Source organism: Dipodomys merriami, unplaced genomic scaffold (genome assembly GCF_024711535.1).
Source record: "Dipodomys merriami isolate MVZ:Mamm:240054 unplaced genomic scaffold, mDipMer1.0.p SCAF_14, whole genome shotgun sequence".
Classification (NCBI taxonomy): Eukaryota; Metazoa; Chordata; class Mammalia; order Rodentia; family Heteromyidae; genus Dipodomys; species Dipodomys merriami.
In genome coordinates this window covers 16352-160530 of record NW_027202715.1, presented here as the reverse complement: position 1 = coordinate 160530, position 144179 = coordinate 16352, and positions in this window count along the sequence as shown.

The window sequence follows — 144179 nt, the reverse complement described above, 5'->3', positions numbered from 1 at the left end:
TGTCCCCTGCTGGATCCTGCTGGGTCCCTGCTGTGTCCCGCTGTGTCCCGCTGTCCCGCTATGTCCCCTGTGTCCCCGCTGTGTCCCGCTGTGTCCCGCTGTGTCCCGCTGTGTCTTCGCTCTGTCCCTGCTGTGTCCTGCGGTGTATCCCGCTGTGTCAAGCTGTGTCACCCGATGTGTCCGGCTGTGTCCTGATGTGTCCCTACTGTGTCCCCCGCTGTGTCTCGCTGTGTCCACCGCTCTATCCGGCTGTGTCCCACGCTGTGTCCCGGTGTGTGGTGCTGTGTCCCGCTGTGTCCCGCTTTGTCCCCTGTGTCCCCCCTGTGTCCCGCTGTGTCCCGCTGTGTGGTGCTGTGTCCCGCTGTGTCCCGCTTTGTCCCCTGTGTCTCCGCTGTGTCCCGATGTGTCCCGATGTGTCCCGCTGTGTCCCGCCGTGTATCTCGCTTTGTCAAACTGTGTCCCCCGCTGTGTCCCGCTGTGTCCCGATTTGTCCCGCTATGTCCCGATTTGTCCCTGCTGTGTCCCCCGCTGTGTCTCGCTGTGTCCCCCACTGTGTCTTGGTGTGTCCCATGCTGTGTCCCGCTGTGTGCCGCTGTGTCCCGCTGTGTCCCCTGCTGTGTCGCACGTGTCCCGCTGTGTCCCGCTATTTCCTCGCTGTGTCCCCCGCAGTGTCCCGCTGTGTCCTGCTGTGTCCCGGCTGTGTCATGCTGTGTCCCCGCTGTGTCCCCCTCAGTGTCCTGCTATGTCCCGCTGTGTCCCCACTGTGTCCCCACTGTGTCCCTCTGTGTCCCTGCTGTGTCCCAGCTTTGTCCCCGCTGTGTCCCAATGTGTCCCCAGTGTCCCCGCTGTGTCCCACTGTGTCCCACTGTGTCCTGCTCTGTCCCAGTTGTATCCCCGCTGTGTCCCACATTGTGTCCCACTGTTTCCCCGCTGTGTCCCCCGCTGTGTCCCCGCTGTGTCCCACTCTGTCCCGCTGTGTCCCGCTGTGTCTTCGCTGTGTCCCCCTCAGTGTCCTGCTATGTCCCGCTGTGTCCCCGCTGTGTCCCCGCTGTGTCCCTCTGTGTCCCTGCTGTGTCCCAGCTTTGTCCCCGCTGTGTCCCGCTGTGTCACCCGCTGTGTCCCCCGCTGTGTCCCGCTGTGTCCCCGCTGTGTCCCCGCTGTATCCCCGCTGTGTCCCGCTATGTCATCCGCTATGTCCCCCGTTGTGTCCCGCTGTGTCCCCCGCTGTGTCCCCTGCTGTGTCCCGCTGTGTCCCCAGTGGAGTCCCTGCCTTGTCCCGCTCTGTACCGCTATGTCCCGCTGTGTCCTGCTGTGTCCTCGCTGTGTACCACGCTGTGTCCCAATTGTGTCCCCGCTGTATCCCGTTGTGTCCCGCTGTGTTCCCTCTGTGTCCCCCGCTGTGTCCCCGTTGTGTCCCCCTGTATTCCGCTGTGTCCTCCCTGTGTACCCCGCTGTGTCCAGTTATATCCCCTGCAGTGTCCCCAGCTATGTCCCGCTGTGTCCCACGCTGTGTCCCACTGTGTCCCGCTGTGTCCCCCACTGTGTCCCGCTGTTTCCCCGTTGTGTCCCCGCTGTGTCCCCTCTGTGTCCCACTGTGTCCCGCTGTGTCCCGCTGTGTCCTCGCTGTGTGCCCCGGAGTGTCCGGCTATGTCCCGCTGTGTCCTGCTGTATCCCTTGCTGTGTCCCCCGCTGTGTCCCGCTGTGTTCCGCTGTGTTTCACTATGTCCCCTGTGTCCCAGCTGTGTCCCGCTGTGTCCCGATGTGTCCCGCTGTGTCCCGCTGTGTCCTCGCTCTGTCCCCGCTGTGTCCCACCGTTTATCCCGCTGTGTCAAGCTGTGTCCCCCGATGTGTCCGGCTGTGTCCTGATGTGTCCCAGCTGTTTCCCCCGCTGTGTCTCGCTGTGTCCCCTGCTGTGTCCCGCTGTGTCCTGCTGTGTACCCCAATATGTCCCTCGCTGTGTCCTGCTGTGTCCCACTGTGTTCCGCTATGTCCCTTGTGTCCCCGCTGTGTCCCGCTGTGTCCCGCTGTGTGCCGCTGTGTCCCGCTGTGTCCCCTGCTGTGTAACGATGTGTCCCCTCTCTGTCCTGCTGTGTCCCCCGCTGTGTCCCGATGTGTCCCTGCTGTGTCCCGCTGAGTCCCGCTGTGTACCCCGCTGTGTCCCGATGTGTCCCAGCTGTGTCCCTCTGTATCCCCCACAGTGTCCCGCTGTGTCCTGCTGTTTCCCCGCTGTGTCCCCCGATGAGTCCCGCTGTGTCCTCCTGTGTCCCCCGGTGTCCCGCTGTGTCCTGCTGTGTCCCCGGCTGTGTCCCGATGTGTCACCGCTGTTTCCCGCTGTGTCCCAGCTGTGTCCCCGCTGTGTCCCCCGCTGTTTCCTGCTGTGTCCTCCGCTGGTTTCCGCTGTGTCCTCCGCTGTGTCCCGCTGTGTCCCCCGCTGTGTCCCCATTGTGTCCCAGCTGTATCCCGCTGTGTCCCGCTTTGTTCTCTCTGTGTCCCCCGCTGTGTCCCTGTTGCGTCCCCGCTGTATCCCGCTGTGTCCCGCTGTGTCCTCCCTGTGTCACTAGCTCTGTCCCGCTATGTTCCCCCTCAATGTCCCCAGATTTGTCCCGCTCTGTCCCACGCTGTGTCCCGCTGTGTCCCCCACTGTGTCCCGCTGTTTACCCGCTGTGTCCCACGCTGTGTCCCCGCTGTGTCCAACTGTGTCCCGCTGTGTCCCGCTGTGTCCTCGCTGTGCCCCCGCAGTGTCCCGCTATGTCCCGCTGAGTCCCACTGTGTACCCGCTGTGTCCCCGCTGTGTCCCGCTGTGTCCGGCTGTGTCTCCCTGTGTCCCCCGCTGTGTCCCCCTGTGTCCCGATGTGTCCCCGCTGAGTCCCGCTGTGTCCCGCTGTGTCCCCCACTGTGTCCTGAGGTGTCCCAGCTGTGTCCCGCTGTGTCCCGCTGTGTACCCCGCTGTGTCCAGATGTGTCCCCTTTCTCCTTGCTGTGTCCCGCTGTGTCCTGATGTGTCCCGCTGTGTCCCGCTGTGTCCTCGCTGTGTCCCAGCTGTGTCCCGCCGTGTATCCCGCTGTGTCAAGCTGTTTCCCCCGATGTGTCCCGCTGTGTTCCCCTGTGTTCCCCGATGTGTCCCGCTGTGTCCCGCTGTGTCTAGCTGTGTCCACCGCTGTGTCCCGATGTGTACCGTCTGTGTCCTGCTGTGTCCCGCTGTGTCCACCGCTGTGTCCCGATCTGTCCCGGCTGTGTCCTGCTGTGTCCCAACTGTAACCCCGCTGTGTCCCACGCTGTGTCCCGAAGTGTCCCCACTGTGTCCCGATGTGTCCCCACTGTGTCCCTGCTGTGTCCCTCTGTGTCCCCGCTGTGTCCCGTTGTGTCCTGATGTGTCCCGTTGTGTCCCGATGTGTCCTCGCTGTGTCCCCGCTGTGTCCCGCCGTGTATCCCGCTGTGGCAAGCTGTGTCCCCTGATGTGTCCCGCTGTGTCACACTGTGTTTCCTGATGTGTCCCGCTGTGTCCCGCTGTGTCCACCGCTGTGTCCCGATGTGTCCCGGCTGTGTCCTGCTGTGTTCCCAACTGTAACACCGCTGTGTCCCCCGCTGTGTCCCGAAGTGTCCCCACTGTGTCCCGATGTGTCCCCGCTGTGTCCCCGCTGTGTCCCGCTGTGTCCCCGCTGTGTCCCTTTGTGTCCTGATGTGTCCCGTTGTGTCCCGATGTGTCCTCGCTGTGTCCCCGCTGTGTCCCGCTGTGTCCCCGCTGTGTCCCGCTGTGTCCCCCGCTGTGTCCCCCGCTGTTTCCCGCTGTGTCCCGCTGTTTCCTCGATGTTTCCCCCGCTGTGTCCCGCTGTGTTCCCCGCTGTGTAGCGCTGTGTACCCCGCTGTGTCCTGCTGTGTCCCACTGTATCCTCGTTGTGTCCCCCGCTGTGTCCCCCGCTATGTCCCCGCTGTGTCTCCGCTGTGTCCCGCTGTATCCCGCTGTGTCCACGATGTGTCACACAGTGTCCTGCTGTGTACCTGCTGTTTCCCTTCGTGTCCCCTGCTGTGTACCCCGCTGTGTCCTGCTGTGTCCTCGCTGTGTTACCTGCTGTGTAGCGTTCTGTCCCCCGCTGTGTCCCGCTGTGTCCCGCTGTGTCCCTGATGTGTCACGCAGTGTCCTGCTGTGTCCCCGCTGTGTCCCCGCTGTGTCACGCTGTATACTCCACTGTGTCCAGCTGACTCCCCTCTGTGTCCCGCTGTGTCCCATGCTCTGTCCCCCGCTGTGTTCCGTTGTTTTCACCGATGAGTCCCGCTGTGTCCCCGCTGTGTCCCGCTGTGTCCCTGCTGTGTCCCGCTGTGTCCCTCTGTGTCCCCTGCTGTGTCCCGCTGTGTCCCCCGCTGTGTCCCCGCGGTGTCCTGGTGTGTCCTCGCGGTGTTCCGCTGTGTCCCCCTGTGTTCTCGCTGTGTCCCCCGCTGTGTCCCACTGTGGCCCCGCTGTGTCCTGTTGTGAACCGAGCTGTGTACCCAGGTGTGTCCCTGCTGTGTCCCCGCTGTGTCCCGCTGTGTCCTCGCTGTGTCCCCCGCTGTGTCCTGCAGTGTCCCCGGCTGTGTCCCCCGCTGTGTCCTGAAGTGTCCCAGGCTGTGTCCCCCGCTATGTCCCGCTGTGTCCCGCTGTGTCCACGATGTGTCACGCAGTGTCCTGCTGTGTCACCGCTGTTTCCCTTAGTGTCCCCAGCTGTATACCCCGCTCTATCCCGCTGTGTCCCCCTGTGTCCTGCTCTGTCCTCGCTGTTTCCCCCACTGTGTCCCCATTGTATCCCCGCTGTATCCCGCTGTGTACCTGTGTGTTCTCTCTGTGTCCCTCGCTGTGTCCCGGTTGTGACCCCGCTGTATCCCGCTGTGTCCTCCCTTTGTCCCCCGCTGTGTCCCGCTATGTCCCCCGCAGTGTCCCCAGCTGTATCGCGCTGTGTCCCACGCTGTGTCCCTCTGTGTCCCGCTTTGTCCCACACTGTGTCCCGCTGTTTCCCCGCTGTATCCCCCTCTGTGTCCCCGGTGTGTCCCACTGTGTCCTGCTGTGTCCCGCTTTGTCCTCGCTGTGTCCCCCTCAGTGTCCCGCTATGTCCTGCTGTGTCCCCGCTTTGTCCCCGCTGTGTCCCGCTGTGTCCCCGCTGTGTCCCCGCTGTATCCCCGCTGTGTCCCGCTATGTCATCCGCTATGTCCCCCGTTGTGTCCCGCTGTGTCCCGGTCTGTCCCCTGTGTCCCCGCTGTGTCCCGCTGTGTCCCCGGCTGTGTCCCCGCTGTGTCCCACTGTGTCCCTCTATGTCCCGCTGTGTCCTCGCTGTTTCCCCCTCAGTGTCCCACTATGTCCCGCTGTGTCCCCACTGTGTCCCCGCTGTGTCCCACTGTGTCCCCCGCCGTGTACCGATGTGTCCCCGCTGTGTCCCGCTGTTTCCCCAACTGTGTTCCGATGTGTCCGCACAGTGTCCCTCTATGTCCCGCTGTGTCCCCGCTGTGTCCCGCTGTGTCCCGTTGTGTCCCCTGTGTCCCCGCTGTGTCCCGATGTGTCCCCTGTGTCCCGCTGTGTCCCGATGTGTCCCGCTGTGTCCCGCTGTGTCCTCGCTGTGTACCCGCTGTGTCCCTCCGTGTATCCTGCTGTGTCAAGCTCTGTCCCCCGATGTGTCCCGCTGTGTCCCCACTGTGTCCCCTGCTGTGTCTCGCTGTGTCCCCCGCTGAGTCCTGCTGTGTCCCACTGTGTGTCCCGCTGTGTACCGCTGTGTCCCATGTGTCCCCGCTGTGTCCCGCTGTGTCCCGCTGTGTCCTCGCTGTGTCCCCGCTGTTTCCCGCCGTGTATCCCGTTGTGTCAAGCTGTGTCCCACGATGTGTCCCCCTTTGTAACAATTTGTCCCTGCTGTGTCCCCCGCTGTGTCTCGCTGTGTCCCCCGCTGTGTCCTGCTGTGTCCCACGATGTGTCCCGCTGTGTGCCACTGTGTCCCGCTGTGTCCCCCGCCGTGTACCGATGTGTCCACGCTGTGTCCTGCTGTGTCCCCCGCTGTGGCCCGATGTGTCCCCGCAGTGTCCCGCTATGTCCCGCTGTGTCCCTGCTGTGGCCCGTTGTGTCCCGCTGTGTCCCGATGTGTCCCCACTGTGTCCCCCGCTGTGTCTTGCTGTGTCCCCCGCTGAGTCCCAATGTGTCCCACGCTGTGTCCCGCTTTGTGCCGCTGTGTCCCGCTGTGTCCTCCCTGTGTCCCGCGTTGTGACCCGCTATGTCCCCCCTCATTGTCCCCACCTGTGTCCCCCTGTGTCCCACGCTGTGTCCCACTGTGTCCCGCTTTGTCCCCCACTGTGTCCCGCTGTTTACCCGCTGTATCCCCCGCTGTGTCCCCGCTGTGGCCTCGCTGTGTCCTGCTGTGTCCAAACTGTTTCCCAGCTGTGTCCCGGCTGTGTCTCGCTGTGTCCAACTGTGTCCCTCGCTCTGCCCTGATGTGTCCACGCTGTGTGCTCCGCTGTGTCTCGCTGTGTCCCCCGCTGTGTCCCGCTGTGTCCCCCACTGTGTCCCTATGTGTCCCCCCTGTGTCCTGCTGTGTCCCGCTGTGTCCCCGCTGTGTCCCCAGCTGTGTCCCGCTGTGTCCCGCTGTGTTCCCTGGTGTGTCCCGATGTGTTCCAGCTGTATCCCCGCTGTGTCCCCCGCTGTGTCCCCGCTGTGTCCGCCGCTGTGTCTCGCTGTGTCCCCCGCTGTGTCTCGCTGTGTCCCACGCTGTGTCCCGCTGTGTGCCGCTGTGTCCCCGCTGTGTCCCCGCTGTGTCCCCGCTGTGTCCCGCTGTGTCCCGGTGTGTCTCGCTGTGTCCCCCGCTGTGTACCGCTGTGTCTCCCGCTGGATCCCGCTGTGTCCTCCGCTGTGTCCTGCTGTGTACCATGCTGTGACCCGCTGTGTCCCCTCTGTGTCCCCCACTGTGTCCCGCTGGGTCCCTGCTGTGTCCCGCTGAGTCCCACGCTGTGTCCCGCTGAGTCCCCCCCTGTGTCCTTATGTGTCCCGCTGTGTCCCCGCTGTCCCCCCTGTCTCCCCCGATGTGTCCCCCGCTGTGTCACGCTGTGTCCCCAGCAGTGTCCCTGCTGTGTCCCGCTCTGTCCCGCTGTGTCCCGCTGTGTCCTGCTCTGTCCTCGCTGTGTCCCCCGCTGTGTCCCTACTGTTTCCCCGCTGTATCCCGCTGTGTACCTCTGTGTTCTCTCTGTGTCCCTCGCTGTGTCCCCGTTGTGACCCCGCTGTATCCCGCTGTGTCCTCCGTGTGTCCCCCGCTGTGTCCAGCTATGTCCCCCGCAGTGTCCCCAACTGTGTCCCGCTGTGTCCCATGCTGTGTCCCTCTGTGTCCCGCTGTGTCCCCCACTGTGTCCCGCTGTTTCCCCGCTGTATCCCCCTCTGTGTCCCGGCTATGTCCCACTGTGTCCCGCTGTGTCCCACTTTGTCCTCGCTGTGTCCCCCTCAGTGTCCCGCTATGTCCCGCTGTGTCCCCGCTCTGTCCCCGCTGTGTCCCGCTGTGTCCCCGCAGTTTCCCCGCTCTGTCCCCGCTGTGTCCCGCTGTGTCCCCCGCTGTGTCCCGCTGTGTTCCTCTCTGTCCCCTGTGTCCACGCTGTGTCCCGCTGTGTCCCGATGTGTCCCGCTGTGTCTCGCTGTGTCCTCGCTGTGTCCCTGCTGTGTCCCGCCGTGTATCCCGCTGTGTCAAGCTGTGTCCCCCGATGTGTCCCACTGTGTCCCAATGTGTCCCTGCTGTGTCCCCCGCTGTGTCCTGCTGTGTCCCTCGCTGTGTCCTGCTGTGCCCCAAGCTGTGTCCCGCTGTGTGCCACTGTGTCCCGCTGTGTCCCCTGCCGTGTACCGATGTGTCCCCGTTCTGGCCTGCTGTGTCCCTCGCGGTGTCCCGATGTGTCCCCGCAGTGTCCCGCTATGTCCCGCTGTGTTCCCGCTGTGTCCGGCTGTGTCCCGCTGTGTCCCCTTGGTCCCCGCTGTGTCCCGCTGTGTCCCGATGTGTCCCGCGGTGTCCCGCTGTGTACTCGCTGTGTCCCCGCTGTGTCCCTCCGTGTATCCTGCTGTGTCAAGCTGTGTACCCCGATCTGTCCCGCTGTGTCCCGATGTGTCCCCACTGTGTCCCTCCTTGTATCCTGCTGTGTCTCGCTGTGTCCCCCGCTGAGTCCCGCTGTGTCCCACGGTGTGTCCCGCTGTGCGCCGCTGTGTCCCGCTGTGTCCCATGCTGTGTAAGGATGTGTCCCCGCTGTGTCCTGCTGTGTCCCACGCTGTGTCCAGATGTGTCCCCGCTGAGTCCCGCTGTGTCCCGCTGTGTCCCCCGCTGTGTCCCGAGGTGTCCCAGCTGTGTCCCTCTGTGTCCCGCTGTGTACCCCGCTGTGTCCAGATGTGTCCCCTTTCTCCCTGCTGTCCCCGCTGTGTCCCGCTGTGTCCCCGCTGTGTCCCGTTGTGTCCCGTTGTGTCCTGATGTGTCCCGTTGTGTCACCGCTGTGTCCTCGCTGTGTCCCGCTGTGTCCCGGGTGTCCCGCTGTGTCCCCTCTGTGTCCCCGCTGTGTCCCGCTGTGTCCCGCTGTGTCCCCTCCTGTGTCCCGCTGGGTCCCGCTGTGTCCCCGCTGTGTCCTGCTGTGTCCGCCGCTCTCTCCCGCTTTGTCCCCCGCTGTGTCCCGCTGTGTCCTTGCTGTGTCCCCCGCTGTGTCCCGCTTTGTCCCCGCTGTGTCCTGCTGTGTCCGCCGCTCTCTCCCGCTTTGTCCCCCGCTGTGTCCCGCTGTGTCCCGCTGTGTCCTTGCTGTGTCCCCCGCTGTGTCCCGCTATGTCCCCTTTCTCCCTGCTGTGTCCTGATGTGTCCCGCTGTGTCCCGCTGTGTCCTCGCTGTGTCCCAGTTGTGTCCTGCTGTGTCAAGCTGTGTCCCCCGATGTGTCCCGCTGTGTCCCCGCTGTGTCCCGCTGTGTCCCCGCTGTGTCCCGTTGTGTCCCGTTGTGTCCTGATGTGTCCCGTTGTGTCACCGCTGTGTCCTCGCTGTGTCCCGCTGTGTCCCGGGTGTCCCGCTGTGTCCCCTGTTTGTCCCCGCTGTGTCCCACTGTGTCCCGCTGTGTCCCCTCCTGTGTCCCGCTGGGTCCCGCTGTGTCCCCGCTGTGTCCTGCTGTGTCCGCCGCTCTCTCCCGCTTTGTTCCCCTTTGTGTCCCGCTGTGTCCCACTGTGTCCTTGCTGTGTCCCCCGCTGTGTCCCGCTTTGACCCCGTTGTGTCCCGCTGTTTCCCCGCTGTGTCCCTCCTATGTTCCCCACTGTGTCCCACTGTGCTCCCCGCTTTGTCCCCGCTGTGTTCTGCTGTGTCCCGCTGTGTCGCGCTGTGTCCCACTGTGTCGGCCGCTGTGTCCCGCTGTGTCCCGCTGTGTCCCCCACTGTGTCCCGCTGTGTCCCAGTTGTGTCCTGCTGTGTCCCGTTGTGTACCGCTGTGTCCCCGCTTTGTCCCATGCTGTGTCCCAATGTGTCCTCACTGTGTCCCGCTGTGTCCCCGCTGTGTCCTGCTGTGTCCCCACTGTGTCCCGCTGTGTCCCTCTTTGTCCCCCGCTGTGTTCCCCGCTGTGTAGCGCTGTGTACCCCACTATGTCCTGCTGTGTCCCACTGTATCCTCGTTGTGTCCCTCGCTGTGTCCCCCGCTATGTCCCCGCTGTGTCTCCGCTGTGTCCCGCTGTGTCCACGATGTGTCACACAATGTCCTGCTGTGTACCCGCTGTTTCCCTTCTTGTCTCCTGCTGTGTACCCCGCTGTGTCCTGCTGTGTCCTCGCTGTGTTTTCTGCTGTGTAGCGCTCTGTCCCCCGCTGTGTCCCGCTGTGTCCCGCTGTGTCCCGCTGTGTCCCTGATGTGTCACGCAGTGTCCTGCTGTGTCCCCGCTGTGTCCTCGCTGTGTCACGCTGTATACTCCACTGTGTCCAGTTGACTCCCCTCTGTGTCCCGCTGTGTCCCCCGTTCTGTCCCCCACTGTGTTCCGTTTTTTTCACCGATGAGTCCCACTGTGTCCCGCTGTGTCCCCGCTGTGTCCCCGCTGTGTCCCACTGTGTCCCACTGTGTCCCCGTTGTGTCCCGCTGTGTCCCTGCTGTGTTCCGCTGTGTCCCTCTGTGTCCCCCGCTGTGTCCTGCTGTGTCCCGCTGTGTCCTCGCTGTTTCCCCCGCTGTGTCCCAATGTGTCCCCCGCTGTGTCCCCGCGGTGTCCTGCTGTGTCCTCGCGTTGTTCCGCTGTGTCCCCCTGTGTTCTCGCTGTGTCCCCCGCTGTGTCCCCCGCTGTGTCCTGTTGTGTACCCAGCTGTGTACACCGCTGTGTCCCTGCTGTGTCCCCCCTGTGTCCCGCTGTGTCCTCGCTGTGTCCCCCGCTGTGTCCTGCAGTGTCCCCGGCTGTGTCCCCCGCTATGTCCCGCTGTGTCCCGCTGTGTCCACGATGTGTCACGTAGTGTCCTGCTGTGTCACAGCTGTTTCCCTTTGTGTCCCCAGCTGTATACCCTGCTGTGTCCCGCTGTGTCCTCGCTGTATCGACGCAGTGTCACGCTGGGTCCCGCTGTGTCCTTGCTGTGTCCCCTGTGTGCCCTGCTGTGTCCCCCGCTGTGTCCCCTGCTGCGTCCCGCTTTGTTCCCCGCTGTGTCCCGCTGTGTCCCCTGCGGTGTCCCGCTCTGGCCCACTGTGTCCCCCACTGTGTCCCAGCTGTGATCGCGGTTTGTCCATCGGTGTCCCATTGTGTCACCCGCTGTGTCCCCCGCTGTGTCCCCGCTGTGTCCCGCTGTGTCCCACGCTGTGTCCCGCTATGTCCACGCTGTGTCCCCCGCACTGTCCCGCTGTGTCCTGCTGTGTCCCGCCTGTGTCCCCGCTGTGTCCTGCTGTGTCCCCCGCTGGGTTCCCCGCTGTGTCCCGCTTTGTCCCGCTGTGTCCCACTGTGTCCCTTGTGTCCACGCTGTGTCCCGCTGTGTCCCTATGTGTCCCGCTGTGTCCTTGCTGTGTCCCCGCTGTGTCCTGCCGTGTATCCCGCTCTGTCAAGCTGTGTACCCCGAATTGTCCCGCTGTGTTCCCCTGTGTCCCCCGCTGTGTCCCCGCTGTGTTCTGCTTTGTCCCAGCTTTGTCCCCGCTGTGTCCCCCGGTGTGTCCCGCTGTGTCCCCCGCTGTGTCCCTCTGTGTCCCACGCTGTGTTCCGCTGTGTACCACGCTGTGTTCCGCTGTGTACCACGCTGTGTCCCCATTGTGTCCCCGCTGTATCCCGCTGTGTCCCGCTGTGTTCTCTCTGTGTCCCCCGCTGTGTCCCCGTTGTGTCCCCGCTGTATCGCGCTTTGCCAGCTGTGTCCTTCCCTGTGACCCCTGCTGTGTCCCGCTATGGCCCCCCTCAATTTCCCCAGCTGTGTCCCGCTGCGTGCCCCGCAGTGTCCTTCTATGTCCTGCTGTGTCCCCGCTGTGTCCCCGCTGTGTCCCCGCTGTTTCCCACTGTGTCCCCGCTGTGTCCCCGCTGTGTCCCCGCAGTGTCCATCTGTGTCCCCAATGTGTCCCGATGCGTCCCCGCTGTGTCCCCCGCTGTGTCCCCATGTGTTCCACTGTTTTCCCTCTTTGTCCCCCACTGTGTCCCCGCTGTGTTCCACTGTGTCCCGCTTTGACCCGCTGTGTCCCCGCTGTGTCCGCGCTGTGTCCCGCTGTGTCCCGCTCTGTCCCGCTCTGTTCTCCGCTGAGTCCCGTTGTGTCCCAGCTGTGTACACCGCTATGTCCCTCTGTGTCCCCACTGTGTCCAGCTGTGTCCCGCGGTGTCCCACTGTGTCCCACGCTTTGTCCCGCTATGTCCTGCTATGTCCACCTGTGTACCCCGCTGTGTCCCGCTGTGTCCCCGCTCTGTGCTCGTTGTGTCCCGCTGTGTACCTCCGCTGTGACCCCGCTGTGTCCCGCTGTGTCCCACTGTGTCCCACGCTTTGTCCCGCTGTGTCCCGCTGTGTCCCAGCTGTGTCCCCGCTGTGTCTCTCGCTGTGTCCCACTGTGTCGCCGCTGTGTCCCGCTGTGTCCCGCTGTGACCCCGCTGTGTCCCCGGCTGTGTCCCGCTGGGTCCCGCTGTGACCCCTGCTTTGTCCCGCTGTGTCCCCGCAGTGTCACTGCTGTGTCCCCATGTTTCCCGCTGTGTCCCCTGGTGTCCAGCTTTGTCCCCCGCTGTGTCCCCCGCTGAGTCCCCTCTGTGTCCTCGCTGTGTCCCGTTGTGTCTTCGCAGTGTCCGCGGCTGTCCCCCGCTTTTTCCCCGCTGTGTCCCGCTGTGTCCCGCTGTGTCCTCGCTGTGTCCCCCGCTGTGTCCCCCGCTGTGTCCCGCTGTGTCCCCGCTCTGTGCTCGTTGTGTCCCGCTGTGTGCCTACAGTGTCCCCGCTGTGTTCCGCATTGTACTGCTATGTTCCGTGGTGTCCCGCTTTGTCCCCCGCTGTGTCCCCCGCTGAATCCTCGCTGTGTCCTGCTTTGTCCAAGCTGTGTCCCCTGCTGTGTCCCTGCTGTGTCCCCGCTGTGTACCCCTCTGTGTCCTGCTGTGTCTCCAGCTGTGTTGCATTGTGTCCCTGCTGTGTCCCCAGCTGTGTCCCCGCTGTGTCCCTCTGTGTCCCCCGCTTTGTCCCGCTGTGTCCCGCTGTGTCCCCGCTGTGTCCCCACTGTGTCCGGCAGTGTCCACACTTTGTCCCGCTGTGTCCCGCTGTGTCCCGTGGTGTCCTGCTTTGTCCCCCGCTGTGTCCCCTGCTGAGTTCCGCTGTGTCCCGGCTGTGTCCCTCTGTGTCCTCGCTTGTCCCACGCTGTGTTTCGCTCTGTCCCCCGCTGTGTCCCCTGCTTTGTCCCGCTTTGTCCCCCACTGTGTCCCGTTGTGTCCCCAGCTTTGTAACCCGCTGTGTCCCGCTGTTTCCCCGCTGTATCGACGCTGTGTCCCGCTGTGTCCCGATGTGTCCCGCTGTGTCCCACTGTGTCCCCCGCCGTGTCCCGTTGTGTCCCCAGCTGTGTCTCTCGCTGGCCCCGCTGTGTCCTCGCTGTTTCTACACTGTGTCCCGCTGGGTCCCGCTGGGTAATCGCTGTGTCCCCCGCTGTGTCCCGCTGTGTCTCCCGCCGTGTCCCGCTGTGTCCCCTCAATGTCCCACGCTGTGTCCCGCTGTGTACCCACTGTGTGTCGCGCTGTGTCCCCCACTGTGTCCTGCTGTGTCCCGCTGTGTCCTCTGCTGTACCCTGCTGTATCCCCGCTGTGTCCCGTTGTGTCCGGCTGTGTCCCACTGTGTCCCCCACTGTGTCCCCCGCTGTGTCCCCGCTCTTTCCCCCCTGTGTCCACGATGTGTCCCGCTGTGTCCCCGTATGTGTATTGCTGTGTCACCAGCGCTGTCCCTAGTTGTGTCACGCTGTGTCCCCTGTGGTGTCCCTCTGTGTCCCGCTGTGTCCTCGCTTTGTCCCCCGCTGTGTCCTGCTGTGTCCCCAGCGCTCTCCCCAGATGTGTCACGCTGCGTCCTCCGCTGTGTTCCCCGCTGTGTCCTGCTGTGTCCCCGCTGTCCCCCGCTGTTCCCTGCTGTGTCCCCGCTGTGTCCTGCTGTTTCCAGGCTGTGTCCCCGCTGTGTCCCCCTCTGTGTCTCTCACGGTGTCCCGCTGTGTCCCCGCTGGGTCCCACTGTGTCCCGCTGTGTCCCTGCTGTGTCCCCGCTGTGTCCCACTGTGTCCCGCTATGACCCGCTGTGTCCCCACTGTGTCCTGCTGTGTCCCTGCTGTGTCCCTCTTTGTATCCGCTGTGTCCCGTTGTGTCCCCCGCTGTCTTCCCGCTGTGTCCCGCTGTGTCCCCGCGCTGTCCCCTGCTGTGTCCCCGCTGTGTCCCCAGCTGTGTCCCAGTGTGGCCCTGCTGTGTCCCACGCTATGTACCCGCTGTGTCGCCGCTGTGTCCCGCTGTGTCCCCTGCTGTGTCCCGCTGTCTACCCGCTGTCCCCCGCTATGCCCCCTGTTTCCCCAATGTCCCCCGCTGTGTCGCCGCTGTGTCTCCCTGTGAAGTTGCTGTTTCCCCGCTGTGTAACGCTGTTTCCCCCGTTGTGTCGCCCGCTGTGTCCCACTGTGTCCCCGCTGTGTCCCGCTGTGTCCCCGTTGTCCCCCGGTGTGTCACCACTGTCCCCCGCTGTGTCCCCCGCTGTGTCCCGTTGTGTCCCGCTGTGTCCTACTGTGTCCCCCGCTGTGTCCCCGCTGTTTCCCCCCTGTGTCAATGATGTTTCCCGCTGTGTCCCCCTGTGTCTCGCTGTGTCCCTCGCGCTCTCCCCAGCTGTGTCACGCTGTGTCCCCCATGGTGTCCCGCTGTGTCCCGCTGTGTCCCCCGCTGTTTCCCTTTGTGTCCCCAGCTGTATACCCCGCTGTGTCCCGCTGTGTCCAGCTGTGTCCCGCTGTGTCTTCGCTTCGTCCCCAACTGTGTCCCGCTGTGTCACCAGCGCTGTCCCCAGCTGTGTCACACTGTGTCCCCAGTGGTGTCCCGCTGTGTCCCGCTGTGTCCCTGCTTTGTCCCCACTGTGTCCCGCTGTGTCCCCCTCTGTGTCCCGCTGTCCCCCGCTGTGTCCCCGCTGTGTCCTGCTGTGTCTCGCTGTGTCCCCCGCTGTGTCTCCGCTTTGTCCCTGCTGTGTCCCGCTGTGTCCCCCACTGTGTCCCCGCTGTTTCCCCCCTGTGTCCCGAAGTGTCATCGCGCTGTCACTCGCTGAGTCCTTCTGTGTCCACGCTGTGTCCTGCTATGTACCCGCTGTGTCCTGCTTTGTACTTGCTGTGTCCCGTTGTTTCCCCCACTGTCTCCCCGCTGTGTCCTGCTGTGTCCCCCAGCTGTCCCCTGCTGTGTCACCGCTGTGTCCCCAGCTGTGTCCTGGTGTGTCCCTGCTGTGTCCCACGCTATGTATCCGCTGTGTCCCCCGCTGTGTCCCCCGCTGTGTCCCGCTGTGTCCCCGCTCTGTGCTCGTTGTGTCCCGCTGTGTGCCTACAGTGTCCCCGCTGTGTTCCGCATTGTACTGCTATGTTCCGTGGTGTCCCGCTTTGTCCCCCGCTGTGTCCCCCGCTGAATCCTCGCTGTGTCCTGCTTTGTCCAAGCTGTGTCCCCTGCTGTGTCCCTGCTGTGTCCCCGCTGTGTACCCCTCTGTGTCCTGCTGTGTCTCCAGCTGTGTTGCATTGTGTCCCTGCTGTGTCCCCAGCTGTGTCCCCGCTGTGTCCCTCTGTGTCCCCCGCTTTGTCCCGCTGTGTCCCGCTGTGTCCCCGCTGTGTCCCCACTGTGTCCGGCAGTGTCCACACTTTGTCCCGCTGTGTCCCGCTGTGTCCCGTGGTGTCCTGCTTTGTCCCCCGCTGTGTCCCCTGCTGAGTTCCGCTGTGTCCCGGCTGTGTCCCTCTGTGTCCTCGCTTGTCCCACGCTGTGTTTCGCTCTGTCCCCCGCTGTGTCCCCTGCTTTGTCCCGCTTTGTCCCCCACTGTGTCCCGTTGTGTCCCCAGCTTTGTAACCCGCTGTGTCCCGCTGTTTCCCCGCTGTATCGACGCTGTGTCCCGCTGTGTCCCGATGTGTCCCGCTGTGTCCCACTGTGTCCCCCGCCGTGTCCCGTTGTGTCCCCAGCTGTGTCTCTCGCTGGCCCCGCTGTGTCCTCGCTGTTTCTACACTGTGTCCCGCTGGGTCCCGCTGGGTAATCGCTGTGTCCCCCGCTGTGTCCCGCTGTGTCTCCCGCCGTGTCCCGCTGTGTCCCCTCAATGTCCCACGCTGTGTCCCGCTGTGTACCCACTGTGTGTCGCGCTGTGTCCCCCACTGTGTCCTGCTGTGTCCCGCTGTGTCCTCTGCTGTACCCTGCTGTATCCCCGCTGTGTCCCGTTGTGTCCGGCTGTGTCCCACTGTGTCCCCCACTGTGTCCCCCGCTGTGTCCCCGCTCTTTCCCCCCTGTGTCCACGATGTGTCCCGCTGTGTCCCCGTATGTGTATTGCTGTGTCACCAGCGCTGTCCCTAGTTGTGTCACGCTGTGTCCCCTGTGGTGTCCCTCTGTGTCCCGCTGTGTCCTCGCTTTGTCCCCCGCTGTGTCCTGCTGTGTCCCCAGCGCTCTCCCCAGATGTGTCACGCTGCGTCCTCCGCTGTGTTCCCCGCTGTGTCCTGCTGTGTCCCCGCTGTCCCCCGCTGTTCCCTGCTGTGTCCCCGCTGTGTCCTGCTGTTTCCAGGCTGTGTCCCCGCTGTGTCCCCCTCTGTGTCTCTCACGGTGTCCCGCTGTGTCCCCGCTGGGTCCCACTGTGTCCCGCTGTGTCCCTGCTGTGTCCCCGCTGTGTCCCACTGTGTCCCGCTATGACCCGCTGTGTCCCCACTGTGTCCTGCTGTGTCCCTGCTGTGTCCCTCTTTGTATCCGCTGTGTCCCGTTGTGTCCCCCGCTGTCTTCCCGCTGTGTCCCGCTGTGTCCCCGCGCTGTCCCCTGCTGTGTCCCCGCTGTGTCCCCAGCTGTGTCCCAGTGTGGCCCTGCTGTGTCCCACGCTATGTACCCGCTGTGTCGCCGCTGTGTCCCGCTGTGTCCCCTGCTGTGTCCCGCTGTCTACCCGCTGTCCCCCGCTATGCCCCCTGTTTCCCCAATGTCCCCCGCTGTGTCGCCGCTGTGTCTCCCTGTGAAGTTGCTGTTTCCCCGCTGTGTAACGCTGTTTCCCCCGTTGTGTCGCCCGCTGTGTCCCACTGTGTCCCCGCTGTGTCCCGCTGTGTCCCCGTTGTCCCCCGGTGTGTCACCACTGTCCCCCGCTGTGTCCCCCGCTGTGTCCCGTTGTGTCCCGCTGTGTCCTACTGTGTCCCCCGCTGTGTCCCCGCTGTTTCCCCCCTGTGTCAATGATGTTTCCCGCTGTGTCCCCCTGTGTCTCGCTGTGTCCCTCGCGCTCTCCCCAGCTGTGTCACGCTGTGTCCCCCATGGTGTCCCGCTGTGTCCCGCTGTGTCCCCCGCTGTTTCCCTTTGTGTCCCCAGCTGTATACCCCGCTGTGTCCCGCTGTGTCCAGCTGTGTCCCGCTGTGTCTTCGCTTCGTCCCCAACTGTGTCCCGCTGTGTCACCAGCGCTGTCCCCAGCTGTGTCACACTGTGTCCCCAGTGGTGTCCCGCTGTGTCCCGCTGTGTCCCTGCTTTGTCCCCACTGTGTCCCGCTGTGTCCCCCTCTGTGTCCCGCTGTCCCCCGCTGTGTCCCCGCTGTGTCCTGCTGTGTCTCGCTGTGTCCCCCGCTGTGTCTCCGCTTTGTCCCTGCTGTGTCCCGCTGTGTCCCCCACTGTGTCCCCGCTGTTTCCCCCCTGTGTCCCGAAGTGTCATCGCGCTGTCACTCGCTGAGTCCTTCTGTGTCCACGCTGTGTCCTGCTATGTACCCGCTGTGTCCTGCTTTGTACTTGCTGTGTCCCGTTGTTTCCCCCACTGTCTCCCCGCTGTGTCCTGCTGTGTCCCCCAGCTGTCCCCTGCTGTGTCACCGCTGTGTCCCCAGCTGTGTCCTGGTGTGTCCCTGCTGTGTCCCACGCTATGTATCCGCTGTGTCCCCGCTGTGTCCCGCTGTGTCCCCCGCTGTGTCCCGATGTTTCCCCGATGTCCCCTGCTGTGTCCACGCTGTCCCCAGCTGTGTCCCCGCGGTGTCCTGCTGTGTCCCGCTGTGTCGCCGCTGTGTCCCCCCTGTGTTCCACTGTGTCCTGCTGTGTCCCCCGCTGTGTCCCCCGCTGTGTCTCCGCTGTGTCCCTGCTTTGTCCCGCTGTGTCCCCCATGTGTCCCCGCTGTTTCCCTCCCTGTGTCCCGATGTGTCATCGCTCTGTCCCTCGCTGTGTCCCGCTGTGTCCGCGCTGTGTCCCGCTGTGTCCCCGCTGTGTCCTGCTTTGTACCCGCTGTGTTCCATTGTGTCCCCTGCTGTGTCCCGCTGTTTCCCCGATGTCCCCCGCTGTGTCTCCGCTGTGTCCCCTGCTGTCTCCCCGCTGTGTCCCGCTGTGTCCCCGCGCTGTCCCCTGCTGTGTCCCCATTGTGTCCCCAGCTGTGTCCCGGTGTGTCCCTGCTGTGTCCCAAGCTATGTACCCGCTGTGTCCCCGCTGTGTCCCGCTGTGTCCCCTGCTGTGTCCCGCTGTTTCCCCGATGTCCCCCGCTGTGTCTCCGCTGTGTCCCCGCTGTCCCCCGCTATGTCCACCTGTGTCCCCCGCTGTGTCCCCCTGTTTCCCCAATGTCCCCCGCTGTGTCGCTGCTGTGTCCCCTGTGAAGCTGCTATTTCCCCGCTGTGCAGCGCTGTGTCCCCACTGTGTCCCGCTGTGTTCCGCTGTGTCCTGCTGTGTCCCCCGCTTTGCCCCCTGTGTCTTGCTATGTGCCGTTGTGTCCACCGCTGTGTCCTGCTGTGACCCTGCTGTGTCCCGCTGTGTCTCCTCTGTGTCCCTGCTGTGTGCCGCTGTGACCCTGCTGTGTCCTGCTGTGTCCCACGCTGTGTCCCTTTGTGTCCCTGCTGTGTCCTCGCTGTGTCCCCGCTGTGTCGCTCTGTGTCCCGCTGTGTCCCCGCTGTGTCCCTGCTGTGTCCCCGCTGTATCCCGTTGTGTCCCCGCTGTGTCACTCTGTGTCAGGCTCTGTCCCCGCTGTGTCCCACTGTGTCCCGCTTTGTCCCCGCTGTGTCCCCCGCTCTGTCCCCTGCTGTGTCCGGCTCTGTCCCACGCTGTGTCCCGCTGGGACCCGCTGTGTCCCCCGATTTGTCCCGCTGTGTCCCCGCTGTGTCCCGTCTGTGTCCCGCTATGTCCAACTGTGTCCCGTGGTGTCCCTCATTGTCCCCCGCTGTCTCCCCCGCTGAGTCCCCTCTGTGTCCCTGCTGTGTCCCTCTGTATCCTCGCTGTGTCCCCCGTCCTCTCCCGCTTTGTCCCCCGCTGTGTCCCGCTGTGTCCTCACTGTGTACCCCGCTGTGTCCCGCTGTGACCCCGCTGTGTCCCGCTGTGTCCCAGTTGTGTCCACGCTATGTCCCCCCTGTGTCCCGCTGTGTCTTCGCTGTTTCCCCCGTTGTGTCACGCTGTGTTCCCCGCTGTGTCCGCGCTGTGTCCCGCTGTGTCCTCGCTGTGTCCGGCTGTGACCCACTGTGTTCTCGCTCTGTCCCCCGCTGTGTCCCGCTGTGTCCTCTCTGTTCCCCGCTGTTTAGAGCTCTGTCCCCGCTGTGTCCCGCTGTGTCCCACTGTGTCCCCCTTTGAAGTTGCTGTTTCCCCGCTGTGTAACGCTGTTTCCCCCGCTGTGTCCCCCGCTGTGTCCCACGCTGTGTCCCACTGTGTCCCCGCTGTGTCCCACTGTGTCCCGCTGTGTCCCCGTTATCCCCTGGTGTGTCACCACTGTCCCCCGCTGTGTCCCCCGCTGTGTCCCTGCTGTGTCCCACTCTATGTACCCGCTGTGTTCCCGCTGTGTCCCGCTGTGTTCCCCGCTGTGTCACGCTGTTTCCCCGATGTTCCCCGCTGTGTCCCCGCTGTGTCCCGCTGTGTCCCCGCTGTCCCCCGCTATGTCCACCTGTGTCCCCGCTGTGTCCCCCTTTTTCCCCAATGTCCCCCGCTGTGTCGCCGCTGTGTCCCCTGTGAAGCTGCTATTTCCCCGCTGTGTAATGCTGTGTCCCAAGCTGTGTCCCACTCTTTGTCCAGTTTTGTCCCCAGCTGTGTACACCGCTATGTAGCGCTGTGTCCCCACTGTGTCCCGCTCTGTCCCGCTGTGTCCCGCTGTGTCCCCCGCTTTGCCCCGCTGTGTCCTGCTATGTGCCGCTGTGTCCACCGCTGTGTCCCTCTGTGACCCCGCTGTGTCCCGCTGTGTCTCCCCTGTGTCCCCGCTGTGTGCCGCTGTGTCCCTGCTGTGTCCCGCTGTGTCCCACGCTGTGTCCCTTTGTGTCCCCGCTGTGTCCCCGCTGTGTCCCCGATGTGTCGCTCTGTGTCCTGCTGTGTCCCCGCTGTGTCCCGCTGTGTCCCCGCTGTGTCCCTGCTGTGTCCCCGCTGTGTCCCGTTGTGTCCCCACTGTGTCACTCTGTGTCCGGCTCTGTCCCCGCTGTGTCCCGCTGTGTCCAGCTTTGTCCCCGCTGTGTCCCCCGCTCTGTCCCCTGCTGTGTCCGACTTTGTCCCCCGCTGTGTCCCGGTGTGACCCGCTGTGTCCCCCGATTTGTCCCGCTGTGTCCCCGCTTGTGTCCCGTCTGTGTCCCACTATGTCCAACTGTATCCCGTGGTGTCCCTCAATGTCCCCCGCTGTGTCCCGCGCTCAGTCCCCTCTGTGTCCCCGCTGTGTCCCCCGGCTCTCTCCCGCTTTGTCCCCTGCTGTGTCCCGCTGTGTCACGCTGTGTCCTCATTGTGTACCCCGCTGTGTCCTGCTGTGACCCCGCTGTGTCCCGCTGTGTCCCAGTTGTGTCCACGCTATGTCCCCCACTGTGTCCTGCTGTGCTCTTGGCTGTGTCCCCGCTTTGTCCCTGCTGTGTCGCGCTGTGTCCTGCTGTGTCCCCCGCTGTGCCCGGCTGTGTCGCGCTGTGTCCCAGTTGTGTCATCACTATGTCCCCCACTGTGTCCTGCTGTGCTCCCCGCTGTGCCCCCCTTTTGTCCGCGCTGTGTTGCGCTGTGTCCTGCTGTGTCCCCCGCTGTGCCCCGCTGTGTCCCGCTGTGTCCAGCTGTGTCCCTGCTGTGTCCCCGCTGTGTTCCCCACGTGTCCCGCTGTGTCGCCTGCTGTGTCCCCTATGTGTCCCGCTGTGTCCTGGCTTTCCCCTGCTGTGTCCTCACTGTGTCCCGCTGTGTCCCCGATGTGTCCCGATGTGTCCCGTTGTGTCCCGGCTGTCCCCCGCTTTGTCCCCGCTGTGTCCCGCTGTGTCCTCACTGTGTCCCCTGCTGTGTCCTGCTGTGTCCCCCTCTGTGTCCTGCTGTGTCCTCCTCTGTGTCCCCCGCTGTGTCCCGCTGTGTCCTCGCTGTGTCCCCGCTGTGTCCGGCTGTGTATCACACTGTGTCCAGGTGTGTCCCCGCTGTGTCCCGCTGTGTTTCCCGCTGTGTGCCCCGCTGTGTCCCACGCTGTGTGCACCGCTGTGTCCCGCTGTGTCCCGCTGTGTCCCGCTGTATCCTCTGCTGTGTCCCCCGCTGTGTCCCCGATGTGTCCCGCTGTGTCCCCGCTGTGTCCTTACTGTGTCTCCTGTTGTGTCCCCCTGTGTCCCCCTCTGTGTCCTGCTGTGTCCTCTGCTATGTCCCGCTGTGTCCCGCTGTTTCCAGCTGTGTCCGCTACTGTGTCTCCGCTGTGTCCCCACTGTGTCCCGCTGTGTCCCGCTGTGTTCCGCTGTGTCCTTGCTGTGTATCCCACTGTGTCCAGCTTTGTCCCTGCTGTGGCCCGCTGTGTTCCCCTGGTTTCCCGCTGTGTCCCCCGCTCTGTCCCCGCTGTGTCCTGCTGTGTGCCCGCTCTGTCCCCGCTGTGTTCACGCTGTGTCCCGCTGTAATCCACGCTGTGTCCCGTTGAGTCCCTGCTGTGTCCCCGCTGTGTCCCGTTGTGTATCACGCTGTGTCCAGCTGTGTCCCTGCTGTGTCCCCGCTGTGTTCCCCATGTGTCCCGCTGTGTGCCCTGCTGTGTCCCCGCTGTGTCCCGCTGTGTCCCTGCTGTGTCCCCGCTGTGTCCCGCTGATTCCCCACTGTGTCACTCTGTGTCCCGCTCTGTCGCTGCTGTGTCCCGCTGTGTCCCGCTGTGTCCCCCGATTTGTCCCGCTGTGTCCCCGCAGTGTCCGTTCTGTGTCCCGCTATGTACCACTGTGTCCCGTGGTGTCCCTCTTTGTCCCCCGCTGTGTCCCCCGCCTTGTCCCGGCTGTGTCCCGCTGTGCCCACTGTGTCCCGCTCTGTCCCAGTTGTGTCCGCGCTATGTCCCCCACTGTGTCCTGCTGTGCTCCCCGCTGTGTCCCCGCTGTGTCCCCGCTGTGTCGCGCTGTGTCCTGCTGTGTCTCCCGCTGTGCCCCGCTGTGTCGCACTGTGTCCTGTTGTGTCCCCAGCTGTGTCCCCTGCTGTGTCCCGCTGTGTCCCGCTGTGTCCCCCTATGTCTCGCTGTGTGCCCCTCTCTGTCCAGCTTTGTCCCTGCTCTGTTCCACTGTGTCCCGCTGTGTTCCCGGCTTTGTACCAGCTGTGTCTCTAGATGTGTCACGCTGTGTCACCGCTGTGTCCCGCTGTGTCACGCTGTGTCCCCATTGTGTCCCCCGCTCTGTCCCTCAGTGTCCCCCGCTGTGTCACACTGTGTTCCGCTGTTTCGACGCTGTGTCCTCCGCTGTGTCCCGCTGTGTCCTCGCTGTGTCCCTCCTGTGCCCCCCCCTGTGTCCCGCTGTTTCCTCCCTGTTTCCCCCGTTGTGACCTGCTCTGTACCCTCTGTGTCCCACTGTGTTCTCCGCTGTGTCCCGCTGTGTCCCGCTGTGTCCCGCTGTATCCGCTGCTGTGTCCCCGCTGTGTCCCCGCTGTGTCCCGCTGTATCCCGTTCTGTCGCTGTGTCCCTCTTTGTCCTCGCTGTGTCCCCGATGTGTCCTGCTGTGTATCCCGCTGTGTCCAACTGTGTCCCCGCTGTGTCCCGCTGTGTTCCCCACTGTTTCCCTCGCTGTGTCCCCTGCTGTGTCCCCGTTTTGTCCCGCTGTGTACCCGCTGTGTCCCCGTTGTGTCCCGCTGTGTCCCCGCTGTGTCCCCATGTGTCCCAGATGTCCGCGGCTGTGTCCCGCTGTAACCCGCTGTGTCCCGTTGTGACCCGCTGTGTCCCGCTGTGTCCCCACTGTGTCCCCCTGTGTCCCCTATTGTGTCCCACGCTATCTCCCGCTTTGTCCCCCTCTGTGTCCCACTGTGTCCCGCTGTGTCCTGGCTGTGTCCCCCGCTGTGTTCCGCTGTGTCCCCGCTGTGTTCCCCGCTGTGTACCGCTGTGTACCGCTGTGTCCCCGCAGTGTCCCCGGTGTGTCCCGCTGTGTCCCCGCTGTGTCCCACTGTGTCCCGCTGTGTGCTGATGTGTCCACAGCTGTGTCCCCCGCTGTGTTCCGCTGTGTACTCGCTGTGTCCCCCGCTGTGTACCGCTGTGACGCACTGTGTTCTCACTGTGTCCCCCGCTGTGTCCCGCTGTGTCCCACTCTTTCCCCCGCTGTGTCTCGCTGTGTCCCCACTGTGTCCCACGCTATGTCCCCTCTGTGTTCCACTGTTTCCCCCGCTGTGTCCCGCTGTGTCCCGCTGTGTATCCTCTGTGCCCCGCTGTGTCCCGCTGTATCCCGCTGTGTCCACGCTGGGTCCCTCTGTGTCCCCGCTGTGTCCCGCTCTGTCCCCGCTCTGTCCCCCTGTGTCCCCTATTCTGTCCCTCGCTATCTCCCGCTTTGTCCCCCTCTGTTTCCCACTGTGTCCCGCTGTGTCCTGGCTGTGTCCCCCTCTGTGTTCTGCTGTGTCCCCGCTGTGTTCCCCGCTGTGTCCCGCTGTGTCCCGCTGTGTCCCCGCAGTGTCCCCGGTGTGTCCCGCTGTGTTCCGCTGTGTTCCGTGGTGTCCCACTTTGTCTCTCGCTGTGTCCCCCGCTGAGTCCCTGCTGTGTCCCCGCTGTGTCCTCCCTGTGTCCCCCGCTGTGTCCCGCTCTGTCCCCCGCTGTGTCCCCCGCTGTGTCCCCGCTGTTTCCCGCTATGTCCCACTGTGTCCCCCGATGTGTCCTGTTGTGTCCCCAGCTGTGTACCCAGCTGTGGCCCACAATGTGTCCCGTTATGTCTCCGCTGTGTCCACGCCTTGTCCCGCTGTGTCCCTGCTGTGTCCCGCTGTTTCCCGCGATGTGTCCCGTTGTGTCCCGGCTGTGTCTCCTGCTGTATCCCGCTGTGTCCAGCTGTGTCCTTGCTGTGTCCCGCTGTGTCCGCTGTGTCCTCGCTGTGTCCCCCGCTGTTTACCGCTGTGTCCTGGCTGTGTCCCCATCTGTGTCCCGCGGTGTCCCGCTGTGTCCCCGCTGTGTCCCCTGCTGTGTCCCCCGCTGTCTCCCGCTATGTTCCCCGCTGTGTCCAGCTGTTTCCCACTGTGTCCCCGCTGTGTCCCTGCTGTCCCCCACTATGTCCACCTGTGTCCCCCGCTGTGTCCCCCTGTTTCCCCAATGTCCCAAGCTGTGTCGCCGCTGTGTCCCCCTGTGAAGCTGCTGTTTCCCCGCTGTGTCCACACTGTGTCCCCCGCTGTGTCCCCACTGAGTCCCATGGTGTGTCCCGCTGTGTCTCTGTTGTGTGCCCGCTGTGTCCCGCTGTGTTCTGCTGTGTCCCCGCTGTGTGCCGCTGTGTCCCCGCTGTGTCCCCCGCTGTGTCCCACGCTGTGTCCCACTGTGTCCCTGCTGTCCCCAGCTGTGTCCTGCTTTGTCCCCGCTGTGTCCAACTGTGTCCCGTTGTGTCCCACTGTGTCCCTGCTCTGTCCCGCTCTATCGCCCCCTGTGATTCCCGCTTTGTCCCTGCTGTGTCCCGCTGTGTCCCGTTGTGTCCCTCTGTGTCCTTGCTGTATCCCCCACTGTGTCTCCTGCTGTATCCCGTTGTATCCAGCTGTGTCCCCGCTGTGTCCCGCTGTGTCCTCTGTGTCCTCGCTGTGTCCCCCGCTGTGTCCCGCTGTGTCCTGGCTGTGTCCCCAGCTGTGTCACGGTGTGTCCTCGCTGTGTCCCCTGCTGTGTCCCCCGCTGTCTCACTCTTTGTCCCCCGCTGTGTCCCGCTGTTTCCCACTGTGTCCCCGCTGTGTCCCCGCTGTGTCCCGCTGTATCCCCGCTGTGTCACCTGCTGTGTCCCGTTGTGTCCCCAGCTGTGTCCCGCTGTGTCCCGGCAGTGTCCCCGCTGTGTCCCCCTGTGTCGCGGGGTGTCCCGCTTTGTCCACCGCTGTATCCACCGCTGAATCCCTGCTTTGTCCCCGCTGCTTCCCGCTGTGTCCTCCCTGCGTCCCCTGCTGTGTCCCGCTCTGTCCCACGCTGTGTTCTCCGCTATATCCCGTTGTGTCCCCATCTGTGTACCGTGCTGTGTCCCGCTGTGTCCCGCTGTGACCCTCTGTGTTCTCGCTTTGTCCCACGCTGTGTCCTGCTGTGTTCCCTGCTGTGTCCCCCGCTGTGTCTCGCTGAGTCCCACGCTGTGTCCCACTGTGTCCCCCGCTTTGTCACGCTGTGTCCTGCTGTGTCCCAGCTCTGTCCCACACTGTGTCCCGCTGTGTCCATGTTGTGTCCTGCTGTGTCCCCCGCTGTGTACCGCTGTGTCGCACTGTGTCCCCCGCTGTGTCCCTGCTGTGTCCCCGCTGTGTCCCGCTATGTCCCGCTTTGTCCCGCTGTGTCCCGTAATGTCAATCTGTGTCCCGCTCTGTCCCCGCGGTGTCCCGCTGTGTCCCGCTTTGTCCACGCTGTGTCCCGCTCTGTCCCCCGCTCTGTCCCCTGCTGTGTCCGGCTGTGTCCCCCCAGTGTCTCGCTGTGTCCTGATGTGTCCCCTGATTTGTCCCGCTGTGTCCACGCAATGACCCCTCTGTGTCCCGCTGTGTCCCACTTTGTCCCGTGGTGTCCTGCTTCGTCCCCCACTGTGTCCCCCGCTAAGTTCCCTCTGTGTCCCCACTGTGTCCCGCTGTATCCTCGCTGTGTCCTCTGCTCTCTCCCGCTGTGTCCCAGTTGTGTACCCTGATGTGTCCTGCTGTGTCCCCGCTGTATCGACGCTGTGTCCCGCTGTGTCCCGCTGTGTTCTCACTGTGTCCCACGCTGTGTCCTACTGTGTCCCCCGTGGTGTCCCCCGCTGTGTCCTGCTGTGTCCCCCGCTGAGTCCCGATGTGTCCCCCGCTTTGTCCCGCTGTGTCCGGCTGTGGCCCCGCTCTGTCCCACACTGTGTCCCGCTTTGTCCATGCTGTGTCCTGCTGTGTCCCCCGCTGTGTACCGCTGTGTCGGGCTGTGTCCCCTGCTGTGTCCCTGTTGTTTCCCCGCTGTGTCCCGCTTTGTCCCCCGCTGTGTCCCCCGATGTGTCCCCCGCTGTGTCCGGGTGTGTCCCCCCTGTGTCCCGCTGTGTCCCGCTGTGTCCCCCAATTTGTCCCGCTGTGTCCACGCAGTGTCCCCTCTGTGTCCCGCTGTGTCCAACTTTGTCCCGTGGTGTCCTGCTTTGTCCCCCACTGTGTCCCCCGCTGAGTTTCCTCTGTGTCCCCGCTGTGTCCCGCTGTATCCTCGCTGTGTCCCCCGCTCTCTCCCGTTTAGTCCCTGGCTGTGTCCCGCTGTGCCTGCTGTGTCCTCGCTGTGTCCCCCGAAGTGTCCCGCTATGACCCCGCTGTATCCCAGCTGTGTCCGCGTTATGTCCTCCACTGTGTCCCGCTGTGCTCCCCGCTTTATCCCCACTGTGTCCCAGCTGTGTCGCGCTGTGTCCTGCTGTGTACCCCGCTGTATCCCGCTGTGTCCTGCTGTGTCCCCCACTTTGTCCTGCTGTGTCCCCGCTGTGTCCTGCTGTGTCCCCGCTGTGTCCCGCTCTGTCCCCCGCTGTGTCCCCCGCTGTGTCCCCGCTGTTTCCCGCTATGTCCCACTGTGTCCCCCGATGTGTCCTGTTGTGTCCCCAGCTGTGTACCCAGCTGTGGCCCACGATGTGTCCCGTTATGTCTCCGCTGTGTCCCCGCCTTGTCCCGCTGTGTCCCTGCTGTGTCCCGCTGTTTCCCGCGATGTGTCCCGTTGTGTCCATGCTGTGTCTCCTGCTGTATCCCGCTGTGTCCAGCTGTGTCCTTGCTGTGTCCCGCTGTGTCCGCTGTGTCCTCGCTGTGTCCCCCGCTGTTTACCGCTGTGTCCTGGCTGTGTCCCCAGCTGTGTCCCGCGGTGTCCCGCTGTGTCCCTGCTTTGTCCCCTGCTGTGTCCCCCGCTGTCTCCCGCTATGTTCCCCGCTGTGTCCAGCTGTTTCCCACTGTGTCCCCGCTGTGTCCCTGCTGTGTCCCGCTGTGTCCGCGCTGTGTCACCTGCTGTGTCCCGTTGTGTCCCCATCTGTGTCCCGCTGTGTCCCCACAGTGTCCACGCTGTGTCCCGTGGTGTCCCACTTTATCCCCCGCTGTATCCACCGCTGAGTCCCCGCTTTGTGCCCCTGTGTCTCGCTGTGTCCTCCCTGTGTCCCCTGTTGTGTCCTGCTCTGTCCCCCGCTGTGTCCCCCGCTTTGTCCCTGCTGTGTCCCGCTGTGTCACGCTGTGTCCCGCTGTGTTCCCCGGTATGCCCCCTTGTGTCCCCAGCTGTGTACCCTGCTGTGTCCCGCTGTGTCCCCGCTGTATCGACGCTGTGTCCCCGCTGTATCGACGCTGTGTCCCGCTGGGTCCCGCTGTGTTCTCGCTCTGTCCCACGCTGAGTCCCGCTGTGTCTCCTGCTGTGTCTCCCGCTGTGTCCCGCTGTGCCCGGCTGTGTCCCCGCTCTGTCCCACGCTATGTCCCGCTGTGTCCATGCTGTGTCCTGCTGTGTCCCGCTGTGTCCCCGCTGTGTCCCGCTGTGTCCCCGCTGTGTCCCCGCTTTGTACCCACCGTGTCTGGCTGTGTCCCGCTGTGTCCCCGCTGTGTCCCACTGTGACCCGCTGTGTCCCCGCTGTGTCCCGCTGTGTCCCGAACTGTGTCCCGCTGTATCCCGCTGTTTCCTCGCTGTGTCCCCCGCTGTCTCCTGCTGTGTCCCCATTGTGTCCCCCGCTATGTCCCCGCTGTGTCCCACTGTTTCCCCCGCTGTGTCCCGCTGTGTCCCGCTGTGTCTCCGCTGTGCCCCGCTGTGTCCCGCTGTGTCCACGCTGGTTCCCGCTTTGTCCCCGCTGTGTCCCGCTGTGTCCCCGCTGTCTCCCAACTGTGTCCCCTACTGTGACCCCGCTATCTCCTGCTTTGTCCCCCACTGTGTCCCACTGTGTCCCGCTGTGTCCTGGCTGTGTCTCGCGCTGTGTCCCGCTGTGTCCTCGCAGTGTCCCCGGTGTGTTCCGCTGTGTTCCTTGCTGTCCCACTTTGTGCCTCGCTGTGTCCCCCGCTGAGTCCCCGCTGTGTCCCCGCTGTGTCTTCCCTGTGTCCCCCGCTGTGTCCCGCTCTGTTCCCCACTGTGTCCCCCGCTGTGTCCCCGCTGTGTCCCGCTGTGTCCCTTGCTGTGTACTGTTGTGTCCCCAGCTGTGTACCCCGCTGTGTCCCTGCTGTGTCCCCGCTGTGTCCCGCTGTGTCCTCACTGTGTCCCCCGCTGTGTCCTACAGTGTCCAGGTCTGTGTCCCCCTCTGTGTCCTGAATTGTCCCCGGCTGTGTTCCCCGCTGTGACCCGCTGTGTCCCTGCTGTGTTGCTCTGTCCCGCGCTGTGTCCCGTTGTGTCCCCGCTGTGTCTCCTGCTGTATTCCGCTGTGACCAGCTGTGTCCCTGCTTTGTCCTGCCATGTCCGCTGTGTCCTCGCTGTGTCCCCCGCTGTTTACCGCTGTGTCCTGGCTGTGTCCCCCGCTGTCTCCCGCTATGTTCCCCGCTGTGTCCAGCTGTTTCCCACTGTGTCCCCGCTGTGTTCCTGCTGTGTCCCGCTGTGTCCGCGCTGTGTCACCTGCTGTGTCCCGTTGTGTCCCCATCTGTGTCCCGCTGTGTCCCCGCAGTGTCCCCGCTGTGTCCCGCTGTTTCCCGTGGTGTCCCGCTTTATCCTCCGCTGTATCCACCGCTGATTCCCCGCTTTGTCCCCGCTGTGTCCCGCTGTGTCCTCCCTGTGTCCCCTGCTGTGTCCTGCTCTGTCCCCCGCTGTGTCCCCCGCTTTGTCCCTGCTGTGTCCCGCTGTGTCACGCTGTGTCCAGCTGTGTTCCCTTATATGTCCCCTTGTGTCCCCAGCTGTGTCCTCTGCTGTGTCCCGCTGTGTCCCCGCTGTATCGACGCTGTGTCCCGCTGGGTCCCGCTGTTTTCTCACTCTGTCCCACGCTGAGTCCCGCTGTGTCCCCTTCTGTGTCCCCCGCTGTGTCCCGCTGTGTCCGGCTGTGTCCCCGCTCTGTCCCACGCTATGTCCCGCTGTGTCCATGCTGTATCCCGCTGCGTCCCCCGCTCTGTCCCCCGCTGTGTCCGGCTGTGTCCCCCGCTGTATCCAGCTGTGTCCCGCTGTGTCCGCTGATTTGTCCCACTGTGTCCACGCAGTGTCCCCTCTGTGTCCCGCTGTGTCCCACTTTGTCCCGTGGTGTCCTGCTTTGTCCCCCACTGTGTCCCCCGCTGAGTCCCCTCTGTGTCCCCGCTGTGTCCCGCTGTAACCTCGCTTTGTCCCCCACTCTCTCCCGCTTTGTCCCCCGCTGTGTCCCGCTGTGCGCGCTGTGTCCTCGCTGTGTCCCCCACTGTGTCCCGCTGTGCTCCCCGCTGTGTCCCTGCTGTGTCCCAGCTGTGTCCCGATGTGTCCCCGCTGTGTCCCACTGTGTCCCACTGTGTCCTACTGTGTCATTGCTATGTACCGCTGTGTCCCACTGTGTCCCCCACTGTGTCCCTGCTGTGTCCCCGCTGTGTCCCACTGTGTCCCGCTGTGTCCCCGCTGTGTACCCGCTGTGTCTCACTGTGTCCCCCACTGTGTCCCCTTGGTGTTCTCACTGTGTCCCCCGCTGTGTCCCGCTGTGTCCTCGCTGTGTTCCCAGCTGTGTAGCGCTGTGTCCCCCTCTGTGTCCCGCTGTGTCCCGCTGTGACCCGCTATGTCCCGTTGTGTCCACGCTGTGTCCCGCTGTGTCCCAATGTGGCCTCGCTGTGTCCCCCGCTTTGTCCTGATGTGTCCACGGCTGTGTCACCCACTGTGTTTCGCTGTGTCCTTGCTTTGTCCCCCGCTGTGTCCCGCTGTGTCCCGATTTTTCCCCGCTGTGTCCTCCGCTGTGTCCCGCTGTGTCCTCGCTGTGTCCCGCTATGTCCCCCGCTGTGTACTGCTGTGTCACTCTTTGTCCCCCGCTGTGTCCCTGCTGTGTCCCCCCTGTGTCCCGCTGTGTCCTCGCTGTTTCCCCCGTTGTGTCCCGCTGTGTCCCCCGCTGTGTCCCCGCTGTTTCCCGCTGTGTCGCACTGTGTTCTCACTGTGTCCCACGCTGTGTCCCGCTGTGTCCTCGCTGTGTTCCCCGCTGAGTAGCGCTGTGTCCGCTCTGTCCGCTGTGTCCCGCTGTGTCCCACTGTGTCCCCGATGTGTCACACAGTGTACCGCTGTGTCCCCGCTGTGTCGCCCCTCTGTCACGCTGTATACCACGCTGTGTCCAGCTGAGTCCCCGCTGTGTCCCGCTGTGTCCCCCGCTGTGTCCCCCGCTGTGCTCCGTTGTGTTCACCGATGAGTCCCACTTTGTCCCGCTGTGTCCCCCACTGGGTCCCTCTGTGTCCCCACAGTGTCAACACTGTGTTCCGCTGTGTTCCGCTGTGTCTCGTGGTGTCCTGCTTTGTCCCCCGCTATGTCCCGCGCTGAGTCCCCGCTGTGTCCCCACTGTGTCCCCGCTGTGTCCCTCTGTGTACCGCTGTGTCCCTGCTGTGTCCCCGCTGTGTCCCGCTGTGTCCCGCTTTCTCCACGCTTGTCCCGCTGTGTCCTCCGCTCTGTCCCCCGCTGTGTCCGGCTGTGTCCCCCGCTATGTCCCGCTGTGTCCCGCTGTGTCCCCCGATTTGTCCCACTGTGTCCACGCAGTGTCCCTCTGTGTTCCACTGTGTCCCACTTTGTCCCGTGGTGTCCTGCTTTGTCCCCCACTGTGTCCCCCGCTGAGTCCCCTCTGTGTCCCCGCTGTGTCCCGCTGTATCCTCGCTTTGTCCCCCGCTCTCTCCCGCTTTGTCCCCCGCTGTGTCCCGCTGTGAGCGCTGTGTCCTCGCTGTGTCCCCCTCTGTGTCCCGCTGTGACCCCGCTGTGTCCCGCTGTGTCCCAGCTGTGTCCGCGCTATGTCCCCCACTGTGTCCCGCTGTGTCCCTGTTGTGTCCCAGCTGTGTCGCGCTCTGTTCTGCTGTGTCCCCCGCTATGTCCTGCTGTGTCCCACTGTGTCCCCCACTGTGTACTGCTGTGTTCCCGCTGTGTCCCTCTGTGTCCCCGTTGTGTCCCACTGTTTCCCGCTGTGTCATCGCTGTGTCCCGCTGTGTCTCGCTGTGTCCCCGCTCAGTCCCGCTGTCTCCCCGCTGTGTCCCCAATGTGTCCCGCTGTGTCCCACTGTGTCCCGCTGTTTCCCCCGCTGTGACTCGCTGTGTCCCCCTCTGTGTCCCCTTGGTGTCCTCGCTGTGTGCCACTGTGTCCTCGCTATGTCCCCCACTGTGTCCTGATGTGTCCACGGCTGTGTCACCCGCTGTGTTCCGCTGTGTTCTCGCTGTGTCCCCCGCTGTGTCCCCTGTGTTTCCCGTGTGTCCCACTTTGTCCCGCTGTGTCCCCCGCTGTGTCCCCGCTCTGTCAACGCTGTGTCCCCCTGTGTTCCGTTGTGTCCTCGCTGTGTCCCGCTGTGTCCCGCTGTGTACCTCGCTGTGTCCCCCGGTGTGTCCTGCTGTGTCCTCGCTGTGTCCCACGCTGTGTAGTGCTGTGTCCCCCGCTGTGTCCTGCTGTATTCCGCTGTGTACCTCGCTGTGTCCCCCGCTGTGTCCCGCTGTGTCCCCGCTGTGTCCCCGTTGTGTCTCCACTGTGTCATGCTGTGTTCCCCGCTGTGTCCCGCTTTGTCCCGCTGTGTCCCTCCCTGTGTCCCACAGTTTCCCCGCAGTGTCACAACTGTCTCCCGCTGTGTCCCCCGCTCTGTCCCCAGCTCTGTCCCTCAGTGTCCCCCGCTATGTCCCACTGTGTCCCGATTTTTCTCCCGCTGTGTCCTCCGCTGTGTCCCGCTGTGTCCTCGCTGTGTCCCGCTGTGTCCCCTGCTGTGTCCTGCTGTGTCCCTCTTTGTCCCCCGCTGTGTCCCTGCTGTGTCCCCACTGTGTTCCTCTGTGTCCCGTGGTGTCCTGCTTTGTCCCCCGCTATGTCCCCGGCTGAGTCCCCGCTGTGTCCCCGCTGGGTCCCGCTGAGACCTCCCAGTGTCCCCTGCTGTGTCCCGTCTATCCCCCGCTGTATCTCCCGCTTTGTCCCCACTGTGTCCCGCTGTGTCCCCGATGTGTCACACAGTGTCCCACTGTGTCCCCGCTTTGTCCCTGCTCTATCGCGCTGTATACCCCGCTGTGTCCAGCTGAGTCCCTTCTGTGTCCCGCTGTGTCCCTCGCTGTGTCCCCTGCTGTGTTCCGTTGTGTTCACCCATGAGTCCCGCTGTGTCCCGCTGTGTCCCCCGCTGTGTCCCGCTGTGTCCCCGCAGTGTACCCACTGTGTTCCGCTGTGTTCCGCTGTGTCCCGTGGTGTCCTGCTTTGTCCCCCGCTATGTCCCCCGCTGAGTCCCCGCTGTGTCCCCTCTGTGTCCCGCTGGGTCCTCCCTGTGTCCCCGGCTGTGTCCCGCTCTGTCCCCCGCTGTGTCTCCCGCTTTGTCCCCACTGTGTCCCGCTGTGTCCCACTCTATGTCCCGTTGTTTCCCCAGCTGTGTACACCGCTGTGTCCCCGCTGTGTCCCGCTGTGTCCCACGCTTTGTCCAGCTGTGTCGTGCTATGTCCCGCTGTGTCCCCCGCTGTTCCCGCTGTGATCCCGCTGTGTCCTGCTGTGTCTCAGCTGTGTCCCCGCTATGTCCACCGCTGTGTCCCGCAGTGCTCCCCGCTCTGTCCCCGCTGTGTCCCTCGCTGTGTCTGTCCCCACTGTGTCCCGCTGTGTCCCGCTGTGTCCCAGCTGTGTCCCCGCTGTGTTTCCCGCTGTGTAGCGCTGTGACCCCCGCTGTGTCCCACTGTGTCCGGCTGTGTCCCGCTGAGTCCCCGATGTATCACACAGTGCCCCGCTGTGTCCCCGCTGTGTCCCCGCTGTGTCATGCTGTATACACCGCTGTGTCCAGCTGAGTCCCCGCTGTGTCCCGCTGTGTCCCCCGCTGTGTCCCCCCTCTGTGTTCCGTTGTGTTCACCGATGAGTCCCGCTGTGTCCCTCTGTGTCCTCCGCTGTGTCCCGCTGTGACCCCACTGTGTCCTGCTTTGTCCCAGCTGTGTCCCCGCTATGTCCCCCGCTGTGTCTCACTGTGCTCCCCGCTGTGTCCCCGCTGTGTCTCTCGCTATGTCCCACTGTGTCCCTGCTGTGTCCCCGCTGTGTCACCGCTGTGTCCCACTGTGTCCCTCTGTGTCACGCTCTGTCCGACTCTGTGTCCCGTTGTGTCCCCAGCTGTGTAAACCGCTATGTCCCACTGTGTCCCCGCTGTTTCAGGCTGTGTCCCGCTGTGTCCCACTGTGTCCCACGCTTTGTCCCGCTGTGTCCTGCTATGTCCTGCTTTGTCCCCCGCTGTGTCCCCCTGTAACCCCGCTGTGTCCCGCTGTGTCCCAGCTGTGTCCCAGCTGTGTCTCTCGCTGTGTCCCACTGTGTCGCCGCTGTGTCCCTCTGTGGCCCGCTGTGACCCCGCTGTGTACCCCGCTGTGTCCCTCTGGGTCCCGCTGTGTCCCATGCTTTGTCCCGCTGTGTCCCCGCAGTGTCACTGCTGTGTCCCCCTGTTTCCCGCTGTGTCCCGTGGTGTCCAACTTTGTCCCCTGCTCTGTCCCCCGCTGAGTCCCCTCTGTGTTCTGGCTGTTTCCTGCTGTGTCTTCGCTGTGTCCGCGGCTGTTCCCCGCTTTGTCCCCCTCTGTGTCCCGCTGTGTCCTCCCTGTGTCCCCCGCTGTGTCCCCTGCTGTGTCCCGCTGTGTCCCCGCTCTGTGCTTGTTGTTTCCCGCTGTGTATCCCGCTGTTTTCCACTGTGTCCCCCACTCTGTCCCCCGCTTTGTCCCGCTCTGTCCCCCGCTGTGTCCCTCTGTATCCCACACTGTGTCCCGCTGTGTCCCTACTGTGTCCCCGCTGTGTTCCTCTGTGTACTGCTTTGTTCCGGGGTGTCCCGCTTTGTCCCCTGCTGTGTCCCCCGCTGAATCCCCGCTCTGTCCCCGCTGTGTCCCGTTGTGTCCCCAGCTGTGTACCTGGCTGTGTCTTGCTGTGTCCCCACCTGTGTCCCGTTGTGGACCTGCTGTGTCCCCCGCTGTGTCCCCGCTGTGTCCTGCTGTGTTCCCCGCTGTGTCCCCGCTGTGTCCCGCTGTGTCACGCTGTGTCCCGTAGTGTCCCGCTGTGTCCCCTGCTGAGTTCTGCTGTGTCCCGGCTCTGTCCCGCTGTGGCCTCGCTTTTCCCCCGCTGTGTTTCGCTCTGTCCCTCGCTGTTTCCCCTGCTTTGTCCCGCTGTGTCCAGCTTTGTCCCCCACTGTGTCCCGTTGTGTCCCCAGTTTTGTAACCCCCTGTGTCCCGCTGTGTCCCCACTGTATTGACGCTGTGTCCCGCTGTGTCCTCGCTGTGTTCCCCGTTGTGTCATGCTGTGTCCCCTGCTGTGTCGCCGGCTGTGTCCCTGCTGTGTCCCCCCTGTGTCCTCCTGTGTCCAGCTGTGTCCCGCTGTGTCCCCCGCGGAGTCCCCCTGTGTCCTGCTGTGTCCCACTGTGTAATCGCTGTGTTCCCCGCTGTGTCCCGCTGTGTCCTTCTGTGTCTTTCTGTCACTTCGCTGTGTCTCCCGCAGTGTCCTCCCTGTGTCCCTCGCTGTGTCCCGCTGTGTTCCCCGTTGTGTCCCACTGTGTCCCGCTGTGTCCCGCTCCGTCCTCACTGTGTCCCCCGCTTTCTCCCCGCTGAGTCCCGATGTGTCCCGCTGTGTCCCTCTGTGTCCCCCGCTGTGTCCCGTTGTGTCCCCAGCTGTGTCTCTCAATGTGTCCCGCTGTGTCCTTGCTATTTAGACGCTGTGTCCCGCTGGGTCCCGCTGGGTAATCGCTGTGTCCCCCGCTGTGTCCCACTGTGTCCCCCGCTGTGTCCCGCTGTGTCCCCGCTATGTCCCACGCTGTGTCCCGCTGTGTACCCACTGTGTCGCGCTCTGTCCCCCGCTGTGTCCCGCTGTGTCCCGCTGTGTCCTCCGCTGTACCTTGCTTTGTCCCCGCTGTGTCCCGTTGTGTCCCGCTGTGACCCACTGTGTCCCCCACTGTGTCACCGCTGTGTCCCCCTGTTTTCTGCTGTGTCCTCGCTGTGTCCCACTGTGTCCCGCTGTGTACCTCGCTGTGTCCCCCACTGTGTTCCGCTGTGTTCCACTGTGTCCCGTGGTGTCTTGCTTTGACCCCCGCAATGTCCCCGGCTGAGTCCCCGCTGTGTGCCTGCTGTGTCCCGCTGTGTCCTCCCTGTGTCCCCCGATGTGTCCCCCGCTCTGTCCCTCAGTGTCCCCCGCTGTGTCCCACTGTGTCCCGCTGTTTCCCCCGTTGTGTCCCGCTGTGCCCCCCGCTGTGTCCCCGCGGTGTCCCGCTGTGCCCTCGCTGTGTCCGGCTGTGTCCCACTGTGTTCTCGCTCTGTCCCCCGCTGTGTCCCGCTGTGTTCCCCGCTCTGTCCCCCACTGTGTTCCGCTGTGTTCCCCGCTGAGTCCTGCTGTGTCCCTGCTGTGTCCCCCCTATGTCCCGCTATGTCCTCGCTGTTTCCCCCGTCTTTCCCGCTGTGTCCCCCGCTGTGTCCCCGCCGTGTGCCGCTGTGCCCGCTCTGTGTCCGGCTGTGTCCCACTGTGTTCTCGCTGTGTCTCCCGCTTTGTGCCGCTGTGTCCTCGCTGTGTTCCCAGGTGTGTCCAGCTGAGTCCCCGCTGTGTCCCGCTGTGTTCCCCGCTTTGTCCCCCCGCTGTGTTCCGCTGTGTTCCCGGCTGAGTCCTGCTGTGTCCCGCTGTGTCCTCCGCTGTGTCCCGCTGTGTCACCGCAGTTTCCCCACTGTGTCCCGCTGTGTTCCGCTGTGTCCCGTGGTGTCCCGCTTTGTCCCCCGCTGTGTCCCCCGCTGAGTCCACGCTGTGACTCCGCTGTGTCCCGCTGTGTCCTCCCTGTGTCCCCCGCTGTGTCCAGCTCTATCCCCCGCTGTGATTCCTGCTTTGTCCCCGCTGTGTCCCCCGCTGTGTCCCCGCTGTGTCGCGCTGTGTCCTGCTGTGTCCCCAGCTGTGCCCCACTGTGTCACGCTGTGTCCTGCTGTGTCCCCAGCTGTGTCCCCTGCTGTGTCCCGCTGTGTCCTGCTATGTCCCGCTGTGTGCCCCGCCCTGTCCCGCTGTGTCCCCGCTCGGTCCCGCTGTGTCCCGCTGTGTTCCCCGCTATGTACCCGCTGTGTCTCTCGATGTGTCACGCTGTGTCACCGCTGTGTCCCGCTGTGTCCCCGCTGTGTCCCCCGCCGTGTCCCGCTCTGTCCACGGTGTGTCCTTCTGTGTCCCCGCTGTCCCCCGATTTGTCCCTGCTGTTCCCCGCTATGCACCCCACTGTGTCCCACTGTGTCCCGCTGTGTCCCGCTGTGTCCCATTGTGTCCTCGCTGGGTGCCACTCTATATCCCCACTGTGTCCCCCCCTGTGTCCTGTTGTGTCACACTGTGTCCCTGCTGTGTCCTCTTGTGTCCTCGCTTTGTCCCTCGCTGTGTACTGCTGTGTCCTGGCTGTGTCCCCAGCTGTGTCCCGCTCTGAATCGCTGTGTCTCCGCTGTGTCCCTTGCTGTTTCCCCTGCTGTCTACCGCTTTGTCCCCCACTGTGTCCCGCTGTTTCCCACTGTGTCCCCACTGTGTCCCCGCTGTGTCACCTGCTGTGTCCCGTTGTGTCCACAGCTGTGTCCCCGCAATGTCCCTGCTGTGTCCCGCTGTGTCCTCCCTGTGTCCCCCGCTGTGTCCAGCTCTATCCCCCGCTGTGATTCCTGCTTTGTCCCTGTTGTGTCCCGCTGTGTCCCCGCTGTGCCCCGCTGTGTCCTCCCTGTGTCCCCCATGTGTCCCCCGCTCTGTCCCTCAGTGTCCCGCGATGTGTCCCACTGTATCCCGCTGTTTCCCTGCTATGTCCTCCGCTGTGTCCGCTGTGTCCTGCTGTGTCCCCCGCTGTGTCCCTGCGGTGTCCCTCTGTGTCCTCGCTGTGTCCCGCTGTGTCCCACTGTGTTCTCTCTGTGTCCCCCGCTGTGTCCCGCTGTGTCCTCTCTGTGTTCCCCGCTGTGTAGCGCTGTGTCCCCTGCTGTGTCCCGCTGTGTCGCGCTGTGTCTCCGATGTGTCACGCAGTGTCCCGCTGTGTCCCCGCTGTGTTACACTGTGTCCTCCGCTGAGTTCCGCCGTGTTCCCCGCTGAGTCCCGCTGTGTCCCTCTGTGTCCTCCGCAGTGTCCCGCTGTGTCCCCGCAGTTTCCACACTGTGTCACGCTTTGTTCCACTGTATCCCGTGGTGTCCTGCTTTCTTGCTCGCTGTGTCCCCAGCTGAGTCACCGCTGTGTTCCCCGCTGTGTCCAGCTGAGTCCCCGCTGAATCCCGCTGTGTTCCCCGCTCTGTCCCCCGCTGTGTTCCGCTGTGTTCCCCGCTGAGTCTTGCTGTGTCCCTCTGTGTCCTCCACTGTGTCCCGCTGTGTCCCCGCAATTTCCCCACTGTGTCCTGCTGTGTTCCGCTGTGTCCCGTGGTGTCCTGCTTTGTCCCCCGCTGTGTCCTCCGCTGAGTCCCCGCTGTGTCCCGCTGTGTCCTCCCTGTGTCCCCGGCTGTGTCCCGCTCTATCCCCTGCTGTGATTCCCGCTTTGTCCCTGCTGTGTCCCGCTGTGTAGCGCTGTGTCCCGCTGTGTCCCCCACTGTGTCCCGTTGTGTCCCCGCTGTGCCCTGCTGTGACCCCCTGTGTCCCACTGTGTCCCGTTGTGTCCCCGCTGTGTCCTGCTATGTCCCCGCTGTGTCCTGCTATGTCCCCGCTGTGTCCCACTGTGTCCTCCGCTGTGTCCAGCTGTGTCACGCTGTTTCTCGCTGTGTCCCGATGTGTCAACTGTTGTGTCCCCGTTGTTTCCCCGCTGTGTCCCGCTTAGTCCCACTGTGTCCCTCTGTGTCCTCCCTGTGTCCCCGATGTGACCCGCTGTGTATCCCGCTGTGTCCAACTGTGTCCCTGCTGTGTCCCGCTGTGTTCCCCACTGATTCCCCCGCTGTGTCCCCCGCTGTCTCCCCGCTGTGTCCTCGCTGTGTCGAGATGTGTCCCCGCTGTGACCCTGCTGTGTCCCCGATGTGTACCGCTGTGTCCCGTTGTGTACACGCTGTCACCCACTGTGTCCTCGCTGTGTCCCATTTGTGTTCCACTGTTTCCCCACAGTCCCCCGCTGTGTCCCCGCTCTGTCCCGCTGTGACCCGCTGTGTCCCTGGAGTCCCCCGCTGTGTCCCGCTGTGTCCGGCTGTCCCCTGGAGTGTCCTCTCTGTGTCCCGTTGTGTCCCGCTGTGTCCTCGCTGTGTCCCCGCTGTGTCCCGCTGTGTATCACGCTGTTTCCAGCTGTGTTCCCACTGTGTCGCCGCTGTGTCGTCTGTGGCCCCCCCGTGTCCCGCTGTGTCATGCTGTGTCCCGCTGTGTCATACCTGTGCCCCCGCTATGTCCCGCTGTGTATCCCGCTGTGTCCAGCTGTGTCCCCGCTGTCCCCTTGAGTGTCCCCGCTGTGTCCCCGCTGTGTCTCGCTGTTTGCTGCTGTGTCCCGCTGTGTCCTTGCTGTGTCCCCTGCTGTGTCCCCGCTGTGGCCCGCTGTGTCACCTGCTGTGTCCACGCTGTGTCCCCGCTGTGTCCTGCTCTGTCCCGCTGTGTCCCCGCTGTGTCTCCCGCTGTGTCCGCACTGTGTCCCGTTGTGTCCCCCGTTGTGTCCCGCTGTGTCCCCTGCTGTGTCCCGCTGTGTCCCACGTTGTGTCCTGCTGTGTCCCTGGCTGTGTCCCCCGCTGTGACCTGCTGTGTCCCTGCTGTGTCCCGCTATGTCTTGCTCTGTCCCCCTCTCTGTCCCTGCTGTGTCCCGCTGTGTCCTCGCTGTGACCCCGCTGTGTCCCGCTGTGTATCCCGCTGTTTCCAGCTGTGTTCCCGCTGTGTCATGCTGTGTCCCGCTGTGTCCCCGATGTGTCACACAGTGTCCCGCTGTGTCCCCGCTCTGTCTCCGCTGTGTCACGCTGTGTTCCCCGCTGTGTACCGCTTTGTCCCGCTGTGTCCCCGGCTGTGTCCCGCATTGTCCCCGCAGTGTCCCCACTGTCTCCCGCTGTGTCCCCCGCTGTGTCCCCCGCTCTGTCCCGCAGTGTCCTCCGCTATGTCCCACTGCGTCCCGATTTTTCCCCGCTGTGTCCTCCGCTGTGTCCCGCTGTGTCCTCCCTGTGTCCCCCGATGTGTCCCCCGCTCTGTCCCTCAGTGTCCCCCGCTGTGTCCCACTGTGTCCCGCTGTTTCCCCGCTGTGTCCTCCGCTGTGTCCCGCTGTGTCCTCCCTGTGTCCCCCGATGTGTCCCCCGCTCTGTCCCTCAGTGTCCCCCGCTGTGTCCCACTGTGTCCCGCTGTTTCCCCGCTGTGTCCTCGCTGTTTCCCTGCTGTGTCCCCCCTGTGTCCCGCTGTTTCCTCGCTGTTTCCCCCGTTGTGTCCCGCTGTGTCCCCTGCTGTGTCCCCGCGGTGTCCCGCTGTGTCCTCGCTGTGTCCCGCTGTGTCCCACTGTTTCTCGCTGTGTCCCTCGCTGTGCCCCGCTGTGTCCTCTGTGTGTTCCCCGCTGTGTATCGCTGTGTCCCCGATGTGTCACGCAGTGTCCCGCTATGTCCCCGCTGTGTCACGCTCTGTCCTCCCCTGTGTCCAGCTGAGTCCCCGTTGTGTCCCGCTCTGTCCCCTGCTCTGTCCCCCGCTCTGTTCCGCTGTGTTCCCCGCTGAGTCCCCCTGTGTCCTGCTGTGTCCCCCGCTGTGTCACCCGCTCTGTCACCGCTGTGTCCCCCTGTGTTCCGCTGTGTCCTCGCTGTGTCCCCCAGTGTGTCCCGATGTGTCCTCGCTGTGTCCCCCTCTGTGTAGCGCGGGGTCCCCCGCTGTGTCCCGCTGTGTCTTGCTGTTTCCCGCTATGTCTCCAATGTGTCACGAAGTGTCCCGCTGTGTCCCCGCTGTGTCTCCGCTGTGTCACGCTGTGTTCCCCGCTGTGTCCCGCTTTGTCCCGCGGTGTCCCACGCTGTGTCCCTCAGCGTCCCCGCAGTGTCCCCACTGTGTCCCTCTGTGTCCCCCACTGTGTCCCCCGCTCTATTCCGCAGTGTCCTCTGCTATGTCCCACTGTGTCCTGATTTTCCCCGCTGTGTCCCCCTGTGTTCCGCTGTGTACCTCGCTGTGTCCCCCGGTGTGTCCCGCTGTGTCCTCGCTGTGTCCCCGCTGTGTAGCGCTGTGTCGCCCGCTGTGTCCCGCTGTGTCTTGCTGTTTCCCGCTATGTCCCGGATGTGTCACGCAGTGTCCCGCTGTGTCCCCGCTGTGTCTCCGCTGTGTCACGCTGTGTTTCCCGCTGTGTCCCGCTTTGTCCCGCTGTGTCCCACGCTGTGTCCCGAAGCATCCCCGCAGTGTCCCCACTGTGTCCCGCTGTGTCCCCCGCTGTGTCCCCCGCTCTATTCCGCAGTGTCCCCTGCTATGTCCCACTGTGTCCCGATTTTCCCCGCTGTGTCCTCCGCTGTGTCCCGCTTTGTCCTCGCTCTGTCCCGCTGTGTCCCCCGCTGGGTCCTGATGTGTCCCGCTCTGTCCCCCGCTGTGTCCCTGCTGTGTCCCCCCTGTGTCCCGCTGTGTCCTCGCTGTTTCCCCCGTTGTGTCCCGCTGTGTCCCCCGCTGTGACCCCGCTGTGTCCCGCTGTGTCCTCGCTGTGTCCCGCTGTGTCGCAGTGTTCTCGCTGTGTCCCACGCTGTGTCCCGCTGTTTCCCCGCTATGTTCCCCGCTGTGTATCGCTGTGTCCCCCGCTGTGATTCCCGCTTTGTCCCCGCTGTGTCCCGCTTTGTCCCCCACTGTGTACCGCTGTGTCGCGGCTGTGTCGTGCTGTGTCCCCGCTGTGTTCCCCTGTGTCCCCGCTCTGTCCTGTTGTGCCCCGCTGTGTCCCCGATTTGTCCCGCTGTATCCCATCTGTGTCCCCCTATGTCCCCTTTCTGTCCCCGCTTTGTCACCCGCTGAGTCCCCGCTGTGTCCCCGCTCTTTCCCGCTGTGTCCTACCTGTGTCCCCCACTGTGTCCCGCTCTATCCCCCGCTGTGATTCCCGCTTTGTCCCTGCTGTTTCCCGCTGTGTCCCGCTGTGTCCCCCTCTGTGTCCCGTTTTGTCCCCAGCTGTGTACCCGGCTTTGTCCTGCTGTGTCCCCGCTGTATCGACGCTGTGTCCCGCTGGGTCCCGCTTTGTCCTCGCTGTGTTCTCCGCTGGGTCCCACTGTGTCCCCCGCTTTGTCACCCTTTGTGTCCCCCGCTGTGTCCCTCTGTGTCCTGCTGTGGCTGTGTCCCCGCTTTGTCCCCGCTGTGTCCCGATGTGTCCTAGCTGTGTCCTGCTGTGTCCACCGCTCTCTCCCGCTTTGTCCCCCGCTGTGTCCCGCTGTGTCCCGCTGTGTCCTCGCTGTGTCCCCCGCTGTGTCCCGCTTTGACCCCACTGTGTCCCTCTGTGTCCCAGCTGTGTCCCCGGTATGTCCACCAGTGTCCCGCTGTGGTCCCCGCTTTTTCCCCTCTGTGTCCCCGCTGTGTCCCGCTGTGTCGCGCTGTTTCCCGCTGTGTCCCCCGCTGTGTCCTGCTGTGTCCCGCTGTGTTCCCCGCTGTGTAGCGCTGTGTCCCCCGCTGTGTCCCGCTGTGTCCCACTGTATCATCGCTGTGTCCCCCGCTGTGTCCCCCGCTGTTTCCCCGCTGTGTCTCCCCTTTGTCGCGCTGTGTCCCGCTGTGTCCACGATGTGTCACGCAGTTTCCTTCTGTGTCCCCGCTGTTTCCCTTCGTGTCCCCAGCTGTGTACCCCGCTGTGTCCTGCTGGGTCTTCGCTGTGTTTCCCACTGTGTAGCTCTCTGTCCCCCGCTGTGTCCCGCTGTGCCCCGCTGTGTACCTGATGTGTCACGCAGTGTTCTGCTCTGTCCCCACTGTGTCCCCGCTGTGTCACGCTGTATACACCGCTGTGTCCAGCTGAGTCTCCGTTGTGTCCCGCTGTGTCCCCCGCTCTGTCCCCCGCTGTGTTCCGTTGTGTTCACCGATGAGTCCCGCTGTGTCCCGCTGTGTGGCCCGCTGTGTCCCGCTGTGTCCCTGCTATGTCCCGCTGTGTCCCTCTGTGTCCCCCGTTGTGTCCCGCTGTGTCCCGCTTTGTCCCCGCTGTGTCCCGCTGTGTTCCCGCTGTGTCCCGTTGTGTCCCCCGCTCTGTCCCCGCTGTGTCCTGCTGTGTCCCCGCTGTGTCCACCCTGTGTCCCGCTGTGTCCCCCCCTGTGTCTCCGCACTGTCCAAGATGTGTCCCGATGTGTCCCGTTGTGTCCCCGCTCTTCCCCGCTGTGTCCCCGCTGTATCACCGCTGTGTCCCGCTGTGTCCCGCTGTGTCCCCGCTGTGTCCCCCGCTGTGCCCGCTCTGTCCCCGCTGTGTCCTGCTGTGTCCCCGCTGTCCGCCGGTGTGTCCCTGCTGTTCCCCGCTATGTACCCCACTGTGTCCCGCTGTGTCCCGCTGTGTCCCTTTGTGTCCTCCCTGAGTCCCCCTCTATGTCCCCACTGTGTCCTCTGCTGTGTCCCGTTGTGTCCCGCTGTGTCCCTGATGTGTCCCGCTGTGTCCCTGCTGTGTCCCGCTGTGTCCCGCGCTGTGTCCTGTTGTGTCCCCGCTGTGTCCCCCTATGTGTCTCGCAGTGTCCCGCTTTTTCCCGCTCTGTCCCCCGCTGTGTCCCCCGTTGTGTCCCGATGTGTCCCGGCTTTGTCCTGCTATGTCCCCTCTGTGTCCCACTGTGTCCTCTGCTGTGTCCCGCTGTTTCCCACGATATGTCCCGCTGTGTCCCACTGTGTCCCGCTTTGTCCCCTGTGTCCCCGCTGTGTCCCGCTGTGTCCTGATGTGTCCAGCTGTGTCCCCCGCTGTCCTCGCTGTGTCCCCGCTGTGTCCCGCCATGTATCCCACTGTATCAAGCTGTGTCCCCGATATGTCCCGCTGTGTCCCGCTGTGTCCCGCTGTGTCCCCTGTGTCCCCGCTGTGTCCCGCTGTCCTGATGTGTCCAGCTGTGTCCCCCGCTGTCCTCGCTGTGTCCCCGCTGTGTCCCGCCATGTATCCCACTGTATCAAGCTGTGTCCCCGATATGTCCCGCTGTGTCCCGCTGTGTCCGGCTGTGTCCCCTGTGTCCCCGCTGTGTCCCGCTGTCCTGATGTGTCCCGAAGTGTCCCCCTCTGTCCTCGCTGTGTCCCCGCTGTGTCCCGCCATGTATTCCACTGTATCAAGCTGTGTCCCCAATATGTCCCGCTGTGTCCCTCTGTGACCCCGCTGTGTCCCGCTGTGTCCCACTTTGTCCCCGCTCTGTCCCGCTGTGTTCCCGCTGTGTCCCGCTGTGTCCCCCGCTGTGTCCTGCTGTGTCCTGCTGTTTCCTCGCTGTTTCCCCCGCTGTGTCCAGCTGTGTCCCCCGCTGTGTCCCCGCGGTGTTCCGCTGTGTCCTCGCGTTTTTCCGCTGTTTTCCCCTGTGTTTTCACTGTGTCCCCCGCTGTGTCCGGCTGTGTCCCCCGCTGTGTCCTGTTGTGTTACCAGCTGTGTACCCCGCTGTGTCTCTGCTGTTTCCCCGCTGTGTCCCGCTGTGTCCAGCTGTGTCCACGATGTGTCACGCAGGGTCCTGCTGTGTCCCCGCTGTTTCACTTTGTGTCCCAAGCTGTATACCTCGCTGTGTCCCGCTGTGTCCCGGCTGTATCGACGCAGTGTCACACTGGGTCCCGCTGGGTCCTCGCTGTGTCCCCCGGCTGTGTCCTGCAGTGTCCCTGGCTGTGTCCCCCGCTGTGTCCTGAAGTGTCCCCGATTCTGTCCCCCACTGTGTCCTGCTGTGTCCCGCTGTGTCCACGATGTGTCACGCAGTGTCCTGCTGTGTCTCCACTGTTTCCCTTTGTGTCCCCAGCTGTATACACCGCTGTGTCCCGCTGTATCCCCCGCTGTGTCCCCCGATGCGTCCCGCTGGGTCCCCCGCTTTGTCCCAGCTGTGATCGCCGTGTGTCCATCTGTGTCCCCTGCTGTGTCCCGCTGTGACCCCTCTGTGTCCCGCTGTGTCCCAGTTGTGTCTGCGCTATGTCCCCCACTGTGTCCTGCTGTGCTCCCAGCTGTGTCCCCGCTTTGTCCCCGCTGTGTCGCGCTGTGTCCTGCTGTGTCCCCCGCTGTGCCCCGCTGTGTCGCGCTGTGTCCTGCTGTGTCCCCAGCTGTGTCCCCTGCTGTGTCCCGCTGTGTCCCGCTATGTCCCGCAGTGTCCCCGCAGTTTCCCCACTGTGTCCCGCTGTGTTCCACTGTGTCCCGTGGTGTCCTGCTTTCTCCCCTGCTGTGTCCCCCGCTGTGTCCTGCTGTGTCCCCCGCTGTGTCCCGCTCTGTCCAGATGTGTCCCGCTGTGTCACGCTGTGTCCCCCGCTCTATCCCCCTGTGTCACGCTGTGTCCCCGCTGTGTCCTATTGTGTCCTCTGCTGTGTCCCGCTGTGTCCCCCGCTGTGTCCCCGCTATGTCCCGGCTGTTTCCCCGCTTTATGCCGCTGTGTCCCGCTGTTTCCCGTGGTGTCCCGCTTTGTTCCCCGCTGTGTCCCTCTCTGAGTCCCAGCTGTGTCCCCGCAGTGTCCCACTGTGTACTCGCTGTGTCCCCCACTGTGTCCCCTTGTTTCCGCCGCTGTGTCCCACTGTGTCCCACTGTGTCCCGATGTGTTCCACGTTGTGTCTCTCTGTGTCCCCTGCTGTGTCCCCCGATGTGTCTCACTCTGTCCCAGCTGTGTCCCCGCTGTGTCCCGCTGTGTCCTGCTGTGTCCCCCGCTCTGTCCCCGCTGTGTCCCGCTCTGTCCCCGCTCTGTCCGAGCTGAGTCCCCACTGTGTCCCGCAGTGTTCCACGCTGTGTCCGACTGTGGCCCTTCTGTGGCCCCGCTGTGTCCTGCTGTGTATCCCGCTGTGTCCAGGTCTGTCCCTGCTGTGTCCCCGCTGTGTCCCCCTGTGCCCCGCTGTGTCCCCGATGTGTCCCGCTGTGTCCCTTTCTGTCCACGCTCTCCCCTGCTCTGTCCCAGCTGTGTCCCGCTGTGTCCCCGATGTGACCCGCTGTGCCCCACTGTGTACTCCTTGTGTCCCCCGCTGTGTCCTGCTGTGTCCCCCTCTCTGTCCCGCTGTGTCCCGCTGTGTCCCGCTGTGTCCCGCTGTTTCCCGTGGTGTCCCGCTTTGTCCCTCGCTGTGTCCCCCTCTGAGTCCCCCTGTGTCCCGCAGTGTCCCGCTGTGTCCTCGCTGTTTCCCCCGCAGTGTCCCGCTGTGTACCCCGCTGTGTCCCGCTGTGTCCCGTTGTGTCCCCCGCTCTGTCCCCGCTGTGTCCTGCTGTGTCCCCGCTGTGTCCACCCTGTGTCCCGCTGTGTCCCCCCCTGTGTCTCCGCACTGTCCAAGATGTGTCCCGATGTGTCCCGTTGTGTCCCCGCTCTTCCCCGCTGTGTCCCCGCTGTATCACCGCTGTGTCCCGCTGTGTCCCGCTGTGTCCCCGCTGTGTCCCCCGCTGTGCCCGCTCTGTCCCCGCTGTGTCCTGCTGTGTCCCCGCTGTCCGCCGGTGTGTCCCTGCTGTTCCCCGCTATGTACCCCACTGTGTCCCGCTGTGTCCCGCTGTGTCCCTTTGTGTCCTCCCTGAGTCCCCCTCTATGTCCCCACTGTGTCCTCTGCTGTGTCCCGTTGTGTCCCGCTGTGTCCCTGATGTGTCCCGCTGTGTCCCTGCTGTGTCCCGCTGTGTCCCGCGCTGTGTCCTGTTGTGTCCCCGCTGTGTCCCCCTATGTGTCTCGCAGTGTCCCGCTTTTTCCCGCTCTGTCCCCCGCTGTGTCCCCCGTTGTGTCCCGATGTGTCCCGGCTTTGTCCTGCTATGTCCCCTCTGTGTCCCACTGTGTCCTCTGCTGTGTCCCGCTGTTTCCCACGATATGTCCCGCTGTGTCCCACTGTGTCCCGCTTTGTCCCCTGTGTCCCCGCTGTGTCCCGCTGTGTCCTGATGTGTCCAGCTGTGTCCCCCGCTGTCCTCGCTGTGTCCCCGCTGTGTCCCGCCATGTATCCCACTGTATCAAGCTGTGTCCCCGATATGTCCCGCTGTGTCCCGCTGTGTCCCGCTGTGTCCCCTGTGTCCCCGCTGTGTCCCGCTGTCCTGATGTGTCCAGCTGTGTCCCCCGCTGTCCTCGCTGTGTCCCCGCTGTGTCCCGCCATGTATCCCACTGTATCAAGCTGTGTCCCCGATATGTCCCGCTGTGTCCCGCTGTGTCCCGCTGTGTCCCCTGTGTCCCCGCTGTGTCCCGATGTCCTGATGTGTCCCGAAGTGTCCCCCTCTGTCCTCGCTGTGTCCCCGCTGTGTCCCGCCATGTATTCCACTGTATCAAGCTGTGTCCCCAATATGTCCCGCTGTGTCCCTCTGTGACCCCGCTGTGTCCCGCTGTGTCCCACTTTGTCCCCGCTCTGTCCCGCTGTGTTCCCGCTGTGTCCCGCTGTGTCCCCCGCTGTGTCCTGCTGTGTCCTGCTGTTTCCTCGCTGTTTCCCCCGCTGTGTCCAGCTGTGTCCCCCGCTGTGTCCCCGCGGTGTTCCGCTGTGTCCTCGCGTTTTTCCGCTGTTTTCCCCTGTGTTTTCACTGTGTCCCCCGCTGTGTCCGGCTGTGTCCCCCGCTGTGTCCTGTTGTGTTACCAGCTGTGTACCCCGCTGTGTCTCTGCTGTTTCCCCGCTGTGTCCCGCTGTGTCCAGCTGTGTCCACGATGTGTCACGCAGGGTCCTGCTGTGTCCCCGCTGTTTCACTTTGTGTCCCAAGCTGTATACCTCGCTGTGTCCCGCTGTGTCCCGGCTGTATCGACGCAGTGTCACACTGGGTCCCGCTGGGTCCTCGCTGTGTCCCCCGGCTGTGTCCTGCAGTGTCCCTGGCTGTGTCCCCCGCTGTGTCCTGAAGTGTCCCCGATTCTGTCCCCCACTGTGTCCTGCTGTGTCCCGCTGTGTCCACGATGTGTCACGCAGTGTCCTGCTGTGTCTCCACTGTTTCCCTTTGTGTCCCCAGCTGTATACACCGCTGTGTCCCGCTGTATCCCCCGCTGTGTCCCCCGATGCGTCCCGCTGGGTCCCCCGCTTTGTCCCAGCTGTGATCGCCGTGTGTCCATCTGTGTCCCCTGCTGTGTCCCGCTGTGACCCCTCTGTGTCCCGCTGTGTCCCAGTTGTGTCTGCGCTATGTCCCCCACTGTGTCCTGCTGTGCTCCCAGCTGTGTCCCCGCTTTGTCCCCGCTGTGTCGCGCTGTGTCCTGCTGTGTCCCCCGCTGTGCCCCGCTGTGTCGCGCTGTGTCCTGCTGTGTCCCCAGCTGTGTCCCCTGCTGTGTCCCGCTGTGTCCCGCTATGTCCCGCAGTGTCCCCGCAGTTTCCCCACTGTGTCCCGCTGTGTTCCACTGTGTCCCGTGGTGTCCTGCTTTCTCCCCTGCTGTGTCCCCCGCTGTGTCCTGCTGTGTCCCCCGCTGTGTCCCGCTCTGTCCAGATGTGTCCCGCTGTGTCACGCTGTGTCCCCCGCTCTATCCCCCTGTGTCACGCTGTGTCCCCGCTGTGTCCTATTGTGTCCTCTGCTGTGTCCCGCTGTGTCCCCCGCTGTGTCCCCGCTATGTCCCGGCTGTTTCCCCGCTTTATGCCGCTGTGTCCCGCTGTTTCCCGTGGTGTCCCGCTTTGTTCCCCGCTGTGTCCCTCTCTGAGTCCCAGCTGTGTCCCCGCAGTGTCCCACTGTGTACTCGCTGTGTCCCCCACTGTGTCCCCTTGTTTCCGCCGCTGTGTCCCCCGCTGTGTCCCACTGTGTCCCACTGTGTCCCGATGTGTTCCACGTTGTGTCTCTCTGTGTCCCCTGCTGTGTCCCCCGATGTGTCTCACTCTGTCCCAGCTGTGTCCCCGCTGTGTCCCGCTGTGTCCTGCTGTGTCCCCCGCTCTGTCCCCGCTGTGTCCCGCTCTGTCCCCGCTCTGTCCGAGCTGAGTCCCCACTGTGTCCCGCAGTGTTCCACGCTGTGTCCGACTGTGGCCCTTCTGTGGCCCCGCTGTGTCCTGCTGTGTATCCCGCTGTGTCCAGGTCTGTCCCTGCTGTGTCCCCGCTGTGTCCCCCTGTGCCCCGCTGTGTCCCCCGCTGTGTCCCCGATGTGTCCCGCTGTGTCCCTTTCTGTCCACGCTCTCCCCTGCTCTGTCCCAGCTGTGTCCCGCTGTGTCCCCGATGTGACCCGCTGTGCCCCACTGTGTACTCCTTGTGTCCCCCGCTGTGTCCTGCTGTGTCCCCCTCTCTGTCCCGCTGTGTCCCGCTGTGTCCCGCTGTGTCCCGCTGTTTCCCGTGGTGTCCCGCTTTGTCCCTCGCTGTGTCCCCCTCTGAGTCCCCCTGTGTCCCGCAGTGTCCCGCTGTGTCCTCGCTGTTTCCCCCGCAGTGTCCCGCTGTGTACCCCGCTGTGTCCCGCTGTGTCCCGTTGTGTCCCCCGCTCTGTCCCCGCTGTGTCCTGCTGTGTCCCCGCTGTGTCCACCCTGTGTCCCGCTGTGTCCCCCCCTGTGTCTCCGCACTGTCCAAGATGTGTCCCGATGTGTCCCGTTGTGTCCCCGCTCTTCCCCGCTGTGTCCCCGCTGTATCACCGCTGTGTCCCGCTGTGTCCCGCTGTGTCCCCGCTGTGTCCCCCGCTGTGCCCGCTCTGTCCCCGCTGTGTCCTGCTGTGTCCCCGCTGTCCGCCGGTGTGTCCCTGCTGTTCCCCGCTATGTACCCCACTGTGTCCCGCTGTGTCCCGCTGTGTCCCTTTGTGTCCTCCCTGAGTCCCCCTCTATGTCCCCACTGTGTCCTCTGCTGTGTCCCGTTGTGTCCCGCTGTGTCCCTGATGTGTCCCGCTGTGTCCCTGCTGTGTCCCGCTGTGTCCCGCGCTGTGTCCTGTTGTGTCCCCGCTGTGTCCCCCTATGTGTCTCGCAGTGTCCCGCTTTTTCCCGCTCTGTCCCCCGCTGTGTCCCCCGTTGTGTCCCGATGTGTCCCGGCTTTGTCCTGCTATGTCCCCTCTGTGTCCCACTGTGTCCTCTGCTGTGTCCCGCTGTTTCCCACGATATGTCCCGCTGTGTCCCACTGTGTCCCGCTTTGTCCCCTGTGTCCCCGCTGTGTCCCGCTGTGTCCTGATGTGTCCAGCTGTGTCCCCCGCTGTCCTCGCTGTGTCCCCGCTGTGTCCCGCCATGTATCCCACTGTATCAAGCTGTGTCCCCGATATGTCCCGCTGTGTCCCGCTGTGTCCCGCTGTGTCCCCTGTGTCCCCGCTGTGTCCCGCTGTCCTGATGTGTCCAGCTGTGTCCCCCGCTGTCCTCGCTGTGTCCCCGCTGTGTCCCGCCATGTATCCCACTGTATCAAGCTGTGTCCCCGATATGTCCCGCTGTGTCCCGCTGTGTCCCGCTGTGTCCCCTGTGTCCCCGCTGTGTCCCGCTGTCCTGATGTGTCCCGAAGTGTCCCCCTCTGTCCTCGCTGTGTCCCCGCTGTGTCCCGCCATGTATTCCACTGTATCAAGCTGTGTCCCCAATATGTCCCGCTGTGTCCCGCTGTGTCCCCTGCTGTGTCCCGCTGTGTCCCCGCTGTGTCTCCGCTGTGTCCCGCTGTGTCCCGCTGTGTCTCGCTGTGTCCTCGTTGTGTCCCCCGCTTTCTCCCGCTCTGTCCCCTGCTGTGTCCCCCGCTGTGTCCCACTGTGTCCCCAACTGTGTCCCGGTGTGTCCCCCGCTTTGTCACTCTGTGTCCCGCTGTGTCCTCCGATGTGTCCCGATGTGTCCCCGCTGTGTCCCGCTGTGTCACAGCTGTGTCCCCGCTGTGTCAATTGCTGTGTCCCGCAGTGTCCCCGCTGTGTCCCCCGCTCTGTCCTCCGCTGGGTCCCACTGTGTCCTCTGCTGTGTCCCGCTGTGTCCCACGCTGTGTCCAGCTGTGTCCCCTCTGTGTCCCACGCTGTGTTCCACTGGGTCTCCGCTGTGTCCCACTGTGTCCTCTCTGAATCCCCTGCAGTGTCCCAGTGTGTCCCCACTGTGTCCCCCGCTGTGTCCCGCTGTGTCCCCGCTCTGTCCCCTGCTCTTTCCCCCGCTGGATCCCACTGTGTCCTCAGCTGTGTCCTGCTGTGTCCCACGCTGTGTCCAGCTGTGTCCCCTCTGTGACCCCACTGTGTACCGCTGGGTCCCCGTTGTGTCCTGCTGTGTCCCACACTGTGTCCCGCTCTGTCCCCCGCTGTGTCCCGCTGTGTCCCGGTGTGTACCCGATGTGACCCCGTTGTCTCCAGCTATGACCCCCGTTGTGTCTCGCTGTGTCCCGCTGTGTCCCCCGCTTGGTACCCCGCTGTGTCCTGCTATGTACCGCTTTGTCCCTGCTGTCTCCCGCTTTGTCCCGCTGTGTCCCGCTGTGTCCTCACTGTGTCCCCTGCAATGTCCCGCTGTGTCCCGATGTGTCCCCACTGTGTCACCACTGTGTTCCGCTGTGTCCCGCTGTGTCACCACTGTGTCCCGCTGTGTCCCCGCTGTGTCCCCTCTCTGTCCCCGCTGTGTCCCCCGCTGTGTCCCCCGCTGAGTCCCCGCTGTGTCCCCGCTGTTTCCCGCTGTGTCCTCCCTGTGTCCCCCCATGTGTCCCGCTCTATCCCCCGCTGTGATTCCCGCTTTGTCCCTGCTGTGTCCGGCTGTGTCCCGCTGTGTCCTCCTCGCTGTCCCGTTGTGTCCCTCTGTGTCCTCGCTGTATCCCCCACTGTGTCACGCTGTGTCCCCAGCTGTGTCCCCTGCTTGTCCCGCTGTGTCCTGCTATGTTCCGCTGTTTCCCGCTGTGTTCCCCGCTGTGTACCCGCTGTGTCTCTTGCTGTGTCCCGCTGTGTCCCGCTGTGTCCCCACTGTGACCCCGCTGTGTCCCCCCCTGTGTCCTGCCCTGTCCCCTCTGTGTCCTGCTGTGTCCTCGCTTTCCCCCGGTATGACCCTTCTGTTCCCTGCTATGTACCCCACTGTGTCCCGCTGTGTCCCGCTCTGTCTCCGATGTGTCCCGGCTGTTTCCTGCTGTGTCCCTGCTGTGTCCCGCTGTGTCCCGCACTGTGTCCCGTTATGTCCCCGCTGTGTCCCGATTTGTTCCCCACTGTGCCCCCCTCTGTGTCGAATATGTGTCCTTCTGTGTCTCCGCTGTGTCCCGCTGTGTCCCGCTGTGACTCCGTTGTGTCCCACTGTTTCCTTGCTGTGTCCCCCGCAGTGTCCCGGTGTGTCCCGCTTTGTCCCACTCTGTTCCCCGCTGTGTCTCTCGCTGTGTCCCGCTGTGTCCACCGCTGTGTCACGCAGTGTGCCGCTGTTTCCTCGCTCTGTCCCCCGCTGTGTCCCGCCGTGTCTCCGCTGTGTCCCCCGCTGTGTCCCACTGTGAACCGCTGTGTCCCCTGTATACCCGCTGTGTCCCGCCTTGTCCCGCTGTGTCCCGCTGTGTCCTCGCTGTGTACTGCTGTGTCCCGCTGTGTCCCCTGTGTCCTCGCTGTGTCCCCCTATGTGTCTCGCAGTGTCCTGCTTTTTCCCGCTGTGTCCCCCGCTGTGTCCCCCGCTGTGTCCCGCTGTGTCCTCGCTGTGTACTGCTGTGTCCCGCTGTGTCCCCTGTGTCCTCGCTGTGTCCCCCTATGTGTCTCGCAGTGTCCTGCTTTTTCCCGCTGTGTCCCCCGCTGTGTCCCCCGCTGTGTCCCGATGTGTCCCCGCTTGGTCCTGCTGTGTCCCCCCGCTGTGTCCTACTGTGTCCTCTGCTGTGTCCCGCTGTTTCCCACGCTGTGTCCCGCTTTATCCTGCTGTGTCCCCTGTGTCCCCGCTGTGTCCCACTGTGTCCTGATGTGTCCCGCTGTGTCCCGCTCTGTCCTAGCTGTGTCCCCGCTGTGTCCCGCCATGTATCCCGCTGTGTCAAGCTGTGTCCCCGCTGTGTCCCGCTGTGTCCCTCTGTGTCTCGCTGTGTCCTCGTTGTGTCCCCTGCTGTGTCTCGCTCTGTCCCCTGCTGTGTCCCCCGCTGTGTCCTACTGTGTCCCCCACTGTGTCCCGCTGTGTCCCTCGCTGTGTCACGCTGTGTCCCGCTGTGTCCCCCGCTGTGTCCCGATGTGTCCCCGCTGTGTCCCCCGCTCTGTCCTCCACTCGGTCCCACTGTGTCCTCTGCTGTGTCTCGCTGTGTCCCACGCTGTGTCCCACTGAGTCACACAGTGGGTGACACAGCGTGGACACAGTGGGACACAGCGGGTGACACAGCGGGACAGAGCGGGATACAGTGGGACACAGCGGGGACAGAGCAAGGACACAGCAGGGGACACAGCCAGACACTGCGTTGCACAGTGGGGGAAACAGCCAAACACAGCTGGGACACAGCGGGACACAGTGGGGGACACAACTGGGACACAGCGGGACACAGCGGGACACAGCAGGGGACACAGCGGGACACAACGGGGACACAGCGGGGACACAGCTGCACACAGCGGGCACTCAGCGGAGACACAGTGGGACACACCATAGGACTCAGTAGGGACACAGCGGGGGACACAGTGTGGACACAGCGGGACAAAGCGGGACACATCGGGACACAGCGGGGTACACAGCCCGGGACAGTGGTGACAAACCGGGGAACAGCGGGGACACAGTGGGACACAGCGTGGGACACAGCGGGGGACACAGCGGGGGACACAGCGTTACACAGCGAGGAAACAGCAGCTTCACAGGGGGACACAGCAGCAACACAATGGAGGACAGTGGGGAAACAGGAGGACACAGCGGTGTACACAGTTGGACATAGCGGGGGTCAGCGGGGATACAGCGGGACACAGCGGGGACATAGCTGCGGACATGGGGGAAACAGCGGGACACAACGGGGGACACTGCCGGACACAGCGGGGACACAGCGGGTACATAGCGGGGGACACAGCAGGGACACACCGGGACACAGCTGTGGACACAGCGGGGACACAGCATGCACAGCGCGGGGACACAGCGGGACACAGCGGGGAGACAGCGGGGGACACAAGGAGACACAGCGGGTACAAAGCGGGACACAGCGAGGACACAGCGATACACAGCGTGTACACAGCGGGAAAAAGCGGGGGACAGCGGGATGACACATCGGGACACAGGGGGGGAAACCGCGGGGACACAGTGGGGGACTAATCAGGACACAGCAGGGACACAGCGGAGACACAGTGGGGGACACAGCGGGGGACACAGCGAGGTCACAGCGGGACACAGCGTGGGACACAGCGGGACATAGCAGGACATAGCGGGACAAAGCAGGGGACACAGTCGGACACAGCGGGACACAGCGGGACACAGCGGGGATACAGCGGGACATAGCGGTGTCCACAGCTGGGGACACAACGGGACACAGAGTGGGACACAGCGGGACACATTGGGACACAGCGGGACACAACGGGACACAGAGTAGGACAGAGCGGGACACAGTGGGACACAGCGGGACACAGCGGGAACACAGCGGGGACACAGTGGGACACAGCGGGACACAGCAGGGACAGAGTGGGACACAGCGGGAGACACAGCGGGGGACAGAGCAGGACACATCGGGGCACACAGGAAGACCCAGCGGGACACAGCGGGGACATAGTGGGGACTCAGCGGGGGACATAGCGGGGGACAAAGCCGGACACCACGGGAAACAGCGGAACACAGCGGAACACAGTGGGGACACTGTGGGGACACAGTGGGTCACAGCGGAGGGCACAGCGGGGCACAGCGGGACTCATCGGTGAACACAACGGAACACAGAGGGCGGACACAGCGGGGGACACAGTGGGGACTCAGCTGGACACAGCGGGGTATAGAGCGTGACACAGCGGGGACACAGCGCGGACACAGCAGGACACAGCAGGGGACACAGCGAGGACACAGCTGGATACAGCGGGACACAGGTGGTACACAGCGGGTAGACAGCGGGAACCAGCGGGGACACAGGGGGACACAGCGGGGATACAGCGGGACACAGCGACAGACACAGCGTGGGACACAGTGGGGTCACAGCGGGGGACACAGAAGGGGACACAGCGGGTACACAGCGGGGCTACATCGGGACACAGCGGGGACACAGTGGGACACAGCGGGACACAGCGGGGACACAGTGGGACACAGCGAGAGACACAGCGGGGACAAAGCGGGACACAGCAGGGGACATAGCGGGGACACAGCTGGGACACAGCGGGACACAGCTGGGTCTCAGCGGGACACAGCGGGGCCACAGTGGGACATAGCACGACACAGGGGGACAAAGCGCGGGACACAGCGGGACACTGCGGGGACACAGCAGGACACAGCGTTGTACACAGCTGGGGACGCAACGGGACATAGAGTGGGATACAGCGGGACACAGCGGGACACAGTGGGGACAAAGCGGGAGAAACAGCGGGGGACAGAGTGGGACACAGCGGGGGACACAGGGAGGACACAGCGGGACACAGCGGGGACACAGCGGGGACTCAGCGGGGGACATAGCGGGGGACAAACATGACACCACGGGACACAGCGGAACACAGCGGAACACAGTGGGTACACTGCGGGGACACAGCGGGACACAGCGGGGGACACAGCGGGACACAGCGGGACTCATTGGTGAACAAAACGGAACACAGAGGGGGACACAGCGGGGGACACAGCGGGACACAGCGGGGACTCAGCTGGACACAGTGGGGTATACAGCGTGACAGAGCCGGGACACAGCGGGGACACAGCGGGACACAGCTGGGAACAGCAGAAGACTGCGGGACACAGCTGAGACACAGCGTGGACACAACGGGGGACACAGCGGGGGACACAGCGAGGAAACAGCGGGACACAGCAGGACACAGTGGGGGACAGAGCGCTACACAGTGGGGAAAACAGAAAGGACAAAGCGGGACACAGCGGGGGACACAGCCAGGTACACTGCAGGACACAGCGGGGGACACAGCCGGGGACATTGCAGGAAACAGCGGGTGAAACAGCTTGGACACAGCGGGACACAGCGGGGACACATAAGGGACACAGCGGGGGACACAGCGGGTGACAGCGGGACACAGCGGGACTCAATGGGACACAGCGGGGACACAGAAGGGACACAGCAGGGGACACAGCCGGACACAGCAGGACACAGCGAGGGACACAGCGAAACAAAGTTGGGACACAGCAGGACACAGTGGGGGACACAACGGGGACACAGCAGGACACAGCGGGACACAGCAGGGGGCACAGCGGGACACAGCGGGGACACAGCGGGAACACAGCGGCACACAGCGGGGACACAGTGGAACACAGCGGGACACAGAGGGCACAGAGCGGAGACACAGCGGGACACTCTGTGGGACTCAGTGGGGAAACAGCGGGGGACACAGTGTGGACAAAGCGGTACACCGCGGGACACAGCGGGACACATCGGGACACAGCGGGGTACACAGTCGGGGACAGTGTTGACAAACCGGGGGACACCGGGGACACAGCGGGACACAGTGGGGGACAATGGGGACACAGCGGGACACAGCGGGGACACAGCGGGGAACATCGGGGAAACAGCGGGACACAGCGGGGGGACACAGCGGGACACAGCGGGGACACAGCAGGGACATAGCATGGGACACAGCAGGGAAACACCGGGACACAGCTGGGAACACAGCTTAGACACAACAGGGGACAGCGCGGGGACACAGCGGTACACAGCAGGGAGACAGCGGGGGACACAACGGGACACAGCGGGTAAAAAGCGGGACACAGCGGGGACACATCGGGACACAGGGGGTAAAGAGCGGGGACACAGAGGGGACACAGCTGGACACAGCAGGGACACAGCAGAGACACAGCGGGGGACACAGTGGGGGACAGAGCACAGCGAGGACACAGCGGGACACAGCGGAGGACACAGCGGGGACACAGCGCGACACAGCAGGGACAAAGCGGGGGACACAGCGGGTGACAGAGCGGGACACAGCGGGGGACACAAGAAGGACACAGCGGGACACAGCGGGGACAAAGCGAGGACTCAGCGGTGGATACAGTGGGGGACAAAGCGGGACACCACGGGACACAGCGGGAACACTGCGGGGACACAGTTGGGGACACAACGAAACACAGCAGGTGACACAGCAGGGACACAGCAGGACACAGCGGGGACACAGTGGGAATCAGCGGGACATAGCGGGGGACAAAGCGGGAGACAGCGGGGGACACAGCAGGAGACACAGCGGGGACACAGTGGGACACAGCGGGACACAGCTGGGGACACAGCCAGGCACAGCGGGACACCGCGGGGGACAAAGCGAGGACACAGCGGACACAGCGGGACACAGCAGGGACACAGCTGGACACAGCGGAATACAGCAGGAGACACAGCGGGGACACAGCGGGACACAGTGTGGTACATAGCATGGAACAGCAAGGACACACCGGGTGACAACGGGGACACAGCAGGACACAGCGGGGCACACAGCGGGACATAGTGGGACACAGCGGGACACAGCAGTGGACACAGCTGGGGACACAGCAGGACACAGCGCGACACAGTGAGGCACAGAGGGGGACACAGCAGGACACAGCGCGACACAGCGGGAACACAACAGGGACACAGTGGGGAGCACAGCAGGACACAGTGGGGGACATACCACGTACACAACTGGGACACAGCGGGACACAGCAGGGTCACAGCGGGACACAGCGTGGGACACAGCGAGGACACAGCGGGACACAGCGGGGTACATAGCAGGGAACAGCAGTGACACACCGTGGGACAGCGGGGACACAGCAGGACACAGCGGGGACAGAGCAGGACACAGCGGGGGACACAGCGGGGACACATCGGTGACACAGCGGGACACAGTGGTGACAGAGCGTGACACAGCGAGAGACACAGCGGGTACACAGCGGGGAACACAGCGGGACACAGCGGGACAGAGCGGGGACACAGCGGGACACTGGGTGACACATCGGGGACACAGCGGGACACAGCGGGACACAGCGGGGAACACAGCTCTATACAGCAGGGAACACAGTGATGACACAGGGGGACACAGCGTGGGACACAGCGAGAACACAGTGGGACACAGCGGGACACAGCGAGGACACAGCGGGACACAGCAGACGACACAGCGGGGAAATAGTGGGACACAGTGGGACACAGCGGGGGACACTGAGGGACAGAGCAAGGGACACATCGGGGGACACAGGGAAAACACAGCGGGACACAGCAGGGACACAGCCGGGACTCAGCCGGGGACATTGCGGGGGACAAAGCAACACACCACGGGACACAGCGGAACACAGCGGAACCCAGTGGAGGACACAGCGGGACATAGCAGGACACAGCGGTGCAAAGCGGGGGACACAGCGGGACACAGCGGGACAAAGCAGGACACAGCGGGAAACAGCGGGGACACAGCGCTACCCAGTGGTGTACACAGCTGGGGACAAAACTGGACACAGAGTGGGACACAGCTGGGGACACAGCGTTACACACAGGGGAAACAGTGGGGACACAGCGGCGACACAGCGGGGGACTTTGGGGAACCATGGGGACACAGCGGGGGACACAGGTGGACTTAGCGGTGGACAGCGTGGACACAGCGGGACACAGCGGGGACACAGCGGGGGACATCGGGGAATCAGCGGGACACAGCGGGGGACACAGCGGGTCACAGCGGGGACACAGCGGGCACATAGCGTGGGACACAGCAGGGACACACCGGGACACAGCTGGGGACACAGCAGGGACACAGCAGGGGACAGCTCGAGGACACAGCGGAACACAGCGGGGAGGGGACACAACGGGGGACACAACGGGACACAACGGGTACAAAGGAGGACACAGCGGGGACACAGCGGGACACAGTGGGAACTCAGCGGGACACAGCCAGGGACAGCGCGATGACACATTGGGACACTGGGGGAAACAGCGGGGACACATTGGGGGACACAGCGGGACACAGCAGGGACACAGCGGAGACAAAGCGGGGGACACAGCGGGGGACACAGCGGGACACAGTTGGGACACAGCGGCGACAGAGCGGGTCATAGCGGGACACAGCGGGGACACAGCAGGACACAGTGGGACACAGCGGGGACTCAGCTGGACACAGCGGGATATACAGCGTGACACAGCGGGGAAAAAGCGGGACACTGTGTGACAAATCGGGGACACAGCCGGACACAGCGGGACACAGCGGGGGACACAGTGCTGCACAGCAGGAAACACAGGGAGGACACAGCGGGACACAGCGGGGGAAACAGTGGGACAAAGCGAGTACATAGCGGGGGACACAGTGAAGACACAACAGGAAACAGCGGGGTCACAGTTGGGGACACAGCGGGGACACAGCTGGTACACAGCGAGACACAGCGGGGACACAGCGGGAAACAGCGGGGACACAGCGGGTCACAACGGGACACAGCGGGGACACAGCGGGACACAGCGAGAGACACTGGGTGGGACACAGCTGGGACACAGCGGGGGACACAGAAGGGGATACAGCGGGAACACAGCGGGGCTACATCGGGACACAACGGGGACACAGTGGGACACAGCGGAGACACCGCGGGACACAGCGGGACACAGCGTGGACACAGCTAGGACACAGCGGGACACAGCAGGGACACAGTGGGACACAACGGGAGACACAGCGGGGACACAGCGGGGAGCACAGCGTGACAGAGCTGGGGATATAGCGGGGACACAGCTGGGACACAGCGGGACACAGCGGGGTCACAGCGGGACAAAGCATTGGACAGAGCGGGACACAGCGGGGACACAGCGGGACACATCGGTGTACACAGCTGGGGACACAACGGGACACAGAATGGGACACAGCGGGACACAGCGGGACACAGTGGGGACAAAGCAGGAGACACAGCGGGGACACAGTAGGACACAGCGGGCACACAGCGGGGGACAGCGGGGGACCGCGGGGACACAGCGGGGACACAGCGGGACACAGCGCGGGATGAAACAAGGACACAGCGGAACACAGAGGATCAAAGTGGGTACACTGCGGAGACACAGCGGGACACAGCGGAGGACACAGCGGGACATAGCAGGGACTCAGCTGGACACAGCGGGGTATACAGCGTGACAGAGCGGGGACACAGCGGGGACACAGGTTTCACTGTGTGACACATCGGGGACACAGCCGGACACAGCGAGAGACACAGCGGAGACACAGCTGGGAGCACCGGGGTACACAGCGGGGGACATAGCGGGAACACAGCTGGGACACAGCGGGTCACAGCGGGGTCACAGCGGGACACAGCGGGGGACACAGCAGGACATAGCAGGACACAGCGGGACAAAGCTTGGGACACAGCGGGACACAACGGGACACAGAATGGGACACAGCGGGACACAGCTGGACACAGTGGGGACAAAGCAGGAGACACAGCGGGGGACACAGAGGAACACAGCGGGGACTCAGCTGGACACAGCGGTGTATACAGCGTGACAGAGAGGGGACACAGCGAGAACACAGCGGGACACTGTGTGCCACATCGGGGACACAGCGGGACACATCGAGAGACACAGCGGGGACACAGCAGGGAGCACAGCGGGGGAACCAGCAGGACATAGCAGGACACAGCGGGACACAGAGTGGGACACAGCGGGACACAGATGGACACAGCGGTACACAGTGGGGACAAAGCGGGAGACACAGCAGGGGACAGAGCGGGACACAGCTGGGACACAGTGGGGACTCAGCGGGGGACATAGCGGGGGACAAAGCAGGACACCACGGGACACACAACGGGACACAGCTGGGGACACAGCGGGGACACAGCGAGGACACAGCCGGACACAGCCGGACACAGCGGGGACACAGCGGGGGACACAACGGAACACAGTGGGACACAGCTGGACACAGCGGGACACAGCGGGAAACAGTGGGGAAAAAGCGGGAGATACAGCTGGGGACAGAGCGGGACCCAGCAGGGGACACAGGGAGGACCCAGCGGGACACAACGGGGACACAGCGGGGACTCAGCGGGGGACATAGCGGGGGACAAAGCAGGACACCACGGGACACAGCGGAACACAGCGGAACACAGTGGGTACACTGCGGGGACACAGCGGGCCACAGCGGGAGACACAGCAGGCCACAGCGGGACACAGCAGGCCACAGTGGTGGGCAAAGCGGGACATAGCAGGACACAGCAGGGCAAAGCGGGGGACACAGTGGAACACAGGGGGACACAGCGTTGACACAGAGCGGGAGACACAGCAGTACACAGCAGGGGACACAGCGGGACACAGCGGGCGACACAGCGGGGAACACAGCAGGACACAGCTGGGACACAGCTGGACACAGCGAGATATAAAGCGAGGCACAGCGGGGACAGAGCGAGGACACAGCGGGACACATCGGGCCACAGCAGGACACAGCGGAACCCATCGGGAACACCACGGGGACACAGCAGCGGACACAGCGGGACACAGCAGGACACAGCGGGGGACACAGCGGGGGACACAGCAGGTGACACAGCGGGACACACCGGGGACACAGGAGGGCACAGTGGGGACACAGCGATGACACAGCGGGATACAGCGGGGACACAGCAGGGACACAGCCGGACACAGCGTGGAACACAACATGACACAGTGGGGACTCAGCGGGGACAGTGGGGACACAACGTGACATAGCGGGGACAGAGCGGGTGACACAGCAGGACAGAGCGGGTCACAGCGGAGACACAGCTGGGACACAGCAGGGACACAGCGGGACACATTGGGGGACACATCCGGACACAGCGGGACACAGCGGGGACACAGAGGGGGACACGCGACGGACACAGCCAGACACAGCTGGGGACACAGCGAGGACACAGCGGGACACAGCGGGGACACAGTGGGGACTCAGAGGGGGACACAGCGGGAGACCAAGCAGGACACCACTGGAAACAGCGGGACACAGCGGGACACAGCAGGGACACAGCGGGGACAAAGCGGGGACACAGAGGGAGACACAGCGGCATACAGCGTGGGACATATCGGGGACACAGCGGGGGACACAATGGGACTCAGTGGGGACAGAGGGAGACACAGCCGGATAGAGCGGTTGACACAGTGGGACACAGCGGGCAACACAGCGGGACACAGCGGGGGACATAGCAGGACACATCGGGGACACATCAGGGATACAGCGGGACACAGCGTTGACACAGCGGGACAGACCTCGGGACAAAGCGAGACACAGCGGGGGACACAACGGGACACAGCGGGGGACACAGCGAGTACACAGCGGGACACAGCGGGACACATCGGGGACAGAGCGGGGACACAGCGGGGGACACAGCGGGACACAGGGTGGACACAGAGGCGACACAGCGGGATACACACCGGGACACAGCGGGACACAGCGGGACACAGTGGGGACACAAAGGGACACAGCGGGGACACAGCGGGGGACACAGAGGGACACAGCGGGACACAGCGCGGATACAGCGGGACACAGCGGGAAACAGCGGGGACACAGTGAAGAGCACAGAGAGAGATACACCGGGGACACAGCGGGGAGCACAGCGGAACACAGAGGGAACACAGCGGGGAAACAGCAGAGGACACATCGGGGACACAGCGGGGCACACAGTGGGACACAGCGGGGACACAGCGTGACACAGCGGGACAGAGCGGGAGACACAGCAGTACACAGCGGGACACAGCGGGGGACACAGCAGGACACAGCTGGGACACAGCTGGACACAGCGAGATATACAGCGGGGCACAGCGGGGACAGAGCGAGGACACAGCGGGACACATCGGGACACAGGAGGACACAGCGGGGACACAGCAGGGGATACAGCGGGACATAGCACGACACAGCAAGACAAGTCTTGGGACACCGCGGGACACAGCAGGGACACAGCCGGACACAGCGGTGTACACAGCTGGGGACACAACGGGACACAGTGGGACACAGCTGGACACAGCGGGACACAGCGGGACACAGTGGGGACAAAGCGGGAGACACAGCAGGGGACAGAGCGGGACACAGCGGGGGACACAGGGAGGACCCAGCCGGACACAGCGGGGACACAGCAGGGACTCAGCGGGGGACATAGCGGGGGACAAAGGAGGACACCACGGGACACAGCGGAACACAGCGGAACACAGTGGGTACACTGCGGGGACACAGCGGGACACAGCGGGGGACATAGCGGGACACAGCGGGACACAGCGGGAAACAGCAGTGGACAAAGCGGGACATAGCAGGACACAGCGGGGCAAAGCAGGGGACACAGCGGAACACAGGGGGACACAGCGTTGACACAGCGGGGGACACAGCGGGGGACACAGCGGGACAGCGGGGACAAATCAGGACACAGTGGGGACACAGCGGGGACACAGCAGGATACGGGGGGACAGAGCGGGACACAGCGGGGACACAGAGGGGGACACAGCGGGGAACACAGCGGGACACAGCGAGGACACAGCGGGACACAGCGGGGGACACAGCGGGGACACAGCGGGACACAGCGCGTGACAAAGCTAGGACACAGAGGGGACACAGCGGGGACACAGTGGGACACAGCGGGACACAGAGGGGATACAGCAGGACAAAGCTGGACACAGCGGGATACACAGCGGGACAGAGCAGGGATACAGCGAGGATACAGCGGGACACAGCGGGACACAGCGGGGACACAGCGGGACACAGCGGGACACAGTGGGGACACAGCGGGGGAGAGCGGGGACACAGCGGGACACAGCTGGGACAGAGCAAGGGAGAGCATGGACACAGCGGGACACAGCGGGAACACAGCGGGGACACAGCAGAGGACACATCGGGGACACAGCGGGGCACACAGTGGGACACAGCGGGACACAGCTGGGACACAGCTGGACACAGCGAAATATACAGCGGGGCACAGCGGGGACAGAGCGAGGACACAGCGGGACACATCGGGCCACAGCAGGACACAGCGGAACCCAGCGGGAACACCACGGGGACACAGCAGCGGACACAGCGGGACACAGCAGGACACAGCGGGACACAGCGGGGAACACAGTGGGGGACACAGCGGGTGACACAGCAGGACACACCGGGGACACAGGAGGGCACAGTGGGGACACAGCGATGACATAGCGGGATACAGCGGGGACACAGCAGGGACACAGCCGGACACAGCGTGGAACACAACATGACACAGTGGGGACTCAGCGGGGACAGAGTGGGGACACAACGCGACATAGAGGGGACAGAGCGGGTGACACAGCAGGACAGAGCGGGTCACAGCGGGGACACAGCTGGGACACAGCAGGGACACAGCGGGACACATTGGGGGACACATCCGGACACAGCGGGACACAGCGGGGACACAGATGGGGACACGCGACGGACACAGCCAGACACAGCTTGGGACACAGCGAGGACACAGCGGGACACAGCGGGGACACAGCGGGGACTCAGAGGGGGACACAGCGGGAGACCAAGCAGGACACCTCTGGAAACAGCGGGACACAGCGGGACACAGCGGGGACACAGCGGGGACAAAGCGGGGACACAGAGGGGGACACAGCGGCATACAGCGTGGGACACATCGGGGACACAGCGGGGGACACAATGGGACTCAGTGGGGACAGAGCGAGACACAGTCGGATAGAGTGGTTGACACAGCGGGAAACAGCGGCGACACAGCGGGACACAGCGGAGGACATAGCGGGACACATTGCGGACACATCAGGGACACAGCGGGACACAGCGTTGACACAGCGGGACAGACCGCGGGACACAGCGAGACACAGCGGGGGACACAACGGGACACAGCGGGGGACACAGCGAGTACACAGCGGGACACAGCGGGACACATCGGGGACAGAGCGGGGACACAGCGGGGGACACAGCGGGACACAGGGTGGACACAGCGGCGACACAGCGGGATACACAGCGGGACACAGCGGGACACAGCGGGACACAGTGGGGACACAGAGGGACACAGCGGGGACACAGCGGGGGACACAGAGGGACACAGCGGGGACACAGCGGGACACAGCGGGACATAGCGGGGACACAGCGGGACACAGTAGGACACAGCGGGAACACAGCGGGGACACAGCGGGACACAGCGGGACACAGCGGGGACACAGCGAGGAGCACAGCGAGAGACACAGCGGGGACACAGCGGGGAGCACAGCGGGACACAGCGGGGACATAGCGGGAACACAGCGGGACACAGAGTGGACACAGTGGTGACAAAGCGGGGACACAGCAGGGGTACAGCTGGACACATTGGGATACACAGCCGGACACAGCGGGGACACATCAGGGACACAGCGAGACACAGCGGGACACAGCGGGACACAGCGGGGACAAAGCGGGGACAGAGCGGGGGACACAGCAGGACACAGCGGGACACAGCGGGGACACAGCGGGGACACAGTTGGGACAGAGCGGGGACACAGCAGGACACAGCGCGGACAGAGCGGGGGACACAGCGGGACAATTAAGGGACACAGCGGGGTACACAGCGGGACACTGCGGGGGACACAGCGAGGACACAGTGGGACACAAGGGGACTCATAGAGGGACACAGCGGGGGACAAAGCGTGACACCACGGGAAACAGCGGGACACAGCGGGACAGAGCGGGGGACACAGCCGGTCACAGCGGGGGACACAGCGAGTAAACATTGGGACACAGCGGGACACATCGGGGATACGGCGGAACACAGCTGGGACAGAGCAGGGGAGAGTGGGGATAGAACGGGACACAGCGGGACACAGCGGGGACACAGCAGTGCCACAGCTGGACACAACGGAATACCCAGCGGGACACTTCGGGAACACAGCGGGGACACAGAGTGGAACACAGCGGGATACAGTGGGGACTCAGCCGGTCCAGAGCGGGGACAAAGGGGGACACATCGGGGACAGAGCGGGGGACACAGCAGGACACAGCGGGACACAGCGGGACACATCGGGGGACACAGCAGGGGACACAGAGAGACACAATGTGGGACACTTCGGGACACAGCTGGACACAACGGTACACAGCAGAGACACAGCGTGGGACACAGCGGCGGACACAGGGGGACACAGTGGGGGACACAGCGAGGACACAGCGGGACACAGCTGGGACACAGCGGGGACTCAGAGAGGGAAACAGCGGGGGACAAAGCGGGATACTTCGGAAAACGGCGGGACACAGCGGCATACAGCGGGGAAACAGCGGGGACATAGCGGGGACACAGCGAGGGACACAGCGGGATACAGCGGGGGACACAGCGCGACACAGATGGACACAGCGGGACAGAGCGAGACACAGGGGGGACACAGCAGGACACAGCAGGGGACATAGCGGGACACAGCGGGGGACACAGCGGGACATAGAGGGGGACACAGCGGGACACATCGGGGACACAGCGGGGACACAGCGGGACACAGCAGGAACACAGCGGGGGACAGTGGGGACACAACGGGACACAGTGGGATACACAGCTGGAGACAGCCGGATACACAGCGGGTCACAGTGGGGACACAGCAGAGACACAGCGGGACACAGTGTGGAACACAGTGGGACACAGCGGGGACACAGTGGGGACAGAGCGGGGACAGAGGAGGACACAGCGGGGACATAGCGGGGGACACAGAGGTACACAACGAGAAACAGTAGGGACACAGCAGAGACACAGCGCGGACAGAGCGGGGACACAGGAGGACACAGTGGGGACAGAGCAGGGGACACAACGGGACACAGCAGGACACAGCAGGGACACAGCGGGACACAACGGGGTCACAGCGGGACACAGCGGGACACAACGGAATACAGCGGGGACACTGCGGGGACACAGCGGGGACAAAGTGGGGGAAACGGTGGGATACAGCGGGGGACACATCGGCGACACAGCGGGGGACACAATGGGAAACAGCGGGGACACAGCGGGCATACATCGGGGACAAAGCGGGGACACAGCGGGGACACAGCGGGGGAGAGGGGGAACACAGCGGGACACATCAGGACACAGCGGAACACAGCGGGAACACTGCGGGGACACAGCAGCGGACACAGCGTGACACAGCAGGACACAGCGGGACACAGCGGGGGACACAGCGGGGGACACAGTGGGTGACACAGCGAGACACAGTGGGGACACAGCAGGACAAAGTGGGGACACAGCGATGACACAGCGGGATACAGCATGGACACAGGGGGACACAGCAGGGACACATCGGGACACAGCGGGGCCACAGCTGGACACAGCGGGACACAGCGGGGGACACAGCAAGGGAATCAGTGGGGAACACAGCGGGACACAGCGGGGACATAGTTGGACACAGCGGGATACAGCGAGACACAACGGGGACACAGTGGGGACACAGCAGCGGACACATATGAACACAGCGAGACACAGCGGGACACAGCGGGGTACACAGCGGGACACAGAGGAGGACACAGCTAGACACAGCGGGGACACAGCAGGACACAGTGGGGACACCGCGGGGACACAGCAGGGGACACAGCGGGGGACACAGCGGTACACAGCCGGGGACTCAGCAGGGACACAGCGGGAACACAGCGGGGGACACAGCGCGGGAAACAGTGGGGAACACAGAGGGACACAACGGGGACACAGTTGGACATAGCGGGATACATATCAGCGGGACACATCGGAGACACAGCGAGGACACAGCGAAGACACAGCGGGACACAGCGGGACACAACGGGACAAAGCGGGACACAGCGGGGACACAGCGCGGACACAGCAGCTGACTCAACGGGACAAAGCGGGACACAGGGGAACACAGCGGGACACGGCAGGACACAGCGGTTGACACAGCGGTATACAGCCGGCGACACAGCGGGACACAGCGGGGGACATAGAGGGACACATCAGGGACACAGCGGGGACACAGAGGGACACAGCGGGGACACAGCGGGACAGACCGGGGGACACAGCGAGACACAGCGGGGGACACAGCGGGACACAGCGGGGGACACATCGAGTACACAGTGGGACACAGCGGGACACAACGGAGACACAGCGGGACACAGCAGGGACACAGCGGGGGAGAGCAGGGACACAACGGGACACATCGGGACACATGGCGGACATAGCAGAGATACAGCGGGGGACACAGCGGGACACAGGGTGGACACAGCGGAATACACAGCGGGACACAGCAGGGACACAGCAGGGGACACAGCGGGGAACACAGCGGGGAACAGAGCGGAACACATCGGGGAAACAGCGGGAACACAGCGGGACACAGAGTGGACACAGTGGTACAAAGCGGGGACACAGCAGGGACACAGCTGGACACAGTGGAATACACAGCGGGACACAGCGGGGACACATCAGTGACACAGCAAAAAACAGCGGGACACAGTGGGACACAGCGGGGACACAGCGGGGACAGAGCGGGGGACACAGCGGGACACAGCGGGGACACAGCGGGGACACAGTGGGGACAGAGAGGGGACATAGCATGACATAGCGGGGACTGAGCGGGGGACACAACAGAACACAGTGGGACAAAGAAGGGACACAGAGGGATACAGCGGGGTACAAAGCGGGACACTGCTGGGGACACAGCAAGGACACAGCGGGACACAGGGGGACTCAAAGGGGGACACAGCGGGGGACAAAGCGGGACACCACGGGAAACAGCCGGACACAGCGGGACACAGCGGTACAGAGCGGGGAACACAGCAGGACACAGCGGGGGACACAGCGAGTACACAGTGGGACACAGCGGGGACACAGCGGGACACAGCTTGGACAGAGCAGGGGAGAGCGGGGACAGAACGGGACACAGCGGTACACATCAGGGACACAGCGGGTACACAGCGGAACCCAGCGGGAACACCACGGGGACACAGCAGCGGACACAGCGGGACACAGCAGGACACAGCGGGACACAGCGGGGGACACAGCGGGTGACACAGCGGGACACACCGGGGACACAGCAGGACACAGTGGGGACAAAGCGATGACACAGCGGGATACAGCGGGGACACAGCAGGGACACAGCCAGACACACCGTGGAACACAACAGGACACAGTGGGGACTCAGCGGGGATAGAGTGGGGACACAACGCGACATAGCGGGGACAGAGCGGGTGACACAGCAGGACAGAGCGGGTCACAGCGGCGACACAGCTGGGACACAGCAGGGACACAGCGGGACACATTGGGGGACACATCCGGACACAGCGGGACACAGCGGGGACACAGCGGGGACAAAGCTGGGACACAGAGGGGGACACAGCGGCATACAGCGTGGGACACATCGGGGACACAGCGGGGGACACAATGGGACTCAGTGGGGACAGCGCGAGACACAGTCGGATAGAGCGGTTGACACAGCGGGACACAGCGGAGGACATAGCGGGACACATCGGGGACACATCAGGGACACAGCGGGACACAGCGTTGACACAGCGGGACAGACCACGGGACACAGCGAGACACAGCGGGGGACACAACGGGACACAGCAGGGGACACAGCGAGTACACAGCGGGACACAGGGGGACACATCGGAGACAGAGCGGGGACACAGCGGGGGACACAGCGGGACACGGTGGACACAGGGGCGACACAGCGGAAAACACAGCGGGACACAGCAGGACACAGCGGGACACAGTGGGGACACAGAGGGACACAGCGGGGACACAGCGGGGGACACAGAGGGACACAGCGGGGATACAGCGGGGGACACAGCGGGACACAGCGGGGGACACAGCGAGTACACAGCTGGACACAGCATAACACAACGGAGACACAGCGGGACACAGAGGGGACACAGCGGGGGAGAGCGGGGACACAACGGAAAACATCGGGACACATCGGGGACAGAGCGGAGACAAATCGGGGGACACAGCGGGACACAGGGTGGACACAGCGCTGACAGTGGGATACACAGTGGGACACAGCGGGACACATCAGGGACACAGCGGGGGACACAGTGGGGGACACAGCGGGGAACACAGCGGGATACAGCGGGGACAAAGCAGGATAAAGCGGGGACAAGCGGGGGACACAGCGGGGGACACAGCGGGGGACACAGTGGGGGACACAGCGGGGAACACAGCGGGACAGAGCGGGGACACAGCTGGACACAGCAGGATACACAGCCGAACACAGCGGGGACACAGCGAGGGCACAGTGGGACACAGCGGGGGACACAGCGGGGGACACAGCGGGACACAGCGCCGGACACAGCGAGGACACAGAGGGGACACAGCGGGGACACAGCGGGGACACAGAGAGGACACAGCAGGAAACAGCGGGACACAGCGGGGACACAGCAGGAGACACAGCGGGACACAGCGGGACACAGCTGGACACAGTGGAGACACAGCGAGGGACACAGTAGTGACACAGTGGGACACAGCGTGCCACAGCGGAGGACACAGCGGGGCACAGGGAGGGATACATTGGGGACAAAGCAGGACACAGTAGGGACACAGTTGGACACAGAGGGGACACAGCGGGGGAATCAGTGGGGAACACAGCGGGACACAGCCGGAACACAGCGAGGACACAGCGGGACACAGCGAGATACACAGCGGGACCCAGCGAGGACAGAGTGAGGACACAGTGGGACACCTCAGGACAAAGCAGGACACAGAGGAATACAGCGGAAACACTGCGGGGACACAGCAGCGGACACAGCGGGACACAGCAGGACACAGCAGGGGACACAGCGGGACAAAGCGGGGGACAAAGCCGGACAAAAAGGGACACAGCAGGGATACAGCGGGACAGAGCGGGCGACATAGCGGGACACAGCGGGGGACACAGTAGAACACAGCAGGGGACACAGCGGGACACAGTGGGGTAAAAACCGAGGACACAGTGAGACACAGTGGGACATATCGGGGACACAGCGCGGACACAGCGGGGCACACAGCGGGACACAGTGGGGACACAGCGGGGACACAGCAGGACACAGTGGGACACAGCAGGACACAGCGGAACACAGCGGGGACACAGCACGACACAGCAGGGGACACAGCGGGACAAAGCGGGGGACACAGCCGGACAAAAAGGGACACAGCAGGGATACAGCGGGATAGAGCGGGCGACATAGCGGGACACAGCGGGGGACACAGTAGAACACAGCAGGGGACACAGCGGGACACAGTGGGGTAAAAACAGAGGACACAGTGAGACACAGTGGGACATATCGGGGACACAGCGCGGACACAGCGGGGCACACAGCGGGACACAGTGGGGACACAGCGGGGACACAGCAGGACACAGTGGGACACAGTGGGGACACAGAGGGGGACACAGCGAGGACACAGCGGGACAGAGCGAGACACAGCGGGGAAGAAGCGGGGACACTCCAGGAGACAGCGTGGACACAGCGGGACACAGTAGGGGAGAGCAGGGACCCAGCGGATCACAGCGGGACACAGTGGGACACAGCGGGGGACAGCGTGGGCACAACGGGACACAACGGGACACATTGGGGACACAGCGGGGTCACAGCCGGGGAAACAGTGGGACATAGTGGGGACACAGCGGGGACACAGCTGGACAAAGCGGGGACACAGCGTGGGACACAGCTGGGGAAACAGTGGGGAACACAGCTCGACACTGCGGGGACACAGTTGGACACAGCGGGGATCAGAGCGGGACACATCGGGGACACAGCGAGGACACAGTGGGACACAGCGGGACACAACGGGACACAGCGGGACAGAGCGGGGACACAGCGGGGACACAGCGGAGAACAAAGCGGAACACAGCGGGGACAAATCAGGACACAGTGGGGACACAGCGGGGACACAGTGGGATACAGGGGGGACAAAGCGGGACACAGCGGGGACACAGCGGGGGACACAGCGGGGGACACAGAGGGGGACACAGCGTGACACAGCGGGGACACAGCGAGGACACAGCCAGACACAGCGAGACACAGCGGGACACAGCGGGACAGACCGGGGGACACAGCAGGACACAGCGGGACACAGCGGGGGAAACGCGGGGATACAGTGGGACACAGCGGGACACAGCGGGTCACAGGGGGGACACAGCGGGACACAGCAGTGGACACAGCGGGACACAGCGGGGGACACAGCGGGACACAGAAGTACACAGCCCGGACACAGCCGGGACACACCTGGACACAGCGGGATACACAGCGGGACACAGTGGGGACACAGCGAGGACACAACAAGACACAATGGGGACACAGCGGGGACACTCCAGGGGACATCGTGTACAAAGGACACATGGGGGACAGCAGGGACACAGCAGGACCCAGTGGGGAACACAGCAGGACCCAGCGGGGGACACAGTGGGAAACAGCGGGGGACACAGCAGGACACAGTGGGGACACAGCGGGGACACAGCTGGATACAGCGGGGACACAGCGGGACACAGTGGGGACACAGCGGGGGACATAGCTGGACACAGGGGGATACACAGCGGGTCACAGTGGGGACACGGCAGGGACACAGCGGGACACAGTGTGGAACACAGCGGGACAGAGCGGGGACACAGCGGGGACACAGCGGGTACAGAGCAGGACACAGCGGGGACACAGCGGGACACAACGGGAAAAAGCGGGGACACAGCGGGGGACACGGTGGATTACAGCGGGGGACACACCGGGGACACAGCGGGGGACACAATGGGAAACAGCGGGGACAGAGCGGGCATAAATCGGGGACACAGCGGGGGACACAGCGGGACACACGGGGGACACAGTGGGGAAACAGCAGGAACACAGCTGGACACAGCGGGATACACAGCGGCACACAACGGGGACACAGCAGGGACACAGCGGGACACAGGGGGGGACACATCGAGAATACAGCGGGACACAGCGGGACAAATCGGGGACAAAGCGGGACACAGCGGGGACACAGCAGGAGACACAGCGGGGCACACAGCGGGGAACACTGAGGAACACATCGGGGAAACAGCGGGGACACAGCAGGGGACACAGCGGGACACAGGGGGGACACAGCGGGGACACAGCAGGGACACAGCGGGACACAGCGTGGAACACAGCGGGACACAGCAAGGACACAGCGGGGAGAGAGCGGGGACACAGCGAGTACACAGCGGGACACAGCGGGACACAGCGGGACACAGCGGGGACACAGCGGGGACACAGCAGCGGACACAGCGGGACACAGCGGAGGACACAGAGGGACACAGTGGAGAACAAAGCGGGACACAGCGGGGACAAATCAGGACACAGTGGGGACACAGCGGGGACACAGCGGGATACAGCGGGGACAAAGCAGGATACAGCGGGGACACAGCGGGGGACACAGCGGGGGACACAGTGGGGGACACCGCGAGGAACACAGCGGGACACAGCGGGGACACATCTGGACACAGCAGGATACACAGCCGTACACAGCGGGGACACAGCGAGGACACAGCGGGACACAGCGGGGGACACAGCGGGGGACACAGCGGGACACAGCGGGGGACACAGCGAGGACACAGAGGGGACACAGCCGGGACACAGCGGGACACAGCGGGGATACAGCGGGACACAACTGGACACAGCGGGATACACAGCGGGACAAAGCGGGGACACAGCGAGGATACAGCGGGAAAAAGCGGGACACAGCGGGACACAGCGGGGACACAGCAGGACACAGCGGGGTCACAGCGGGACACAGTGAGGACACAGCGGGGTAGAGCGGGGACACATCGGGAAACAGCTGGGACACAGCCGGGGAGAGCGTGGATACAGTGGGACACAGCGGGGGACAGCGGGGTCACAGCAGAGGACACATCGGGGACACAGCATGGACACAGCGTGACACAGCGGGACAGAGCGGGAGACACAGCAGTACACAGCGGGGGACACAGCGGGACACAGCGGGGGACACAGCGGGACACATCGCGGACACAAGGGGTCACAGCGGGGACACAGCGGGGAAAGAGCGGGGACACAAAAGGACACAGCGGGGACAGAGCTGGGGACACAGCGAGACACAGGGGTAACACAGCGGGGACACATCAGGGACATAGATGGACACAGCGGGACACAGCGGGGGACACAGCGGGACACAGCAGGACACAGCGGGACACAGTGGGGGACACAGCGTGACACAGCGAGATACAGAGCTTGTCACAGCGGGGACAGAGCGAGGACACAGCTGGACCCATCGGGACACAGCAGGACACAGCAGAACACAGCGGGGGACACAGCGGGTGACACAGAGAGACACAGCGGGGACACAGCAGGACCAAGTGGGGACACAGCAATGACACAGCGGGATACAGCGTGGACACAGGGGGACACAGCGGGGACACATCGGGACACAGCGCGGGACACAGAGGGACATAGCGGGGGACACAGCGGGACACAGCAGGGACACAGCGGGTACACAGCGGGACACAGCAGGGACACAACGGGGGACAGCGGGGACACAACGTGACACAGCGGTATACACAGCTTGACACCGCAGGGACACAGCGAGGACACAGCCAGACACAGCGAGACACAGCGGGACAGACCGGGACAGACCGGGGGACACAGCAGGACACAGCGGGGGACACAGCGGGGGACACAGCGCGGGAAACAGTGGGGAACACAGAGCGACACAACGGGGACACTGTTGGACACAGCGGGGTACACAGCGGGACACATCGGAGACACAGCGAGGACACAGCGAAGACACAGCGGGACAAAGCTGGACACAACGGGACACAGCGGGACACAGTGGGACACAGCGGGGACACAGCAGCGGACACATCGGGACACATCGGGACACAGCGGAACACAGCAAGACACAGCAGTACACAGCGGCGGACACAGCAGGACAAAGCGGGTGACACAGCGGTACACAGCGGGGACACAGCGGGACACAACGGGGGACATAGCGGGACACATCGGGGACCCAGCGGGGACACAGAGGGACACAGCAGGGACACAGCGGGACAGACCGGGGGACACAGCGAGACACAGCGGGGGACACAACGGGACACAGCGGGGGACACAGCGAGTACACAGTGGGACACAGCGGGACACAACGGAGACACAGCGGGACACAGCGGGGGAGAGCAGGGACACAAGGGGACACAGCGGGACACAGCGGGGTCACAGCGGGGGATAGTGGGGACACAACGGGACACAGCGGGATACACAGCGGGACACAGCGGGGACACAGCGAGGACACAGCAAGACACAGCGAGACACAGCGGGACACAGCGGGACAGACCGGGGGACACAGCAGGACACAGCGGCGGAAACAGCGGGACACAGCGGGGGACACGCGGGGATACAGTGGGACACAGCGGGACACAGCGGGACACAGTGGGGACACAGCCGGACACAGCAGTGGACACAGCGGGACACAGCGGTGGTCACAGCGGGACACAGAGAGACGCAGCGGGGACACAGCCGGGACACAGCTGGACACAGCGGGATACACAGCGGGACACAGCGGGGACACAGCGAGGACACACCGAGACACAGCGGGGACACAGCGGAAGACACAGTGAGGACACAGCGGGACACTGCGGAACACAGCGAGACAAAGCGGGGACATAGCGGGACACTCCAGGGGACAGCGGGTACACAGGACACAGCGGGGGACAGCAGGGACACAGCGGGACACAGCGGGGGACACAGCAGGACACAGCGGAGTACACAGCGGGAAACAGCGGGGGACACAGCCATACACAGTGGGGACACAGCGGGGACACAGCGGGATACAGCGGGGACACAGTGGGACACAGGGGGGACACAGCGGGGGACACAGCTGGACACAGTGCGGGAGACAGCCAGACACAGTGGGGACACAGCGGGGACACAGCAGGATACAGGGGGGACAAAGCGGGACACAGAGGTGACACAGTGGGTGACACAGCGTGGGACACAGAGGGGGACACAGCGGGGAACACAGCGGGACACAGCGAGGACACAGCGGGACACAGCAGGGGACACAGCGGGGACACAGCGAGGACACAGCGGGACAAAACGTTGGACACAGCGAGGACACAGAGGGGACACAGCGGGGACACAGTGGGACACAGCGGCACACAGCGGGGATACAGCGGGACACCGCTGGACACAGCGGGATACACAGCGGGACAGAGCGGGGACACAGCGAGGATACAGCGGGACACAGCGGGACACAGCGGGACACAGCGGGGACACAGCGGGACACAGCGGGACACAGTGAGGACACAGCGGGGGAGAGCGGGGACACAGTGGGACACAGCTGGGACACAGCCAGGGAGAGCATGGACACAGCGGGACACAGCCGGGACACACTGGGGACACAGCAGGACTCAGTGGGCACACAGCGATGACACAGCGGGATACAGCGGGGACACAGCAGGGACACAGCCGGACACAGCGTGGAACACAGCAGGACACAGTGGGGACTCAGCGGGGACAGAGAGGGGACACAACGCGACACAGGGGGACAGAGCGGGTGACACAGCAGGACAGAGCGGGTCACAGCTGGGACACAGCTGGGACACAGCAGGGACACAGCGGGACACATTGGGGGACACATCCGGACACATCGGAACACAGCGGGGACACAGCGGAACACAGCAGGACACAGCAGTACACAGCGGCGGACACAGCGGGTGACACAGCGGTACACAGCGGGGGACACAGCGGGACACAACGGGGGACATAGCGGGACACATCGGGGACCCAGCGGGGACACAGAGGGACACAGCAGGGACACAGCGGGACAGACCGGGGGACACAGCGAGACAGAGGGGGGGACACAACGGGACACAGCGGGGGACACAGCGAGTACACAGTGGGACACAGCGGGACACAACGGAGACACAGCGGGAGACAGTGGGGACACAGCGGGGGTTAGCAGGGACACAAGAGGACACATCGGGACACATCGGGGAGAGAGCAGAGACAAAGCGGGGGACACAGCGGGACACAGGGTGGACACAGCGGCGACACAGCGGGATACACAGCGGGACACAGCGGGATACAGCGGGACACATCGGGGACACAGCGAGACACAGCGGGGGACACAGCGGGGAACACAGCGGGGAACACAGCGGAACACATCGGGGAAAGAGCGGGAACACAGCGGCACACAGAGTGGACACAGTGGTGACACAGCGGGGACACAGCAGGGACACAGCTGGACACAGTGGGATACACAGCGGGACACAGCGGGGACACATCAGGGACACAGCGAGACACAGCGGGACACAGCGGAACACAGCGGGACACAGCGGTGACACAGCGGGGACACAGTGGGGACAGAGCGGGGACACTGCAGGCCACAGCGGGGACAGAGCGGGGGACACAACAAGACACAGCGGGACAAAGAAGGGACACAGCAGGACACAGCGGGGTACAGAGCGGGACACTGCGGGGGACACAGCCAGGACAAAGCGGGACACAGCGGGACACAGGGGGACTCAGAGTGGGACACAGCCGGGGACAAAGCGGGACACCACGGGTAACAGCAGGACACAGCGGGATACAGCGGGACAGAGCTGTACAGAGCGGGGGACACAGCAGGACACAGCGGGGGACACAGCGAGTAAACAGTGGGACACAGCAGGACACATCGGGGTCACAGAGGGACACAGCTGGGACAGAGCAGGGTAGAGCGGGGACAGAACGGGACACAGCGGGACACATCGGGGCCACAGCGGTGACACAGCGGGGCCACAGCTGGACACAGCGGGACACAGCGGGGGACACAGCGGGACACAGCGGGACACAGCGGCGATACAGCGGGGTCACAGCGGAACACAGAAGGGTACAGAGCTGGGGGCACAACGGGACACAGCGGGGGACACAGCGGGACACAGCGGGACACAGCGGGACACAGCTGGGACTAAGCGGGAGACACAGCTGGGGACAGAGCGGGACACAGCGGGGGACAAAGGGAGGACACAGCGGGACACAGCGGGGACACAGCGGGGACTCAGCGGGGGACATAGCGGGGGACAAAGCAGGACACCACGGGACACAGCAGAACACAGCGGAACACAGTGGGGACAATGGGGGGACACAGCGGGACACAGCGGGGGACACAGCGGGACACAGCGGGACTCATCGGTGAACACAACGGAACACAGCGTGGGACACAGCAGGGGACACAGCGGGACAAAGCGGGGACTCAGCTGGGCACAGCGTGATATACAGAGTGACACAGCGGGGACAAGGCGGGGACACAATGGGATACAGCGGGACACAGCGGGGGACAAAGCGCTACACAGCGGGAAACACAGCAAGGACACAGCAGGACACAGCGGGGTACACAGCTGGGGACACGAAGGGAAACAGCGGGGACACAGCAGGACACTGCGTGACACATTGTGGACACAGCTGGACACAGCGGGGACACAGCGGGGGACACAGCACTACACAGCGGGGAACACAGCTGGACACAGCGGGGGAAACAGCGAGGACACAGCGGGACACAGCGGGATACAGCGGTGGACACAGAGGGACACAGCGGGACACAGCGGGGACACAGCGGGACACAGCGGGGGACACAGCGGGGGAATCAGTGGGGAACACAGCGCGGGACACAGCGGGGACATAGTTGGACACAGCGGGATACACAGCGGGACAAAGTGGGATACAGTGAGACACAACGGGGACACAGTGGGGACATATTAGCGGACACATCGGGACACAGCGAGACACAGCGGGACACAGCGGGGTACACAGCGGGACACAGAGGAGGACACAGCGAGACACAGCGGGGACACAGCAGGACACAGTGGGGACACCGCGGGGACACAGCGGGGGACACAGCGGGGGACACAGCTGTACACAGCCGGGGACTCAGCAGGGACACAGCGGGAACACAGCGGAGGACACAGCGCGGGAAACAGTGGGGAACACTGAGGGACACAACGGGGACACTGCTGGACACAGCGTGATACAGAGCAGGACACATCGGAGACACCTCGGGGACACAGCGAAGACACAGCGGGACACAGCTGGACACAACGGGACACAGCGGGACACAGTGGGACACAGTGGGACACAGCGGGACACAGGGGGGACACAGCAGGGACAAAGCGGGGGACACAGCTGGACACAGCGGGACACAGCGGGGGGCACAGCAGGACACAGCGAGGACATATCGGGACACAGCGGGGCAAAAAGCGGGGACACAGCGGGACACAGATGGACACAGTGGGGGACACAGCGGGGGACACAGCGGGGGACACAACGGGACACAGATGGACACAGCGGGACACACCGCCATCACAGAGGGACACAGCGGGGGACACAGCGGGACACAGCGGGACACTGCAAGGGGCACAGCGGGACACAGCGGGGGACACAGCGAGGACAGAGCGGGACCAAGCGGGACACTGCGTTGATACAGCGGGGACACAGCGGGACAGAGCAGGGTATACAGCTGGGGACACAAATGGAAACAGCGGGGACATAGCAGGACACTGCGTGACATATCGTGGACACAGCGGAACACAGCGGGACACAGCTGGGGACACAGCCGGGGACACTTATGGACACAGCGGGGGACACGGCCGGGGACACTGCAGGACACAGCGGGGGACACAGGAGGACAAAGCGGGACACAGCGGGGACACAGCAGGGACACAGCGGGGTACACAGCTGGGGACACAACAGGACACAGGGAGGGACACAGCGAGACACAGTGGGACACAGCGGGGACACAGCAGGGGACACAGCGGGGGACAGAGCGGGACAAAGCGGGGAACACAGGGAGGACACAGCGGGACAGAGCAGGGACCCAGCTGGGACTCAGCGGCGGACACAGCGAGGGACAAAGTGGGTTACCACGGAACACAGCGGAACACAGCGGGACACACCGGGGACACTGCAGGGACACAGCGGGACACAGCGGGGGATGCAGCGAGACACAGCGGGACACAGCGGGGGACACAGCGGGAGACAGTGGGGACACTGCGGGGACACAGCGTGGTATTCAGCGAGGACACAGCGTGACACAGTGGGGACACAGCAGGGACCCAGCGTGGTACACAGCTGGGAAAACAACAGGACACAGCGGGGGGTATACAGCGAGGACACAGCGTGACACAGTGGGGACACAGCAGGGACACAGCGGGGTACACAGCTGGAAACACAACAGGACACAGCGAGAACACATGTGGACACAGCGGAACACCGCGAGCACACAGCGGGACACCGCAGGGACACAGCCGGGGACACAGCGGGACACAGCGGAGGAAAGAGCGAGGACACAGGGGGACACAGCAGGACACAGCGGGGGACACAGAGGGACACAGCGGGACACAGCGGGGACACAGAGGGACACAGCAGGGACACAGCGGGACACAGCGGGACACAGCGGGGACACAGCGGGGACACAGCGGAGGAAAGAGCGAGGACACAGGGGGACACAGCAGGACACAGCGGGGGACACAGAGGGACACAGCGGGACACAGCGGGGACACAGAGGGACACAGCGGGACACAGCTGGGGACACAGCCGGGGACACTTATGGACACAGCGGGGGACACGGCCGGGGACACTGCAGGACACAGCGGGGGACACAGGAGGACAAAGCGGGACACAGCGGGGTCACAGCAGGGGACACAGCGGGGTACACAGCTGGGGACACAACAGGACACAGGGAGGGACACAGCGAGACACAGTGGGACACAGCGGGGACACAGCAGGGGACACAGCGGGGGACAGAGCGGGACAAAGCGGGGAACACAGGGAGGACACAGCGGGACAGAGCGGGGACCCAGCTAGGACTCAGCGGCGGACACAGCGAGGGACAAAGTGGGTTACCACGGAACACAGCGGAACACAGCGGGACACACCGGGGACACTGCAGGGACACAGCGGGACACAGCGGGGGATGCAGCGAGACACAGCGGGACACAGCGGGGGACACAGCGGGAGACAGTGGGGACACTGCGGGGACACAGCATGGTATTCAGCGAGGACACAGCGTGACACAGTTGGGACACAGCAGGGACCCAGCGTGGTACACAGCTGGGAAAACAACAGGACACAGCGGGGGGTATACAGCGAGGACACAGCTTGACACAGTGGGGACACAGCAGGGACACAGCGGGGTACACAGCTGGAAACACAACAGGACACAGCGGGGGACACAGCGAGAACACATGTGGACACAGCGGAACACTGCGAGCACACAGCGGGACACCGCAGGGACACAGCCGGGGACACAGCGGGACACAGCGGAGGAAAGAGCGAGGACACAGGGGGACACAGCAGGACACAGCGGGGGACACAGAGGGACACAGCGGGACACAGCGGGGACACAGAGGGACACAGCGGGGACACAGCGGGACACAGCGGGACACAGCGGGACACAGTGGGACACAGCGGGGACACAGCGGGCACACAGCTGGACACAGGGAGGAGCACAGCGAGAGATACAGCGGGGACACAGCGGGGAGCACAGCGGGACACAGAGGGACACAGCGGCGTCACAGCGGGACACAGCGGCAGACACAGCAGGACACAGCAGGACACAGCAGGACAAAGCGGGGGACACAGCGGGACACAGCGTCGATACAGCGGGGTCACAATGGAACACAGAAGGGTACAGAGCTGGGGACACAACGGGACACAGCGGGGGACACAGCGGGACACAGCGGGACACAGCTGGGACTAAGCGGGAGACACAGCTGGGGACAGAGCGGGACACAGCGGGGGACAAAGGGAGGACACAGCGGGACACAGCGGGGACACAGCGGGGACTCAGCGGGGGACATAGCGGGGGACAAAGCAGGACACCACGGGACACAGCAGAACACAGCGGAACACAGTGGGGACAATGGGGGGACACAGCGGGACACAGCGGGGGACACAGCGGGACACAGCGGGACTCATCGGTGAACACAACGGAACACAGCGTGGGACACAGCAGGGGACACAGCGGGACAAAGCGGGGACTCAGCTGGGCACAGCGTGATATACAGAGTGACACAGCGGGGACAAGGCGGGGACACAACGGGATACAGCGGGACACAGCGGGGGACAAAGCGCTACACAGCGGGAAACACAGCAAGGACACAGCAGGACACAGCGGGGTACACAGCTGGGGACACGAAGGGAAACAGCGGGGACACAGCAGGACACTGCGTGACACATTGTGGACACAGCTGGACACAGCGGGGACACAGCGGGGGACAAAGCGCTACACAGCGGGAAACACAGCAAGGACACAGCAGGACACAGCGGGGTACACAGCTGGGGACCCGAAGGGAAACAGCGGGGACACAGCAGGACACTGCGTGACACATTGTGGACACAGTTGGACACAGCGGGGACACAGCGGGGGACACAGCACTACACAGCGGGGAACACAGCGGGACACAGCGGGGGAAACAGCGAGGACACAGCGGGACAGAGCGGGACACAGCGGTGGACACAGAGGGGACACAGCGGGACACAGCAGGGACACAGCGGGACACAGCGGGGACACAGCGGGGACACAGCGGGACACAGCGGGGACACAGCGGAACACAGTGGGGGACACAGGGGGACACAGCGGGACACAGCGGGACACAGCGGTGGACACAGAGGGGACACAGCGGGACACAGCGGGGACACAGCGGGGACACAGCGGGACACAGCGGGGACACAGCGGGGACACAGCGGGACACAGCGGGGACACAGCGGAACACAGTGGGGGACACAGGGGGACACAGCGGGACACAGGCGGACAGAGCGGTACACAGCGGGGACACAGCGGGGACAAAACGGAGAGCACAGCGGGACACAGTGGGGCACACAGCGGGACAGAGCGGGACACAGCGGGGACACAGAGGGGACACAGAAGGACACAGCGGGACACATTGGGGACACAGCAGGGACACAGCGGGGGACACATGGGGACACAGCGGGACACAGCGGGGTACACAGCGGGACACAGCGAGGACACATCGGGACACAGCGGGGGAGAAAGTGGGGACACAGCGGGACACAACGGGACACAGCAGGACACAGCTGGGACACAGCGGGACAGAGTGGGGGACACAGCGGGACACAGCGAGACACAGCAGGCGACACTGCGGGACACAGTGCTACACAGCGGGACACAGCGGATACACAGCTGGGACAAAGCGGGGAACACAACGTGACACAGTGGGGGACATAGCGGGGACACAGAGGGGACACAGCGGGACACAGTGGGGTCTAAGCGGGACACAGCGGGGGACACAGCGAGGAGACAGTGGGACACAGCGGGACACAGCGGGACACAGGGGGTACACAGACGGACACAGCAGTGGACACAGCGGGACACAGAGGGACACAGCGGGGACACAGTGGGGACACAGCTGGACACAGCGGGATACACAGCGGGACACAGCGAGGACACAGCGAGACACAGCGGGGACACAGCGGGAGACACAGCGATGACACAGCGGGACACATCGGGACAAAGCGAGACACAGCCGGGACACAGCGAAAACACTCCAGGGGACAGCTGGTACACAGGACACAGCAGGGGCCAGCGGGGACACACGGTTCACCACGGGGACAAAGCGGGGTACAGCGGGGACACAGCGGGACACAGCGGGAACAAAGAGGGGGACAGCGGGGACACAACGGGACACAGCGGAACACAACGAGGACACAGCGGGTTCACAGCGGGGGACACAGCGGGACACAGTGTGGAAACAGCGGGAATACAGCGGGATACGGCGGGGACACAGCGGGAGACAGCAGAGACACAGCGGGGGACACAGTTGGACACAGTGGGTTACACAGCGGGTCACAGTGGGGACACAGCGGGACACAGCGGGAAACAGCGGGGAAACAGCGGGGACACAGCGGAGACACAGCGGGGACAGAGCGGGGACACAGCAGGACAAAGCAGGCTTAGAGCGGGGAACACAATGGGACACAGCGGGACACAGCAGGGACACAGGGGGACACAACGGGGGACACAGCGGGACACAGCGGGACACAGCGGGGACACAGCGGAGACACAGCGGGGACACAGCGTGGACACAGCAGGACACAGCGTGAAATACAGCGGGACAAGGGGGGACACAGCGAGGACACAGCGGGACACAGTGGGACACAGCAAGGACACAGCGGGACACAGCAGGGTACTCAGCGGGACACAGAGGGAACACAGCTGGACACAGCTTTATACACAGCAGGACACAGCAGGGACAGAGCGAGGACACAGCGGTACACAGCGGGACACAGCGGGGTCACAGCGGGGGACACAGCAAGGACACAGCGGGACAGAGCAGGACACAGCGAGACACAGCGGGGACACTGCGGGGACACTCCACGGGACAGCGGGAACACAGCAGGACACAGTGGGAGATAGCAGGGACACAGCGAATAACAGCAGTACACAGTGGGACACAGCGGGGGACAGCGGGGACACAGCGGGACACAGCGGGGGACACAGCGGGGACACAGCGGGACACAGCAGGGGACACAGCGGGACACAGCATAGGACAGAGTGGGACACAGCAGGACACAGCGGGGACACAGCGGGACACAGCGGGGACACTCTGGGGGACAGCAAGGACACAGCGGGACACAGCGGGGGACAGCGGGTACACAGCAGGACACAGCTTGACACAGCGGGATACAGCAGGCATACAGCGAGGGACAGCAGGGACACCGCGGGACACAGCGGAGACACAAAGTGGGACAGAGGGGACACAGCGGGACACAACGGGACACAGCGGGGACACAGCGGGGACACAGAGGGGGACACAGCGGGTGACACAGCGGGAGACACAGCGGGAGACACAGCGGGACACAACAGGGGACACAGCGGGACACAGCGGGACACAGCATGGGACACAGCGGTGACACAGCGGGGGACGCCGCGGGGACACAGCGGGACACAGCCGGGACACAGCGAGGTCACAGCGGGACACAGCGGGACACAGCAGGACAGAGCAGGACACAGCGGGGACACAGCAAGTGACACAGCGGGACACAGCGGGGCACAGCGTGGGACACAGCGGGACACAGCTTGATACACAACGGGACACAGCGGGGGTCACAGCGGGAAACAACGGGGGACACAGCGGGACACAGCGGGGACACAGCGGGGACACAGCGGGACACAGCGGGACACAGCGGGGACACAACAGGACACAGCGGGGATACAGCGGGGACAAAGCGGGACACAGTGGGGACAGAGCGGGGGACACAGCGGGGAACACAGCGGGGGACACAGCGGGACACTGCGGGGGACACAGCGGGTATCACATTGGAACACAACGGGACACAGCGGGGACACAGCTGGGGACATCGGGGACATACGGGGGGACAACAGGGACACAGCTGGACACAGTGGGGGACACAACGAGACACAGCGGGGACACAGCAGGACACAGTGGGGACACAACGGGGACACAGCGGGACACAGCGTGGGACACAGCAGGCGACACAGTGGGACACAACGGGCGACAAAGCAGGACACAGCGGGAGACACAGAGAGACACAGCCGGGGACACTGCGGGGACACAGCTGGACACAGGAGGATACACAGCGTGCCACAGCGGGGACACAGTGAGGACACAGCGGGACACAGCGGGGACACAGCAGGACACAGCGGAGGACACAGCGGGACACAGTGGGGACACAGAAGTACAGAGTGGGGACACAGCGGTACACAGCGGGGAAACAGCCGGGGACACGGCGGGACACAACGGGGGACACAGCGAGGACACAGCGGGACACAGCAGAGACACAGCGGGGACTCAGCTGGGGACACAGCGGGGGACATAACGGGACAACACGGGAAACAGCGGGACAAAGCGCGACACAGCAGGGACACAGGGGGGGCACAGCGTGGGACACAGCGGGACACAGCGGGGGACACAGCGAGGAAAGAGCGGGACACAGTGGGGACACGGCGGGACACAGTGGGGGACACAGCTGGGGACATGCGGGACACACGGCGGGACTGAAGGGACACAGCTGGACACAGCGGGCGATACAGTGAGACACAGCGGGGACACAGCGGGACACAGCGGGGGTCATAGTGAGGACACAGCGGGACACATCGGGGACACAGCAGGGACACAGCCGGGGACAGAGCGGGACAGCGCGGGGACACAGCCGGGACAAAGCCGGGACACAGCAGGACACAGGGTGACACAGCGGGACACAGCAGGACACAGCGAGACACAGCGGGGACACTGCGGGGACACTCCAGGGAACAGCGGGGACACAGCGGGACACAGTGGGGTACAGCAGGGACACAGAGGGTCACAGCGGGACACAGCGGAACACAGCGGGGGACAGCGGGGACACAGCGGGACACAGCGGGGACACAGTAGGGGACAGCGGGGACACAACGGGACACAGCGGGACACAGCGGGGACACAGCAGGGTCACAGCAGGGGACACAGCGGGACCCAGCGGGGACTCAGCGGGACACAGCTGGGACAAAGCTGCGGACACAGCGGGGGATTCAATGGTTCAGTGGGGAACACAGCGGGACACAGCGGGGCCACAGTTGGACACAGCAGGATACACAGGTGGAAACAACGGGGAAACAGCGTGGACAATCCACGGGACAGCGGGAACACAGCAGGACACAGCGGGAGACAGCAGGAACACAGCGGGTCACAGCAGTAGACAGGGGGACACAGCGGGGGACACAGCGGGAAACAGCATGGGACACAGTGGGACACAGAAGGACAAGGAGGGGACACAACGGGAGACAGCGGGGACACTCCGGGGGACAGCGGGGACACAGCAGGACACAGCGGGGGACAGCGCGTACACAGCAGGACACAGCGGGACACAGCGGGACAGAGCAGGACACAGCAGGGACACCGCGTGGACACAGCAGGTGACACAGGGGGACACAGCAGGACACAGCGGGGCACAGCGTAGGACACAGCGGGACACAGCGGGGACACAGCTGGACACAGCTTGATACACAGCGGGACACAGCGGGGGACACAGCGGGGGTCACAGCGGGAAACAACGGGGGACACAGCGGGACACAGCGGGACACAGCAGAGACACAGCGGGGACACAGTGGGGGACACAGTGGGTGACACAGCGGGGGACACAGCAGATCATAGCGGGGACACAGCGGGGACACAGTGGGGACACAGCAGGACACAGCGTGACACTGCGGGATACAGCGGGGACACAGCGGGGGACACAGCGGGGGACACTGCGAGGACACAGCGGGACAGAGCAGGACACAGCGAGACACAGCGGGGACACAGTGGGAACACTCCATGGGACAGCGGGGACACAGTGGGACACAGCGGGGGACGGCAGGGACACAGCAGGTCACAGTGGGACACAGCGGGACAAAGCGGGGGAACAGCGGGGGACAGCGGGGAAACAGTGGGACACAGAGGGGACACAGCGGGGACACAGGGGGACACAGCAGGGACACAGTGGGTGACAGCGGGGACACAACGGAACGCAGCAGGACACAGAGGGGACACAACGGGGACACAGCAGGGACACATAGGGGGACACAGCGGGGGAATCAGTGGGGAACACAGCGGGACACAGCGGGGACACAGTTGGACATAGTGGGATAGACAGAGGGACACATCGGGGACACAGCGAGGACACAGAGGGACACAGCGGGACAAAGCGGGACACAGCGGGACACAGCAGGGGACACAGCGGGACACAGTGGGGACACAGAAGGACTCAGTGGGGACAGAGCAGGGACACAGCGGTACACATCGGGGGAAACAGCCAGGGACACATCGGGACACATCGGGACACAGTGGGACAGAGCGGGACAGAGGAGGGACACAGCGGGAGACACAGCGGGGGACACAGCGGGACACAACGGGGGACACAGCGAGGACACAGCGTGACACAGCGGGGACCCAGTGGCTATTCAGCGGGGGACACAGCGGGGGACAAATCGGGACACCACCGGAAACAAAGGGACACAGCGGGACACAGCAGGAACACAGCGGGGACACAGCGGGGAACACAGCGTGACACATCGGGGGACTCAGCGAAGACACATCGGGACACATCAGGAACACAGCGGGGACACAGCGGGGACACAGCCCGGGACACAGCGGGGGACACAGGGGGACACGGCGCGGACACAGCGGGGACTCAGCGGGGGACACAGCGGGGGACAAACCGGTACACCACGGGAAACAGGGGGACACACAGGGACACAGCGGGGAAACAGCGGGGGCAAAGCTGGGGACACAGCGGGACACAGCGGGGGACACAGCGAGGACACAGCGGGACACAGCGAGGACACAGTGGGGACTCAGAGGGGAACACAGGGGGGACAAAGCGAGACACCACAGGAAACAGCGGGACACACCGGGACACAGCGGGTCACAGCGGGGGACACAGTGGGACACAGCAGGGACACAGGGGAACAAAAGGGGGGACACAGCGGGACACAACGGGGGACACACCGGGACACAGCGGGACACAGCGGGACACAGCGGGGGACACAGTGCTGGACACTGCGGGGGACAAAGCAAGGACACAGTAGGACATAGCGGGACATAGCGGGGACACAGAGGGACACTGCAGGGACACAGCGGGTGAATAAGCGGGACACAGTGGGACACAGTGGGGACACAGCGGGACACAGTGTGAGACACAGCGAATACACAGCGGGGAACACAGCGGGACATAGCAGAACTCAGTGGGACAAGCAGGGCGCACAGCTGGGGACACAGCGGGACACAGTGGGGGATTCAGCGAGGACACAGAGGGACAAACGGGACACCGAGGGGGACACAGCGGGACACAGCAGGGACAACGCGGGAATCACAGCGGGGGATAGGGCGGGACACAGCGGGGAACACAGGGAGGACACAGCGGGACACAGCGGGGACACAGCGGGACACAGCTGGACACAGCGGGACAAAGCGGGGACAAAGCGGGAATCACAGTGGGGGATAGAGCGGGACACAGCGGGGGACACAGGGAGGACACAGCGGGACACAGCGGGCACACAGCGGGGACTCAGCGGGGGACACAGCGGGGGACAAAGCAGGACACCACGAGTCACAGCAGAACACAGCGGGACACAGTGGGGAAACTTCGGGGACACAGCAGGACACAGCGGAGGACACAGCGGGACACAGCAGGACTCAGCGGGGAACACAGCGGAACACAGCGGGGGACAGAGCGGGGAACACAGCGGGACACAGAGGGTACTCAGCTGGACACAGCGGGGAACACAGCGAGGACACAGCGGGACACAGCGGGGGACACAACGAGAACACAGTGGGACACAGCTGGACACAGCAAGGGCACAGCGGGACACCGCGGGGACACAGCGGGGGACAAAGGCGGACAGAACGGGGGAAACAGGAAGGAAACAGCGGGACACAGGGGGGACACAGCAGGGAAACAGCGAGTACACAGCGGTACACAGCGGGGAAACAGCGGGACAGAGCGGGGGACACTGAGGGACAGAGCGGGGACACATCGGGGGACACAGGGAGGACACAGCAGGACACAGCAGGGACACAGCGGGGACTCAGCCGGGGACATTGCGGGGGTCAAAGCAAGACACCACGGGACACAGCGGAACGCAGCGGAACACAGTGGGGGACACATCGAGGTACACAGCGGGACACAGCGGGACACAGCGGGACACAGCGAGGACACAGCGGAACACAGGGGGACACAGTGGTGACACAGCGGGGGACACAGCAGGGGACACAGCGGGCTCACAGCGGGACACAGCGGTGGACACAGCGGGACATAGAAGGACACAGCGGGGCAAAGCGGGGGACAAAGCGCTACACAGCGTTGTACACAGCTGGGGACAAAACTGGACACAGAGTGGGACACAGCGTGGGACACAGCGTTACACAGCTGGGAAACAGCAGCTTCACAGGGGACACAGCGGCGACACAGCCGGGGACATTGGGGAAACAGGGGGACACAGCGAGGGACATCGGGGAAACAGCGGGACACAGCGGGGGACACAGCGGGACACAGCGGGGACACAGTGGGTACATAGCGTGGGACACAGCAGGGACACACCGGGACACAGCTGGAGACACAGCGGGGACACAGCAGGGGACAGCGCGGGGACAGAGCGGGACACAGCGGGGAGAGAGCGGGGGAAACAACGGGACACAGCGGGTACAAAGCAGGACACAGCGGGGACACAGCGGGACACACCAGGGACACAGCGGGACACAGCAAGGGACAGCGCGATGACACATCGGGACACAGGGGGGGAAACAGCGGGGACACAGTGGGGGACACAGCGGCGACACAGCGGGACACAGAATTACACAGCGGGGACACAGCGGGGGACAGCGGGGACACAGCAGGACACAGCGGGGAACACAGAGGGGGACACAACAGGACACAGCGGGGGACACAGTGGGGACATAGAGGGGGACCAAGCGAGGCCACAACGGGACACAGCGGGACACAGTGGGGTACATATCGGGGAACAACAGGGACACACCGGGGGACAGCGGGGACACAGCAGGACACAGCGGGGACAGAGCGGGACACAGCGGGGGACAAAGGGGGACACAGCGGGGACACAGCGGGACACAGTGGGAAACAGCGGTGACAAATCGTGACACATCGAGAGACACAGCGGGTACACAGCGGGGAACACAGCGTGACACAGCGGGACAGAGCGGGGACACAGCGGGACACAGCGGGGCACACAGCGGGACATAGAGGGACACAGCGGGACACAGCAGGGGACACAGCTGGGGACACAGCAGGACACAGCGCGACACAGCGGGACACAGCGGGGGACACAGCAGGACACAGCACTACACAGCGAGGACACAGCGGGGAAACAGCGGGGAGCACAGGAGGACACAGTGGGGGACATAGCGTGGACACACCTGGGACACAGCGGGACACAGCGGGGTCACAGCGGGACACAGCGGGGGACACAGCGAGGACACAGCGGGACACAGCGGGACACTGCGGGGGACAAAGCCGGAGAGAGCGGGGGACACAGCGAGGATACAGCGGGACAAAGCGGGGACACAGAGGGGACTCAGCGGGGGATACAGAGGGGGACAAAGAGGGACACCACGGATCACAGTGGGACACAGCGGCACACAGAGGGGACACTGCGGGGACACAGCAGGACAAATCGGGGGACACAGCAGGACACAGCGGGACACAGCAGGGGACACAGCCGTACTCAGCGGGGGACAGAGCGTGGGACACAGTGGGACACAGCAGGGACAAAAGTGGGACACAGTGGGACACAGCAGGGACAGAGCGGGACACAGAGTGACAAAGCATGACACCGCGGGACACAGCGGTGACACAGCAGGGACACAGCGGGGGACACAGCGCGACACAGCGGGACACAGCGGGGGACACAGCAGGACAAAGCATGGACCCAGTGGGATACAGCGTGGGACAGAGCGGAGACACAGCGGGACACAGCGGGACACAGCGGGGGACACAGCGGGACACAGCGGGGGACACAGCGGAGGACACAGCGGGACACAGCTTGGGACACAGGGAGAACACAGCGGGATCCAGCGGGACACAGCGTCGATAGAGCGGGGACACAGCAGGACACAGCAGGGTACACAGCTGGGGACACTACGGGACATAGCGGCGAACACAGCGGGACACAGCGGGATTCAGCAGGGACAAAGCGGGGGAAACAGTGGGGGACAGAGCGGGACACAGCGAGGGACACAGGGAGGACACAGCGGGACACAGCGAGGACAAAGCGGGGACTCAGCGGTGGATACAGCGGGGCACAAAGCGGAACACCAAGGGACACAGCGGGACACAGCAGGGACACTGCGGGGACACAGCTGGGGACACAACGGGACATAGCAGGGACACAGCGGGGACACAGTGGGAAACAGCGAGACACAGCGGGGGACCAAGCGGGAGAAAGCGGAGGACACAGAGGGGACACAGCGGGACACAGCGGGAAACAGCTGGGGACACAGAAGGGACAAAGCGGGAAATACAGCGGGGGATAGAGCGGGACACAGCAGGGGACAGAGGGAGGACACAGCGGGACACAACGGGGACACAGCGGGGACTCAGCGGGGGACAAAACGGGGGACACAGCGGGGACAGAGCGGGGACACAGGGGGACACCGCGGGGACACAGCAGGACACAGCGGGAAACAACGGGACACAGTGGGACAGAGCAGGACACAGCGGGGACACAAGGGGAAACAGTGGGGGACACAGCGGGACACAGCATGACACAGCGGGACACAGCAGGGACAAAGCGGGAATCACAGCGGGGGATAGAGCGGGACACAGCGGGGACACAGCGGGGACTCAGCTGGGGACACAGCAGGCGAGAAAGCAGGACACCACGGGATACAGTGGAACACAGCGGGACACAGTGGGGAAACTGCGGGGACACAGCGGAGGACACAGCGGGAGAAAGCGGAGGACACAGAGGGGACACAGCGGGACACAGCGGGAAACAGCTGGGGACACAGAAGGGACAAAGCGGGAAATACAGCGGGGGATAGAGCGGGACACAGCAGGGGACAGAGTGAGTACACAGCGGGACACAACAGTGACACAGCGGGGACTCAGCGGGGGACAAAGCGGGGGACACAGCGGGGACAGAGCGGGGACACAGGGGGACACAGCAGGACACAGCGGGAAACAACGGGACATAGTGGGACACAGCAGGACACAGCGGGGACACAAGGGGAAACAGTGGGGGACACAGCGGGACACAGCATGACACAGCGGGACACAGCAGGGACAAAGCGGGAATCACAGTGGGGGATAGAGCGGGACACAGCGGGGACACAGCGGGGACTCAGCTGGGGACACAGCGGGCGAGAAAGCAGGACACCACGGGATACAGTGGAACACAGCAGGACACAGTGGGGAAACTGCGGGGACACAGCGGGACACAGCGGAGGACACAGCGGGACACAGCGGGACTCAGCAGGGAACACAGCGGAACACAGCGGGGGACACAGCGTAACACAGCAGTGACACAGCGGGGACACAGCGGGACACTGCGTGACACATCGGGGACACAGCAGGACACAGCGGGACACAGCGGGGGACACAGCGCTACACAGCGGGGAACACAGAGAGGAAACAGCGGGACACAGCGGGGGACAAAGCGAGAACACAGTGGGCCACAGCGGGACACAGCGGGGACAAAGCGGGAATCACAGCGGGGGATAGAGCGGGACACAGCGGGGACACAGCGGGGACTCAGCTGGGGACACAGCAGGCGAGAAAGCAGGACACCACGGGATACAGTGGAACACAGCGGGACACAGTGGGGAAACTGCGGGGACACAGCGGAGGACACAGCGGGAGAAAGTGGAGGACACAGAGGGGACATAGCGGGACACAGCGGGAAACAGCTGGGGACACAGAAGGGACAAAGCGGGAAATACAGCCGGGGATAGAGCGGGACACAGCAGGGGACAGAGTGAGAACACAGCGGGACACAACGGGGACACAGCGGGGACTCAGCGGGGGACAAAGCGGGGGACACAGCGGGGACAGAGCGGGGACACAGGGGGACACAGCGGGGACAGAGCAGGACACAGCGGGAAACAACGGGACACAGTGGGACACAGCAGGACACAGCGGGGACACAAGGGGAAACAGTGGGGGACACAGCGGGACACAGCATGACACAGCGGGACACAGCGGGGACAAAGCGGGAATCACAGTGGGGGATAGAGCGGGACACAGCGGGGACACAGCAGAGACTCAGCTGGGGACACAGCGGGCGAGAAAGCAGGACACCACGGGATACAGTGGAACACAGCGGGACACGGGATACAGTGGAACACAGCGGGATACAGTGGGGAAACTGCGGGGACACAGCGGGACACAGCGGAGGACACAGCGGGACTCAGCAGGGAACACAGCGGAACACAGCGGGGGACACAGCGTAACACAGCAGGGACACAGGGGGGACACAGCGGGACACTGCGTGACACATCGGGGACACAGCAGGACACAGCGGGACACAGCGGGGGACACAGCGCTATACAGCGGGGAACACAGAGAGGACACAGCGGGACACAGCGGGACACAGTGAGGACACAGCGGGACACCGCGGGGACACAGCAGGGGACACAGCGGGACACAACGCGGGAAACAGCGAGGACACAGCGGGACACAGGGGGGACACAGCAGGGACACAGCGAGGACACAGCGGACACAGCGGAGGACCCAGCGGGGAAACAGCGGGACACAGTGGGACACAGCGGGAGACAATGAGGGACAGAGCGGGGGACACATCGGGGGACACAGGGAGGACACAGCGGGACACAGCGGGGACACAGCAGGACACAGCTGGGACAAAGCAGGGGACACAGTGGGGCACAGAGCGGGACACCGCGGGGGACACAGGGAGGACACAGCGGGACACAGCGGGGACAAAGCAGGGACTCAGCGGTGCATACAGCGGGGGACAATGCGGGACACCACGGGACACAGCGGGACACAGCAGGGACACTGCGGGGACACAGCTGGGGACACATGGGGACACAGAAGGTGACACAGCGGAGACACAGTGGGAAACAGCGGGACACAGCGGGGGACAAAGTGGTAGACAGCGGGGGACACAGCAGGGGACACAGCGGGGACACAGCGGGACAGAGCGGGACACAGCTGGGGACACAGCCAGGACACAGAGGGACACAGCGGGGGACAAAGCGAGGACACAGCGGACACAGCGGAACACAGCGGGGACACAGCTGTACACAGCGGGATACAGCAGGAGACACAGCGGGGACACAACGGTACACAGCACGGGACACAACGAGACACAGCAGGGACACAGCGGGACACAACAGGACACAGCTGGGGACACAGTGGTGAAATAGAGTAGGACCCATGGAGGACACAATGGGACACAGCAGGACACAGCGGGACACAGCGGGACACACTGGGGTGCATAGCAGGGAACAGCAGGGACAAACCGGGTGACAGCGGGCACACAGCAGGACACAGCGTGGACAGAGCGGGACAGGGCGGGGGACACAGAGGGGACACAGCGGGACACAGTGAGACACAGCGGTGACACAGCGTGACACATCGAGAGACACAGCGGGTACACAGCGGGGAACACAGCGGGACACAGCGGGACAGAGCGGGTACACAGCGGGACAGAGCGGGGCACACAGGGGGACATAGCGGGACACAGCGGGACACAGCAGGGGACACAGCTGGGGACACAGCAGGACACAGCGCGACACAGTGGGGCACAGCTGGGGACACAGCAGGACACAGCGCGACAAGCGGGGTCACAGCAGGGACACAGCGGGGAGCACAGCAGGACACAGCGGGACACAGTGGGACACAGCGGGGACACAGCAGGACACAGCGGGGACACAACGGGACACAGTGGGGGACACAGCAGGACACAGCGGGACGCAGCGGGGACACAGCGGGACAAATCGGGGGACAAAGCGGGACACAGCGGGACACAGCGGGGACAAAGCGGGAATCACAGCGGGGGATAGAGCGGGACACAGCAGGGGACACAGGGAGGACACAGCGGGACACAGCAGGCACACAGCGGGGACTCATGGGGGACACAGCGGGGGACAAAGCAGGACACCACGGGACACAGCGTAACACAGCGGGACACAGTGGGGAAACTGCGGGGACACAGCAGGACACAGCGCAGGACAAAGCGGGACACAGAAGGACTCAGCGGGGAACACAGCGGAACACAGCGGGGGACAGAGCGGGGAACACAGCGGGACACAGCGGGCGACACAGCGCTACACAGCGGGGAACACAGCGAGGACACAACGGGACACAGGGGGACACAGCGGGACTCAGCGGGGAACACAGCGGAACACAGCGGAGCCAGAACGGTGGACACAGCGGGACACAGCAGGGATTCAGCTGGACACAGCGGGGGACACAGCGTAACACAGCAGGAACACAGCGGGGACACAGCGGGACACTGCGTGACACATTGGGGACACAGCAGGACACAGCGGGACACAGCGGGGGACACAGCGATACACAACGGATAACACATAGAGAATACAGCGGGACACAGCGGGGGACACAGCGAGAACACAGTGGGACACAGCGGGACACAGCGAGGACACAGCGGGTCACCGCGGGGACACAGCGGGGGACACAGAGGGACACAACGGGGGAAACAGCGAGGACACAGCGGGACACAGGGGGGACACAGCAGGGAAATAGCGAGGACACAGCGGGACACAGCGGAGGACACAGCGGGGATACAGTTGGTACACAGCAGGACACAGCCGGGAAACATCGTGACACAGCGGTGGAGACAGCGGGACACAGCGGACACAGCGAGGAACACAGGGGAACACAGCGGGACACATCGGGGGACACAGCTTGCCACAGCGGGATACACGGCGGAACAGAGCTGGGACACAGCGAGGACACAGCGGGACACAGCAGGACACATCAGGACACAGCGGGACACAGCCGGGACACAGCGGGACACAGCGGGACACTGCGGGGGACACAGCGAGGACACAGCGGGACACAGCGGGACACAGCTGGGACACATCTGGACACAGCGGGGACACAGCGGGGACACAGCGGGGACAAAGCGGGACACAGCGGGGACACAGCCGGGACACAGCCTGAAACAGCGGGACACTGCGGGGGACACAGCGAAGACACAGCGTGTCACAGCGGGACCCGTGGGACACAGCCGGGACACAGTGGGACACAGCAGGGACACAGTGGGACACAGCGGGACACAGGGAGGGATAGAGTGGGACAGAGCTGGGACAGAGCGGGACACAGCGGGGTCACAGCAGGACACAGCGGGGGACACAGCTGGAAACAGCAGGACACAGCGGGACAAAGCTTGGGACACAGAGGGACACAGCCGGGACACAGCCGGACTCATCGGTGTACACAGCTGGGGACACAACGGGACACAGAGTGGGACACAGCGGGACACAGCGGGACACAGCGGGAGACATTCGGGACAAAGCTGGAGACACAGCGGGGGACAGAGCGGGACACAGCGGGACACATCGGGGACACAGCAAGGACACAGCCCGTGACACAGCGAGACACAGCGGGGACACAGCGGGGAAATAGCGGGGACACAGCTGGACACAGCGTGATACACAGCGGGACACAGCCCGGGACACAGCGAATCACCTCGGAGACACAGCGGGGACACAGCAGCACACAGTGTGACACTTCGGGACACAGTGGAGGCACAGCGGGGGACACAGCGAGGACACAGCGGGACACAGCAGGACACAGCGAGACACAGCGGGGACACTGCAGGGACATTCCATGGGACAGCGGGGACACAGCGGGACACAGTGGGTGACAGCAGGGACACAGCGGTTCACAGCGGACACAGCAGAACACAGCGGGGGACAGCGGGGACACAGCGGGACACAGCGGGACACAGCGGGGACACATCAGGACACAGCGGGGGACACAGCAGGACACAGCGTGGACACATCGGTTCACAGCGGGGGACACAGCGGCACACAGCGGGACACAGCGTGGGACACAGCGTGGGACACAGCAGGACTTAGCGGGGGACACAGCGAGACACAGCGGGGGACAGAGTGGGACACATTGGGACACAGCGGGACACATCGGGGGAAACAGCTTGACACAGCAGGATACAGGGAGGGACACAGCGGGGACACAACGAGGACACAGCGGGACACATTAGGACACAGCGGGACACAGCAGGGACAAAGGGGACACAGCGGGACACAGCGGGACACAGCGGGACACAGTGGAGGACACAGCGGGATCCAGCGGGGGACACAGCGGGACACAGCGGAGGACACAGGGAAAAACAGCGGGACACAGCGGGACACAGTGGGGGACACAGCAGGGATACATTTGGGACACAGCAGGACACTGCCGGGACACAGCGGGACACAGCGGCCAACACAGGGGTACATAGCGGGACACATCGGGGGACACAGCTTGACACAGCGGGATACACGGCGGGACACAGCTGGGACAAAGCGAGGACACAGCTGGACACAGCGGGACACATCAGGACACAGCGGGACACAGCAGGGACAAAGGGCACACAGCGAGACACAGCGGGACACAGCGGGGGACACAGCGGGGGACACAGCGGGACACAGAGGGGACAAAGCGTGGACACAGCGATGACACAGCGGGACACAGCGGTGACACAGCGGGGACACAGCAGAACACAGCGGGACACTGCGGGGGACACAGCGAGGACACAGCGGGACACAGCGGGACACGTGGGACACAGCGGGACTCAGCGGGGGACACAGCGAGGACACAGCGGGACACAGCGGGACACATCGGGGACACAGTGGGACACAGCAAGGACAAAGCGGGACACAGCAGGGTACTCAGCGGGACACAGCGGGGGACACAACGGGACACAGAGTGACACAGCAGCGACACAGAGGGAACACACCTGGACACAGCGGGATACACAGCGGGACATAGCGAGGACAGAGAGAGTACACAGCGGGACACAGCGGGACACCGGGGGGACACTCCAAGGCATAGCCAGGACACAGCGGGACACAGCGGGTCACAGCAGGGACACAGCGTGTCATAGCGGGACACAGCGGGGACACAGCGGGGGACAGTGGAGAAACAGCAGGACACAGAGGGTACACAGCGGGGACACAGTGGGACACATGAGGGACACAGCAGGGTCACAGCGGGGACACAGCTCGATACAGCGGGGACACAGCGGGGACACAGCGGGGACAGAGCAGGGGACACAGCGGGGGAATCAGTGGGGAACACAGCGGGACACAGCGGGGACACAGCGGGACACAGCAGGATACACAGCGGGACACATCGGGGACACAGCGAGGACACAGAGGGACACAGCTCGACACAGCGGGATACATGGCAGGATAGAGCGGGACACAACGAGGACACAGGGGACACACCGGGACACAGAGGGACATAGAGGGACACAGCGGGGGACACAGCGGGGACACAGCGAGGACAGAGCGGGGACACAGCGGGGACACAGCGGGACATAGCGGACACTGAGGGGGACACAGCGAGGACACAGCGAGGACATAGCGGGACACAGTGGGACACAGCGGGGACACAGCGGGGGACACAGCGGGGAAACAGCGGGACACAGAGGTGGACACTCTGGGACACAGAGGGACACAACGTGGGATACAGCGGGACACAGCTGGGGACACTGCGGAGGACATAGCGGGACACAGCGGGGTACACAGGGAGGACACAGCGGGACACAGCGGGATACAGCGGGGACACAACCGGGACACAGTGGGGGACACAGAGAGAACACAGAGGGACACAGCGGGATACAGCGGTGACACAATGGGGACACAGCGGGGGACACAGCGAGGACACAGCAGGACACAGCGGGACACAGCGGGACAGAGCGGGACACAGCAGGGACACCGCTGGGGACACAGCGGGACACAGCGGGGGACACAGAGGGGACACAGCGTGACACAGCATGGGATACAGTGGGACACAGAGTAGGACACAGTGTGGGACACAGCGTTACACAGCGGGGAAACAGCAGCTTCACAGGGGACATAGCAGCGACAAAGCGGGGGTTATTGGGGAAACAGGGGGACACAGCGGGGGACAGAGGTGGACATAGCGGGGGACAGCGGTGACACAGGGGGACACAGCGGGGACACAGCGCTTACATAGCGTGGGACACAGCAGGGACACACCGGGACACAGCTGAGTACACAGCGGGGACACAGCAGGGGACAGCTCGGGGACACAGCGGGACACAGCGGGGAGACAGCGGGGGACACAACGGGACACAGCGGGTACAAACCAGGACACAGCGGGGACACAGCGGGACACAGCGCGGACATAGCAGGACACAGCGAGGGACAGTGTGATGACACATCGGGACATGGGGGGAAACAGCTGGGACACAGTGGGGGACACAGCGGGACACAGCAGGGACACAGCGGAGACACAGCGGGGCCACAGCGGGAAACATAGCAGGACACAGCGGGACACAGGGGGGACACAGCGGGACACAGCGGGACACAGCGGGGAACACAGAGGGGGACACAGCGGCACACAGCGGGGGACACAGCGGGACACAGCAGGGACACAGCAGAGACACAGCGTGGCACACAGCGGTGGACACAGCAGGACAGAGTGGGACACAGCGGGACACAACGGCGACACAGCGGGACACAGCAGGACACAGCGGGGACACAGTGGGGGACAGCGGGGACACAGCAGGACACAGCGGGGAACAAAGAGGGGGAAACAGCGGGACACAGCGGGACACCGCGGGGGACACAGCGTGACACAGCTGGGGACAGCGCTGGGGACACAGTGGGGGAAAGCGAGGACACAGCGGGACACAGCGGGACACCACGGGGGACACAGCGTGACACAGCTGGGGACATCGCTGGGGACACAGCGAGACACATACGGGGACAGCGGGACACATCATGGACACAGGGGGGAAACAGCGGGGACACAGCGGGGGACACAGCGGGGGAAACAGTGGGACACAGCGGGACACAATGGGACACAGCGTGGGACACATCGGGGGACAGTGGTGACACACCGGGGGGCAACGGGGACACAGCGAGACACAGCGGGGGACAGCGGGGACACAGTGGGACACCGAGTGGGACACAGCGGGGGACACAGCGTTACACAGCGGGGAAACAGCAGCTTCACAGGGGGACACAGCGGCGACACAGCAGGGCACATTGGGGAAACAGGGGGACACAGCAGGGGACACAGGAGGACAGAGCGGGGGACAGCGGGGACACAGCGGGACACAGTGGGGACACAGCGGGGGACATCGAGGAAAGAGCGGGACACAGCGGGGGACACAGCGGGACACAGTAGGGACACAGCGGGTACATAGCGTGGGACACAGCAGGGACACACCGGGACACAGCTGGGGACACAGCGGGACACAGTGGGGGACACAGGGAGGACCAGGCAGGACACAGCGGGGACAGAGCGGGGACTCAGCGGGGCACATAGCGGGGGACAAACCAGGACACCATGGGACACAGCGGAACACAGCGGAACAGAGTGGGGACACTGCGGGGACACAGCGGGGGAAACAGCGCGACACAGCGGTGACTCAGCTAGACACAGCGGGGTATACAGCTTGACACAGCGGGGACTCAGCGGGGACACAGCGGGACACTGTGTGACACATCGGGGACACAGCCGAACACAGCGGGACACAGCGGGGGACACAGTGCTAAACAGCGGGAAACACAGCGAGGACACAGTGGGACGCAGCCGGACACAGCGGGAGTAACAGTAGGACACAGCGAGGACATAGCGGGGGAAATAGTGGGGACACAGCAGGACACAGCGGGGGACACAACAAGGACACAGCGGGATCCAGCGGGACACAGGGGGGAACACAGTTGGGGACACAGCGGGGACAAAGCGGGTACACAGCGGAACACAGGGGGGACACAGCGGGACACAGTGGGGACACAGCGGGTCACAGCGGGACACAGCGGGGAATCAGCGGGGACACAGCGGGACACAGTGGGACACAGCAGTTACACAGCGGGACACAGCGAGAGACACAGCGTGGGACACAGCGGGGACACACGGGGGACACAGCGGGGACACAGCGGGGCTACATCGGGACACAGCTAGGACACAGTGGGACACAGCGGGGACACAGCGGGGACACAGCGGGACACAGTGGGACACAGCGGAGACACAGCGGGACAGAGCGAGAGACACAGCGTTGGACACAGCGGGGACACAGCGGTTGACACAGAAGGGGACAACAGCGGGGACACAGCGGGGAAACATCGGGACACAGCGGGGACACAGTGGGACACAACGGGGACACAGCGGGACACAGCAGGGACACAGTGAGGACACATTGGGACACAGCGGGACACAGCCGGGACACCGTGGGACACAGCGAGAGACACAGCGGGGACACAGCGGGGAGCACAGCGGGACACAGCGGGGGACATAGCGGGGACACAGCTAGGACACACCGGGACACAGCAGGGTCACAGCGGGACACAGCGCGGGACACAGCGGGACTTAGCACGACACAGCGGGACAAAGCGTTGGACACAGCGGGACACAGCGGGGACACAGCGGGACACAGTGGTGTACACAGCTGGGGACACAACGCGACACAGAGGGGGACACAGCGGGACACAACAGGACACAGGGGCACACAGTGGGGACAAAGCCGGAGACAAAGCGGGGGACAGAGCAGAACACAGCGGCGGACACAGGGAGGATCCAGCGGGACACAGCATGGGACACAGCATGGGCAACAGCGGAACTCAGCGGGGGACATAGCGAGACACAGCGGGGGACAGAGTGGGGACACATCGGGACACAGCGGGACACATCGTGGGACACAGCTTGACACAGCAGGATACACGGAGGGACACAGCGGGGACACAGCGATGACACAGCGGGACACAGCAGGACACATCAGGACACAGCGGGACACAGCAGGGACAAAGGTGACACAGCAGGACACAGCGGAACACAGCAGGACACAGTGGAGGACACAGCGGGATCCAGCCGGGGACACAGCGGGACACAGCGGGGGACACAGCGAGACATAGCGGGACACAGCAGGAAACAGCGGGGACACAGCGGGACACAGCAGGGACACATCGGGACACAGCAGGGGACACAGCGGGGATACAGTTGGGACACAGCGGGACACAGCCGGGACACATCGGGACACAGCGGTGGACACAGCGAGACACAGCGGAACACAGCGGGGAACACAGGGGTACACAGCGGGACACATCGGGGGACACAGCTTGACACAGTGGGATACACGGCGGGACACAGCTGGGACACAGCGAGGACAAAGCAGGACACAGCGGGGGACACAGCGGGGGACACAGCGGGACACAGCGGGGACACAGCGAGGACACTGCGGGACACAGCGGGACAAATCGGGACACAGCGACACACAGCGGGGACACAGGAGACACAGCGGGACACAGCGGGGGACACAGTGGGGGACAAACCGGCACACCACGGGAAACAGCGGGACACACCGGGACATAGCGGGGATACACTGGTGACACAGCTTGGAAACAGCGGGACACAGCGGGGGACAAAGTGAGGACACAGCGGGACACAGCGGGGACACAGAGTGGACCCAGCCGGGGACAGAGCAGGACAGCGCGGGGACACACCCGGGACAAAGCGGGGACACAGCAGGACACAGGGTGACACAGCGGGACACAGCGGGGACACAGCGGGAAACACAGCGAGGACACAGCGGGACACAGCAGTACACAGCGAGACAGCGGGGACACTGTGGGGACATTCCGGGGGACAGCGGGGACACAGCGGGACACAGTGGGGGACAGCAGGGACAAAGCGGGTCACAGCGATACACAGCGGAACACAGCGGGGGACAGCGGGTACACAGTGGGACACAGCGGGGACACAGTGGGGGACAGCGGGGACACAACAGGACACAGCGGGACACATCGGGGACACAGCAGGTTCACAGCAGGGGACACAGCAGGACACAGTGGGGACACAGCGGGGACTCAGCGGGACACAGCTGGGACAAAGCGGGGGACACAGCGGGGGATTCAGTGGGGAACACAACGGGAAACAGCGGGGACACAGTTGGACACAGCGGGATACACAGCGGGACACATCGGGGAAACAGAGGGGACAATCCAGGGGACAGCGGGAACACAGCAGGACACAGCGGGACACAGCGGGGGACACAGCAGGGACACAGCAGGACACAGCGGGGGACAGAGTGGGACACAGCATGGGACAGAGTGGGATACAGCAGGACACAGCGAGACACAGCGGGACACAGCGGTGACACTCTGGGGGACAGCGGGGACACAGCGGGACACAGCGGGGGACAGCGGGTACACAGCAGGACACAGCTTGACACAGCGGGATACAGCAGGGATACAGCGAGGGACAGTGGGGACACCGCGGGACACAGCGGAGACACAAAGGGGACACATTTGGGGACAGCGGGGACACAACGGGACACAGCAGGACACATCGGGGACACAGCAGGGTCACATCGGGGGACACAGCGGGACACAGCGGGGACACAGCGGGGACTCAGCGGGACACAGTGGGGACAAAGCGGGGGACAAAGCGGGGGATTCAGTGGGGAACACAGCAGGACACAGCGGGGACACAGCAGGACAGCGGGAGACACAGCGGGACACAGCATGGGACTCAGTGGGACACAGCAGGACACAGCTTGACACAGCGGGATACAGCAGGGATACAGCGACGGACAGCGGGGACACCGCGGGACACAGCGGAGACACAAAGGGGGACAGAGGGGACCCAGCGGGACACAACGGGACACAGCGGGGACACAGGGGGGGACACAGCAGATGACACAGCGGGGGACATAGCGGGAGACACAGCGGGACACAATGGGGGACACAGCGAGACACAGCCGGACACAGCGTGACACAGCGGGGACACAGCGGGGGACACAGCCGGGACACAGCGAGACACAGCCGGGACACACCCGGGACTCAGCAGGACACAGGAGGACACAGCGGGACAGAGCAGGACACAGCGGGGACACAGCGTGTACACAGCAGGTAACACAGTGGGACACAGCGGGACACAGCGGGGCACAGCGTGGGACACAGCGGGACACAGCGGGGACACAGCTGGACACAACTTGATACACAGCGGGACACAGCGGGGGACACAGCGGGGGTCACAGAGGGAAACAACGGGGGACACAGCTGGACACAGCGGGGGACAAAGCTGGGGACAGCGGGGACAAACAGGATGACAGCAGGGACACAGTGGACACAGTGGGGGACACAGCGGGACACAGAGGGGACACAGCAGGACACAGTGGGGACACAACCGGGACACAGCAGAGGACACGGGGGGGAGACAGCGGGACACAACTGGGGTCAAACCGGGACACAGCGGGACACAACGGGGACACAGCACGGACCCAGCCGGGGACAGAGCGGGACAGTGCGGGGACACACCCGGGACAAATCGGGGACACAGCAGGACACAGGGTGACACAGCGGGACACAGCGGGGACACAGCAAGGGACACAGCGAGGACACAGCGGGACACAGCAGTACACAGCGAGACACAGCGGGGACACTGCGGGGACACTCCAGGGGACAGCGGGGACACAGTGGGACACAGTGGGGGACAGAAGGGACAAAGCGGGTCTCAGCGATACACAGAGGAACACAGCGGGGGACAGCGGGGACACAGTGGGACACAGCGGGGACACAGTGGGGGACAGCGGTGGACACAGCAGGACACAGCAGGACACAGTGGGGACACAGCGGGGACTCAGCGGGACACAGCTGGGACAAAACGGGAGACAAAGCGGGGGATTCAGTGAGGAACACAGCGGGACACAGCGGGGACACAGTTGGACACAGCGGGATACACAGCGGGACACATCGGGGAAACAGCGGGGACAATCCAGAGGACAGCGGGAACACAGCAGGACACAGCGGGAGACAGCAGAGACACAGCGGGTCACAGCAGTACACAGCGGGACACAGCGGGGGACAGCGGGGACACAGCGGGACACAGCAATGGACACAGCGGGGACACAGCGGGACACAGCGGGGGAAACAGCGGAACACAGCATGGGACGGAGTGGGACACAGCAGGGCACAGCGAGACACAGCGGGACCCATCGGTGACACTGTGGGGAACAGCGGGGACACAGCGGGACACAGCGGGGGACAGCGGGTACACAGCAGGACACAGCTTGACACAGCGGGATACAGCAGGGATACAGCGAGGGACAGCGGGGACACCGCGGGACACCGCGGAGACACAAAGAGGACACAGTGGGGGACAGTGTGGACACAACGGGACAAAGCGGGACACAGTGGTACACAGAAGGACACAGCGGGGACACAGCGGGACACAGCGGGGACACTCCGGGGGGACAGCGGTGACACAGAGGGACACAGCAGGGGACAGCGGGTACAGAGAAGGACACAGCTTGACACAGCGGGATACAGCAGGGATACAGCGACGGACAGCGGGGACACCGCAGGACACAGCGGAGACACAAAGGGGGACAGAGGGGACCCAGCGGGACACAACGGGTCACAGCGGGGACACAGCGGGGACACAGCGGGGGACACAGCGGGAGACACAGCGGGACACAACGGGGGACACAGCGGGACACAGCGGGACACAGCGGGGACACAGCGGCGGACAGCGGGGAAACAGCGGGACAGAGAGGGGACACAATGGGGACACAGCCGGGAAAAAGCGGGATACAGCAGGGACAGAGAGGTGGACACAACGGGGAACACAGCGGGGGACACAGCGGGGGACACAGAGGGTGTCACATTGGGACTAAACGGGGTTCACAGCGGGACACAGCGGGACACAGCGGGGGACACAGCTGGGGACAGCGGGGACACACGGGGGGACAGCAGGGACACAGCTGGACACAGCGGGGGACACAGCGGGACACAGAGGGGACACAGCAGGACACAGTGGGGACACAGCGGGGAACACAGCGGGACACCGAGTGGACACAGCGGGACACAACGGGGACACAACGGGACACAGCGGGGGACACAGCAGGACAGAGTGGGAAACCAGTGTACACAATGAGACACAGCGGGACACAGCGGGGGACACAGCGGGACACAGCGGGACACAGTGGGGACACAGCGGGACACAGCGGGGGACATAGGGGGGGACACAGCGGGACACAACTGGGGTCACACCGGGACACAGCGGGACACAGCGGGGGACACAGTGGTGGACACAGCGGGGGACACAGCGAGGACACAGGAGGACACAGAGGGACATAGCGGGGACACAGAGGGACAAAGCGGGGACACAGCTGTGGACACAGTGGGACACAGCGGGGGACACGTGTGGACACAGCGGGGGACATAGTGTGGGACACAACGGGGGACACAGCGTGGGACACAGCGGGACATAGCGATACACAGCGGGACAAAGCGGGACAAAGCGGGGACACAGCGGGGGACACAGCAGGAAACAGCGGGGACATAGCGGGACACAGCGGGACCCAGCGGGACACACCAGGTCACAGCAGGGGAAACAGCGAGGACACTGCGGGAAACAGCGGGAAACAGCGGGACAGAGCGGGGGACACCGTGGGGCACAGTGGGACACAGCGGGACACAGCGGGAGACACAACAGGACACAGCCGGGGACAAAGCAAGACACAGCGGGCGCACAGCAAGGACACAGCGGGACACAGCGGGACACAGCGGGGACAGAGCAGCGACACAGCGGGGATCACAGCGGGACACAGCAGGGACACACAGGTACACAGCGGGGACACAGCTGGACACAGGGGGATTCACAACGGGCCACAGCGGGGACACAGCGAGGACACAGCGGGACACAGTGGGACACAGCGGGGACACAGCGGGGACACAGCACGGGACACAGAGCGACACAGCGGAGGACACAGCGGGACACACCGCGCACACAGCGGGGGACACAGCGGGTGACAAAATGGGACACCACGGGAAAAGGCGGGACACACCGGGACACAGCGGGGAAACAGCTGGGACAAAGCTGGGGACACAGCGGGACACATTGGGGTCACAGCGAGGACACAGCGGGACACAGCGGGACACATTGGGGACCCAGCGGGGACACAGCCCGGGACACAGCGAGACACAGCGGGGACACAGCGGGGACACAGCGCGCACACAACAGGGGACAAAGCAAGGACACAGCGCGACATCGTGGGGACACAGTGGGTGACAGCGGGGACACAGCGGGGGACAAACCAGGACACCATGGGAAACAGCGGGACACAGCGGGACACATCAGTGACACAGCGGGGATCACAGCGGGACACAGCAGGGACACACAGGTACACAGTGGGGACACAGCTGAACACAGGCGAATTCACAACGGGCCACAGCGGGGACACAGCGGGGGACACAGCGGGACACACCGCGCACACAATGGGGACTCAGCGGGGGACACAGCGGGGGACAAACTGGGACACCACGGGAAAAGGCGGGACACAGCGGGACACAGCGGGACACAGCAGGACACAGCAGGGGACACAGCGGGACACAGCCGGGGACACAGAGGGACAGAGAGAGGACACAGCAGGACACAGCGAGATACACAGCGGGACACAGCGGGGAAAGAGCGAGGACACAGCGGGACACAACGGGACACAGCAGGACAAAGCGGAACACAGCGGGAACACAGCGGGGACACAGGAGCGGACACAGCGGGACACAGCAGGACACAGCGGGACACAGCGGGGGACACAGTGGGGGACACAGCGGGTGACACAGCGGGACACATCGGGACACAGCGGGGCCACAGCTGGCCACAGCTGGACAAAGCGGGGGACACAGCGGGGGAATCAGTGGTGAACCCATCGGGACACAGCAGGGACACAGTTGGACACAGCGGGATACACAGCGGGACACATCGGAGACACAGCGAGGACACAGCGGGACACAGCGGGACAAAGCGGGACACCGCGAGACACAACGGGGACACAGCGGGGACACAGCAGGGGACACAGCAGGACACAGCGAGACACAGTGGGACACAGCAGTGTACACAGTGGGACAAAGCGGAGGACACAGCGGGTCACACAGCGGGGACACAGCAGGGGACAGAGCGGGAAACACAAGGGGACACAGTGGGACACAGCCGGAACACAGAGGGAACACAGCAGCGGACACTGCGGGACACAGCGGGAAACAGCGGGACACAGCGGGGGACACAACGGGACACAGCGGAGAAAAGAGCGGGACACAGCAGGGACACAGCAGGACACAGGGGGGACACAGCGGGGACACAGCAGGATACAGCGGGGACACAGCGGGGACACAGCCGTGGACACAGCGGGGGACACAGAGGGGGAAAGCGGGGAACACAGCGGGACACAGCGGGGACACAGCTGGACACAGCAGGATACCGAGCAGGACACAGTGGGGACACAGCGAGGTCACAGCGGGACACAGCGGTGGACACAGCGGGGGACACAGCGGGACACTGCGCAGGACACAGCGAGGACACAGCGGGCCACAGCGGGGATACAGCGGGACACAGCTGGACTCAGGGTAATAGACAGCGGGTCACAGCGGGGACACAGCGAGGACACAGCGAGACACAGCGGAACACAGCGGAACACAGCGGTGACACAGCGGGACACAGTGAGGACACAGCGGGGGAGAGCGGGGACACAGCGGGACACAGTGGGGGACACAATGGGGGACAAAGCGGGATGCAGCTCGGGACACAAGGAGGACACAGCGGAGACACAGCAGGGACACAGCAGGTCACTGCGGGACACAGCGGGGATACAGCTCGACACAGCTGGACACAGCGGGATACACAGCGGGACACAGCGGGGACACAGCGAGGACACAGCGGGACACAGCAGGGATACAGCGGGACACAGCGGAGACACAGCGGGACACCGTGAGGACACATCGGGGAAGAGCGGGGACACAGCGGGACACAGAGGGGACACAGTGAGGGAGAGCGTGGACACAGCGGGACACAGCGGGGACACATCGGGGGACAGCGGGGACACAGCAGGGGACACAGCGGGGACACAGCGGGGGACACAGTGGGGGACACAGCGTTGAACACAGCGGGGTAAACAGTGGGGAACACAGCAGGACACAGCGGGACACAGTTGGACAAAGCGAGGACACAGCGGGACACAACGGGACACAGCGGGACACAGCGCAGACCCAGCCGGGACACAGCGGGGAAACAGCAGCGGACAAAGCGGGACACAGCGGGACACAGCGGGACACAGCGGCGGACACAGCGGGACATAGCGGAGAACAAAGCAGGACACAGCGGGGACACAGCAGGACACAGTGGGGACACAGCGGGGACACAGCGAGATACAGCGGGGACACAGCAGGACACAGCAGGGACACAGCGGGGGAAACAGTGGGGGACAAAGTGGGGGACAAAGCGGGGGACACAGCGGGACACAGTGGGGACAGAGCGAGGACACAGCGTGACACATCGGGACACAGCAGGACACAGCGGAACACAGCGGGAACACAGCGGGGACACAGCAGCAGACACAGCGGGACACAGCAGGACACAGCGGGACACAGCGGGGGACACAGCGGGGGACACAGCGGGTGACACAGCGGGACAAAGTGGGGACACAGCAGGACAAAGTGGGGACACAGCGATTACACAGCAGGATACAGCGGGGACAAAGGAGGACACAGCGGGCACACATCGGGACACAGCGCGGCCACAGCTGGACACAGCGGGACACAGTGGGGGACACAGCGGGGGAATCAGTAGGGAACACAGCAGGACACAGTTGGACACAGCGGGATACACAGCGGGACACAGCGGGGACACAGCGAGGACACAGCGGGACACAGCGGGACAAAGCCGGACACAGCGAGACACAACGGAGACACAGCGGGTACACAGCAGCGGACACATCGGGACACAGAGAGACACAGCGGGACACAGCGGGGTACACAGCGGGACACAGCGGAGGACACAGCGGGACACAGCTTGGACACAGCAGGACACAGTGGGGACACAGCGGGGACACAGCAGGATACAGCGGGGACACAGTGGGACACAGCAGGAACAAAGTGGGGCACACAGCAGGGGACACAGCAGGGGACAGAGCAGGGAACACAGCAGAACACAACGGGGATACACCAGGACACAGCGGTATACACAGCGGGACAAAGCGGGGACACAGCGAGGACACAGCAGGACACAGCAGGGGGCTCAGTGGGGAAACAGAGGGAAACAGCAGGGACACAGCGGGGGACACAGCGCGGGAAACAGTGGGGAACACAGCGGGACACAGCGGGGACACAGTTGGACACAACGGAATACACAGCGAGACACATAGGGGACACAGCGAGCACACAGCGAGGACAGAGCGGGACAAAGCGGGACACAACGGGACACAGCGGGACACAGCGGGAACACTGCGGGACATAGGGGGGGCACCGCAGGACACAGTGGGGACACAGCGCGGACACAGCGGGATACAGGGGGCACAGCTGGACACAGCGGGGACACAGCGAGGGTTACAGTGGAGAACACAATGGGGGACACAGCGGGGAACACAGCGGGACACATCGGGGACACAGCGGGGGGAGAGCGGGGACACAGCGGGACACATCGCGGACAAAGCGGGACACAGCGGGTACACACCGGGGGACACCCGGGACACAACGGGACACATCGGGACACATCGGCGACACATCGGAGAAACAGCGGGGGACACAGCGGGACACATGGGGAACACAGCGGGGACACAGCAGGGACACGGCTGGACACAGCGGGATACACAGTGGGACAAAGCGGGGACACGGCAGGGACACAGCGGGACACAGCATGGAATACAGCAGGACAGAGCGGGGACAGAGCGGGGGACACAGCGGGACACAGTAGGAACACAGCGGGACACAGCAGGGACACAGCTGGACACAGTGGGATAAACATCGAGGACACAGCGGGACACAGCGGGACACAGAGGGACACAGCGGAGACACAGCGGAGAGACAGTAGCAGACACAGCTGGAAACAGCGGGACACAGCGGGACACAGCGGGGGACACAGCGGGACACAGCGGGGGACACAGCGGGACACCGTGGGGACACAGCGGGACACAGCAGGATACACAGCGGGACATAGCGGGGACAGAGCGAGGACACAGACGGACACATCGGGACACAGCAGGACACAGCGGATTAGAGCAGGAGCACAGCGGGGACACAGCAGCGGACACAGCGAGACAAAGCAGGACACAATGGATACAGCGGGGGACACAGCGGGGGACACAGCGGGACACAGCGGGGACACAGCAGGACACAGTGGGGACACAGCGCGGACAGAGCGGGATACAGCGGGGACACAGTGGGATACAGCGGGGACACAGTGGGACACATCGTGGACACAGGGGGGAAAACAGCGGGGACAAAGCGGGGGACACAGTGGGGGACACAGTGGGACACAGCGGGACACAACGGGACACAGCGGGGGACACAGCGGGGTACAGTGGTGACACACCGGGAGAAAACGGGGACACAGCGGGACACAGTGGGAGACAGCGGGGACACAGTGGGACAGAGCGGGACACTGTGTAACACATCGGGGACACAGCGGGACAGAGCCAGACACAGCGAGACACAGCGGGGGACTCAGGGCTACACAGCGGGAAACACAGCGAGGACACAGCGGGACACAGCGGGTCACAGCGGGGAAAGAGTGGGACACAGCAAGGACATAGCGGGGAACACAGTGGGGACACAGCGGCACACAGGAGGGGACAAAGCGAGGACACAGCGGGATACACAGCTGGGGACACAACGGGACACAGCAGGGACACAGCGTGGATTCAGCGGAGAACACAGCGGGGGATAAAGCGGGACACCACGGAACACAGCAGTACACAGCGGAACACAGGGGGGACACTGTAGGGACACAGCGGGACACAGCGGGGGACACAGCGGGACACAGCTGGGACACAGCGGGACACAGCGTGGGACACAGCAGGACACAGCGGGGGACATAGCGAGACAAAGCGGGGGACACAGCAGTGACATATCGGGACACAGCGCGACACATAGGGGGACACAGCTTGACACAGCGGGATACACGGCAGGACACAGCAGGGACACAGCGAGGACACAGGGGGACACAGCGGGACACATTGGGACACATCGGGACAAGGCGGGGACACAGGGGACACAGCGGGCCACAGCGGATACAGCGGGACACAGCGTGGGACACAGCGGGGGACACAGCGGGACACAGCCAGGACACTGGGGACACTGCGAGACATAGCAGGGGACACATCGGGACAAGGCGGGGACACAGGGGACACAGCGGGCCACAGCGGATACAGCGGGACACAGCGTGGGACACAGCGTGGGACACAGCGGGGGACACAGCGGGGACACAGCAGGACACATCTTCGACACAGCGGGGGACACAGCAGGGGACACAGCTGGACACAGCGGGATACAGAGTGGGACACAGCGGGGACACAGCGAGGACACAGCGGGACACAGCGGGAGAAAGCGGGGACACAGCTGGACACAGCGGGGACACAGTGGGACACAGCGAGGCACTGCTGGACACAGCGGCATACAGAGCGGGACACAGCGGGCACACAGCGAGGACACAGCGATACACAGCGGGACACATCGGGACACAGCAGGACACAGCGGGGACACAGCGGGACACAGCGGGACACAGCGGGACACAGCGGGGGACACAGCGGGGACACAGCGGGACACAGCAAGGGACAGAGCGAGGAAACAGCGGCACACTGCGAGACACAGCGGGGGACACAGCGGGTTACAGCGGGGACACAGCGGGGAAACAGCGGGGACACAGCAGGGACACAACAGAGGACACAGCGGGACACAACGGGACACAACGTGGGACACACCGGGACACAGCGGGGGACACTGCGGGAGATAGCGGGACACAGCAGGGGACACAGAGAGAACACATCGGGACACAGCGCGATACAGCGGGAACACAAGAGGACACAGTGGAACACAGCAGTGACACAGCGGTGACACAGCGGGACACAGTGGGACACAGCGGGGACAGAGCAGGACACCGCGGGGGACACAGTGGGACACAGCCGGGACACAGAAGGACACAGTGGGACACAGTGGGACACAGCGGGGGAAATAAGGGGGACACAGAGAGGACACAGCGGGACTCAACGGGACATTGCGGGACACAGCGGGACAAAGCAGGGAACAAAGTGGGGGACACAGCGGGACATAGCGGGACACACCGGGGGTCACAGCGGGAGACTACGGGGACACAGTGGGGACACAGCGGGACACAGCGGAAAACAGCGGGGGACAGAGCAGGACACAGCGTGGGAAAGAGCGGGACACAGCATGGGACACAGCCGGGGACACAGATGGGACACAGCGGGACACACGATGGGACACAGCGGGACACAGCTAAGGACACCGCGGGATCCAGCTTGGGCTAGAGCGTGGACACAGCGGGACACAGCGGGGACACAGGGGACACAGCGGGACACAGCGGGACACATCGGGGGACACAGTGGTGGACACAGGGAGCACACAGCGGCAAACTGCGAGACACAGCGTGCGACACAGCGGGACACAGCGGGGGACAGAGCGGGACAATGCGGGACACTGCGAGACACATCGGGGGACACAGCGTGGGACACAGCGGGTACACAGGGGGGACACAGCGGGGACACAGCAGGACACAGCGAGGACACAGCGTGACACAACGGCACACTGCGGGGGACACAGGGGGTCACAGTGGGACACAGCTCGACAGAGTGGGACACAGTGGAGATACAGGGGGGACACAGCGGTACACAGCAGGGACACAGCGGGACACATCTTGGACACAGCGGGGGACACAACGGGGGACACAGCGGTGGACACAGCGGGGAACACATCGGGACACAGCGGGGACACAGCTGGACACAGCGGGATACAGAGAGGGACAGAGCGGGGACACAGCGAGGACACAGCGGGGACACAGCAGAGGACACAGCGGGACACAGCGGGACAAAGCGTGGTCTCAGCGGGACACAGTGGGGGACACTGCAGGGGACATAGCGGGACACATTGGCGGACACAGAGAGAACACAGCGGGACACAGCGGGATACAGCGGGGACACAACGGGGACACAGCTGGACACAGCGGGGACACAGCGGGACACAGCGGGGACACAGCTGGACACAGCGGCATACAGAGCGGGACAAAGCGGGGACACAGCGAGGACAAAGCGGGACACAGAGGGACACAGCGGGACACAGCGGGACACATCGGTGACACAGGGGACACAGCGGGACACAGCGGCACACTGCGAGACACAGCGGGCGACACAGCGGGTTACAGCGGGGACACATCGGGGGACAGAGCGGGACAAAGCGGGACACTGCGAGACACATAGGGGGACACAGCGGGACACAGCATGGGACCCAGTGGGGACCCAGCGGGGACATCGCGGGGAAACAGCAGGACACAGCATGGACACAGAGAAGACACAGCGGGACACAACGGGACATAGCGGGACACAGCGGGACACACCGGGGGTCACAGCGGGAGACCGCAGGGACACAGTGGGGACACAGCGGGACACAGCGGAACACAGTAGGGGACAGAGCGGGACACAGCGTGGGACAGAGCCGGTCACAACAGGGCCCCAGCGGGACAGAGCGGGGGACACAGAGGGGACACAGCATGGGACACAGCAGGACACAGCTGAGGACACCGCGGGATCCAGCGTGGGACAGAGCGGGGACAGAGCGGGACACAGCGGGACACAGCGGGGGACACAGCGGGGGCAGAGCGCGCACACAGTTGCAAACTGCGAGACACAGCGGGGAACACAGCGGGACACAGCGTGGGACAGCGGGGACACAGGGGGGACACAGCGGGGACACAGCGGGGACACAGCGGGGACACAGCGGGACACAACGGCACACTGCGGGGGACACAGGTGGTCACAGTGGGACACAGCGGGACAGAGTGGGACACAGTGGAGACACAGCGGGGACACAGCGGGACACAGCGGGGACACAGCGGGACACATCTTGGACACAGCGGGGGACACAGCGGGGGACACAGCGGGGGACACAGCGGGGAACACATCGGGACACAGCAGGGACACAGCTGGACACAGCGGGATACAGAGCGGGACAGAGCGGGGACACAGCGAGGACACAGCGGGGGACACAGCGGGGGACAGAGCGGGACAAAGCGGGACACTGTGAGACACATAGGGGGACACAGCGGGACACAGCGTGGGACACAGTGGGGACCCAGTGGGGACCCTGCGGGGAAACAGCGGGACACAGCGGGGACATAGCGGGACACACCGGGACACTGCGGGGGACACAGCAAGGACACAGTAGGACACAGCATGATACAGCAGGACACAGCGGGAAACAGCGGGGACACAGCAGGACACATCTTCGACACAGAGGGGGGCACAGCGGGGGACACAGCGGGGAACACATCGGGACACAGCGGGGACACAGCTGGACACAGCGGGATACGGAGCGGGACACAGCGGGGACACAGTGAGGACACAGCCTGGACACAGCAGAGGACACAGCGGGACACAACGGGACACAGCGTGGGACACAGCGGGACACAGCGGGGGACACAGAGAGAACACAGCCGGACACAGCGGGATACAGCGGGGACAAAACGGGACACAGCGGAACACAGCAGTGACACAGCGGTGACATAGCGGGACACAGCGGGACACAGCGGGGACACAGCGGAACACAGCGGGGGACACAGCGGGACACAGAAGGACACATCGGGGGACACAGCTGACACAGCAGGATACACGGAGGGTCACAGCGGGGACACAGCGAGGACTCAGCAGGACACAGCGGGACACATCGGGACACAGCGGGACACAGCAGGGACACAGGGGACACAGCGGGACACCGCGGGACACAGCGCGTCACAGCGGGGGACACAGCGGGGGATACAGCGGGACACAGTGGGGGACACAGCGAGGACACAGCGGGACACTGTGAGACACAGCGGGAGACACAGCGGGACAAAGCGGGGGACACAGTGGGGGACAGAGCGTGACAAAGCGGGACACTGCGAGACACATCGGTGGACACAGCGGGACACAGCGTCGGTCACAGCGGGGACACAGCGGCGACAGAGCGGTGATACAGCGGGACACAGCGTGGGAAACAGCGGGACACAGGGGGGGACACTGCGGGGGATATAGCGGGACACAGAGGGGGACGCAGAGAGAACACAGGGGGAAACAGCGGGTGACACAGCGAGGACATAGCAGGACACAGCGGGGATACAGCTTGGACACAACAGGACACAGCGGAGACAAGTCGGGACACAGCAGGGGCCACAGGGGGACATAACGGGGGACACAGTGAGACACAGCGGGGGACACAGCGGGGACACATTGGGACACAGCGGGGGACACAGAGGGGACACAGCTGGGACACAGCAGGACACAGCAGGGACATATAGGAACACAGCGGGACACATCGGAGGACACAGCTTGACACAGCGGGATACACGGCGGGACACAGGGGGGACACAGCGAGGACACAGGGGGAAACAGCGGGACACATCGGGACACAGCGGGGACACAGAGGTCACAGCGGGACACAGCGGGGTACACAGTGGGGGACAGAGCGGGACAAAGCGGGATACTGCGAGACACATCGGTGGACACAGCGGGACACAGCGTGGGACACAGCGGGGACACAGCGGGGACACAGCGGGACACAGCAGGCACCCAGCGGGACACAGCGGGGGACACAGAGGGGACACAGCGGGACACAGCATGGGACACAGCGGGACACAGTGGAGGACACAGCGGGATCCAGCGGGAGACAGAGCAAGGGACACAGCGGGGACACAGCGGGACACAGCGGGGGACACAGCGAGGACACAGCGGGATACAGCGGGACACAGCGTGATACAGCGGGGACACAATGGTTACACAGCAGGGGATACAGCGAAGACACAGCAGGACACAGCAAGACACAACGGGATAGAGCGGAATACAGCGGGGACACCGCTGGGGACCCAGCGGGACCCAGCGGGGGACACCGCGGGGGACACATGGGGGGACACAGAGAGGACACAGCGGGACACAGCGAGACACAGAGTGATACTGCGGGACAAAGCGGGGAACACAGCCGGGGACACAGCGGGACACTGCAGCAGACACAGCGAGGACATAGCGGGACACAGCGTGAGACACAGTGGGACACAGCGGGGACACAGCAGGGGACACAGCAGGGAAACAGCGGGACACAGCAGGACACAGCGGGATACAGCGGGGACACAATGGGGACACAGCGGGGGACACAGACAGAACACAGCGGGACACAGCGGGATACAGCGAGACACAGCGGAGGACACAGCGGGAACCAGCGGGGGACAGAGTGTGGGACACAGTGGGGACACAGCGGGACAGTGTGGGACACAGCTTGGACACAGGTGGGACACAGCAGGACACAACAGGGACACATCGGGACACAGCGGGGGACACAGCGGGACACAGGGGGACACAGCAGGGGACACAGGGGGACACAGCGGGACACATCGGGGGACACAGCTTGACACAGCGGGATACACGGCAGGACACAGCGGGGACACAGTAAGGACACAGCGGGACACAGCGGGACACAGCGGGACACAGCGGAGACACAGGGGACACAGTGGGACACAGCGGGACACAGCGGGACACAGCGGGGAACACAGCGGGGGACACAGCGGGACACAGCGGGGACACAGCGGGGAAACAATGGGGACACAGCGGGATACAGCGGGGACACAGCGGGACACAACGGTACACAGCGGAGACACAGTGTGCGACACAGCAGCGGACACAGGGGGACACAGTGGGGGACACAGCGATGATACAGAGGGACACAGCGGGACACAGAAGGACACAGCGGGGACACAGCCGGGACACAGCTGGACACAGCGGGATACAGAGGCACACAGCGGGGACACAGCGAGGACACAGCGAGACACAAAGGGGACACAGCGGGGGACACAGCAGGACACTGTGTCACTCTGTGTCCCGCTCTGTCCCCGCTGTGTCCGGCTGTGTCCCCCGCTGTGTCCCGCTGTGTCCCGCTGTGTCACCTCTGTGTCCCCAGCTGTGTACCACTGGGTCTCCGCTGTGTCCCACTGTGTCCTCGCTGTGTCCCCCGCAGTGTCTAAGTGTGTCCCCACTGTGTCCCCATCTGTGTCCCGCTGTATCCCCGCTCTGTCCCCCGCTCTGTCCCCCGCTGTATCCGGCTGTGTCCTCAGTTGTGTCCCGCTGTGTCCCGCTGTGTCCCCTCTGTGTCCCCCGCTGTGCCCCGCTGTGTCCCCGCTGTGTCGCGCTGTGTCCCACTTTGTCCCCGCTGTGTCCAGCTGTGTCCCCCGCTCTGTCCCCCGCTGTGTCCGGCTGTGTCTCCCGCTGTGTCCCGCTGTGTCCCGCTGTGTCCCACTCTGTGTCCCGTTGTGTCCCCAGCTGTGTACACCGCTGTGTACCGCTGTGTCACCCCTCTGTCCCTCTGTGTCCCCCCTCTGTCCCTCTGTGTCCCACGCTTTGTTCCGCTGTGTCGTGCTATGTCCCGCTGTGTCCCCCGCTGTGTCCCGCTGTGACCCCGCTGTGTCCCAGCTGTGTCCTCGCAATGTCCCCTGCTGTGTCCCTCTGTGTCCCCACTGTGTCCCCACTGTGTCTCTCGCTGTTTCCCACTATGTCTCTCGCTGTGTCCCGCTGTGTCACGCTGTGTCCTCGCTGTGTCCCCACTGTGTCCCGCTGTGTCCCGCTGTGTCCCCGCTGTGTCCCACTGTGTCCCCGCTGTGTCCCAATGTAGCCCCGCTGTGTCCCCGCTGTGTCCCCTTCTGTGTCCCCCGCTGTGTCCCCGCTGTGTCCCACGCTGTGTCTCTCGCTGTGTTCCACTGTGTGCCCGCTGTGTCCCACTGTGTACCGCTGTGTCCCTGCTGTGTCCCTGCTGTGTCACGCTGTATACCCCGCTGTGTCCAGCTGAGTCCAAGCTGTGTCCCGCTGTGTCCCCCGCTGTGTCCCCCCTCTGTTTTCCGTTGTGTTCAACGATGAGTCCCGCTGTGTCCCGCTGTGTCCCCCGCTGTGTCCCGCTGTGTCACCGCAGTGTCCCCAATGTGTTCCGCTGTGTCCCGTGGTGTCCTGCTTTGTCCCTCGCTATGTCCCCGGCTGAGTCCCCGCTATGTCCCCGCTGTGTCCCGCTGTGTCCCCCGCTGTGTCCCCGCTGTTTAACCCCCTGTGTCCATGATGAGTCCCCCTATGTGTCTCGCTGTGTCCCCAGCGCTGTCCCCAGCTGTGTCACGCTGTGTCCCCCGTAGTGTCCCGCTGAGTCCCGCTGTGTCCCCCGCTGTTTCCCTTTGTGTCCCCAGCTGTATACCCCTCTGTGTCCCGCTGTGTCCTCGCTTTGTCCCCCACTGTGTCCCGCTGTGTCCCCAGCGCAGTCCCCATCTGTGTCACGCTGTGTCCTGCGCGGTGTCCCACTGTGTCCCGCTGTGTCCCCGCTCTGTCCCCATTGTGTCCAGCTGTGTCCCCCTCTGTGTCCCGCTGTGTCCCGCTGTGTCCCCCTCTGTATTCCCCGCTGTGTCCCGCTGTGTCCCTGCTGTCCCCCGCTGTGTCCCCCCTGTGTCTCCGCTGTGTCCCTGCTGTGTCCCGCTGTGTCCCCCACTGTGTCCCCGCTGTTTCCCCCCGTGTCCCGATGTGTCATTGCATTGTCCCTCGCTGTGTCCCGCTGTGTCCCCGCTGTGTCCCGCTGTGTCCCCGTGCTGTCCCCTGCTGTTTTCCCGCTGTGTCCCCAGCTGTGTCCCGGTGTGTCCCTGCTGTGTCCCACGATACGTACCCGCTGTGTCCCTGCTGTGTCCCCGCTGTGTCCCGCTATGTCCCCCGCTGTGTCCCGCTGTGTCCCACTGTGTCCTCGATTTTTCCCCCGCTATGTCCCGCTGTGTCCTCGCTGTGTTCCCCGCTGTGTAGTGCTGTGTCCCCAGCTGTGTCCCGCTGTGTCCCTCTGTGTCCTCGCTGTGTCCCCCACTGTGTCCTCCGCTGTGTCCCCGCTGTGTCCCCGCTGTATCGCCGCTGTGTCCCGTTGTGTCCCGCTGTGTCCACGATGTGTCACACAGTGTCCTGCTGCATCGACGCTGTTTCCCTTTGTGTCCAGAGCTCTGTACCCCGCTGTGTCCCGCTGTGTCCTCGCTGTGTTTCCCACTGTGAAGCGTTGTGTCCCCCGCTGTATCCTGCTGTGTCCCGCTGTGGCCCGCTGTGTCCCCGATGTGTCACGCAGTGTCCCGCTGTGTCTCCGCTGTGTCCTGCCGTGTCCACGATGTGTCCCGCAGTGTCCCGCTGTGTCCCTGCTGTGTCCCTGCTATGTTCCGCTGTGTCCCGCTGTGTCCTGCTTTGTCCCGCTGTGTCCCCGGATTTGTCCCGCTGTGTCCCCGCAGTGTCCCCTCTGTGTCCCGCTGTGTCCCACTGTGTCCCCTGGTTTCCCTTTTTTTCCCCCGCTGTGTCCCCCGCTGAGTCCCCTCTGTGTCCCCGCTGTGTCCCGCTGTATCCTCGCTGTGTCCCCCGCTCTCTCCCGTTTTGTCCCCCCTGTGTCACGCTGTGTCTGGCTGTGTCCTCGCTGTGTCCCGCTGTGTCCTCCCTGTGTCCCCTGCTTTGTCCCGCTCTGTCCCCTGCTGTGTCTCCCGCTTTGTCCCCACTGTGTCCCGCTGTGTCCCGCTGTGTCCCGCTGTGTCCCACTCTGTCCCGTTGTGTCCCCTGCTGTGTACATCGCTGTGTCCCGCTGTGTCCCCCCTCTGTCCCTCTGTGTCCCATGCTTTGTCACGCTGTGTCGTGCTATGTCCCGCTGTGACCCCGCTGTGTCCCCGCTGTGTCTCTCGCTGTTTCCCACTGTGTCTCTCGCTGTGTCCCGCTGTGTCCCGCTGTGTCCTCGCTGTGTCCCCACTGTGTCCCGCTGTGTCCCGCTGTGTCCCCGCTGTGTCCCGATGTAGCACCGCTATGTCCCCGCTGTGTCCCCTTCTGTGTCCCCCGCTGTGTCCCCGCTGTGTCCCACTCTGTGTCTCTCGCTGTGTTCCGCTGTGTGCCCGCTGTGTCCCACTGTGTCCCGCTGTGTCCCTGCTGTGTCCCCGCTGTGTCCCGCTGTGTCCCTGCTGTGTCCCCGCTGTGTCCCGCTGTGACCTGCTGTGGTCCCGCTGTGTCCCGCTGTGTACCCGCTGTGCCCCCGCTGTGTCCCCAACTGTGTCCCCCGCTGTGTCCCGCTGTATCCCGCTGTGTTCTCGCTGTGTCCCGCTGTGTCCCGCTGTGTCCCGCTTTTTCCTCGCTGTGTTTCCCGCTGTGTAGCGCTGTGTCCCGCTGTGTCCGGCTTTGTCCCGATATGTCCCCCATGTGTCACACAGTGTCCCGCAGTGTCGCCGCTGTGTCCCCGCTGTGACACGCTGTATACCCCACTGTGTCCAGCTGAGTCCAAGCTGTGTCCCGCTGTGTCCCCCGCTGTGTCACCCCTCTGTGTTCCGTTGTGTTCACCGATGAGTCCCGCTGTGTCCCGCTGTGTCCCCCGAATTGTCCCGCTGTGTCCCCGCAGTGTCCCCTCTGTGTCTCGCTGTGTCCCACTCTGTTCCGTGGTGTCCCTCTTTGTCCCCCGCTGTATCCCCCGCTGAGTCCCCTCTGTGTCCCCGCTGTGTCCCGCTGTATCCTCGCTGTGTACCCCGCTCTCTCCCGCTTTGTCCCCCGCAGTGTCCTGCTGTGTCCTCGCTGTGTCCCCCGCTCTCTCCCGCTTTGTCCCCCGCAGTGTCCCGCTGTGTCCCTCTGTGTCCTCGCTGTGTTACCGCTGTGTCCCTGCTGTGTCCCGCTGTGACCCACGCTGTGTCCCGTTGTGTCCCCGATGTGTGTCCTGCTGTATCCCGCTGTGTACAGCTGTGTCCCCGCTGTGTCCCACTGTGTCTGCTGTGTCCTCGCTTTGTCCCCCGCTGTGACCCGCTGTGTCCTGACTGTGTCCCCAGCTGTGTACCGTTTTGTCCCGCTGTGTCCCCGCTGTGTCCCTTGCTATGTCACGCGCTGTCTCCCGCTTTGTCACCGGCTGTGTCCCGCTGTTTCCCACTGTGTCCCCGCTGTGTCCCCGCTATGTCCCTCTGTGTCCCCGCTGTGTCACCTGCCTTGTCCCGTTGTGTCCCCAGCTGTGTCACCCCAGTGTCCCCGCTGTGTCTCGCTGTGTCCCATGGTGTCCCGCTTTGTCCCCTGCTTTATCCACCGCTGAGTCCCCGCTTTGCCCCAGCTTTGTACTGCTGTGTCCTCCCTGTGTCCCCCGATGTGTCCCGCTCTGTCCCCCACTGTGTCCCCCGCTCTGTCCCCCGCTGGTTTCCACTGTGTCCCACGCTGTGTCCCGCTCTGTCACACGCTGTGTCGCGCTGTGTCCCCTGCTGAGTCCCCATTGTGTCCCGACTGTATCCCGCTGTGTCCCTCTGTGTTCTGTCTGTGTCCCCATTGTGTCCCCGCTGTATCCCGCTGTGTCCCGCTGTGTCTTCCCTGTGTCCCCCGCTGTGTCCCGCTATGTCCCCCCTCATTGTCCCCAGCTGTGTCCCGCTATGTCCCACGCTGTGTCCCGCTGTGTCCCGCTGTGTCCCCCACTGTGTCCCACTGTGTCCCCCGGTGTCCCGCTGTGTCCTCGCTGTGTCCCACGCAGTGTCCCGCTATGTCCTGCTGTGTCCCCGCTGTGTCCCCAATGTTTCCCGCTGTGTCCCCCGTGTGTTCCCGCTGTGTCCCCGCTGTGTCAGGCTGTGTCCTGCTGTGTCACCCGCTGTGTCCTGATGTGTCCCCGCTGTGCCCCACGCTGTGTCTCGCTGTGTCCCCTGCTCTGTCCCGCTGTATCCTCGCTGTGTCCCCGCTCTGTCCCCGCTGTGTCCCTGCTTTGTCCCCGCTGTGTCCCGCTGTGTATCCCACTGTGTCCAGCTGTGTCACTGCTGTGTCCCCCGCTGTGTCCCCATTGTGTCCCCACTGTATCCCGCTGTGTCCCGCTGTGTTCTCTCTGTGTCCCCAGCTGTGTCCCCATTGTGTCCCCGCTGTATCCCGCTGTGTCCCGCTGTGACCTCCCTGTATCCCCCGCTGTGTCCCGCTATGTCCTCCCTCATTGTCCCCAGCTGTGTCCCGTTGTGTCCCCGCTGTGTCCCCACTGTGTCCCCGCTGTGTCTCGCTCTGTCCCCAGCTTTGTTCCCCGCTGTGTCCCGCTGTGTCCCACTGTGTCCCCTGTGTCCCCGCTGTGTCCTGCCGTGTATCCCGCTGTGTCAAGCTGTGTCCCCCGATGTGTCCCGCTGTGTCCCCCGCTGTGTCCCGCTGTGTCCCTGCTGTGTCCTGCTGTGTCCCAGCTGTGTCCCAGCTGTGATCCACGCTGTGTCCCGCTGTGTCCCCACTGTTTCCCCCGCTCTGTCCCCCACTGGTTCCCGCTGTGTCCTCCGCTGTGTCCCGCTGTGTCACACGCTGTGTCCCGCTGTGTCCCCCGCTGTGTCCCCATTGTGTCCCCGCTATATCCCGCTGTGTCAAGCTGTGTTCTGTCTGTGTCCCCTGCTGTGTCCCCATTGTGTCCCCGCTGTATCCTGCTGTGTCCCTCTCTGTCTTCCCTGTGTCTCCCGCTGTGTCCCGCTATGTCCCCCCTCATTGTTCCCAGCTGTGTCGCGCTGTGTCCCACGCTGTGTCCCGCTGTGTCTTGCTGTGTCCCAATGTGTCCAGCTGTTTAGCCCCTGTGTCCCCCGCTGTGTCCCGATAGGTCCCCCCTCATTGTCCCCAGCTTTGTCCCGCTGTGTCCCACGCTGTGTCCTGCTGTGTCCCGCTGTGTCCCCCACTGTGTCCCGCTGTTTAACCGCTGTGTCCCCCGCAGTGTCCCGCTATGTCCCGCTGTGTCCCTGCTGTGTCCGCGCTGTCTCCCTCTGTGTCCCCCGTGTGTTCACGCTGTGTCCCCGCTGTGTCAGGCTGTGTCCTGCTGTGTCCCCCGCTGTGTCATGTGTCCCCGCTGTGTCCCACGCTGTGTCTCGCTGTGTCCCCTGCTCTGTCCCGCTGTGTCCCCCGCTGTGTACAGCTGTGTGTCGTTGTGTCCCGCTGTGTCCCCCCCTGTGTACCGCTGTGTCCCCGCTGTGTCCCGCTGTGATCCCCACTGATTCCCCCGCTGTGTCCCCCGCAGTGTCCCCGCTGTGTCTCGCTGTGTGCCCCGCGGTGTCCCCGCTGTGTCCCCGATGTGTCCCCGCTGTTTCCCAGATGTGTCCTGCTGTGGCCCGCTGTGTCCTCGCTGTGTCCCCCGCTGTGGCCCGCTGTGTTCCCCACTTTGTCCTCGCTGTGTCCCCGCTGTGTTCCGCTGTGTCCCCGCTGTGTCCCGCTGTGTCCCGCTGTGTCCTCGCTCTGTCCCCGCTGTGTCCCGCCGTGTGTGCCGCTGTGTCAAGCTGTGTCCCCGCTGTGACCCCGCTGTGTCCCGCTGTGTCCCTGCTGTGTCCCCGCTGTGTCCCGCTGTGTCCCCCGCTGTGTTCCGCTGTGTCCCCCGCTGCGTCAAGGTGTGTGCCGCTGTGTCCCGCTGTGTCCCCAGGTGAGTCCCGATGTGTCTCCGCTGTGTCCTGCTGTGTCCCAGCTGTGTCCCTGCTGTGTCCCCTTCTGTGTCCCGCTGTGTCCCCCGCGGTGTCCCCCGCTGTGTCCCGATGTGTCCCCGATGTGTCCCGCTGTCTCCTGCTGTGTCCTGCTGTGTCCTCTCTGTGTACCCCGCTGTGTCCCCATTGTGTCCCCGCTGTATCCCGCTGTGTCCCGCTGTGTTCTCTCTGTGTCCCCAGCTGTGTCCCCTTTGTGTCCCCTTGTACTCCGCTGTGTCCCGCTGTGTCCCCCGCGGTGTCCCCCGCTGTGTCCCGATGTGTCCCCGATGTGTCCCGCTGTCTCCCGCTGTGTCCTGCTGTGTCCTCTCTGTGTACCCCGCTGTGTCCCCCGCTGTGTCCCGCTGTGTCCCCCTGTGTCCGCTGCTGTGTCCCCGCTGTGTCCCCACTGTGTCCAGCTGTGTCCCGCTGTGTCCTCACTGTGTCCCCGCTCTGTCCCCGCTGTGTCCTTGCTGTGTCCTACTGTGTCCCTGCTGTGTCCCTGCTGTGTCCCGCTGTGTATCCCACTGTGTCCAGCTGTGTCCCTGCTGTGTAACCGCTGTGTCCCCCCTGTGTCCCGCTGTGTCCCCTGCTGTGTCCCCGCTGTTTCCCCGATGTGTTCCGCAGTGTTCCCCACTGTGTGCTGTGTCCCCCGCTGTGTCCCCGCTGTGTCCCGCTGTGTCCCCAATTTGTCCCGCTGTGTCCCGCTGTGTACTCGATGTGTCCCCCGCTGTGTCCCTGCTGTGTCCATGCTGTGTCCCGCTGTGTATCCCTCTGTGTCCACCTGTGTTCCCGCTGTGTCGCCACTGTGTCCACCGTGTGTCCCCCTGTATCCCCCGCTGTGTCCCCCTCTCCCCAACTGTTTCCCCTCTGTGTCCCGCTGTGTCCCCGATGTATGCCCGGTGTGTCCCCGCTGTTTACCATTGTGTCCCCCGCTGTGTCCCCGGTGTGTCCCCCGCTGTATCCCGCCGTGTCCCCCGATGTGTCCCTGCTGTGTCCCCGCAGTGTCCCCCTCTGTTCCGTTGTGTCCCGCTGTGTCCCTCCTTGTGTCCCGCTGTGTCCCTGCTGTGTCTCGCTGTGTCCCGTTGTGTCCCCCGCTCTGTGCCCACTGTGTCCTGTGTCCCCGCTCTGTCCCTGCTGTGTCTCCGCTGTGTCCCTGCTGTTTCCCGTTGTATCCCGCTGTGTCCACGATGTGTCCTCCTCTGTCCTCGCTCTGTTTCCGCTGTGTCCCCGCTGTGTCCCGCTGTGTTCCACACTGTGTCCCGCTGTGTCCCTGCTGTGTCCCCACTGTGACCCGCTGTGTATCCCGCTGTGTCCAGCTGTGTCCCACGCTGTGTCCCCCCTGTGTCCCGCTGTGTCCCCGCTGTATCCCGCTGTGTACCCGCTGTGTCCCCACTGTGTCCTGCTGTGTCCCCCGCTGTTTCCCACTGTGTCCACCGCTGTGTCCGGCTGTGTCCGCCGCTGTGTCCCGCTGTGTCCCTGCTGTCCCCCGATGTGTCCTGTGTACCCGCTGTCCTCTGGAGTGTCCCCGCTGTGTCCCCTTTGTGTCTTGCTGTGTCCGCGCTGTGTCCCCGCTGTGTCCCGCTGTGTATGCCGCTGTGTCCAGCTGTGTCCCGGCTGTGTCTCCGCTGTGTCCTTCTGTGTCTCCGCTGTGTACCGTTGTGTCCCGCTGTGTCCCCGCTGTATTCCGCTGTGTCCCTGTTGTTTCCCCGCTGTGTCCCGTTGTGTCCCCCGCTGTGTCCCCGCTGTGTCCCACTGTGTCCCCCTGTGTCCCGCTGTGTCCCCGCTGTGTGCCCGCTGTGTCTCGCTGTGTCACCCGTGTGTTCCCGCTGTGTCAGGCTGTGTCCTGCTGTGTCCCCCGCTGTGTCCTGATGTGTCCCCGCTGTGTCCCACGCTGTGTCTCGCTGTGTCCCCTGCTCTGTCCCGCTGTGTCCCCCGCTGTGTACAGAAGTGTGCCGCTGTGTCCCGCTGTGGCCCCCGCTGTGTCCTGCTGTGTCCCCGCTGTGTCCCGCTGTGTCCCCGTTGTTTCCCCACTGTGTCCCCGCTGTGTCCCCCCTGTGTTCCCCGCTGTGTCCCGCTGTGTCCCGCTGTGTCCCACTGTGTCCCCTGTGTCCCCGATGTGTCCCGCTGTGTCACGATATGTCCCGCTGTGTCCTCGCTGTGTCCCCGCTGTGTCCTGCCGTGTATCCCGCTGTGTCAAGCTGTGTCCCCCGATGTGTCCCGCTGTGTCCCCCTGTGTCCCCCGCAGTGTCCCGCTATGTCCCACTGTGTCCCCGCTGTGTCCCCGCTGTGTTCCGCTTTGTCCCCCGTGTGTTTCCGCTGTGTCCCCTCTGTGTCAGGCTGTGTCCTGCTGTGTCCCCCGCTGTGTCCTGATGTGTCCCCGCTGTGTCCCACTCTGTGTCTAGCTGTGTCCCCAGGTCTTTCCCGCTTTGTCCCCCACTGTGTACCGCTGTGTGCCGTTGTGTCCCGCTGTGATCCCCAATGAGGACAAAGCGGGACACAGCGGGACACAGCGGGGGACAGAGCGAGACACAGCTGGACACAGCGGGGACACAGCGGGACGCAGCGGGGACACAGGGGGACACAGCGCGGACACAGCGGGACACAGTGGGACACAGCGCGGACACAGCAGGACACAGTGGGGACACAGCGGGACACAGTGGGGGACACAGCGCGACACAGCGGGACACAGCGGGGGATACAGCAGGACACAGCGCGACACAGCGGGGACACAGTGGGGACACAGCGGGGAGCACAGCAGGACACAGTGGGGGACATAACGCAGACACAGCTGGGACACAATGGGACACAGGGGGGTCACTGCGGGACACAGAGGGTGACACAGCGAGGACACAGCGGAACACAGCGGGGGACAAAGCGGGAGAGAGCGGGGCACACAGCGAGGATACAGCGGGACACAGCGGGGACACAGAGGAAACTCAGCGGGGGACACAGCGGGGGACAAAGAGGGACACCACGGGACACAGTGGGACACAGCGGGACACAGAGGGGACACTGCGGGGACACAGCGGGACAAAATCGGGGGACACAGCGGCACACAGCGGGACACAGCCGAGACACGGCGGAGACACAGTGGGACACTGCGTGACACATCGGGGTCACAGCGGGACACAGCGGGACACAGCGGGATACAGCGGGGGAAACAACGCTACACAGTGAGAAACACAGCGAGGACACAGCGGAACACAGCGGGGTACAGAGCTGTGGACACAAAGGGAAACAGCGGGGACAGAGCAGGACACTGCGTGACACATCGTGGACACAGCGGGACACAGCGGGGGACTCAGCGGGACACATCGTGAGACACACCGGGACACAGAGGGGGACACAGAGGGGACACAGCGGGACACAGCCTGGGACAAAGCGGGACACAGCTGAGGACACATCGGGATCCAGCGGGGGACTGAGCATGGGACAGAGCGGGGACACAGCGGGACACAGCGGGGGACACAGTGGGGACACACTGCGACACTGCGGGGGACACAGCGAGGACACAGTGGGACACGGAGGGGACACAGCGTGGGACACAGCGGGACACAGGGGGGAAACAGCAAGGACACAGCGGGACACAGCAGGACACAGCGGGGGACACAGCGGGACACAGCGAGACACAGCGGGGACACAGCGGGACACAGCGGGGACAGAGCGGGACACAGCGGGACACAGAGGGGACACAGTGGGACACAGTAGGACACAGCGGGGACACAGCAGGACACAGCAGAGACACAGCGCAACACAGCAGGACACGGCGGGGGACACAGCAGGACACAGCGAGACACAGCGGGGACACAGTGGGGACACAGCGGGGAGAACAGCAGGACACAGTGGGGGACATAGCGCGGACACAGCTGGGATACAGCGGGACACAGCGGGGTCACAGCGGGACACTGCGGGGGACACAGGAGGACACAGCGGGACACAGTGGGACACAGCGGGGGACAAAGCGGGAGAGATCGGGGGACACAGCGAGGATAGTGCGGGACAGAGCGGGGAAACAGAGGGGACTCAGCGGGGGACACATCGGGGGACAAAGAGGGACACCAGGGGACACAGTGGGACACAGCGGGACACAGAGGGGACACTGCGGGGACACAGCTGGACAAATCGGTGGACACAGCGGGACACAGCGGGACACAGCGGGGACACAGCGGGACACAGTGGTGACACAGCGGGACACAGCAAGAGACACAGCGTGTACACAGCGGGGACACAGTGGAGGACACAGCGGGACACAGCAGGTATTCAGCGGGGGACACAGCGTGGGATAAAGCAGGACACCATGGGACACAGCAGAACACAGCGGGACACAATGGGGAAACTGCGTGGACACAGCGGGACACAGCAGGGACACAGCGGGACACAGCGGGAACACAGCGGGGGACACTGTGGGGACATAGAGGGGGACCCAGCAAGGACACAACTGGACACAGCGGGACACAGCGGGACACAGTGGGGTACATAGCAGGGAACAGCAGGGACACACCGGGGGACAGCGGGGACACAGCAGGACACAGCGGGGACAGAGCAGGACACAGCGGGGGACACAGCAGGGACACAGCAGGACACAGTGGGACACAGCGGGGACACAGTGGGACACAGCGAGAGACACAGCGTTGGACACAGCGGGGACACAGCGGGGGACACAGTGAGGACACAGCAGGACACAGCGGGACACAGCAGGGACACAGCGGGGACACAGAGGGACAGAGCAGGACACAGCGTGGACACAGAGGGGACATAGTGTGACACAGTTGGTGACACAGCGGGACACAGCGGGGACACATTGGGACACAGCGAGAGACATATCGGGGGACACAGCGGGGACACAGCGGGGGACACAGCAGGGGACACAGCGGGGACACAGCGGGGGACACAGCAGGGGACACAGCGGGGAGACAGCGGTGCCACATCTGGACAAAACGGGGACACAGTGTGACACAGCAGGGAAACTGCAGGACACAACGGGACACAACGGGACACAGCGGGACACAGCGGGGACACAGCGGGGACACAGCGGGACATAGCAGAACACAGCAGGGACACAGCGGGACAGAGCGAAAGATGCAGCGGGGACACAACGAGGAGCACAGCGGGACACAGCGGGGTCAGAGCGGGGACAGAGCTGGGACACAGCCGGACACAGCGGGGTCACAGCAGGACACAGCGGGGGACACAGCGTGGAAACAGCGGGACACAGCGTGGAAACAGCGGGGACACAGTGGGGAACAGCGGACACAGCGGGGGACAAAGCGGGACACAGCTGGGGACACAGACAGGACACAGCAGGACACAGCGGGGACACAGCTGGACACAGCGGGACACAGCGGGGGACACAGCGAGAACACAGTGGGACACAGCGGAACACAGAGAGGACAGAGCGGGACACCGAGGGGACACATCGGGGCACACAGCGAGACACAGCATGGGAAACAGCGGTACACAGCGGGACACAGCGGGATACAGCGGAGGACACAGCGGGACACAGCGGGTCACAGCGGGGACACAGTGGGACACAGCGGGGACAAAGCGGGACACAGCGGGGCACAGTGGGGACACAGCGGGACACAGTGGAACACAGCGGGGACACAGCCGAACACAGCGGGGACACAGCGGGACACAGTGGGGGACACAGCAGGACACAGCGCAACACAGGTGGGACACAGCGGGGACTCAGAGGGGGACATAGCGGAGGACAAAGCAGGACACCATGGGCCACAGTGGAACAAAGCGGAACACAGTGGGGACGCTGTGGGGTCACAGCGGGACACAGCTGGGGTCCACAGCGGGACACAGCGGGACTCATCGGTGAACACAACGGAACACAGCTGGGGACACAGCGGGGGACACAGCGGGACACAGCAGGGACTCAGCTGGACACAGCGTGGTATACAGCGTGACAGAGCGGGGACACAGCGGGGACACAGCGGGACACTGTGTGACACACACCGGGGACACAGCGGGACACAGCGGGACACAGCGGGGGACACAGGTGGGGAGACAAAGGGAAACAGTGGAGACACAGCAGGACACTGCGAGACACATCGTTGACACATCAGGACACAGCCGGACACAGCGGAGACACAGCGGGGACTCAGCGGGGGACACAGCTGGACACAGCGGGACACAGCGGGGGACACAGCGAGAACACAGTGGGACACAGCGGAACACAGGGAGGACACAGCGGGACACCGAGGGGACACAGCGGAGGACAGAGGGAGACACAGCGGGGGAAACATCAAGGACACAGCGGGACACAGAGGGACACAGAGGGGACACAGCGGGACACATCGAGGACACAGCGGGACACAGCGGGACACAGCGGGACACAGTCGGGGACATAGCGCGGACACAGCTGGGACACAGAGGGACACAGCGGGGTCACAGCGGGACACAGCGGGGGACACAGCGAGGACACAGCGGGCACAGCGGAACACAGCCGGAGACAAAGCGAGACAGAGCGGGGAACACAGCGAGGATAATGTGGACACAGCGGGGACACAGAGGGAACTCAGCGGGGAACACAGAGGGGGACAAAGCAGGAAACCACGGGACAAAGTGGGACACAGTGGGACACAGGGGAAACTGCGTGAACAAAGCGAGACAAATCAGGGGACACAGCGGGTCACAGCGGGACACAGGGGGGACACAGCCGGACACAGCAGGGGACAGAGGGGGGACACAGCAGGCCACAGCGTGGACAAAGCAGGACACAGCGGGACACAGCATGGACAGAGCGGGACACAGATTGACACAGCGGGGACACAGCGGGGGACACAGCGCGACACAACGGGACACAGCGGGGGACACAGCAGGACACAGCATGGACACAGCGGGACACAGCGTGAGACAGAGCTGGGACACAGCGGAACACAGTGGGACACAGCAGGGACACAGTGGGACACAGCGAGAGACACAGCGTTGGACACAGCGGGGACACAGCGGGGACACAGCGGGGGACAGAGCAGGGGCCACAGCAGGGACACAGCGGGGCCACAGCAGGACACAGCGGGGACACAGTGTGACACAGCGGGGAAACAGCGGGACACAGCAGGACACAGCGGAGACACAGCGGGACACAGCAGGGACACAGCAGGGACACAGCAGGACATAGCGGGACACAGCGGGGACACAGTGGGACACAGCGAGAAACACAGCGGGGACACAGCGGGGAGCTCAGCGGGACACATCGGGGGACAGAGCGGGACACAGCAGTACACAGCGTGACAAAGCGTGGGACACAGCGGGACACAGCGGGGACACAGCGGGACACAGCGGTGTACACAGCTGGGGACACAACGGGACACAGAGTGGGACACAGCTGGACACAGCGGGACACAGCGGGACACAGTGGTGACAAAGCGGGAGACACAGCGGGAGACAGAGCAGGACACAGCGGGGAAACAGCGGGGACTCAGCGGTGCACAGTGGGACACAGCGGGGACACAGAAGGGACACAGCGCGACACAGTGTGACACAGCGGGGACACAGCGGGACACAGCAAGAGACACTGAGGGGGCCAATGCGGGGACACAGCAGGGGACACAGCAGGGGACACATCGGGGACACAGCGAGGCCACATCGGGACACAGCGGTGACACAGTGGGACACAGCGGGGACACAGCAGGACACTGCGTGACACAACGGGGACACAGTGGGACACAGCGGGGACACAGCGCGGACACAGCAGGACATAGCGGGACACAGCGGGACTAAGCGTGGGACACAGCAGGACACAGCGGGACACAGCGGGGACACAGCAGGACACAGTGGTGTACAGAGCAGGGGACACAACGGGACACAGAGTGGGACACAGTGGGAAAAAGCGGGACACAGCGAGAAACAGCGGGGACAGAGCGGGACACAGCGGGACACAGCGGTGACACAGCGGGACACAGTGGGACCACAGCGGGGACACAGCGGTACACAGAGGTGTACACAGCTGGGGACACAACGGGACACAGATTGGGACACAGCGGGACACATCGGGACACAGCGGGACACAGTGGGGACAAAGAGGGAGACACAACGGGGGACAGAGCGGGACACAGTGGGGGACACAGGGAGGACCCAACGGAACACAGCGGGGACAAAGTAGGGACTCAGCGGGGGACATAGCGGGGGACAAAGCAGGACACCACGGGATACAGCGGAACACAGCGGAACACAGTGGGTACACTGCGGGGACACAGCAGGACACAGCCGGGGACACAGCGGGACACAGCGAGGGACTCAGCGATGACACAGCGGGACACTGCGGGGACACAGCAGGACACAGCGGGATACAGAGCGGGACACAGCGGGGACACAGCATGACACAGCGGGGACACAGCAGAGGACACAGCGGGACACAACGGGACACAGCGTGGGACACAGCGGGACACAGCGGGGGACACTGCGGGAGACATAGACGGACACAGCAGTGGACACAGAGAGAACACAGCTGGACACAGCGGGATACAGCGGGGACACAACGGGGACACAGCGGGGGACAGAGAGAGAACAAAGTGGGACACAGCGGGATACAGCAGGGACAGAACGGGACACAGCGGAACACAGCAGTGACACAGTAGTGACACAGGGGGACACAGTTGGACACAGCAGGGACAGAGCAGGACACAGCGGGGGACAAGGTGGGACACAGCCAGGACACGGAGGGACACAGCGGTTCACAGTGGGACACAACAGGGACACCGCTGGTGACACCGAGGGACACAGCGGGGGACACAGCGGGGGGCACAGTGGGACACAGCGGGAGACACAGCGTGGGACATAGGGGGGACACAGAGAGGACACAGCGGGACACAACGGGACAAAGCGGGACACAACGGGACACAGCGGGGAACAAAGCGGGGGACACAGCGGGACACAGCGGGACACAACGGGGGTCACAGCGGGAGACAACAGGGACACAGCGGGGACACAGCGAGACACAGCGGGACACAGCGGGGGACTCAGCGGGACACAGCTGAGGACACAGCGGGATCCAGCGTGGGACAGAGCGGGGACAAAGCGGGACACAGCGGGGACACAGGGGACACAGCGGGTCACAGCGGGACACAGCGGGACACAGCGGGGGACACAGGGGGGACACAGCGGGGACACACCAGGACCCAGCGGGACACTGCTTGACACATCGGGGTCACAGCGGGACACAGCGGGGGACACAGCGCTACACAGCAGGGAACACAGAGAGGACACAGCGGGACACAGCGAGAACACAGTGGGACACAGCGGGACACAGTGAGGACACAGCGGGACACAACGGGACACTGCGGGGACACAGGGGGTCACAGTGGGACACAGCGTGGGACACAGCGGGACACAGCTTAGGAGACAGCGGGAACCACCTGGGGACAGAGCGGGGGACACAGCGGTGACACATCGGGACAGAGCGGGGGACACAGCGGGAACACAGCTTGGAAACAGCAGGACACAGCGGGGGACACAGCGGGACACAGCGGGGGACACAGCGCGACACAGCGGGGGACACACCGTTGACACATTGGGACACAGCGGGGGACACAGAGGGGACACAGCTGGGACACAGCGGGAACATCGGGACACAGCGGGGACCCAGCGAGGACACAGCGGGGCACAGCTGGAGACACAGCAGGACACAGCGGGGAACACAGTGGGGGACAGAGCGGGACAAAGCGGGACACTGCGAGACACAATGGTGGACACAGCGGGAAACAGTGGGACACAGCGGAGATACAGCGGGGAAACAGCGGGGACACAGCGGGACACAGCGGAGACACAGCGGGAACACAGCGGGACACTGCGGGGGACACAGCGTGGGAAACAGCGGGACACAGCGGGGGACACTGCGGGGGACATAACCCGACCCAGCGGAGGACACAGAGAGAATACAACGGGACACAGTGGGGGACACAGCGGGACACAGCGGGGACACAGCAGGACACATCTTGGACACAGAACGGGACACAGCGGGAGGAAACAGCTGGGGACACAGCGGGACACAGGTGGGACACAGGGGGAAACAGCGGGATACAGCGGGACACTGCGGGGGACACAGCGAGGACACAGCGGGACATAGCGGGACACAGTGGTACACAGCGGGAACACAGCGGGCGACACAGCGGCAAAGTGGCGGGACACAGCGGGACACAGCGGGGGACAAAGCGGGGACAAAGATTGGACACAGCAGGACACAGCGTGGACACATCGGGAAAAATTGTAGGACACAGGGGGACACAGGGGCACACAGCGTGACAAAGCGGGGGACACAGCGGGACACAGCGGGGGACACAGTGGGACACACAGCGCAGGACTCAGTGGGATACACATCGGGACACAGCGAGGACACAGATGGACACAGCGGGATACAAAGCGGGACACAGTGGGACACAGCAGGACACACGGGGGAAACAGCGGGACACAGCGGGAGACACAGCGGGACACAGTGGAAGACACAGCGAGGACACAGCAGGACACAGCGGGGGACACAGCGGGGGACACAAGGAGACACAGCAGGGACACACCGGAACACAGCGGGGAACTCAGCGGGGCACAGGGGGACACAGCTGGTGACAGCGGGGACACAGCGAGACACAGCGGGGACACAGCAGAGACAGAAGGGGGAAAAAGCGGGACACAGCGGGACACAGTGGTGACCCAACGGGACACAGCGGTACTCAGCGGTGACACAGAGGGGACACAGCGGGATAATGCGTGGGACACAGCGAGGACACAGCGGGACACACCGGGGACACAGCAGGACACAGCGTGGGACACAGTGGGAAACAGCTGTGTCACAGCGGGACACAGTGTGGACACAGCGGGGACACAGCGGGACACACGGGGCGGGACACAGCGGGATACACATCGGGACACAGCGAGGACACAGCTGGACACAGCGGGATACAAAGCGGGACACAGTGGGGACAAAGCGAGGGCACAGCAGGACACAGCGGAACACAGTGGGACACAGCCAGACACACGGGGGAAACACCGGGACACAGCGGGAGACACAGCGGGACACAGCGGAAGACACAGTGAGGACACAGCAGGACACAGCGGGGATACAGCGGGACACAGCGGAGATACAGCGGGGTCACAGCGAGGACACAGCGGGGACACAGCGGAGACACAGCGAGACACAGCGGGGGACACAGCGGGACACAAATAGGGCACAGAGGGGCACAGCAGGGACACAGTGGGGACACAGCAGGGAACACATCGGGACACAGCGGGAAACAGCAGGGAACAAAGCGAGGACACAGCGGCACACAGCGGGGACACAGCGGGGACAGAGCGGGACACGTGGGAACAAGAAGGGGACAAAGCAGGACACAGCGGGGGACACAGTGGGGTACACAGCGGGACACAGCGGGACACAGCAGGGGACACTGCAGGGGATATAGTGGGACACAGCGAGGACACAGCGGGATACAGCAGAACACAGCGGGATACAGCGGGGACTCCGTTGGGGACACAGCAGAACACAGCGGGGGACACAGTGGGGGACACAGCAGGACACAGCGGGGGACACAGCGGGGGACACAGGAGAGGACACAGAGAGGACACAGCGGGACACAGCGGGACATAGAGGGATACAGCGGGACACAGCGAGGAACACAGCGGGAAACAATATGTGTCACAGCAGGGGACAGTGGGGACACAGTGGGGACACAGCGGGACACAGCGGGGGACACAGCGGGACACAGCGGGAAACAGCGGGGACCCAGCAGGACCCAGCGGGGGACAGAGAGGGGACAAAGTGGGAGACACAGAGGGAACACAGCGGGACACAGCGGGATAAAGCGGGGAAACAATGGTGACACAGCGGAGGACACGGAGAGAACACAGCGGGACACAGCGGGATACAGCGGGGACACAACGGGGACACAGCGGGGGACACAACGAGGACAACGCAGGACACAGCAGGACACAGCAAGGCAGAGCAGGATACAGCGGGGACCCTGCGGGACCCTGAGGGGGACACAGAGGGGACAAAGCGGGACACACCGTGGGACACAGCGGGGCACAGCGGAGGACATAGGGGGACCCAGCGGGGGACAGAGCGGGGGACACAGCGGGGACACAGCGGGACACAGTGGGGGACAGAGCGGGGACACATGGGGACACAGCGTGGGACACAGCGGGGACACAGCGGGACACAGCGGGATACAGCGGGGGACACAGCGGAACACAGCAGGGGACACAAAGGGAAAACAGCGGGACACATAGGGACACAACGGGGACACAGTGAGGACACAGCGGGACACACCGGGAGACACAGCAGGACACAGCGGGGGACACAGCGGGGAACAGAGCAGGACAAAGCGGGACACTGCGAGACACATAGGTGGACACAGCGGGACACAGCATGGGCCACAGCGGGGACACAGTGGGGAAACAGCGGGGACACAGCGGGACACAGCGGAGACACAGCGGGACACAGCGGGGACACAGCGGGACACAGCGGGGAAACAGAGGGGACACAGTGGGACACTGCGTGACACATCGGGGACACAGCGGGACACAGCCGGACACAGCGGGGGACAAAGCAGGACACCACAGGACACAGCAGAACACAGGGGGACACAGTGGGCAAACTGCGGGGACACAGCGGGACACAGCGCAGGACACAGCGGAACTCAGCGGGACTCAGCGGGGAACACAGCGGAACACAGCGGGGGAAAGAGCGGTTGACACAACGGGACACAGCGGGGACTCAGCTGGACACAGCGGGGGACACAGCGGGGACACAGAGGGGACACAGCGGGACATAGCGGGGACTCAGAGGGGACACAGTGGGACACTGCGTGACACATCGGGGACACAGCGGGACACAGCGGGGGACACAGCTCTATACAGAGGGGAACACAACGATGACACAGCGGGACACAGCGTGGGACACAGCGAGAGCACAGTGGGACACAGCGGGGACACAACGGGGGAAACAGCGAGGACAGAGCGGGACACAGGGGGTACACAGCAGGGACACAGCGAGGACACAGCGGGACACAGCGCAGGACACAGCGGGGAAACAGCGGGACCCAGTGGGACACAGCGGGGGAAAAAGCGGGGGACACAGTGGGACACAGCGGGGGACAGAGTGGGGGACAGAGTGGGACAAATCGGGACACTGCGGGGACCCTGCGGGGACACAGTGGGGACACAGAGGGGACACAGCGGGACAAAGCATGGAACACAGCGGGACACAGTGGAGGACACAGCAGGACACAGTGGAACACAGAGAGGGACACTGCTGGACACAGCGGGGGACACAGCGGGGGACATAGCGTGACACAGTGGGGACACTGGGGGGACACTGCGGGACACAGCGGGGGGCACAGCGGGACACAGCGGGACACCTCGGGGAACACAGCATGACACAGCGGCGACACAGCGGGGACACAGCCGGACACTGTGTGACACAACGGAGACACAGTGGGACACAGCGGGACACAGCCGGGGACACAGCGCTACAAAGCGGGGGACAGCGAGGACACAGCGGGACACAGCGGGGGACACAGCGAGATACACAGCGGGACACAGCGGGGACACTGCAGGGACACAGCGGGACACAGCTGGGGACACAACGGGACACAGCAGGTGACACAGCGGGGACACAGCGGGACACACCGGACACACAGAGGGGACAAAGTGGCAAACAGCGAGACACACTGGGGGACAAAGCGGGAGACAGCGGGGGACACAGCTGGGGACACAGCGGGGACACAGCGGGACACAGAGGGACACAGCTGGGGACACAGCCAGGCACAGCAGGACACAGCAGGGGACAAAGCGAGGACACAGTGGACACAGCGGGACACAGCGTGATACAGCAGGAGACGCAGCGGGGACACAACGGGACACAGCGCGGGACACAGCGGGACACAGCAGGGGCCACAGCGGGATATAACGGGACAGAGCGGGGGACACAGTGGGGACATATAGGGGGACCCAGCGAAGACACAACGGGACACAACGGGACACAGCGGGACACAGTGGGGTACATAGCGGGGAACAGCAGGGACACACCGGGGGACAGTGGGGACATAGCAGGACACAGCGGGGACAGAGCAGGACACAGCGGGTGGCACAGCGGGACACAGCGTGAGACACAGCGGGTACAAAGCGGGGAACACAGCGCTACAAAGCGGGGGACATAGCGAGGACACAACGGGACAAAACGGGACACAGCGGGACACAGTGGGGTACATAGCAGGGAACAGCAAGGACACACCGGGGGACAGTGGGGACACAGCAGGACACAGCGGGGACAGAGCAGGACACAGCGGGGACACAGCAGGGACACAGCGGGACAAAGCGGTGACACAGCGGGACACAGCGTGAGACAGCGGGTACAAAGCGGGGAACACAGCGGGACACAGCGGGACACAGCGGGGCACACAGCGATACATAGCGGGAAGCAGCGGGACACAGCAGGGGACACAGCTGGGGACACAGCGGGACACAGTGGGGGATAAAGCAAGGACACAGAGGGACACAACGGGACACTGAGGGGGACACAGCGGGACACAGCTGGACACAGCAGGCACAAAGCGGGAATCACAGCGGGGGATAGAGCGGGACACAGTGGGGGAAACAGGGAGGCCACAGCGGGACACAGCGGGGACACAGCTGGGACTCAGCAGGGGACACAGCGGGGGGACACAGCGGGGACAGAGCCAGGACATAGGGGAACACAGCGGGGACACAGCGGGACACAGCGGGCACACAGCGGGGGACACAGCGGGACACAGCGGGACACAACGTGACACAGTGGGAAACAGCAGGGACACAGTAGGACACAGCGGGGACATAGCGGGACACAGTGGGGGACACAGCGGGACACAGAGGGACAGAGCGGGGACACAGCGGGACACAGAGGGGCACACAGCGGGACAAAGCGGGACACAGCGGGACACAGCAGGGGACACAGCTGGGGACACAGCGGGACACAGTGGTCGATAAAGCGAGGACACAGAGGGACACAACGGGACACTGAGGGGGACACAGCCGGACACAGCGGGACACATCGGGAAACACTAGACACAAAGCGGGAATCACAGGGGGGGATAGAGCAGGACACAGCGGGGGAAACAGGGAGGACACAGCGGGACACAGCGGGACCCAGAGGTGACAAAGCAGGAATCACAGAGGGGGATAGAGCGGGACACAGTGGGGGACACAGCGGTACACATCGGGGACTCAGTGGGGGACACAGCGGGGGACAAAGCAGGACACCACCGGACACAGCGGAACACAGCGGGACACAGTGGGGAAACTGCGGGGACACAGCGGGACACAGCGGAGGACACAGTGGGACACAGCGGGACTCAGCGGGGAACACAGCGGAACACAGCGGGGGAAAGAGCGGTTGACACAACGGGACACAGCGGGTACTCAGCTGGACACAGTGGGCGACACAGCGTGACATAACGGGGACACAGAGGGGACACAGCGTGACACAGAGGGGACACAGTGGGACACTGCGTGACACATCGGGGACACACCGGGACACAGCGGGACACAGCGGGGGACACAGCTCTATACAGAGGGGAACACAACGATGACACAGCGGGACACAGCGTGGGTCACAGCGAGAGCACAGTGGGACACAGCGGGGACACAGCGGGGGACACAGCGGGACACAACGGGGGAAACAGCGAGGACAGAGCGGGACACAGAGAGAACACAGTAGGGACACAGAGAGGACACAGCGGGATACAGCGCAGGACACAGCGGGGAAACAGCGGGACACAGCGGGTACACAACGGGGAACACAGCGGGACAGAGCGGGGACACAGCGGGACACAGCGGGGCACACAGCAGGACATAGCGGGACACAGAGGGACACAGCAGGGGACACAGCTGGGGACACAGCGGGACACAGTGGGGGATACAGTGAGGACACAGAGGGACACAACGGGACACCGAGGGGGACACAGCGCGACACAGCGGGACACAGCGGGACACAGCAGGCACAAAGCGGGAATCACAGTCGGGGATAGAGCGGGACACAGCGGGGGAAACAGGGAGGCCACAGCGGGACACAATGGGGACACAGCGGGGACTCAGCAGGGGACAAAGCGGGGGACACAGCGGGGACAGAGCAGGGACACAGCGGGACACTGCGTGACACATCGGGGACACAGCGGGACCCAGCGGGACACAGCGGGGGACACAACGCTACACAGCGGGGGACACAGCGAGTTACACAGAGGGACACAGTGGGATACAGCGAGGACATAGCGGAACACAGGGGGACACAGCGGTGACACAGCAGGGAAACAGCGGGACACAGCGGGACACAGTTGGATCACAGTGGGACACAGTGCGACAAAGAGGGACACAGCGGGACAAAGTGGAGGACACAGCGGGACACAGCGGGACACAGCGGTGACACAGCGCTACACAGTGGTGTACACAGCTGGGGACAAAACGGGACACAGAATGGGACACAGCGGGATACAGAGCGCGACACAGCGGGGACACAGCGAGGACACAGCAAGACACAGCGGGGACACAGCGGGACACAACGGGACACAGCGGGCGACACAGCAGGACACAGCGGGGAACACAGCGGGACACTGGGGGAACAGAGCAGGACACAGCGGGGGACACAACGGGACCCAGCGGGGGACAGAGCGGGGGACACAGCGGGGACACAGAATGACACAGCAGGGGACAGAGCGGGGACACATCAGGACCCAGTGGGGGACACAGAAGGGACACAGCGGGGGACAGAGCGGGGACACTTCAGGACACAACGGGGACACAGCGAGGACAAAGCAGGACACAGCGGGACACAGCGCAGGACACAGCGGAGAAACAGCGGGACACAGTGGGACACAGCGGGGGACACTGTGGGACAGAGCCGGGGGCACAGCGGGAGACACAGCGTGACACAGTGGGGACACTTCGGGGACACTGCGGGACACAGCGGGGGACACAGCGGGTCACAGCGGGACACAGCGGGGACACAGCGGGGACACAGCAGGCACCCAGCGGGACACAGCAGGGGACACAGAGGGGACACAGCGGGACACAGCATGGGACACAGCGGGACACACTGGAGGACACTGCGGGATCCAGCGGGGGACAGAGCCGGGGAAACAGCGGGGACACAGCGGGACAGATTGGGGGACACAGCGAGGACACAGCGGGACACAGTGGGACACAACGGGGAACACTGCTGGACAGAGCGGGGCACACAGCGGGGGACACAGCGTGACACAGTGGGGACACTGCGGGGACACTGCGTGACACAGCGGGATACACAGCTGGACACAGCGGGACACCTCGGGGAACACAGCATGACACAGCGGGGACACAGCGGGGACAGAGAGGGACACTGCGTGACACATCGGGGACACAGCGGGACACAGCGGAGGACACAACGCTACAAAGCGGGGGACACAGCGCGGACTCAGCGGGACACAGAGGGGGACACAGCGAGATACACTTCGGGACCCAGCGGGGACACTGTAGGGACTCAGCTGGACACAGCTGGGGACACAACGGGACACAGCAGGTGACACAGCGGGGACACAGTTGGACACAGCGGGCACACAGCGGGGACACAGTGGGAAACAGCGGGACACAGCGGGGGACAAAGCGGGAGACAGCGGGGGACACAGCAGGGGACACAGAGAAGACACAGCGGGACACAGAGGGACACAGCTGGGGACACAGCCAGGCACAGCAGGACACAGCGGGAGACAAAGCGAGGACACAGCGGACACAGCGGGACACAGCGGGGACACAGCTGGACACAGCGGGATACAGCAGGAGACACAGCGGGGACACAACGGGACACAGCGCGGGACACACCAGGACACAGCAGGGACACAGCGGGACACAGCGGGGACACAGCGGAGACACAGCGGGACACAGCGGGGGCCACATCGGGACACAACGGGACACAGCGGGGGACACAGTGGGGACATAGAGGGGGACCCAGCGAGGACACAACGGGACACAGCGGGACACAGCGGGGTACATAGCGGGGAACAGCAGGGACACACCTGGGGACAGTGGGACACAGCAGGGGACAAAGCGAGGACACAGTGGCACACAGCGGGGACACAGCGGGGACACAGCGGAACACAGGGGAACAAGAAAGGGACACAGCAGGACACATGGAGGGACACAGCGGGACACAGCGGGGGACACTGCAGGGGATATAGCGGGACACAGCGGGGGACACAACGGGGACACAGAGGGAAACAGCGGGATACAGCGGGGACACAACGGGGACACAGCAGGGAACACAGAGAGAACACAGTGAGACAGCGGGATACAGCGGGGACACAACGGGCACACAGCGGGCGACACAGCGAGGACACAACGGAACCCAGCGGGGCACAGAGCTGGGGACACAGCGGGGACACAGCGGGACAAAGCAGGGGACAGAGCGGGGACACATCAGTACCCAGCGGGGGACACAGAAGGGAGACAGCTGGGGACAGAGCGGTGACACTTCGGGACACAACGGGGACACAGCGAGGACACAGCGAGGACAAAGCAGGACACAGCGGGACACAGCGCAGGACACAGCAGGGAAACAGCGGTACACAGTGGGACACAGCGCGGGACACACCGGGACACAGCAGGGACACACCGGGACACAGCGGGGACACAGCGGGACACAACGGGACACAGCGGGGGACACAGTGGGGACATAGAGGGGGACCCAGGGAGTACACAATGGGACACAACGGGACACAGCGGGACACAGCTGGGTACATAGCGGGGAACAGCAGGTACTCACCGGGGGACAGCTGGGACACAGCAGGACACAGCGGGGACAGAGCAGGACACAGCCGGGGAAACAGCGGGGACACAGCGGGGACACTGCAGGTACTCAGCGGGACACAGCTGGGGACACAATGGGACACAGCTGGTGACACAGCGGGGACACAGTGGGACACAGCGGGCACACAGCGGGGACACAGTGGGAAACAGCAGGACACAGCGGTAAACACAGCGGGAGACAGCGGGGGACCCAGCAGGGGACACAGCGGGGACACAGCGGGACACAGAGGGACACAGCTGGGGACACAGCCAGGCACAGCGGGACACAGCGAGAGACAAAGCGAGGACACAGCGGACACAGCTGGACACAGCGGGATATAGCAGGAGACACAGCAGGGACACAACGGGACACAGCGCGGGACACACCGGGACACAGCAGGGACACAGCGGGACACAGCGGGGACACAGCAGAGACACAGCGGGACACAGCGGGGGCCACAGCGGGACACAACGGGACACAGCGGGGGACACAGTGGGGACATAGAGGGGGACCCAGGGAGGACACAACGGGACACAACGGGACACAGCGGGACACAGCTGGGTAAATGGCGGGGAACAGCAGGGACTCACCGGGGGACAGCTGGGACACAGCAGGACACAGCGGGGACAGAGCAGGACACAGCGGGGGAAACAGCGGGGACACAGCGGGACAAAGTGGTGAAACAGCGGGACACAGCGAGAGACACAGCGGGTACACAGCGGGGAACACAGCGGGACACAGCAGGACAGAGCGGGGACACAGCGGGACACAGCAGGGCACATAGCGGAACATAGCGGGACACAGAAGGGGACACAGCTGGGGACACAGCGGGACACAGTGGGGGATACAGCGAGGACACAGAGGGACACAGCGGGACACCGAGGGGGACACAGCGGGACACAGCCGGACACAGCAGGCACAAAGCGGGAATCACAGCGGGGATAGAGCAGGACACAGAGGGGGAAACAGGGATAACACAGCGGGACACGGCGGAGACACAGTGGGGACTAAGCGGGGGACACAGTGGGGGACACAGAGGGACAGAGCAGGGACACAGGGGGACACAGCGGGAACACAGCTGGAAACAGCGGGGACACAGCGGGACTAAGCAGGACACAGCGGGACACAACGGGACACAGCAGGACACAGCGGGACTCAAAGGGACACAGTGGGACACAGCGGGGACACAGCAGGACACAGCGGGGACACAGCGGGACACAGTGTGGGACACAGCGGGACACAGCGGGACACAGTGGTGACAAAGCGGGAATCAGAGCGGGGAATAGAGCGGGACACAGTGGGGGACACAGCGGGACACAGCGGAGACTCAGCTGGACATAGTGGGACAGAGCGGTACACAGTGGGGAAACTGCGGGGACACAGCTGAGGACACAGCGGGACAGAGCGGGACTCAGCGGGGAACAGAGCAGAACACAGCGGGGGACAGAGCGTGGGAGACAGCGGGACACAGCGGGGACTCAGCTGGACACAGCGGGCGATGAAGCGTGACACAGCGGGGACACAGCCGGGAAACAGCGGGACACTGCGTGACACATCGGGGACACAGCGGGACACAGCGGGGGACACAGTTCTATACAGCGGGGAACACAGCGATGACACAGCGGCCACAGCGTGGGACACAGCGAGAACACAGTGGGACACAGCGGGACACAGCGAGGACACAGTGGGACACCGTGGGGACACCTCGGGGGACACAATGGGGGAAACAG